Raw genomic sequence first — 138,212 nt, forward strand, 5'->3', positions numbered from 1 at the left:
CAACACCCATGAATGTAAATAAGAAATTGAAACTTGAAGATGATACATGTTTGACAAATACAATATTAGAAAAATCTTTGGGGGCGACATCACATGCACAGCGAAAGAACAAGAAAAACAAAATCCCCGATTCCCAAAGAGATGTTCGTCGTCGTGCGAAGATTGGTGCGCAAAATCCGTAAAACTGAAAAATTGTGTATAGAATAGATTGTGTTACTTAGAGAGATCGTATATCCCTGTTTCCTTGCAGATCCTTAGGAGAGGGTGAAGGAGGTCAAGCGTCCTCATCTCTAGCGATGATCCACACAATAGGGTTGCGACGACGCTCCTCAAAACTCCAGGCCTGCTCTGAGGTGGAGGAGGGAAGGAGAATAGGAGAGGCAAGCAAAGGCTCTAGCCTATGAGGCTCTGAACCCCTCCTATTTATAGAGGTCCCCTATCAAACCCTAATGGATCCTCGCCTAGTGGGTATTGGATCTGTATCCAATAACCCAAGCCTTTTAGATTAATGGATCTCTATCCAATAATCTCTCACGGGCTCTTATTAGATCTCGTCCATGGGATCTAATAATTTAGGGGCTTATTGGATATCCAATAAGACAAAGGCTCCGTCGGATATCTCATATCCGAACCACTCATAGCAATGCCTACCATATGTATGTGACCCTTTATGCCCAATATCGAGTTGGCCGTGAGTCATACATGTCAGAACTCCTTCTAACTCAGTGAATTATTATCTCTGTAATAATTTACTTAACTTATTGACTACAGACGTACTAGGCCACTACGCCGTAGTCCCCAACCGATACAGGAGAATCCAATCCTTTGGACCTGTCTGTCCTCAGTTACCATGTACCTTAGTCTCTCATCCATCTAATATCCCAGAGACTGTATATCGAGCATGGTGCTACTAGACCCATATGATTTCTACTCGAGTCTCGCTCTAATCGGAGTCTCCCAGATAACTCTTTCTCTCACAACCCGAATGATCCTGACTAGGGATTTGTCTGAGCAAGAACATATGGGATATTCCTCTCATGACGTCGAGAGTGGATGATCCTCTATCGACACTCAATAGCCCTCGTAAAGTCGACTACCACTCCCAATGACCAGCTGTACTAGATTTGGGACGGCCAAACCTATAAGTCTGGTATCAAAGAGTGGAGCACACATATGGGACATCCTTGGTGTCTCAAGTCGAAGGACCAGATATACCACTAGGACTACGGAATCGCTGTTTGACAATAAGGCATCATCAACCATCCAACATTCCGTAAGCGGATCAATCAGTGAACTCATTCTTCAATGAGCACCTGTACTGTATCTCTAGTGTCCCTACATGAGCAGCTATGAGATCAGCTGCATCCATTATATGGAGGGATATACAGCACACCAGTCTGTCTGGTTATCACGATGTCTCTCTCGAGTAACCTATGACCGGGATTATTTAGGATATGTGTTTAAAAGTGAATCGATCTCATTTTCATGATCTTATCACGATCCGATTCCCATTGCACAAATCTAAGGACATCACAATATATATATATATATATATATATATATATATATATATATATATATATATATATATATGCAATAGTTATAAAGTGATATATGCCAAAATATAATAAGCAAAAAAATTATGTATCAAGTCACATGTGTCATCACTCACGTGATTAGCTTGCTAGGCACCTATGACTAGCATACAAGATACTACGAAAGTTTAGTTGGATGTTTGATTTATCTAACTTATACTTGGCCAAATATTATATTTTCTATTAGTATAGTATCCAGGTTTATGTAGAGCCCAAGAAAACATCATCTTGGAGCTATTAAAATAATTCTGCTTTATATCGTTGGAACTACTAATTATGGTATTTGGTATTCTCATAATTTTAAATGTAAATTATTTGGTTTCACGCAAGAGCTTTAGATGATAGAAAAAGTACTTCAGGTAATATTTTTAATCTCGGATCAGAAGTTATATCTTGGAATTCAAAAAAGCAAGCAACAACTATGTTATCAACATCGAAAGAAGAATATATAGCTGTAACTTCAGCATCTTATCAAGCAATATGGTTTATAAGACTTCTTGAAGATCTTCATCAAGAATAAAAAGAAGCAACAGAAATATTTTATAACAACAAAGCCATAATTGCAATAATGAAGAATCCAACATTTTATGGAAGAATGAAGTATATATAGATATGCTATCATTTTATCCAGGATCTTATAGCAAGTGAGCCATAGTAATAAAATATTATGGAATAAATAAACAAGTTACGGATATCCTCACCAAGTCGCTTCCAATTTAAAAGTATTTTTATTTCATGTTATAAATCGATATATGTAAATATGAATCAAGGGGGAGTGTTGAGAATTGATTCATAGTAGTTATCTAGGTAGTTACCATGTTCTGGGTAGTTATAGGTATGTGTTAAGAAGTGGCCCATGATCTAGAAGTTATAGGATAGTTCCTACACCTAACTAAATCATGGTGGCTTGGTGGAGTGAGGTAGTTACTACTAAGTCCTATAAATAGGACCATAGTTCTTGAAACAAGATAAGGAGTGTGCACTTAGGAATATTTTGTAAATGTTTTATGTCTTTCCTCTTGTTTAAATACTATATCGATTTTCTTGATCGAAAGGATTCTTTTTAATTATATCATAGTATTCTGTTTTTATCATTTCCTTGCTCATCCATCCCCAATAGTGTTAATCTCTTCCTCTAGAGAAACCTGTATGTGTTTCGAGATATGATAACGCTACCAAATTAAGAAAAAAAATAAAGTCAACGAATAGCTTATAAAAGATTGGTTGCATTCTACATGAGCATCGATTCTTCGTACCATCACATTATTAAAAGAGATAGAAGAAGGAAGAATTATTGAAGAAGCTGTCTAGCATTGACATATTCTCTCCCTATTTATACAGGTTGAGAGGGAGGATTTCCCTCAACAAAGTAGAGAGATTTCCTCATACAGTTAGGAAAATCTCATCTACTATCATGCCCCCATAAGATTATGCTCCTATCAAAGAGACCAATCTTGGATCGATGCAATGCAAAAAGTTTACGAGCGAGAGGCTTTGTAAGTGAGTCGGCTAATTGATCAGCTGTATAGACATGAGAAACATGAAGTTGACGGCGGACAACTTGATTGTACACAAAGTGGAAGTCGATAGCAATATGTTTCGTGCAAGAGTGGAACACCGGATTAGCGTATAGATAGGTAGCTCCGGTATTATCACAATATATTATAGGAGTGGAATTAATGTTGAGTTCCTGGAGCATATTTATGATCCAATTGAGTTCTACAGTGGTAGTGGCAATGGCACGGTATTCAGCTTCAGTTGTAGACCGTGCGATTGTCTTTTACTTCTTAGAACTCCAACTAATTGGATTAGCGCCAAGGAAGACAATATACCCCAATGTGGATGTTCTATCATCAAAGTTGCATACCCAATCAGCATCAGCAAAGGCATAAAAATGAAGTGGAGAGTGTTTACGAAGAAAGATACAATGATTGAGGGTTCCTTTAATATATCGCAGAATTCATTTGACCGTAGACCAGTGCATAATAGACGGCCTTTGCATAAACTGTGATAATTTATTGACTGCAAAGGAGATATCTAGACAAGTGAGAGCTAAGTACTGTAAAGAACCAATAACTTAGCGGTATTGAGTGGGTTCCATAGCAGGACTTCCATCAGATAATTTAATAGAACCACTAGTATAGGGGGGGTTGTAACCGTATTTACATCCTACATGTTTGTCTTTAATAACAAATCTTGAATGTACTTTCATTATGATAAAAAGATACTTGAAGATGTGAATGTAGCTTCGATGCTCAGAAAGTAGTTCAAGGGTCCTAGATCTTTAAGCAAGAATTGATCTGCCAATTGTTTGATGAACACTTGGATTTTGATGGGATTATTTTTTATAATAATAATATCATCCACATATACTAGAATATATATTGTGTCTCCATGGTGGTGTCGTAGAAATAATGAGGTGTCAGATTTGGAGTTGAGAAAGCCAACGGAAGTAAAAAAGGAGCTAAGTTTAGTGTACCAAGCTCTTGGAACCTGACGAAGTTCATAAATGGCTTTCCGAAGTTTGTAAGCATGCTTTGGATACTGAGAATGAGTGAAACCAGGAGGTTGTTGCATAAAAACATCTTTGGTTAGAGACCCCAATAAAAAGGTATTATTAACATTCGATTGTTGTAATTGTCAGCCTTTAGTCATGATCAGACTCAAGATACGTCGGATTATAGTGAGCTTAACAACGAGACTAAACGTCTCAGTGAAATCAACTCCAGGTCGTTGAAAAACCCTTTGGCGATGAAGCGTGCCTTATATCAGGCAACTGAGCCATCTGAGTTCTGCTTAATTCGAAAGACCCACTTACACCTAATGATGTTTTGTAAGTGATGAAACGGTATTAGATCTAACGTTGAGTTACAAAAGAGGGCATTATATTCCTCACACATAGTGGTACGCCAATGCAGAGATTTTTGGGCTTGAGTTGTAACATCCCCCATTTAAAAAAAAATTAGTAAATGCTTGTTTGTAAATATGAGGATTATTTAAATATTTTTTTATTAAATAATATTATATTAAAATTTATGGCTAAGGACCTAAGAGTAAATAATAAAAATTTGATATGATTTATAAAATATTCAGAATTGAGTAAATAAAAATAAAATAAAATAAAATAAAATGGAGGACATGTGTATTAACAAGGATGAGTCACTTGCATTTATTCTAAAGTTGACACCTAAACCCCTATGCATGCTTGCCACCTCACTATTTTAGTATGAGCCAAACCTAAGTAATTTAAGGCACCATTAAAAAGAAACTTTGCAGCCAACGTTAGTTTGAGGAGGAGAAGAAGAAGAAGAAGAAGAAGAGGAAACTTTGTTTGAGGTTTTGCATCAACTCCCTATATTTAGGAATCAAACTCATCTAAGACAAGTGTTCTAACCCATCCTAGAGATAAATTTTGATCCTTATTTTCACCTTGATTTTGAGAAAATTGAGAGATTGTGGCTGCATGTAAGATATCTATGTCGTTTATACATCAAATGTTGAATCTGAAATTTTTCAGATTTTGACCTTTCAGTACTCGTTTGAACATAACTTTTTGCTCGAATTTCAGATTGAGGAAAAACCTCTTTCATATGAAATAAGACTTATAGAGCTTTCATTTGACATAAAAATTGAAAGATTTAGAGTAAATTTACCTATCTAAATAATTAAATGAAAAGACCTCATGTATTTGGTAAAATAGAGATGATTAATTCTGACCTTCTGTTACTAAATTGTTCATAACTCTCTAGTGAAAATTATGAATTATGCAAAACTTAGTTCTTTTGAAACTCAATTCAAATATCTTTCTTTTGACATTTAATTTAGTAATTTTGAAGTACGTTTGCCTTCCAAAAAATCTATTTAAATTGACTCTATTAATTCTGCAAACCAGAGATGATCAATTCTGACCTTCTGTTACTAAATTGCTCATAACTCTCTAGAGAAAATTTAAAATTATGCAAAACTTAGTTCTTTGGAAACTAGATTCACATATCTTTCTTTTGATATATAATTTAGAAATTTTGAAGTACGTTTGCCTTCTTAAAAATCTGTTTAAATTGATTATATCAAGTCTACAAAATAGGGATGATCAATTCTGACCTTCCTTTACTCTATTTGTTATAACTTCCTGTTAAGAACTCAAAAAATTATAAATCTGAGTTCATCCGAAAATAGATTGATACAACTTTCTAATGACATCTATTTTTAGTGATTTGGAGTATGCTTGATCACTCAAACAATTTAGGAAATATACCATTCAAATTCTATCAGAATTGAAAACTTTGTTGGGTTTTGCCTATTCAATTTTCATCCTAATGGAAATTTGATTTCTGCTAAATTCTTCTTCAATTGAGCATTATACTTGTCCTTTGAAATTCTTGTATGGTTCATCCTGAAATTGTTATATATCTGAAATTTATTATATAATACTTTGTTTGCATTACCTTGTTTGATAAAGGCACATGCATATCTTCGTTGTTCCGCATGTGTTTCTGATATGTGTCAATGTTATTATTCATACTACCCTTTTGTACTTTGGTGTCTTGTGGGATATTGTGAACCTTTACCAGAAATGGTAAAGGGAGTTATGCTTAGAGCCCGCGATTGCTCTGTCGGCCCTATTGACTTCACTCAGACGTGGGTGGATGGAGCTCCCAAACGTGGGAGACTTATGCTTGGTGGTCATCCAGAAATGGATGAATCACATTATGTATGTGGTCCTACAACGCCCTCTATGTTTATTGATATGATATCAAAAGCTTTGTTTATGAGTTCATATTATGCTTTGGATAAAAATGGAATGCATGCTACATCAAAAATGTCATACAAGCTTGTGTTTATTATTCAGTTACTTGTTATACTTTGAAGTGTTTTGTTTGTCATTATCATGCCCCCAAACACTCTTACGCCTTTGATATGCGCTTAAATGCTTCATGTGTCATTTGATACATGCCTAAATACTTCTTTTGCCAATGAAATGCTCCAATTTCCCTTCTCCTATTGTTATGTCTAATGCTTGTTTTTGAATGAGGTAAACCTTTGTGATTTTATATCAAATGAGATTATTTCAAATGAACACTTGTATTTCTACTTTTGTATCTTGATACTAAGCATGCTTGAACTTCTACTATCGCCATGGATATGTTAGACGCTTGTTGAGCTTTTTATGCTCACCCCGTTGCCATATAAATTTTTCAGGGTAGCTTGTCACGCACTGAAAAGCTAGAATTGGGTTAAAGCAGTGACAGGCTAGAAGATTTTTGAGCTAATCTTTGTTGGATGATAGGTTTTTGTTGTATAGTATACTTTACTTCTGATGTAATGTTAAGGATCTGTTAATACTTATGTGTTGTAAAAGTTTAAAGGATCGCTCATGTGTATGGAATGATAAGTTTAAGTTGTATAAGGATAAGAACTCATGGTAAATAATTATCTTTTTTGTGATTGTATATATTTCTATGATTATGGATTTGTATTGTGGTTGATGTTTAGTTGAGTTGCCTTTAGATTTTGTGAATCTTTGAGTGAAGTGGTTTATGATTTATGTAACGTACAGGTTTATGAATTGTGAATATCGATTTTGAATGATTCTTAGTATCCTCAAATTGTTAGATTGCATCCTGGATTGAATTGATAATAAATTATAATATTATTGATTTTAGACAAGGTCACACCTCCTGAATGTGATAATTCAGGGGGGCATGACATGAGTGAAGGTGGTGGGTTCAACGGTAGTGGATGATAAATCCATGATAGCATATAGGTTAAGGACTTGACGTGGTTTGAAAATACCACTCTTAGAGCGTGTGGTTATAGAATAGTTGGAAACTACAGGATCAGGAGGCTGTGTTGATGGAATAAGCAGTTGAGGGTCAGTGGCACAAGCCGGGTCAAGTGGAGACATGATAGGGGCACTTGGTCGAGAAGGTGGTAAAGATAATGGTTGTGTTTCGGAACTTATTACCCCATCAATTAGAGAAGAAAGGAATGAAGTAGGAATGAAAGAAATGGGCAATTGCTGAACTGGAGTAGTATAGTGTAGATCATAAGGGGAAGAATTGGACAATGTCAAGGGAGGCTCGTTCGGTTAGACCGGTGGTATACTCCAATGAGAATTGGATAGTAAAGTGGTCCACATGGTAGGATAGTGATGGTTTTGGAAATGAAAGTTAGACTCAACAAAAATAACATGACGTGATATAAAAACTTTGTGAGTGTGGAGATTATAGCAGTGAAAAGAATTATGTTCAAGTGAATAACCAATAAAAGCACAATGAGTAGATCTTAATGTTAACTTATGAGAGGCATAGGGACGTAATCAAGGATAACATAGACAATTAAACACTCTGAGTTTACAAAGGTTTGAGGGTTTGTGAAATAGTGTGTCAAAGGGGGACTGGTATTGTAGTACTAGTGTAGGCATTCTATTAATAAGGTAGACGACAGTTTGAAAGGCTGCTATCCAAAAGGTTGAAGGTATAAAAGCCTAATGTAGAAGTGTGAGCCTAGTTTCTATTATAAGCCAATGTTTACATTTGGCGAAGCCAACTAGTTGAGGAGTATGCGGGGGAGACTTGAGGTGTTAGATTCCATAAGCTGAGAGATAGGATGCCAGGGCTTGATATTCACCGCCACCATCAAAGTATATCGTTTTGATTATAGACTGAAAGTAGTTTTCGACCAACTTTCAAAAGGTGGGAAAGATAGTGGGGACGTTAGATTTATGGTGAAGAGAATATAGCCATATGTACTTAGTGAAATGATCTACAAAAATGACATAAAATCTGAATTTATCAAAAGATAGAATTGGAGCAGGACCCCAAACATCGGTATAAATAATTTCAAATAGTTTAGAGGAGAAAATGAAAAATGAGCCAAAAAGCTGTTGATAACTTTTATTACTAATACATGCATCACAATGCATTATAGAACTATTAGATTTACAATTAGGAAGAGAGTAACAAGAAACTAATTTCTGTTGAATAAGGGACGAGGGATGACCAAGACGACGATACCGCACATCAACTAGAGCCGCAATAGAAGAATGAATAGTGGGCTAGGTTATTTGTGAAGCTGACGGTCATTCATAAATATTGCCTCTATTCGGGCCCTAAATCAAGGATGCCCCTGTGCTTAAGTCCTTAATAAGAAATAAATTAGGAAAAAATTCAATTGAAGTATTGTTATGTTTGCAAAATTGAGAAACAGAAATGAGGTTGCGTTTAATATAAGGGGTGCATAAAACATCAAGGGTAAATATAGTAGAATCATAATTAAGCGTTATGGAACCAATATGAGTTATAAGAAGTCTTTTACCGTCACCGATGATGGTATCTTCATCGCGTCATAGGGGTTGTGAAGAGACAATTTCTGAAGACTAGTGGTGATGTGATGGGAGGCGCTAGAGTCGACAAACCAGTTGGACTGGCTAATCGTCAGAGTAGTTAGAAGATTTGCCTGAGGCCAGTGTGACGGAGTAGGGAGGCGGGGACGAGACCGGCAAACTTTAGCGGAGTGTTCGATTTTATCACACAATTGGCAGACGACCCATCTTTGATAATTTGGTAGGGCAGGATGCCAAGACGGATGTTTATTGGAGTTGCCACTTTACGAGAAGTTATGATTATGAGGATAAGAGGGGTGTTGTATGGGACCCATAGGATTAAGATGTGCATTGGCCAAACCTTTGGTGATGTTCGGAGGGTACCGAGTGCTCTTCCGTTTAGACTTGTGACTGACTTGAGCTATGATAGTCAGTCCGGGCAGTTTGTCTGCATACTTCAAATATGTCTTATAGTAAGTCGGCTTGTCATAGAGTTCTTCAAAGGAGACTGACGAGTTGCGTGCCCGAATTGCAATAGCCAATTCCTTATAGTCGTCGCCGAGACCATTTAGGGTATGGATGATGATCTCTTCATCATATAGGGAAGTCAATTCCTTGTAGTCGTCGCCGAGACCATTTAGGGTATGGATAATGATCTCTTCGTCACATAGGGAATGACCTATCAAAGCCAAGTCATTGATGATAACCTTGATATTTTATAGATAATCAGTGATAGTACTTCCCTCTTATTTTGTCACCATCAGCTTGGATAGAAGACTGAGCTTGCGAGTACACGAATGATTCGCCAAGGTTGTTTATAGTTTAGATCATGCATCGACAGCAGTCACACATGAAGATATTAAAGGAGCGACGGATCCAACAACTGAAGCTTGAATAGCTTGGAGGAGGAGACGATCTTAACGCAACCATAGTTTTTGAGTTGGATTAGGTACTGGACTAAGTTCTCCAGGGATGTTGAGCATGGCTGGCGGACAACTGAAGGAGCCATCAATGTAGCATAACAAGTTGTATCCAAATAAGAGATTAGAAAATTAACCCCGCCATGATGCATAGTTGCCACCCTTTGATAACTTGAAAGGGATTAGTGTGGCAACATTGATGGAGATAAGCCCTGTAGGAGAAGAAGTGTGAGTCCGTGTAGAGATAGGAACTAGAATATCATAAGAAGAGAACAAAGACATCCTTTTTTTTTTTTTTGGCCTGCAAATAGTTGCAACAAGGCACATTGAACTTGATTCTTCTCAGACGATCATGTCATAGAAGTTAGAGAATGAGGGAGGGAAGAGGCTACTACAACTGCTGTAGCTCGCTGCCGCGGTAGATCATTGCTGTGGCTGTTGCAGCTACTGAAGCTGCTGCAGCTACTATAGATCGTAGCTGCTGCAGATCACTATTGAAGCTATTGCGGCAAAGAAGTTACTGCGGGGAGCCTGGAAGCGACCACAACAGAGGAACCTACCGGCAGTTGTTGCGGGCCGGGAAACGGCCACGGAGATGTCGCAGCACCCCTGAGATTGTAGAGGCTGCAGTTTGAGAGGCAAATCTCAGGTAGATCTACGATGCTTCCGTCGCAATTTGAGAGGCACTAAGCGGCGAGCGGAGAAGTCGGGGGAGAGCATCGTGGGTGGGGAAAGAAGACTGCAGCGGTATCCCACGAGGGTGCGTAGCGAGCTTCGCAGGGTGAGTGCCAAGTGTTAGTGTTAACATCTTTATGATGTGGCCTTGGGGCCAATACGGCTGGGTTCGGGTCCGAATAATTGGAGATCTTCTTGAATGACCCTTAAGACTGCTGAGGTAGCCGACTGCGGTGGTCCGATCGCAACGGGGTCACTATTTTCTCCGAGAGGGGATCCCTTGCTTGGGCGTTCGGTGGGAAGCACTCCGTCTTTGTACCTACACACAGGTCGGGTCGAGAGAGCCTGACCCGACCCCTTCGACGATCAAGTCAGTCGATAATCTCAGGGGGTTTTTCTTATTTTGATCTCCCTCTCTCTTCGTTCCGAACACGAGGGTTTTTATAGGGATAGTCACCGTTTCTTGATATGCCCGCTTGTAGGGAGTAGGGTCGTACCTTGGATAACGTCTGACATCGATAATGGCGTTGCGTGAAGAACCGGGCTCCTACAGGATGGTGATGTGCCTCGGTCGGTGTTTTGGTCTGCTTCGGCTAGGCGCTGTCAGGTCAGATCGAGGCAAGCGACCCCCGCAACTTCTCGGTCTGCATGACCTAGGAGACGTCACCCGAGAGCAGGTGACATTAGTTCGTGTCCCATCATTATTATTACCCTCATCACAAGGATCCTGTGGAGGCATGCTGAAAAGGGGAGATCAAAGCCAGCGAGACGAGAAAGAGATCGGAGAAGGAGGCGAATCTTGTACTTGATCACGACTCTTTAAATGATTGATGCCCTTCTCGACGGAGGAGGCGACGACTTGGTTGACCACGGAAGAGGATGCAGTTGCAGCTTCCTTGGGATTATGCAGCAGAGGAAGCTGCTACATGGTGGAGGAGTCCCGTCGGTCTCTAGTGAGACTGGAAGGGGAGAAGCAATGGCGCAACAGCACAACAGCGCTGCCCTTTCCATCCAGATGAGGAGAAGCAGCGGTGCCGGAAGAGGAGAAGCAGCGACGCAGTGGCACAGCGATGCTGCCCTTTACAACCAGAGGATAAGAAGTAGCGGCGCAACGACACATTAGCGTTACCCACCCTTTACAGTCGGAGGAGAAGAAGCAGCGGCATAGGTGTACGTAGGCAACAACGTAGGTGTACGTCGGGATGAGCTTCTCGAATTCGCCCTCCCCGAGTGTACTGCTGTTGCCGAGGTTCTCCCTAAAGAATGACGCACTGACAGTGGTGGAATACTTGGTCACCGTGGTTTTGAGACGAGATAGAGCCCTCATATTACTGTGGCTTCGGATCTGATATCATATTAAAAGAGATAGAAGAATGAAGAATTATTGAAGAAGCTGTCTCGCATTGACATATTCTCTCACTATTTATAAGAAAAAAAAAAGTTCATCAACGAAGTAAGAGATTTCATAGTACTATTACAAAAATCTCATATGCTATCACACACAACGCCTGTTCATAAAAAGAATTCTCACGGGTTTCTTTTCGTCGCGCCGATTGAACAACCAGAGATCGGCGCAGAAGCAATGGCACGATTAAAAATGGCGGACAAGGCCCAACAACAGAGAGAACAAGCTCGAAGCCCATCGCAGACGCTTTGGGAAAGAAACTTGATGCGCTTCTCGACAGGTTGAGCGTCAACCTTGTCTTCGCTTGGTTCCATAGGTTTTACCGGATTTGAATGCTGTGGAAGGGGAGACAGAGGCCCACACGCACCAATCGATCCATGAAGAGTAAAGTGAGCTTGCAAGCACTTACAGCAGGACAGAGTTTAAAAGATTAATCAGATAGGATTAGGATTAATCTTTATATGTTATAGATCTCATAATCTTTTTCATAATTCTCACATCACCGATCTTTAATTCCTAATCCATCAAGTTAATTAGGATTGTAATTTTATTCCAATTATTAAATTTTAATTTATTCGAGCGTGAATTATCACTTGCTAAATCGTGCTACACAATTATCATCACTGATGATGAAGTCAGCCTAACATCTATCACAAGTCAAAATGAAATAATAATAATATTATTATTATTATGTCAATCTGCGTGAAGACTATTTCTCGACAACTCAATGAGCGGATGTCAATCCCCATTGAAATTATCAGCATACAACTCCAAGTATCAACACTTCTGCCCTAATTAATGAGGGGCCTTCTAATTTTCCTTTTTATGTTGAAGATTCATCGTGTTATCAATTGGGTGGTCAATCACGTCGGGACCAATAAATTTTTTAGCTTTTATAAGAATTTATTTTTTGAATTTAGATTTTATCGTTCCCTTTTGTCAATAAAATTCTTTAGTTTTTCTTTTTTAACAAAAAAAACACGTTGCTCATGAATAATCCATGTAATGATCAAATAAGATAAGCCAGTTGATATTATTAATGCCACGAGAAGAGCTAGAAAGTGACTTATGAAAAATATCATTAGAACAAACAAAAGGATTTCTGACCACTTAGCTATGATAAGTGATATTAACTCAACATCAGAAAATTAAACATGAAAAAAATCATATAGTTGAGTTTATGTAATTGGCACATTGCGACTTTTGTTTACTGTATAGTTATTTGCCTTTCTTCATAAATAGTAAATGCAGCATCTGCTGGTGGTGCCTAATCCCATAACTACCACGTGGGTTGACCGTGACCAATTTCGCGATAATATATATATATATATATATATATATAGTAAATTCTTGTAATATATATATATATATATATATATATATATATATATATATATATTTGAGTTGTTTCAGTAAGAATCCTCATTTTTAAAATTTCTTCCCTTTTTTTCCCGTTACTTTCCCAATCCAAATAGATCCAATCATAATATTTTTATCAATACAAGACAAATACTGTGACACAGTACAAAGTGGAAGGAGATTTGAGTACATTGACAAAAGAAAAGAAAAGAAAAGAAAAAATCATTAAGAGAACAATTGCAGAAGATGAATTCGGGTCGCTTTTAGTCAGCAATAATGGACCGTGATGCCGTCCAACAAGGAACATCTGATAGTATTGGCTGATACATAAATGCAGGACCAATGGAAAATTTTGCTCAAGAGTCCCTTCCTGTCACACACGTCTGATCTCACATCTCTCACCAAGTTCTTAGGTGAAGATTGTTACTGCACCGTGGTTGCTTTCATGGATGTAGCTTCCAGACTTTGACCACGGAAGGCCTCATTAAAATCACCTCTGTACTGTTCTCCCTCTCTCTCTCTCTCTCTCTCTCCTTTTCCCTCCTCCATGAGCCAGCACTGAGGAAACAGCAAGAACTCTTTTAGGTATGCCGTTCTTATGTTTCTCCATTTGATTGATGGCTAAACTTTTCTTTCTTTTAATCTCTTGTTCTTTTTGTGCGCCTGCTTTTACTTTTTCATCTGTTCGTCTTTGGTGGAGCTTGGATTTTGATATATGTGGATTGTTTCCTCTTCATCTTATACAATAGTTGCATGTTGTTTCCCCTTCCCTCTCCTGTCGCATAACTTGTATGATCATCAGCTTTTGGGCTAACAAGACATCACAAATCATCAACTTCGTAGCTTTATTCTCTCTGGATGCTGTGAACTTGGGGCGATATTATTGTTTGTTATCTTGGAAAAATACCAAATAACCATGCATTAAAATCAGACACTGGTTTTAGGTGTCTTTGTCTTGCAGAGGAACAGAGTTGCTAAATAGGAGAAGAGAAATACTATTAGGACCGGTGGAGAAGACGAGTGCTTGGTTACATAGGAAAGCCAACATGCTGAGGCAGGTATCCAGTAGGAACCACAGAGCAAAAGGGGGATTCAAGGCGAAGAATGCTCTCCAGATAAGCATGTTGGTTGCTGTTTGTGTCTGGTTGCTTTACCAGATGAAGCACTCCCATGATCGGAGGAAGGCCTACGAGGAAAGGTTCGGAGCTGACGAGGCGCGGTCTGAGATCGCTAGCTTTGGCAGGAAGGACCTCCTCCCACGCACAGTCGAGGCGGATTCTGTGCCTGATACCAGAGCGAAAGAGGCCTTGGACCGAGATGTCAAGCATGATGAGCATCCAGCTGAGGAGGCTGAGCACAAGGAGCATACCGCTCACGGAGTAGACAAAGATGAAAAGAAAACGGGTGCGTTAGAGGATCAAGAACACGAAGAGCAGTCTCATGAGGCTCGAGAAAAAAGCTTTAAAGCCGATGACGCGGCCAGTGAGGTAATCCACAGTGACAGTCAACACGTAGAACACGAAGAACTAACTCAGGAGGCACGGGAAAGAAGCTTCACAGCTGATGATGCTTCTAGCGCTGTTGATCATTTTGTTCCGGTTAGAGAACCTGAATCTGGAATTGGACTGTTTGATTCATCCAAAGGAACTCATTCGAGTGTGGCTCGTGAGGACAACTCGACTGTGCCTGACGTTAAGGTGACCACAAGCACAACCGGTGAAGCTGATGATGGCGTGGATGACCAAACCGAATTAGAAACTGCAGATCGCATATTCAATGAGACAAAACCGCAGACGCATTCAGCAAATGGATCCGATGATCGAACAGAATTGGAGTTGGGATCAACATATTCGTCGAAGAAACAAACCGATGTCCGGAAGAATCATACTGCAGAGACTCCGAAAAACCAAACCACGATGGATGTTATGGCTCTACGGCATCCAACCAATTCGCATCCACTTCAAGATCAACTTCCATGGAAAAAGAAGTCCGAGACAGAGAATGCAGTGATCGTCGACAGCGAGCCACATCGAACTGCCCAAACAGAGGAACCGGAGGGGAGCACCATCCAAGGTGGGAACAAGCGGGTACTTCCACGAGAACCCAGGGACTCCAACCTGCATGGTATTGCTTCAGTGGAAGAAAGAGATGGGCGTCGCGATCGCACCAGTTCACGGAAGATCCAGCACAAAGTAGAGACCGGTAAAGAGGAAGTTGTGTAGTGATCGGTGAGGCTCTTGATTGGGTTTTAGTTTTAGTCCAAGCAATAGCCATGTTGTCCTTGTTTTTGATTCAGCAAGCCATGGAAGCAAACATTTCTCCATTTGCTCCGTGGCAAACTCAGATGTCCTTGACATATACACACACTTGTTGTGCTATTTCCAATAGCTACCCAGCCATGAGACTCTTAAACATCAAACATACCTGTGAGAATTATATTACCGATCTTTAAACTTATAACATCATGGATCTGATTCAGAAAACTTGGTGGAGAATTGACCAAGCACTATTTGTACTCAACCTTTCAGCTCCTTCTGCTCCAATGGATGCTTTATTGTTTAGGTAAACAACCGATGACATCTCTAATGCGTAGAGCTTACATACTTGTCTATGCCCGTCTTACCAAACTCTCTACCTGTCAGATTGATGATATGCTTCTTCATCTATGTCTGATAACAAGCCCTGATTCTTAATTAGCCTTTCGATGCATATATAACCATCGTCAACACCTATAGTTGGCCTGCAGGAAACCTGTGCACGTACACAAAGGAAAAGAAGCCTTCGTACTCCTACCGCGCGGTATGAGTAGATTTCTCGCCAGCAAGAGGGAAACGGAAGCTGCATGACTTCACTGCTTCGGCCAGTCGTCGAGCTTCTCTTGCCGTGTAGCAATTTGGATTCATTCACTGAAGCTTATTTATTCTGCCATCGCCACCACCACCAACCTGAAGCGTTTTTATTCTGCCATATCTGCAGATACCAGCTCTCTTTCTTCGTCTGGATCTCCTACTATTCAACCCATCGCCACCACCACCAACCTAAAGCTTCAACAATTTATGATGGTTGTCGTTGCCGATGTCTGCTGAAATTTCTGACTCCGCGTCGATCTCCTAAAATTCAACAGATCACCACCAAACATTTACTTCAACGATCTTTGATGGTTGTCGTTGACCGTCTCCTGGGGACATATAAGGACAGTCAAACTATTCTTAGGGAAGCAATGATCTGCCACCATGGGTAGTAAAATGTCGTCGTTGTAATAGTTCTTTGGTATTCTTCGTATTTAAAGCACTTCTTTTATCGGTTCCTTTCCAAACACTGGACTGATGATTACAGATAGCTGTGCTTTCGTCAAATGATAGAGCCCAAGATGATACTTTGAATCAAATCCAGCCCAGTTAAACCTTCATCATCAGGCCGAAGAACCATTAACCCATATCGGCCTGCGTATGGTTTTCCACGAATCAAGCAGTTCCAAGACTGTCAGGGTCCATCATTGTCCTGCGTGACATCGGGCGTCACTCATGAAGCCTCCATCCGCATGAAGAACAGCAGCATTCGATGGATCGTAGCCATCCGTCATGATGAACTGCTCGTCTTTGGCTGGCTTCCAGTGTCGCTTTCTCTGGTTTATGAACCAGTTACTGATCTGCTTCTGGTCAAGTCCTGTCGATTCTGCCAACGCTCTCTTCTCCGATTCCTGCGCATGTTTCGGGCACAGGCATTAGGGTTTGAGACTTTTTGAGTTATGGCCGTTGCGAGAAGGGTTGCGAGTCGGTAAGACGTACTGATGGGTATGGCCATTTGTAGTGCAGCTCCCACCAGCTGAGTAGCTTCTCGATGGCTTCTTTGGGGAGCTTTCCTTTCTTCTTCTTCTTTTTGGACAGCTCTTGCCTGAGGCTGCTCATGTGCCCACTATACCTCTTCAGGAGGAAGTTCTTTAACTCTACTTCCTCGCCGCACTGGTCGATCTTAGGAAGTCGAGTCTTGCTTCCACCTGCTTCTTGATCCTCTGCCGAGGAACAACCTCCGCTGTTCTCATCTGCATCACAAGAGAAAGCTGTACGACTTATAAGCTGGATGTTTATGTGAGCTCTACTAATCTATCCCATCGTGTTGGGGAAACATATCCTGAATCCGTGGAAGCGATAAACATCACAGTTTTTGTTTTTTGTTTTTTTCATCTCTTTATGTGAAAGATATATATATATATATATATATATATATATATATATATATATATATATATATATATATTGACACCAAATATGAGATTGCAGGAAATTATTGTGCACATAACAATCAGATAAGTGATAAAAATAATAAGAAACATATCTAACGATCATATTTCAGTTAAATTTGACATCTATTCAGTCTAAAATTTGAAGTTTATTAGGAGGTTAAAAGTCATGCTTAGTATAGGTAACAATGATTCTTAGTTATCTTTTTGGTCTCACAGATATTTATTTCTAATAAATTTGACTCGGACCTAAATTCTTCAAAATCTCAGCAAACCAAAATGTGCCCTTGATGGGCACACGCGATCTCTCAAGGTGAAAGGCCATGCATGGAGGAGTTGAAAGCAACATCTCCCACGGCCAGTACGTGGAGCACACGGGCGACTAACAAAGCGTACATGCTTCACCTGCATAGATGAGCGCACCAAGATGTTCCCAAAGAAATAGTCCCAGCGAGCATATGACTCGCTCTTTCTCTCTCTACAAAGAATTTGTTTTACGTGTCTGCAAGACTAACAAATGTTTGGTGATCGTACATCTCTGGCCATCAGAAAGAGTGTGTATATATATATATATATATATATATATATATATATATGACTCATGCGAACAAGAGAATAAAGATGGAGGCCATGTGCTTCACATAGGTGTGCTGTGGTGCCACCTCACACACAAGGTACCCTTGGAATTATAGTGGAATTAGTAGCAAAAGCTGGCGATGTTGGATGGATGTAAAACATGGCAATAAATTGGCATGAAGTGCGTCGGATGCTGTGAGCTTCATTTTTGATGACTTCAGTGTCTTCTTATTTATCATCAAACCATGTACAAGTTTGACTGATGGATGAAACAGAGTTTATCATTTCACATGTGTTCGTAATGAGTAATTGGTCAAGCTTTCGTGGATCTTTTTCATTCATGCAATTCTCCAATTCCAAAGAAAAGTTGAAAGCAATAATGATGCAACGCTTATTGTTCAGGCAGGAAGCAGTGTCGTCTTAGGAACCCTAAGATATGCACCTAACAGTCCTAAAATTTCTAGCTTAATTTCCAAAGATGATTATGCGATTACTACTACTGTATCCTCGTGACAAGGCCATATGAATCCGTCTTACACATTGTTGCCTATGTTATTCTATTGCTGGCTATAGATGTGTATGTATGGCTACTACCGTAGAACAATTTAATCTAGAGAACAGACTATATCGATGGTAATGAAAGCAAACTAGTACTGCTAGCCTGGGGAATAAGTTACCAGAGGAAAGAAGATGAAGGGAACCGTCGGTGATGGAGTTGAGCTGGGATTCGGCCCTTCTGAGGAACTCCTTGGCCTCCTCCACTGGCCTCGTTAGCTCTTCCTTGTACTTCACAAGCACTTGGCAGTAAGCTTCCTATCATAATTCCGATGGTAGAGAACTCAAAACAACGATCAATGGAGGAAAACAAGCTTAACTATCAATATGTCCCGCGTATAGACGAAGGATCTTATATATGACCATGAATCGATCAAGATCAGGATCAGTCAAGGGATGGCTGCTGCTCAACGCCGCTCGCTGCCTTGCCTCGAGCTCTCCAGCGGTTGCTGATAGCCGGTCTGCCACAGCTGGTGGAGCTCCTATCTGCCAACACATGAGATTATTACTAGCACAGGTTGCGTGGCGAGATACAGGTGTAGTTTCAGTGGAGCTGATAGGGTTAATTTACCTTTTGGCAATTGACGTAGGCAGAGAGAAGGCTGGAGTACTGAGGGTGTGAAATGATGCTAGCCTTGATGGTATCTATGTCACTTGAAGAGGCAGCTGCTCTTCTTTGAAATGCATCTTGAGGTGATGAGGAGGATGAGGTTTCAGGGTGCAGGGGATGGTAGTGGGTGGTGGTGAAGGAAAGAGGATCCGCCCAACAGTGTGCTTTTCCATGGAAAAAAGCAGGAGGTGCAGCTACTGCTGCTACTGTTAATACTTTGCTTGTCGTAGCGGACGCAGCTAAAGATGGAGAGGATGTTTGGATGAGCCCCGTAGACTCTCTCTGGTAGTCTTCGACTTGGTAAAGTTCCTCCATCTTTAACCCGAAAAGTTCAGCTTTCCAGAGTTTGATTTGATGGAAGCCTAATGATCGAACCTGAGGCGAGAGAGGCCTACAGTTGATTCTCCGACAGACCTTTACTGAAACAGTCGGAGAGGTGCGGAAGGAATTGGGTCTCAGGATGGTGGGGAAAACCAAGAAGGAGAGAGAGAGAGAAGGGGTGTGGGGGGACGGGGGAGGGGGAGAGGGCTCTTCTTGTCCCACGTCAAATCATGTTGATGGATGTAGCTACGAACCAGCGGCCGAGAGAGAGAGAGGGACGCAAGTGAGAGGGCTCTTCTTGTCCCACGTCAAATCATGTTGATGGTTGTCGCTGCGAAGGAGCGGTGGAGGCCGTCGGTCTAAACCAAGAATTGAAGCCCGCAGAGAGCGTGAGAAGATGATTAGTGTTGGAACTCATGTCGTGGGCTCTTTGATCGATAAAGCGTCATTCTAATCTACAAACTCTCGTATACTCTCCGAACTTCTTCTCTACCCCGAGATACGAGTTCCAGATTCTTGCTTTTGTCATATCTACGGAAAGGACACTAAACTAAGTAGTTAACAGTAAGAGCTTTTCATAGATATATCATAAACCAAGCTTTGGACACCTTTATAGATCACTCGGGCAATAATTGAATTGTGCAACGTTTGTCAAAGAACACGGTCAAAACCTGAGAAGGCATGGGCAGTGACGCCTGGAACAAAGTGAATTGTGCAGATGATGCTGCCCATTTCTAAATGGCTACCTGGCGAAGGTGACATGACATTTGGTCCACGTAAAAGGGTGCATGATGTGACTGCAACTCGTTATATATCGGATTAGGTGAATTCATGGCAGAAAAGGTCGCACCAATCGGATGACTTATTCACCTGTTTACAAAATTAGAGTGGGGCAGATCATGTGGAAAAAGACATTCTGGTCGTACAAACTGGTGCGAGAGGCAGCTTTGTTTGAACTGCAATGTGACTTGGTGGTAGGGTAGAAACGTCAACGTGAACTATATATTATTTTATTTGAATCATTTTCTATTAGACTAAGAAATAATTCGTTTTTTAGCTTACTTGCAATGTCACACACGTCGAACTCTGATCATTAATTATACTGTAGAGAGGAAAAAGACGATGGCGGAGTCGAACGAAGTACGGTAGCAGGGCGAAGCCACGGCGAGCGAGACTTCCGTCTCGTATGGTTTCCTCTGTGAAGAGAAAGCCATCAGGAAGATGAAGAAAGAATACAAAAATTCATTAAATGTAAAGAAAATAAGATTTGAAGGACCATGCATTTTGTCCAATAATCTTCACTGATCCTTTGGGGAGCAGCCAGCCAAAAAAGTTGCGGCAAATACGGCTCCCAACTCATGTTTGCTCGGTGCGCGCATCAGAGAGGGCATGCATGTGAGGTGGGAGCCGCCTCTGGCTCATCTTCCTCCCCTTGAAGTCGAGGCAAGAGGGAGGAAGGTTGGTGGCAGCCACGCTTGCACATTAACACAATATGAAACTTGGAAAAGCAGCAGCCTTCAAGTTTCGTGTGGAGCCTGGGAGGCGTCGGTGCTTCCAGGTTTCATCTGTTGGCTTGTCTCTTTTGCTGCAGCTTTGGAGTGATGAATCCTGTTGCTGCTGCTGCTGTAACACTATACATTCCTGTTGTGAATGGAACTTGTGCAACAACAACACAAGAATGCCGGCCGGCTTGGGTAGTCGAGTTTTGACATTGTCAATGGGCTTGAATCTGGTTTATAATTCTGGTGTGGCAAGTTAAAAAGCATCATAGAAATTAGTCCTCCCCAAATGACACCAAGATATGTACAGACTTGAGGTCTCAGTGCTTCCTCATAAAATGAGGAGGACCATGAATCAAGCAGCACCGACACCACTCCATCTGCTGCCCTCTTCGTCATTCCTGCTTGCATAGTTGTATTGGTTTTCCATCGTGTAAGTCACAAAGGACCATATCCCCCGGACAAGCAGCATGCTAACGAACACCATGCTGCCTAGCGTGCAGACAACCTGCGGTTGGACAAGAGATCGAATCAAGATGGTTAAGCGAAACACAGAAAGCCAAATGAAACAATTTGTACACGAGCTAAGCATAGAACAGGTTCTTGTTTGGTTGCGTTAGACGTGATGCAGAGGAATAAATAGAATCCTTCTTCTGAGGCAAGAGGTGGGCCGGAGAATATCCGTCTGTATATTTTCCTTCACATAAGCCAAGCATGTTATGTAAATATGCATCTGTCAAGTTCTCAATCTGGATGGAGGTTTTATGACGGCGGTGTTGTGATTCTTCTACATACGGAGAGCATCGGCTGAGTTTTAACAGTATCCAGATTATAAGTATCCTATGTACCTAGAGATGTCCTAAAAAGCCTAATATTAACACAATTCGGAGGTGGCCACTTGATTGGTTTCTATACATATTATCACTCTCCCTCATCCTTTCTTCTTCCATTTACTTTTGAGCTCTTACATCCACTGCATGTCATATTGGGTTTGTAATCCGGTCTAACTAATCGCTTTCCTGGATCCATATTGACTAATCGTAAAGTAGGTCTAGCTAATATAAGCATCATTAAGTCACCTGCATTAGCTAAGGAAAAATGGGAATGAAATGACAACGTCAAGTAGTCCCTTATAGCCAACTTCCGGTTCTCTGTTCTGTCTGTCTCCTAATATCAGGGAGACCAAGATATCAAGGTCTAGCCAAGTATAAGGATATCAAACCCAAGCGGAATAAGACGAGGACTATTCTTAAGAGAACAAAGACCAAAGTACAACACCTTGCAAAAAGAAGAGAATTTTTCTTCTACCTCTTCTAGCAGTAAAATGCCCTGAACTATTAGAAACAATCTATTCTCTAGTATAAAAGCATAGAAATAATTTATCATTTTGAAAAAGCAAAAATAGGCTGCAATATATTAACTGAACTTGTAACAAATACCCTAAAAAGCCCATTATTGACAGAGTACACAAGATTTGTATCGGAATTTTCCTAAAAGATTTTAAATAGAAATTCAGAGTAAACAGAAGCAAAAGACCAGATAGAAAATGAAGATCAGTGCTTGCATCAACTCGAGTACCCGATAATCTAGAACCAAGAAATGAATACCATAGTACAGTCTACAACCTAGAGAAAAGGAACATTTTTGCAGGTTAGCGGGCAAACCACATCCTAAACATGTCATCATGCTCATTCCAGAAAAGAAACTTACAATACCATGATTTATCGACTAGAGATTTGCGCAGGCGGTGACACCTATCTCAAGCGAATGCAAAATTTCCACACGGAGAAAATGATTCTGAAGAATTTATTAAAAGAGACAATAGGTGCTCGGTACAAATGCAGTGGTGGTGAAAAAACAAAATTTCTTTACATACTTCAAACGAAGCAAAAGAAGAACACATCATATGTGCCACGAGGGCATAGAACATGACTTGCATAAGTGCTCTATTTATAGATCACAGGTTAAGGACTCTTTTAGAAACACAAAGGGTTTAAAAATTGGATTTAAGTTCAAGAAACAATCGAAAGGAACTATATGTTTGAAACGTCTTTGCTTTCAGATATAACAGAGGGAATGTGAAGCCAGAGATGCATTGGATGTGTTCAACATGTATAAATGGATTGGTCAAGTGTTATGTTTAAAGGACTTCCTGTCTTAATTAATGGACAACCGATATTTCCCATCAATGTTTATCTTTTGAGAGGAATAATCATATAGTATTTCCATATTCAAGAATAACACCTGGATGAAACATAAAAGAGCAAGATACAAGTCTGTGAGAGACTTCTTACTCTCCTAATACCGACACCAAATGTATGAATGACAATTTTCAGTGGTTGTAAACTAACCATTGTGCTCGTAATACAGGAATAGTAGATTGATTTTCTTACACTCTCCTAGTTGCCATTGGGTTTCCTTGAGGAAAGATTGAAGCAATCATAATTCCATATACTAATTATGTCCTCCCTCTCCGATGTGCTAATAATGGCAGCAACAAAATTATTGAAATTCTTGTTTAAACCCACCAGTGAGATGCACAGAAAACAAAGAATCCTTTCCTCCTGAAGGTGATCCAACCACAGCAACTAAAGAAGGACGGATAACTAAATCGCGAAAGCTAATATCTGCTACCAATTATATATTTTAGCTTAAATACGCAAATTCATCTTCCAATAAGCTTGTTCATATACCAAGCTACATTTAAGAATATTGCAATCATTATCTTGATTTGATAAGTAGAATCACCAAATAATCAATCATGACCGAGAATCATTCAGCCTCCTCAAAACAGGGTAAGAAGGCGCCCTTTGAACAAGAGCCACGAGAAGTACAAGAACATACAGAGGGAAGCAAAGAAATAGAATTACCTCAAGAAATGCCTTAAGAATCCACAGGAAGGCCAGTATCAAAACCCCATTGACCGAGAACCCCACCTATTCCAAAATCCCACCACAAATGGTCAGCCAAAAGCACCTCGTAATCATCAAAGCACGAACTTCGCTTCATCCCAACATAAAAAAGGAAAACAAATCAATGAATCAAAGGTGAAGAACGTACCAATTTCGAGGGAATGAACGGCGGTAGCACCGACCGAGCGGCCTTCCGCATCGACCGAGAGATCTTTCTGAAAACGCTATAAAGAAAACCTACGATGAGATCCAAACTCTGGTCTTGTTCCTCCTCGTCCTCCTCATTGTAATCGTCATCCTCCCCGCCACTCTCTTCGCCGCCAATATCGCCAACCCAGGCTCCAGGGTCCAGGACCACCGCTACCTTCTCCTGTGGGCCAAAATTCCAATTTTACGATTACTAAAGTTAATTTATGGCCTCTTGGAGAAGATTCGAGCAGCCTCTTATGGCTTAGATAGAGAAGATTCGAGTACCTTATGGTAGGACGACAACCTCTCGGAGGCTCGGGCCGGAGAGCGAAGGCGGCGATGTGAGAGGAGAGGCAGGGAAAAGGAATGGAAAGAGTTCGACGGCAGCAGGCGAGGAGCCGAGGAAGGGATGAAAGGGGAGATGGCGAAGGACGCCATGGAAGCACGAGAGCAGAGGCCCAAACGATGAGAGCACTCCGGTTCGGGTCGCTGCGGGACCCACGTTCACGATTTTCTCACGTGCCCTTCCACATGAAATTAATTATACATTACCAATCTCCAATATTATGTCATTTTCACATTCTCCGCATTCATTTCATATCGTATTTCTTATAAAATACTCATATATTTTAATATGTTTAAATTGTCTCTGATTAATTTTAAAAAATACTTAAACTGTCATTCAAAAATTTTCTACTTTTTATAATATTTTCAACTATTATAATATTTTGGTCATCATAATAAAAACATTATATGATCTACTCAAAAATACTATTAATAATCTAAATAGACTCCTAATCTCAATCAAATTAATTATAAATTTAAAAAAATAATATTATTATAATAATTTATGATCAATGATAATTAAAAAGACATAATATAATCACCATTAATTCTGCCCTTAACATAAATTAATTATTATAAATAATTTATTAATTTATTATTTACCTCAATGTTTATGTATTATAGTTAAGAAAATGATTAAATTTAATTTTCTTAATCATGTGAACAAGTTAGGAATTATACTAATAAATTAAATTATTAATTGATTTATTTCTTAATGAGTGATATGATTTTTAGGAAGTAAATAGTTTATATTCTATTTTTTGTAATATAAATCATAAAAATAAATATTATATTTCTCATTTTATCTATGAAAATAAAATAAATAAATAAATAAATTAAATTATTACTTACGAGGAGATCTAATCTTTTTCTATATAAAGGGATTGTTATGTTTTGAAATCTCCAAATTGCGATTGTTAAAATTTTATGATATATAATAATGTTCTAATTTTATTTTTTTATAAAATTTTATTATTAATAAATAATGATAATTAATTTATTGTTAGAATGATTATTTGATTTATATTTATCTCTTAAGCTCAAGTGAATTTTAATATTAATTTAACTATTAACTTATTTTTGGATTAACAGAAAGTTCTAATTTATTTAATTAGATATATCTATGTTTCAAGAATTATGTATTATTTTTATAATTTAATTAGTTTTAATTTTAACATCATAAATTTAAATTCTTTAATTCATGGATTTGAGTTATTCTTTAATATTTTAAAATATTAAAATCTAAGTTGATAAAGATGAGTCTAATTGGGGTTTACTCGAGTCAGGTTGATTTGTCACACCTGGTCGGCCTAACCCATGTGGTTATGTACAATCCAGCCCATGTGGCCAGGTACAGCTTAATCCATGAGACTAGGTATGACCTAGCCCATGTGCTCGGGTTGTAGCCAGCCTATATGGTAAGGTATGACCTAATACATGTAGCCAAGCGTAATCCAACTCATGTAGCTATTTGGAAATCTAGACAGGACATCACATGCACAGCCGACCAAAGAACAAAAAATAAAAATCCAGATTTTTCAAGAAAAATATATTATCATTATACAACGATTGGTGCACTAAAAAATCATAAAACTAAAAACTATGTGTATCATTCGAGATATGTTACCTAGGGAGATTGTATATCCCTAAAAAATCATAAATGTATAGAAGATAATGAAGGAGGTCAACGATCCACCTCTATATCAATGATCCACATGATAGATGTGGTGACAATACTCCTCAAATTGTAGTACAATATTTCTCTCTACACACACCACAAGGCCTACACTGTGATCAAGAAGGGATCGACCTTTCTTACTATCCACCAAACTAGGGCTATCGACTGAAGGAGAAAGGAGAGGGAGGAGAATAGGAGGGGCGACCAAGAGAAGACTAGCCTATGCCATCTTTTGGCCCCTGTATTTACAGAGGTCCTATCTTTTAACTATAATGAATCCTACCCTATTGGATACTGGATCTCTATCTAATCACCCAAGCCTTTTGGATTAGTGGATCTAAATCCAATAATCTCTATTTACTCTTATTAGGTCTCACCCAAAAGATCTAATAATTCAGGAGTTTACTATATATCCAATAAGATAAGGGCTTCAATGGATATCTCAAATCCGAAGCTTTACTTATCGTAACACCTACTATATGTGTGTGACCCTCTAAGTGTAATATCGAGTTGGCTATGAGTTATACTAACTTAGTGAATTATTATCTTCTTAATAATTCACTTAACTCATCGACTACGGATGTACTAGGCCACTACACCATAGTTCTCAGACGATATATGAGAATACAATTCATTGAACATATTTGTCCTTAGTTATTGTCTATCTATAATCTCTTATCCATCTAATATCATAGAGACCATATATTTAACATGGTGCTGTCAAGCCCATACGAAATTTACTCGGGTCTCGCTCTAATTGGATTCTCCTAGAGAACTCATTCTCTCTCAATCTGAATGACCTTGGCTAAGGATTTACTTGATCAAGAACATATAGGATATTTTTTTTATGATACCAAGAGCGAATGATCTTTTATTGACACTCAAATACCCTCGTAAGGTTGGCTATCACTCTGAATGACTAGTTGTGCTAGATCTAAAACTTCTAAATCTATAAGTCCATTATCAAAGAGTGGAGTACTATATAGGATATCTTTGGTGTCTCAAGTCTAAGGACCAGATACATAGCTAGGACCACAGAATTACTGTTAGACAATAAGGTATCATCAACTATCTAGCATTTCGTAAGCGGATCAATTAGTGAACTTATTCTCCAATGACTACTAGAATTGTATCTCTAATGTCCCCACATGAGCAACTATGAGACCAACCGTCTACATCATATATACAGGTATATGACACACTAGTCTGTCTGATTATCTGAATGTTCCTCTCGAGTAATCTATGGCTGAGATTATTTAGGATCTATATTTAAAGGCGAATCAGTCTCATTATCGTGATCTCATCACGATCTAATTTTCATTGTATAGATTCATTGATATCATAATATACAATATATAACATAAAATGAAAAAAAAATATCAATAATAAAAATAAGTAAAAAGATGGTGTAGTGTGTCACACGTGTCATCACTCACGTAATTAGCTTACAAGGCACTTATGACTAGTAGTGACTAGGTACGATTTAGCTCATATGATCATGTACGACTCAACCTATGTGGCAACGTACAATCCAACTCATATGACCAAGTAGCAACCAACCCATGTGACAGGGTACAACCAAACCTATGTGGCTAAGTATGGTCCAACTTATGTAGCTATGTATGACTCAGTTTATATGGTTAAACATGACCTCAATTCGTGTATCTAAGCATAACCCAACCCACTTGCCAAGCATGGCCCTGTTCAATGGTCAGGTTTAACCCAACTTGTGAGTGAGGCTTAGCCTAATCCATGAAGTTGAGCCTGCCCAACTATGTGATTAGCTCTAGACACATTGTCGCTCCTCTATCCAACCTATTATACCTCAGTCCAACCTATTACTTGATACAAGCACATGTGACACATGTGACCCATCCAAGACTTAAGTGGGTCGGTTTGATTTGGTCTAGTATTATATAACATAGTTTGATTTCTTCTCCCTTTATTAGTTTGAACTCGTTAATTGACTAAATTAGATATGTTTGATCGATTAAAGTTGGTTTACGGTGATTCCAAACCAACTTGACTAGTTCAAACCTACTTAATCTAATCGAGATCAATCAAATCTACATTAAACTAGTCTATGATGATTCCAAACCGGTTCTATAAGGATTTGAGGTTAGTTCCGTTTGGTCATAATTGAATTAAGTTTGGCTTATGTCAATTAAGTTATTCCAATTAGGGTTTTTGTTGATTGAGGACTATTAAGATATTGATGTTTCATATCTTTAGGATGTGATAAATTAAAAAAAAATTATTTGAATATATAATATAAAAATAATTATTATTTATATATTTTTTAAGTTTATGATATTGATATAATTGTTATCATATAGTCTATATATGGCTAGATTAGTGGTCCATGTTGGAAGTGCAACATATGAAATGAGTTACGAGCTCATCACAGTGCATCATCGGGTGTGATGTATGCCTTGTTATTTGATCGTTTATTTACATGATCATCCATTCATTCACGCATGTATCTAAGAAATTGGTGTGATCAAATATTATAGGAGATTATACTTGGTGTATGATCCTCTATACTATGTTTATTGGTGGCTTCTCAGTGTGCTGAGCCCATATCTCCTTTCACATGTTGCACTTCCAACATGGATAACCAATCTAATGATGATCATGGATGCACTAGTCTACTGATGATCATGGATTATCAAATAACGAAGGCGTACATCACATCCATGATCATCTATCCCGTAAAGTATGTGTTTCCATCTATTATTGGGAGGGTACACCATCGGATGTGATCGGATGTGATGTACGTTTTCGTTATCTGATTATTATGTATGTATTGCATGTAGCTGATGCATAATTTTATTTATTATATAAAAATTATCATTATTTTTTATGTATAAATTTTATGATCAATTGATATATTATCATTTCCTATTAAATTATTAACATTTATATATGTTTCACAAATATTAAAAATTATTTTTATAACTTTTTATAAATCCCTACCAGCATGTATGGTTGATGATATATATTTATTTTATATTTATTTATAGAATAATTTATTACTTTATAATATATCTGAACCTCGTGAGATGTGATCATTTCTTTTAATAAAATGATGATTTATTATATTTTATAAATCAAGATACTATAAATGTTAATGAAAAATATTTAAAATGAACCAAATGAAAACACTGTAATAGTTGGTAAAAAAAATGAACAAAGATTTTTAAGAATATTTTGAATTTTAACTAATTAATAATATTGTTTGGAAAAAACAGAGTTATACGTTTTGAGAAATATTTAAAATATGAATATTTTCTAGGTAAATCATCCTATCATTGTTTCTGTATGTTTTATTTGATATATATATATATATATATATATATATATATATATACAAATAATTGATGTTATTATTCTTTTAGATGTGGTACCAAAAAAAAAAGGGGTACATATTTGAATGCGAAGGATATGCTCCAATACAGGCCCATCAAGGCGGATTATTATTCCTGCATCAAGCGGCAGTAAGTAGTCAATCATATTGTCGAAGTATAAAATGCATGGAGAAGTATTTGATGATCACCGGCTTCGTTCAAACTTATCTCTCTGCATGTCTCCTTGCCCTGACGTGATTGTTCTTAAAAGAACGGAGATGTATCGCAGCTTTCATTCATCAATTTTCCTCGTAATAACAATATATTCGATATGTCGAAGTCAATTGGTTGATTTTTTGTTCGAACAATAAAAAAACTAGTAATTTTTACTAGATTTTTTGGTTCTCTGTGATGCAAAGCATCATATTTATTTTCATTATAATTTGTAGAGTCTAATTTCTCCCGTATTAATTTTTACTAGATTATTATCTATCGCTTTCCTAATGTGAATCATTATTAGGAACTGCTCATTATCACATCTCTTGACTAATAGCTGGGATTCAACGCCCCATTTGGAGTCCTCTCCAACAGGCGCTCTACAGGAAGCTTCGCTTGGTCCGCTGACGAGCTACAGCGGAAGTAGGCCAACAAAAGAGAACCACACGGACCAATGATAGAACCGAAGCTTGTACGATGGCATCTTTGGCTCAGACATTTCCCCCAGTCTGACCGAGAACTGCAACCAGAGAAAGGGCAACAGTAACAGGAGGAAATCACAAGTGAAAGCTTCCTTCGATGTCCTCCTTGTTCCTTGACTTCTGGGTTGAACCTTTTCAGAATATGATGTAGGGTGCACTTTAATATCGTGATTAGATTGTTCGAATACAACTCTGAACTATTCGTTCATGCACATGTATGAGCGCTACTTTAGCTGTTTGCATTCGGTGGCTACTGAATAAGATGCTCTGTTTTAGTCCACTCTTCCACAGGATATGTTGCAGGAACCTTGTAGCGATCTCCTCATGTGGCAACTTCGAACCAATCTTAATTATGATTGACTCTGTTCAGATGAATTCCGAGGTTTCTGTGCCCACAGCTACGCGATGCCATTGCATCACATCTACTGTTCAGACTACAATTTGTCTTCACATCTTTAACTCGTCTATTTGATTGTCTGAATGTGGTTGATGGAAGAAAACGACAGCGGTTGAATATTCCTTGGATCAGAGCTGCACTGTGGTCAACCAAGTAGTTACGCTGGCACTAGCAATGCCGGTCTTCAACAGCTAATCAGATGATTGGTTGCCATGCCATGTACGCTGTGGAACCTTTGAATCTGATCAGGAGAGGAGCACACAAGTCTGGAAGAATTGCATCATCTTCCTGCTGATCATGGTTTGTTGGTACAATAAAGTAATCTGCTCGGCGATTGTGGTAGAACATAACCCTGTAATGGATCTTCGATTGTGGTGTCTATGCTTACATCTGCAAACATTTCAGCAGAAACCTCTTGATTACACGTATCACAAAGAAAGAATGCTGAAGCAGATTAGAAGCGATGCTTATTCGTCAATAAATTTTTATATCTGACAGAAAATTTCAGCGCACTGACGATTGCTTATTGCGATCGAAACATATTCTTTTGCATTCAAAGGAAGCAAGTTTCTGAAGCGAGTATGCGATGATGCTCGAACTCGAAAGCAATGTCATTGCAGTCCTCCATTGATGCTGCTGTCTCCTGACTCAACAGATGGAAAGAACTCCAAGTCGATGTAAGGCGAATACGACGAAGACGAGAAGAACTCTGGTAATCCAGGGTCGGCCATGGCACTCTGACGTGCTGGCACCGCGATCTCTAGGTCGGGAAAGGCCCCGCCGGCTGTGCACTCTATGACATCAGGAACGAAAGCCGATGGCGGCAGCACGCGTGCCGTAGGCCCGGCGTCTTCGTGTGGTGGTCGACTGGTTTGCTGCCTCGGTGCGCCGGTGAGCCTCTGCACCAACTGGCGGAAGCTCCGGGCGTCCGCGCGATACACCCTCGGTGGCGGCAGCACGGGCTTCCTCCATGGCTTCGTCGCAGGCTTGCGCACGGCGTGGCGGGGCGGCGACTGGGGTGCCAACCGGGCGTCTGGATGCTGATATGTGGGTGGAAATTGAGCGGGCGTGTTCTTCATTTGCCGTGTGGTTTTACTCGGCTGGTGACACCATCGTCGGGAAGAAGCTGTGTTATATAGAGTTAGAACGACTGCGTTGTTGATCTAAGCGTGGCGGCTCAACTAGCGACATCCGCGTGGCACGAGTGGTCAAAGCTCGGGGCTACGTCACGCGTTTGACCGTGGTACCAAGTTGATGTAAACTCGTCAAAATGGGTTGTAGGAAAAGGTTCGTCGATCAGGCTTTGAGCTTGAATTATTTACATGTCATTCGAAGAGAGTGAATATAGATTGTGGTAATTGTTGTATCGGTAAACCACCTGTGGTCAACGCTGTCGAGTGGTGACCTGAGAAGGTAACTCAACAGGTCAAACTCAGGGATTCTCCGATGCCAATGCGATGTCCTCCTCATCTCAGTATTCTGACGTGTTGGGCATATATATTGATCTCATGGGGATCCTATCTCAGACGTTGACGCATAGCAAAGTAGGTCCGTGGGTTGGGCCATGGTGGGTTCCGATCAATCCCACTTCCGTATATAGTAATTATGATTTTTATATGGTATTAGAGTTATATTTTAAAATTAAATATTTAAATCATAAAAATATTTTAGATATATTTTGTATTTGTATCTATTTATTAGTACTCTCTGCTTGCGAAAAGATATTATTCGATTTTGATTTATGATACTTAAATGAATCATCTATGTTATCGATTTATTTTTTTAAGTACTTTGTTCTATTGCTTGGTTATAAACAATGCGAGGTTTCTTGATTGATAAACTATCATTGAAAGCTTGTTATTAATGATAATATTATCGAGGGCCACGATCTTCGATGGTCTCTAGCCTAATCATGGGCAGCAACTATGTACATATCGGAAGTGACATAGGGCGTGACAGCCAACGGCGGTCGCATGCACAATTGCTTATATGCAGCAGCCTTACAGTGGCCAGCTTGCCTTGGTCATAGGTGATTGTAGCAACACTGCTGCATGTAGTATTTATGATGATTGCTGCAACATCGTTACATATGGCGACCGTAGTAATGCAATTGAGGCATTTGCTAGTCATTGTCGGTGTCAACTAGACGCTGAAGACCAACAATTGCACAAGCGGAAGCATGGGCATAGCCATGTGTCATGGCAATCGTGGGTTGTCGGATGATGCATGCGTATAACCACGCATGGGTATGATGACACAATGTGGTGACACAGTGCGACGATAGTAAGGTCATTGATAAATCGCTTAAGAACATTTATGGTGTTGGTACATTACCAGCAAGACTAGACCGTGTGGGCATGGTGAAATGCAATAGCAATGACTAAAATTTATTCTTTCTTTTTTAAATAAAAATATATTTTTATCCCTCGAAAATCAAATAATTTCAATTTATGTCTGTTAATTTATTCTTCTAGTTATATTTTCTAGAAATTGAATGTTTCTATTATATATCCCATATAAAATTATAATTTTACCCTTTGAAAATTAATTTTTTTCTTATATCCTTAATTATAAAATTAATTAGTTTAATTTATTTTAATCATATATTTTGTTCAGACTTGATCATGATTATATTTTGACTACTGATTGGATTTAGATTTGACCTAACCAAGTTTAAATCGAATTCGAAAAAAATCAAATTCTCAATTTTTGACTTTGATAAATTTTAATTTTGATGATTCTAATTAGTCAAATGGTCAGCCAAAATCTATATGCTAAATTTGAGTAGTTTAATTTTAGACCTATACAATTTAATATAATTGACTGGTGTAAGAGTCTAATACAAAATTTAAACAAATATAAATTAAGGTTTTCTTTTCTATTTTTCATGTGACATATTTATAAAATTTTGAATATGATAAATAAAAATATAATTATCATTCTTTGATATTTATTTAGTTATTCACATATCTGTTTAAAATTATAAAATAATATTTATTTTTTTCAACATGATTATAGTTATCATATGAGTTTTCTTTTATGTTGATTAATGTTTGATAATTATTATGATTATTATTTTATTATTATTAAACTATTTCAACATAAATTAAATTAAAATTTTTGATGAATATTATTTATAACTCATATTCCTAAGTTTTATTTTATTGGTAGTTGTCAAAGTAGCTTGGAATGATAAGTTTATAGGATGTAAATTGTGATAAATATTATATTATTTATAAAAATAATTTAAATTATATTTTATATTATTGTATTGGTCTTATAGCTACCAAATGGTCTCGATCAATAACTTATAAAATTATATTAAATAATTAGTCTTTATTAACATCAAGAAAAATAATATTTATAATAACACATAATTAAGAGATTTAGAAAGGCTAAAGGAGAATTTACTTTGAATAATTATATGATGAGGTAGAATGATACTATTTTATATTGAATACTAAATGGTAGCAATATTATTCCAGAGTCCTCTATAAATAATTTTGTGTGAACACTATATATGTCAATATTTCACCTAAAAATAAAATGGAGAAGATATAAATAGTTCAATATTTATTAAAAAACTTAAAGTATTAATATTATATTATATTATTATAGTGGTACTTCATTGATTTGATTTTTATAAATATCCCTATATATTTTTAGAATAATTTATTATAAAGAACTTGAGCATATGCAATTTGCATTAGTGTTTATATCTTAATCAGACTAGTTGAAAGGATCAAACCATAAAATACTAAGAGTTCTATTAAATAAATAATAAATTTTTTTTTTAAAAGACTCAATTTCATGATAATTATTAATAATATTTAGATTTTATTATAGTTTACAACTAGCACATTAGAATATTTTAAAGATTAATTTAAATTTACTAATAAATTATTAAATTGATATATTAATAAAATAACTAACTAAAATTTAGTATGCAGCTTTATTCAACAAATGACATAAGTAAAAAAAATTTAATTAAAATAAGTATTTTTAAAATGACTTGAAAAAGAATAATATAAGAAAAATATTCCTTATGTATATACAATTAGAATTATATTACATGTTTAAGCTTATACCATATTAAATATTAATTTTATAGTTAGAATATTGGTAGGTATTAGAGTTATCGGGAAATGATACACTAAAAGATCATTAAAAAATAATAAAATATCTAAAAGAGAAAAAAGATTATATGCTCATATATATATATATATATATATATATATATATATATATATATATATATATATATATATATATATATATATATATATATATATATATATATGAAATTAGATCAGTTTAAAATGATGATATTTTCATATATTGATTCTATAAATTGTATTGATACTAGGAAGTCCACTTTACATTTTATAATTATTAGTTGAAGGGGTAATTTACAAGAAAAATTATAAAATAATATATTATTATATTATTAATAATAAAAATTAATTTTATGATTTTCTTTGAGGCTACCAATAAAGCTTTATAACTATAAAATTTTATTTTAGGACTTAGTATGTTTAACTTAATTGTCAAATCACTATATATACTTTATGATATATCGTAGTAATTTTTTTACTTAAGAATTATAAGTACTCTAACAATTATATGCATTATGGTATAAAGTAATTGATGTTTAAAGAAAAAAAATAAAAAATAATTAATATCAATTAAAAACTTGAGTTTTATTATATTGATTGTTGAGTCATTCACTTATGACTTATAACCTAGAGTATTTAAAAGAATATATTTTTATGATTGGATTTATAAATAACTTTAGAGATTTGGTGATATATATATATATATATATAATATAATATTATAATTGATATTTTATTTTTATAATTAAACTATTTATTTCTACTATTTTGTTCATATTTTTATATATGTACATACTATAGTTTAATATGCTAATTGGATTATCTTAATGAGATAAATTGTAAGGGTCTTTTGGACTTTATAAGTAAGAGCTAACAGTATTAGTAGAAGGAAGTATGATATTAATGATATATTACTATAGTCAAACTTAATGTAGTATTATGTTTATTAGATTTATTGACTTATTTTATAAAATTTATAAAATATTTTTAAAAAGTTTTATAATCTAATCAAATAAAATTATTTTTAATAAATTTTTATTTTATTTATTTTGATTTTAATTTTTTAAATATTTTATCAATTAATAGACCAAGTAAGAAAATGTTAGATTATGAGGTCCTATTTAATTACGTAAGATATATTATAGAAATGATTGGATTCTGATTTTGGTTATTAGTCAATAGAAAGTCCAATTATAATATGATTCCTTAATAATAGGAGAAAGAACATAGTCATGCTTCACGGTAGGTGATACAAACATAACTTCTTTTTTAATATAATATACATCAAAAATATATATCATCATATATTTTTATGAGTTGCTCACAAACCTCATAATAACATATTCTTTTAAGCACTATGGTTATAAGTCATAAGTGAATGACTCAACAATCAATACAATGAAACTTAAGTTCATATAAATTATTTATGAATTTGTTCTCTAACCATAAAATATTTTATATCATAATGCATAGAACTACTTATAATTCTGAAGAAAATTACTACGATATATCACAAAGTATATACAATGATTTGGCAATTGAGTTAAACACATCAAGTATCGAGATAAAATTCAACGATCATAAAGCTAAATCAGTGATCTAAACAAAATCATAAAATTAATTTTTATTATTATTAATATAATTAAAATATTATATTAGGATAGGAACCTTCATCGCTCGTAACAGTCTTGTAAAAGATAGAAAAAGAAGAAAAGATAGTCTAGTTCTCATTACATATCTATACTGTTAAAGTTTTCGGATAAAGATTTTCTCAATGGCATTGAAAAATACATATTTCATATTTATACTATTATTATTTGATCTCACTCTGCATAACAGTAGTATTATAATTTTTTTTATACTTATATTTATTATTGTTGATGCTAGTGTTTCTCTTAGGATGAGAGAGAATATATTGTAGCTCCATGGCTTCACAGTAGGCGATACAAAGAGGAGAAAGAAGCTGCATGGCTGATATCGAAGAACCTGTGCCTTTTCCCTAAAATAAAAGAAAAGAAATACGTTAATTCTTTTATGTTCATGGATTTGTGGCCAGGAGCATGACAAGGCATCAAGCCGCCATGGAATTCTGCATTCTAGAAACTCGATCACTTGTTGACACTGATGAGAGTAAATAATGGTCATATCCAACAAGCTGCATCGAACACTTGATGTCAACTTTATGCAACTGAAGCCCACAAAAGAAGGAAAAGCAAAGAAGAACTCTATGTAGCAGAGGAAAGAATAAGGAACCGTGTTCCTTGGATCGGTCACCAAGAGTCGTTCCCCCCTCCTTCATCAAGATCAAACACTGTGTCAACTTCTTTTGTCCAAGAATCTGAGTTGCTTTCACGGAGGAATTTGGGGGCCAACCCATATTCCTCTCCTGTCGTTAGTAACTCTCCAATGGTGCTTCCACCATTCCAGTGTGGAATCACCCAATTTAGGATTCCTCCTCGAGTGTTCCCTGCACTTCTGAGATATGTATCTCTTTTAAGAATTCGCTGGGGCTCGTTGGACGTCGACTTGGTGTTCACTAGAATGTCTAATCAGAAGCCAATTGCATCAACATTCTTTCCTCTTTATTCTTGCAACCTTTCCAATACTTTTGGTAGCTTAGTATCTATCTGCACATTTGTTTAGAGCACTCGTGAAAAGATTTCTTTTGATCCACAAAACCAGTAACTGGGAAGACACTAACCTCGTTCACTCTGCTTTTTATGAAAGATGGTTTTCATTTTTGTAATCGATGCCATCGATTCAGTTTAAGCAATTGTTAGAGAAATGTTTTATCTCGACATGTTTGATTTGAGTTCTCCATCAAACATATCGGTGCTTAGGAATTTTCTGACACATGCTCGAGAAGAATCTTCATGAATGAATTATGGTGAATATTGAAGGCACTTGTATTCTGCTTTATCCTAGTGTATGTAAAAGCCTACTGGTGGGATGGAACAGAGGAGGAATCATCGTGATGTCATGAATCCAGTGGAATGGTGTGTGTCACTGTTGCCGAAGGATCTTACTTTTCCCCTTGTTCAGGGATTTGAGGCTGCATCATGCAACCAAATTGCATCAACTAGTGAGTGACCGGTGACATTAGTGCCGGTTGTGGTTGGAAGGATCTTGCCGTCACAAGCCATTCCTGCCTAACCAAATTGATGCTCCGTGATGAAAGCAACTCCTTATGGATTTAGCTCTCAAGAATCAACTCAGAGTCGATCGACTCTGGCTGGTGATTATATTATGGAGCAAGTTGGCTTACTCGGATGCAAGAAGCACAGGTCAGAATGCATATTGAAGGACCAACTTTTGCTGCCGTCCAGATGACAATAATGCGATCCTGTATAGCTTTCGAAACACTCTGTAAACGCAGACTCTGACGATCGACACGTTACATCGAGGGCATTATGAAGTCATATTATTAGTCTTTGTGTGTGTCGGTGTTTTACAGGAGCAGAAGCATTAGCCATGTCTGAGGTAGTCATCATTCCCATCGTCTGTGGAATGATGAATGCAAATTGCTCGACGTATTGCGCGTCCGCTATCCAGGGAGCTGACTCAAAATTCCTCTATGCGTGGCACAACACCCCGAACAACACCAAGGAAATGCCAACATTTATGTTGGGATCCCAGTAGACATCGACTAAGGCCTTACTATGTGGAATCCAACATTGCACAGCAGAGCTTTCTTTGGCGTTAGCCATGCCTTTCAATGACTTCGTGGTTCCATTTCGAGATACCATTTAAACAAATCAAAAGAATTGATATTACATGATTGCAATAGCTTAAGGGTATCGACTTGACTGCTTTGCTGAACCCAGACTCGACCAAGAGAGATGAGTGAACGAGTCATGTCATCATCGAAACCGCAAATGCACGATGTGGCGCATAAATGTATTGGTGTTTGTCGAACGTTGCACAGGTAATTAATTTAACGAGAGGCGGTTTGTGGTCGGAGAGCCGCGCGCTTGGGATAACGGAAATTTGGTCAAGTACGCGTATCTCCAATCATATACGGTACATCTGAGCGAATCCAACTGCTGGTGGAGAATCCAAACAATGATCGTGATGTATGAATCACGAAGGATTTCTCTCATCGTCGTCCGTCACCCTATAAAATGGCCAACCTTCTCCTCCATTCCGTTCAAAATTAACGAGCAGAGTGTCTCGGAAACAGGACGCACACAGAGTGAAAAGAGGGAGAAGAAGAAGAAGAAGAAGAAGTAGAAAACTCCCTTTCTCGACGATGGCCCTGCGCAAGATGGTGGCTAGCCGTTTCTCCAACGTCGCCAAGATCGCCTCCCCCGAGGCGATACCTCCTCCCCCTCCCGCCACGTCGCTCCTCCGGAGGCTTCTCCCTGGATCCGGCGCCGATGAGCCTGGGCTCCTCCGCCAGTTCCTCCAGCGTCGGCCGTTCTTCCATGCGGCAACTACGCCACCGGCCAGGCTCGCGCTTCCGGTCGGAGACGAGCTGATGGACCGCATCCGGGAGATGAACGGTAGCCGGATCCGACTGGAAGGGCTGCTTCCGCCGACGACGAAGAGGATGGACGATGCGGCAGTCTCGGTGGCGGAGGCGAGGAAGGTGGCGCGGGCGGCGAGGATGGAGGTGGCGAGGGCGAGGTTGAGGGGGACAGGGAGGGCCTGCCTTTCCTACTCCGAGTTCTCGCAGGTGTGCGGGGAGGTGGCGGGGGGTATGGAGGAGGGTGCGGGTCTGGGGAGAGCGTTGGACGAGTCCGGCGCCGTCATCGTCTTGGGGGACATCGTCTTCGTCCGCCCTGAAATGGCGAGCAGCGCATGCCTATTTTCTTTTCTCTGCGCCTCTTGCTTCTCTGCAATCGAACAAAGGTAGCTGAAACTGTTCCAAATGGATCTCCAGGTGACCAAAGCGATCGAGAGCATGATTCCACCGTCGCTATCATCCCAGAGCGATCCACGAAGTAGAGAGTTGAAGGCGATGGAGGAAAAGAAGGCGGAGATCGACGTGAAGGCGGAGGCCCTCGTGAAGAGGGAGATGTGGTGCGGGCTGGCCTTCCTGGCGCTGCAGACCGCCGGCTTCATGCGACTCACCTTCTGGGAGCTGTCGTGGGACGTGATGGAGCCCATCTGCTTCTACGTCACCTCCCTCTACTTCATGGCCGGCTACGCCTTCTTCCTTCGCACTTCAAGGGACCCCTCCTTCGAGGGCTTCTTCGAGAGCCGCCTCGCCGCCAAGCGGAAGCGGCTGATGAAAGCCCGCAACTTCGACGTCAACCGGTTCAATGAGCTCAGGAGAGACGGAGGAGCCTTCTCTCTGTCACGCCCTGCAGAAGAGTGTTCTGCTTCGTCCTGGCCTTGCTGTGACTGTCATGGACGCAGAAGCACCCTGATTGGGGCTGCCCATGTTGGAAATATCATCGACTAAATGGTGAAGTGCCTTGTATATTGGTAATAGTCGTCGACGTACATGAAGAGAAGCATAAATATACCATAGCAGGATGATGCTCAGTATCTTGGTATGTGAATTATAACCTGGAATTCGTACCTGCGATCGATCTTAGAGGAGCCATTTCGAGACAACAAGTAATTTAGGGAGCAAAGAAATTCCATGGCATACAGCTACTGGTAAATATGAGTCAAAGTTCACTCAACTTCATCAAGGCAACAACAGATACAAGTGGATGCATCTTAACTATACATACATTGCATCCTTAGGCAGAATACCTACCACACACCCCACAGCTTTCAGAAAAGGTTCTTTTTGGTTTCTGTAAAGCCTTGGTAGTCATCTTCATTGTTTGCCATCCTTTTGTGCACGAGCTTGTAGTAGACAAACTGTATGATGATCTGATGAAAAATTGGGTCAATTCAAAACAGGCAGTAAAAGAATCCGAAGCATTCAAGAACTAAGAAATGAATGAAGATAGACAGGAAGAGGGAAGGATACAAAGAGATCAAGGAGCACACAAACGATTGCATCCAGCAACCAAGGTGCATTAGCCTTGATTCTTTCCCACTCGACACTCCTCGAGAGTATGCTGCATCAAGAAAAAGGATGTTACTTATAAGGTGTGTTTTTTTTGGAAGCCGGAATCGAGGAGAAAGAACCTTCCGACATAAGTAGCATTGGCAATGAGTGCAAACAAGAACATCAGAGGATTTAATCCCTGCAAATAGATATCGTTTGTGTATCAGAGTTTGGAATTCAAATGAAATGCTGAAATTTTAGGTCTGACCTCCACACTCCCACGCTTAATCTGTTCGATACACATGAATTCAAATATGATTAAAAGTGAAACAGTATACAGTATCAGATGTCAGAATATTGGAATGGAAGATAAGCATATCCGCTCACATTCAAATATATTTGGGGCAGGCGGCCTCCCGTGTAAATGGCCGCCATAATCCATCCTAACAGCAGCCCATAAGTGTTCCCTTCCAATGATCTTATGCCTCCTTCCTGAAGCATCAGAAAGAGAACAGTAATTCACCAGTTCCATTGAACACTAGTTGTGATCTAAAGTTTGTAGTCTATCCAACCCCATAGACCTGCACGGTTCTTCCTACTGCTAATCCTGTCTGTACTTCCATTAAAGCTTTGGTTTGAAATGGTAGACTGGCTGCGCCAGCTGCAAAAGTTCCATAGCTAACCTGCCATAACCTTAGGCCAGGAAGATTAGTACATCACTGCCAGAATTTTATGCCATGTCACAAACGACTCACCGAGCGAGCGACAACTTTCTTGGGATTGCTCACGCCGCTGCTCCGTGATTGGTGCCTCGGCGAGCCCTCCTCATCAGAACCCGACGACTCCATGTACCCGGAGGCCGACGGACCACTGCGAGCTGGCCCAATTCCAAGGTAGGACGACCGACACGGTGGAGTCCCACTGCTCGCCAAAGACCTTGCTGACCTGCGACCATATGCGCACGCAAAGCAGAGATGCATGATTAATTAGAGATTGGGACTTGTTTCAGTTCATTGTTTGGCTAGTGGAGAGAAGTCACACGTACGTATAGTATACATCTACACGAGACGATGTTCTCCGCGAGGCAGTGAGAGTCGGTAAGGGTCGGCTGAGATCCTCATTCTTTGGATTCAAACGTTTGCAGCTGCCTTCCTCAACCTATCAATCATGACGACGAAGTTTTATTAAGCATATACAAAAAATATATACCAAGTACACGCTGGATAAGAATGGTGGCGGAATGATGACCTCTAGTGGAGCCTGTAAACCTCTCTTCTTCCACCATCTTACCCAGTAATCATAGTACAGAGTCTGCAGCACTAAAACAACTGTGGTGGCCGTGTATAACTGCACCATTGAATTCAAGTCTAGATTTATACATGGATTTACGCTGTCTCGTTTAAATCCCAAAAGGAAGAGCTTCAAACAGATGGCAGGGCCCTAAATGTTCTTACCAGCGCTGTATAGAGCTGGGTAGGCAACTGCAGCCAACAAACCGTATGAACTTCTTTAGTAGATAAGATCTACAACGCTTTAATGCGAAAAGATCTGAGCTAGAACTTCAAATTAATAATGCTCACCGTTACTGGTTCGAGAAGGCAACCCACCAGGTTGAAGATGTCACTGCATCGAGAGAAGATAACAACTGCTGAAAAGCTTCATATGAACTAGTGTGCCACGATCATATGATTAGCAGTGCGCTACCGTAAGAGGAGAAATATTTAAGGGAACGGACCCGATGACCCAGGTGAGGAGGAAAGCAAAGGAGACGCCATGGCCAGACTTGCTGTGAAAGTTGGTGATGATCTGTGGGATCTCTGCTATCCCCCAGCACAAGAGGCTGATCATGCCGAGGCCGAAAGATAGCTCACCACTTGGACTCCACACACAGTCGTTGAAGTACCTCTTGATCCAACCCACACAGGCCTTCTCCTCCTCGCCGCAGGAAGCCCATGCAAGAGACTTCTCCATGTCTCTCCCTTTCCCTCCCTCTCTACTGGTTTGGTATTGGGGAACCCAAGGTGGTGGTGGAGGGGCTTCTAATAAATGAAGAGGAGCAGCAACCTCAGGAAAGGGTATATTCTATTGTGACCTAAATGGATGCTGTCAGATAACTCCTTACTTTAATCTCAACCAATAAATCTTTATCCGTTTAGACCTGCCTCGTGTCACCCTCTCTCGTTAGACAAATTTACGACAAATGACGGAGGTGATTCATCGTTTTGGAACTCGCAACCTCAAGGACGTCCGTCCGAGGGTGTTTAGTGGGAACAGGATGAGCTCATGGTGGTGTCATTGGATAAGATGGACGAAGGTCTTTTTGTGGTTGTCGCTACGCTTCTATGGGTTGAACTTTTACCAGCAAAGCAGGTAAGTGAGTCTCCTCGAGGAGGAAAGATGTACACCAACTCCATGGAAGGAATCGATGCAATGCACACTGCAAACTGCACACTGCACACTGCATGGTGAAGCGCCAGTGTCAAGAGGTTGGTGCATTCGGCTGACCACCCACGTGGCTCATGTTATTCGCCTCTGGTGGGCCCCGCCGGCGTCTGCTACGTTTCCTCGAGTCCGAGGACGACCCGCTGAAAGTTTGCCATATCACATCAAGGATGTGGCAAGCTGCTAGATCGATCACAACCATTGGTGTCAAATCGGACGATGAGAAACTGTCGTCTGAATAGGACCATCTGAGCATGAACCCGTATCGTGTCGCCGTCCAGATTAAAAGCCTGGTCCGGATTCAATGAATCTCTAAGTCTATATTAATATATAAAAATAATAATATTTCCAACTACCACATCAAAGTCGTTGTAGTATAGTGGTGAGTATTCCCGCCTGTCACGCGGGTGACCCGGGTTCGATCCCCGGCAACGGCGAGATTTATTTTTTTTATCCTATTTGATGCCCATTTTAATTCCATAACTTAATGATTTTAATAATAATTACTATTAATGTTATCATCATCATCACATTTGGCTGCTGCTGCTTCTCGTTCTCTTGGAACCTCATACACTTGCCGGGTCGGGTCATGGGCCTTCTGGAGATGCAATGGACTAACCTTTGATGTGGGCCTTTGGCCTCGCCAGCACCTAGTATTAGTCGACTGCAGTAGTTGATTCCAAGAGGAAATAAAAATGGAAATTCCATTATCTACCGATGCAACCAAGATTTAAGCTTCACCTTAGATTCCACAAATGATGATAAGGATTTCTTAGATAACTTGATTATTGGCAATCATCAAGCTTCTCTTTGTGCATTCGAGGTTGATGCCAGCCCTCGGTGCATGTGCTGGATGAATCAATCAAATCTAGCCAATCGCCCCATGCATCCACAGCAGTCCCCGACCCTGGTAGAGCTGCATGCATCTCTGAATCCATGTTCCTGATACCCAATACATGCAGTTCTCCATGCCAAGATTGCAGTGAAATGAAGGGGGGAGTGGGGGGACTGGTCTATTATGATGCGTGCATGTTACTGCCGCGATCTGCATGATGATGAGATCTGTTGCAGCGAGGTTGAGACCATGGAAACGATGGTCGAATCGCTGTCAGAGAGCTCTCGTCTTGTCAGTGGCCGTCGTTGCTCCTTTAACGTATGTGGGGTCGCCGGCCCATCCCCTGTCGAGCTTCTTGCCTCCTCGGCCTTTCCCTCCGCCATGTCACCAAGTGCTAGCTATGGTTATCCCCACACATTTATTAGCCACCTCTCTCTCTCTCTCTCTCTGTCACGCTCGTATGGCAGCACGTTCCTAACAGCGACAAACTCGTCGGCTTCACCGACTTGCCTCAGAGTTAGTGAGGTAAAAACTCTTGGATATGAGCTTACTAGTCGCAGAACAGCTCTTACATCGATTCAACGGAGGACAAGCTAAACAAGGACAGCACAGAGAAGAACAGTTCAGCGAAGAAGGAGACAAACGGGTACTGGACAAATGGCATCTCAGCCCACACCACTTTAATGCTGTGCCCAATCCAAAGCTTGTCAAACCTCCCAAACGTTTGAACAGTGGTAATTCTTTCAGCCCCCGAAGCCATTAGAGATGGACAGCACAAGGAGGGCAAGTTGGCGAGCGTGCCCTGCGGACGACGGGGAAGGGACCCATGCCCTAATAACTCCCAACCGTAACAGCTGCAAGACGAGGTAGCCCGCTTAAGATATCTCAGGTTCAAGAGAGCCGGCCAGCCTAGCGCCACCGGCCTCGCGCCATGTGTCGCCGAGATCGTCCACAGGTGCTCGGCCGTGTGGACCGCGGCGGCCACCGGACTGCCGAGCCCACGTGGCCCGGGCCTCCCCCTGTCGGCAGTGCCCGCCAGTGGTCCACCTCGGCCACGCATCCGAAGTGCTACCAGCTTTAATAATTCCACCACCGTCTTTATCAACCTGGCCAGTGCTCAAAAGTTCTCTTTGTGCACCAATGACACTCATCTCTCTCTCTCTCTCTCTCTCTCTCTCTCTCTCTCTCTCTCTCTCTCTCTCTCTCTCTCTCTTTCTCTTTGTTATCTTTATTATTCCTTTTGCTTCCCTGTGTTGCATGACACCATTAGAGAGAGAGAGAGAGAGAGAGAGAGAGAGAGATGATGAGAGTGAATCGGTGAGTTACTCAAGTGGTAGCTTGGGGGGGCCGTGCAGCAGGAGAATGTTGCTGTTATTAAGGTAGTCTGAGAAGAAAGTGACTAACTAGGGAGGATGTTGGCTCAGGGAAACAGTAAAAGGAATAAAAGCAGGAGAAAAAACATGGAGCATCAAAAGGTGTGAAACTTCTCTTTGGTTACCAAAAATTTACAAAGGTAAATGCAAAAAAAAATTAAAATTAAAATAAATCATATTCATTCTTAAGCGGGAGAAAGAACATACACAAAAAAAATATATGTGCGGGTGTTGCGAGTTCACACATTTGTTTTCCTGATAGCATTATTTTACATGCATAATTAGAGTTCACTGAACCGAGTTTAATAGTTATCTCTTTATTATTTTATTTTCTCGCCTCTCATTTCAATCTTCTATTATTAAAAAAATAAAATATTATTGCAACTCGTGTTACATAAATTCTACAAACGTAGCTTTATCCAAAGCGTAACAAAACCTCAATTGCTGCTTTTTTAAAATCTTTTGATCATTATGCCTTATCACAGGAAATGATAAATGTTTAGTGAATTATGGATGAACTATGATTTTGTTCGCTCATGTGGCACAAAAGACATCGGCCTACAATCTACCAGCTTTATTTTTCTGATCTATCACTATCGTCCGTGAATCGTTTGACTCGACACTGTGAAAGATACTCTATAAATACGAAGATAGAGTTGGAAAGTTCATAGGCAACAAAGTCGAAGATATCATGAAGAATTATGTGCACAATCTATCCCTAGGAAAAGATAACTTCCATTCCAAGTTTAATTGTGATTGACCGTCTCTCAACTCATCCAATCATTAGGTTTGCTTCTTGTGTAGCGGCTCACCATGGCCATATGTCCTACGACTCCTAAAGCCTTTCTTCCTAAAGGGTTCTTCCGCATCAAGTGCACCACGATGACCCCATGCATGCTAGGGTGGGACCATCGTAGAAATAGGTTGATGATCTCAGTTGATGCATAACCAACAAGTAGATTCACTATGCTCCATCGTACAATTCATTAGATCGTCTCCAACCTCTGCAATCGTTCACCTGTTGTTGATTCCTCTACTATCAGTTCTTTCACTAACTCCCCCTTAAGTCACAATGCTAAATGCACGATCTAGGTTTGTAAACCATATAAATGTATTGTAACCTGAATTAAAAGGACAGAAACACTGTACACATATATATATATATATATAATATAATATAGTTGGAAAAGAAATAAACTGAAGAGATTTGAGATCATTGAGGAATCTACCCCTTTCACATGACCCAAGTGGATCTCGAAGGACAAGTTCTCCCTTTAAGATGTGATGTGATTGGCACATTGGAAATCAAGAGGAGGAAAAATAATTCATCCACCCTGATTATTCTATTAATTGAGCAATAAATAAGAAAGAAGAAAGGTCAGCTTCAACTTTCTCCATCAATGGGAGATGAGACTGAATCATAAGGCCAAAGGAGAGATTGGTGTTGAGCCTTGGAATCTAAGGAAAATATGGAAGTATATTTGTCATATACGTCTTTATATAAATGATGCTTAGGTTAGACAAAGGCATCAAGTAACTACTACTTGTCGAGAACAAAGAAGGCATTAGGTGGAAGAGAGAGGTTATTTAATTCGCACGCAATAAACTTTTGGGATACTTCTTTGATTCTGAGTAGAGAGAGATTGGTCCCGACCAAACTTGATCAAATGGGTTGTTGGCAGAGGCAAGGAATTGCCTGCATCACAGCCAATGACATGCCATTCATCCCTAAAACCTCGACTTGGGATTTGAGTTGTGGAGAGATAACATCGACTACTATGTGGTCGTACGTGTTGCAATAATTGTCTTTGCATTCGTTTCGAAAGAGACTACAGTTCTGCCAAACTTTTGACTGCTGCTTAGAGATTGGCGACTTGAGTGGAACAGTAGCAGGCAAACAACGAGTGGGGGATTCATCCATATCTGCATGCATCGCAGCTGAAGACTGTGCCTGCGCACAAACTCATCGTGCTAAGAAAAAAGATGGAATCAGAAGTCGTCTTTTGTTTCAGGGAATTAACATTCATGAGCTGTGGACTTTTGGATTGAATTTTCTTGTTCTCCATTTTACGTCTTCGTCTCATTCTACGCTCCAAATCGTTATCGTGGTGGTATCGATGAGAGGTTACTGGATTTAGATGCTTCACCCGATGAAAGCGACGAAAGGAATAAGGATGATGAAGAACTTTATGCTGCTGCTATTTCTTCCTTTGTTCCCATCAAATTGCCACTCCGATTACCTGCAATATTTCTCAAAGACATGAGCGCCAAGAGAAGGAACACCGGAAAGGAAACGGTGGTTTCCCGGGGAGAGGGGGCAAAGCGGGGGTCCACGTGGGGCCCGACGCGCCCGTGAAATGAAACGTCATGGAAAAGTGGGTCCCACGCCCGTTCCCTCCTTTCGACGGCGCCGTTACGCGTCCCCGTTGGCACGAGCGCGCTCTCAGTTAATATTAAATAAATGAATAAACAAATAAATAAATGTTTTTTTTTTTTGCAGTAAAAAAGAAAAGAAAAAGGCAAATGCTAGTTGGCAGTTGGTCGCCATCAGAGGACGCGTGTCGCGGCCACGGCCGCACGAGGGGTTCCGCGGTCACGAGCAGAGCTCCTCCCTGTCACGTGCCACCTCATCCACGACCGCCGTTTGCGCTTCCCACCCTCGACTTTATACTTGGATTTTAATCCCCTTTCTTTTCCTGCTCTTTTCGGAGGAGCAACTCAAATAATTATCATCGAGAGGTGAAGAGTTCACGAAAACAACTCGCATGGTGGATTAGCAAAGGGAAAACACATTATTTTATATCTTTTTTCTGAGAGCGATCGTCGATGCAAAGACCTGCTATTTCATTCTGGTTTCTCTGCAATGCCACGCAGTTCCTCGTGCACTGACGCCGGCGATGAAAGAGGACGGCGGCGACGTGATGCCGACGGTGGTGGGTGGTTTGCTAGTGCTGCTATGGTCCTCGGTTCCCGATCAGACGAGCAAGGGATGTAAATAATTAGGAGGAGAAGGATCCCAAACAGTTCCCCGCCTAGATATAGATTCCTGCACCAACCAAGTTCTACAGGGGTATGGCCAATGGTTGCCACATGATTCACCATCAATGCACGCCCACCTCGCACGATTCGAGCTTCGCAAACGGGCAACTCCCCGTGCTTTGCAGGTTGTGCAGCTGAGATCACTGTAATTGTCGCTCCTTTTATGGTGTGTTGTACGTTCTCCTCCATCCCCCATAGCCACCGAACGAAGCCTGGCATGACGTGAGATCCCCGATGCGTCACGACCATGATCATGTCACATTACTGCTGCATCTTCTAGTTTAAGACAGAAGCGTTTCTTCTGGTTCAAATTACTCATGCTTAATTACATGACTCTCATTTGATGCCAAGATGCTGCGATTTCCATGGTAGGTGACGTCCGAATCTGAGGTGATCACAGGAGTCGGTATCGAGTCCATATCAACACAGCCCAAATAATTGATGAAGAAGCTATCGGATCATCACCCGTTATGTGTAACCGACAAAGTACACGTCTACCGTCACATATTCGATCAGGACCACGGGCACCTACCGTTGGATCGAAATCCAACGTCGATATCCGTGATCTACATCGGCTCAAATCGGAGGCCCTTTGATGGCGGTGGTTCGAGACTCACACCCTTGTCTTCCGCTTTAAGCCGGGCCTCCGATGCAAGTGAGGTATAGCCATGAGCGCCCCCTCCTTGCATACCTCGAGTCAACCTACAATCTAGCGAGAGAAAGAAGGCATGTTGTTGGTGTGCATGTCGTCGTGGTGGCTCGATTAAAAATTGGTGCAGGTCTTGCAAAAGAAAGTAGGCACCCACCAATGTAATTTTAATGGAGAGGAGGAACAGAGGGGGTCGAGTGGTCATTTGACATTTGGAGTGGTGGCCAATTTGGAGGAAGAGAAATATAGAAATGCGAGGACCTGTCCAAAGGGAAGAGGAGGAGGAGGAGGAGGAATAGCGACTTGTTCTCTTTTCTCTGTCTGCTGTCAGTCTCCATTTTCTTTTCTTTCTTTCTTCTCCTCGTTTTCTTTCATTTTGTAATGCTCTTTCTCTCCCCTTTCGGAAGGCGATTGCAGGAGGAGGAAGAAAAAGAATTGCAAGAAAGAGAGCGAGGAGATCGGGGAGACAGGGATGGAAGAGTCCTGGAAGAGGTTTTCAACTCCGCAGGAAGACAACGATGTCTTCGTGGTCTAAATCTCTCCTGATCCGTAAGGCATGCAACCTTAGGTAAGAACCTGCACATCTCTGAGCTTAATTACCACCACCACGACGCGAAGACGGACAGGGGAAAGGGATCGGCAAGAGCGAAGATATATGATCTCTTGAATTCTTCTGATTCTCCATGATTTCTTCTTGTTGGGTTTCTTGTTTTGAACGATTCATGTCTTCCTATGGTTGCAGCTAGCGTAACGTGAATTGGACCGCTATGATGATGAAGAGAGAGAGACCAGCATGGGCATAGCGACACAGCCATCCCAGCTTCCTTTCTCCTACCTCAGCCCACCCAGGGTCCTCACGAAGCCGCTGGCCGGGCCTACTTCTCCGACGTCTATGTCCCAAGGCTTCCACCAAGGCATCTTCAGCTTCTCCGAGGGCTTCGACCGCTCTGCAAGCCAAGAGCAGCAGCAGCACCGCCACCACCACATCCCGCAGCATAGCAGGAGGGACAAGCTAAGGGTGCAAGACCTGGATGTCGCCGGTCACCCGCTGGTCCCGATCGGTGATCAAGGAGATGAGACAAACATCTACGAATCCGCTGCTGTCGGTGCCGGCAACATGTTGTCGGACATGTTCGATTTCCCGGCAACAGGACCGACGGCGATCGACCTGCACGCTAACCAGATCTCTGGAGGCTATCATTTGCCGCCGAGGCCAGCGGCCATGCCCGGCTTCTCTGGGGACTGGTACGGCCTGAACCGACAGGAAAGCCAGCAGCAGCAGCAACAGCATCCGGTGACAGGTCTGAGCACAGATTCGGCAGCTGCGATGCAACTATTTCTCACGAATCCTCCACTGCAGCAGCCGCCACACCAGCGGAACCCAAGGTCTTCATCTCCGTCTCTGCCGGCTCCTCCTCCAACTTTCCACCAGCAGCATCAAGGCTTCCGAGCAGTCGAAGAGTCTCCCTTTGGTGGAAGAGCGGTAGAAGGCCAAGGTCTGTCGTTATCTCTTTCTTCATCTCTGCAGCAGCTGGAAATGGCCAAAGCCGATGATCTAAGAGTTAGGCAAGCAGCGCTATACCTCAATAACCAACGGCAAAACCAGCAGCAACCGACGTTGCATTTTCAAGGTCATGTCCCAGGAGCTCAAGTTCATGGCCACGGTCAGCAGCTACACATGGGCTATAGCAGCATGGGCGTGGTGAATGTGCCAAGGAACTCCAGGTACACAAAGGCGGCGCAGGAGCTACTGGAGGAGTTCTGCAGCGTGGGGAGAGGACAACTGAAAGGGAGTAGGGTAGGGAGACACCGTGGCAGCACATCGAACACTAACCGTAACCCTAGTGGCGGCGGCGGTGGTGGAGCTGGAGGTGGAGGTGCTTCCACCACCTCTTCCAAAGACGTTCCTCCCTTGTCTCCTGCCGACAGATTCGAGCACCAGAGAAAGAAGACCAAGCTCATCTCCATGCTTGACGAGGCACGTATCGATCTATCTTGCCTTCCTGCTAGTATGTCTTGGTACCAATAATTTTAGAAAGCTGTCTCTAAATCCACATCCTTTTTCCCAGAATTCCAGTAAGCTTTTAGGATTCTTCCTTCGTATACTTGGAGGACAGCCGGTGGCCACATATATTCTACATTCATACAGTAGGTGGTTGAGTGGATTCACAAGTCAATTTTCACAAGATTTTTTGACACCGGTCGTTGTACTTGACATCTATCTACTCCTAGAGGTGGGGTAGATTACCATTAGGGGTAGTTTCCAAGAAGAACCCATGGCTCACTCTACTCTTCTTTGTTTCTACGATCTCACTGTCCCTCGTGGAAGCACTGCATAAGAAATAGATTGATTTATACGAGTCTCGGCTCATCAGATCCTTGTATTTCTTTGTGTACATACTGCTGTAACCCTTTGATTCAGCGTCAGTCACTGTCACCATGCTTTCCTGCTACTACGACTACTGATCATGCACCTATCGGCCAACTGTTTTGGCATTCCTGAGATCATCTAAATCAACTCCACCTCCCTTTCTCTCCATTTCTCTCTTTCATGGAAACTTGGCAGCTATTGTTTGGCATCAGCAGCGAACGTAACCCACATGAACAGGAAGCATGTTGGCTTTCCGCTAGTGTGGCTGTCTCGGACCCTTACCTTCCGGAACAAGTTGCTTATAGCATCTGTGGCCACCGTATCGTATACTACTCTCCAATTACATATATCATCCTAGTAGCCGCATGTCACAAAAGGATAATTAATTATTGTACTTCCTTCGTGTAATTACTGCAGCTAATTTAGCTTTTTATCTTTTGCTTCCTTCCATATATTTCGTCTAGCATAGTGAAACAGTACATAAAAATGAACGAGCAAGGAAATTATTACAAGGGGAATGAATCATGGTGTTCTGTGTGCTCCCATCTTCCCAGGTGGACAGAAGATACAACCACTACTGTGATCAAATGCAGATTGTGGTGAATTCCTTCGACTCGGTGATGGGGTTCGGATCTGCAACCCCGTACACGGCTCTGGCTCAGAAGGCTATGTCGCGGCACTTCCGGTGCCTCAAGGATGCCATTGCGGCACAATTGAAGCAAACATGCGAGCTCCTTGGCGATAAAGAAGGCGCGAGTAGCTCCGGCGTCACCAAGGGAGAAACCCCGAGGCTTCGGTTGCTGGATCAGAGCTTGCGGCAGCAACGGGCATTCAATCAGATGGGCGTGATTGAGCAAGAAGCCTGGAGGCCTCAGCGAGGATTGCCGGAGCGTTCGGTCAATATCTTGAGGGGTTGGCTGTTCGAGCACTTCCTTCACCCGTGAGTCTATCTTCTCTTGTCACCTTACTATGGGATTCTTATGCTAAGCATCATTCTCCTCTTCCCCCTGCACCTCCTCTAACATGAATAAACCCTAGTAATTAGCATAGTGACAATGTTCCACTTCCTTCTCAGTTTCGAGTGATTATAACACGGATGTTTAATTAGGCTAAATGCTTGGAAGTAGAGTTATTCCTGCATTCCATGCTGCCTGCATGCTTGCTTCTCTTCATGCACAAGAGTTGTCATTCACTTGAAACCTCTCTCGGTCATGTTGCTCTGTGTGTGTGTGTGTGAGAGAGAGAGAGAGAGAGAGAGAGAGGGGGGGGGGAGAGAGAGAGCGCGCACAGCACGGAGCACTTTCTTTTCTTTATTCCTCTACTACTACTACTACTACTACTACTATCTGTAGTTATAGGAATCAATGATTGTCACTTTCCATAGAGTGGTTTGCTTTTATCAAGAACTCAGAACTGCATTGTCCTTTTAATCTGGGTTTACTTTTATCAAGAATTCAGCACTAGGTTGTCCATAAGTGTAGTCCTTGCAGCAGCAAAGCTGCACAAAAGCTTCACTGTTTGTCCCATCCTTTTCATTCATTGGAATACTATGACAGCAAGACTCATAAATGACATTTACTGGTTCATGACCATAAGTATGTGGTGATTAAGGATGGTCACTGTAGGTTTTTTAAGATTCGTTCTGATCATGTCATTCTCGACGGTCTTCCTTTTGTTTCTCAGGTATCCCAGTGATGCAGATAAGCATTTGTTGGCGAGGCAGACAGGGCTATCCAGAAATCAGGTCCGTCATCTTCTCCCACGATGATAAGAAACGCATCAGCTTTCGGATTCCATGAATTCTGACCAAGAATATAATATCTCTTCCATGATCCCGTCGAAACTCTCCCTTGCATTATTTTGGTGTTATTTCCTATCTAGACTCTGTTGAACTGTCAAAGAACCCTCGAAGAACATTAAGATAACAAGATATATGTAGTACTTGCGGAGCAGATCCACTTTAATTGGATTAAACTTAGGCTCTTTTTGTTTGAACTTTGTTTCGGTCAACTAGGGTTCATGTTTTCTGCACCTCATAATCGACTTCAGAGCAATAAAAACTGATCGTTATACTTGTGGATCAGGTCTCCAACTGGTTCATTAATGCAAGGGTGAGGCTATGGAAACCAATGGTGGAGGAGATGTACACGCAGGAGTCTGAGGACAAGGAGGAAAGAGAGAGTGAAACAAGCCAACAAAGAACACAATCACCAATGCAACAGCAGCAAGGACTCAGACCGGAAACCAATGCCGCATCCGAAAGTGAAGCCTCTCCCAGCACGTCTTCCATCACCCAGCGCAATCATCGGTTGGTGTCCTCCGACGACAACCCACTGCCCGGTCTGTCTGCGACTCACCAATCAACAGGCGCAGTAGACGACAGCGTCCTCATCGGCGATATGTACCACCACTACGGGGTTGCCGCCACCTCTGCTTTGGGCCCGGCTGCAGGAATGAGGTTTGGAGCCGCCGGAGATGTGTCGCTCACACTCGGGCTACGGCATGCCGGCGGCAGCACGTCCGAGAAGAGCCGGTTCTCAGCTAGGGACTTTGGCGGCTGCTAATGCCACCAAAAGGGTTCGAGGTGAACAAGATCCAAAGGAAACATAAGATTAGCTGAGAAGATCCTAAGTCGGCCACTGTAACCTTCTTGGATTTGCAACAAATATATAGCAAGAACATAGGAATCTATGGTATAGAATTATTTTGCAGGTTTTTCCCTTCTTTAACATTTCTCTCTGTATCTAAGAACACGTGTCGGTGTTGGGGAATAATTACAAGAATACGGATTGTTGACATTACTGTGTTTCTTTTGGTTCTGTTTACTGTTTCATTGCCATGGTTTGCTCACCAACGAGGTGGCCGCCCATTGATTTCAGGACGCTTTGGGGAGCCATGATTGAGCCATTAATGCTCGAAATAGTGGTTGATGGATGAGGGAAAAAAATGAGAGGGTGGTTGCGTGAGTCGTGTGGCACGCCAGATGGACGATGGGGCTCTTTTTCTGGGACCTCATTCTGGACCATCCATGGCTTTAACTGGCAATTGGACAAAAATGATTTAATGGAAGATGACTCCTTGTGCACAATATATCGCTGCAAATGTCAAAGAAAAAGAATCCAAAGTTCCATGTGAAGATCTATATTGATGTGATTTCAATTAATCTCTTTGCATTGATAATCACCCGAGTAAGACAATTATCGGTGGTGATGCCACTTTTGTTGCAGGATAAGAGATCATAGCATCAACACGGGTGACATGGAGAAAGAATCGACGTGATGTCCTCAAAATTCCATCATCTTTCTCATTCTATGTACATGGTGAACAGTTCCTCGGAGAACAAACATCACACATTAGCCACCACAGAGGAGGCCACGAGAAAGCAACCAAAACTGGGACATTCATATGCATCAGCTTCCGCCTCCTTCAAATGGGTGCAAAACGGTCCATGAGCATGAAGACCGCAGCCTCGGAGAAGGCCACGCCATGGACCGCCATGTCCGCGGTCACTGCTTCGCTCTTACTCGACGGACGCTTCTTCTCCTCCTCTCTTCTTAGTTGCGCCGTTGCAGACTGGGAACTGGATTTGGCGTTCTTCTCCCTCAGCCTGGCGAACTCGTACGTCCATATATCGACGAGGCTTGACATCTTCTTCCCTGCGATTCCAATACTTCTCTATCCTAAGCAAACGAGGCAGGTGGAAGATTGAGCTTAGAGACTCGATGGGAAGGGAGAGGAACGAACGGGAGGCAATATAAAGAAGGAGGAAATCAGTGGGCCTGCTACTATTTCCGGGGCTTCGAGGGTGTCAGAAGTCCGTGGGCTGAGCCCCTAGAAAGGGTGCGAACCGTTCGCCCGCCAATCGTGCATCGCACGCAGAATCGAGGGATCGACGTGCGTCGGTCTCACAGGAATGCATGCGGCCACCTACGCAACGTCATCTACTGGAATTCGTCGCTTTTTAGTGCTCCCAAACGAGGATAAGTCTTCTTGTTGAATTGATTTCATTAGGTTTTATGTCGGTCTTGTGAAGATTCTTATCTGATAACTTTATTAAGTTAAGCATTTGAATCAGAACCATCCAAATTAACATACCAATTATGAGAGAGATATGGGAGACTAGAAAAAGGCAATAAATAAAACAGGGATCCAATAATAAATTTACTACTAATAAAATACTAATATTTTACTTGTATAATATTTCAATTTAATTCTACAGTAAATTAATGAATATACTATCAATAACCTAAATGTAACCCATCTAAATTCATGATTCATATTAACGATTAATATGATATGTTGAAGTGTTTATATATGTTTTTAGATAGAGATTTCTATCAATCATGTAATAAAAAATTATACAGTCAAATAAATTTTTTAAATCTATGATTAATAAAAAAATTATACATTCAAATCAATTATTTAAATATATGATTAATCCTCGATAGAACAGTAGAGAGATTACTCTGAGTTTTACTCTGACGCAACACAAGAGAAGCTCTAATATCATATTAAATCTAAGAATATGTTGTGAAAGAGATGAATTTAATATATTGAGGTGATAAGTATTTATACAAAATTTAAGAGAAATTTTATTCAATCATTAACTCAAATCATATATTCAGATCAATTACTCAAATCAGATTAATTATTCAAATTCGTGATCCTTAAACCATAAATTGATTAAAGATAATAAAATATAAAAAAATATCATAACATATGTACCCATGTATCTTCGATTATTACGATCAATCTTGATGATATAAAATTTATAACAAAAAAAAATATTTTTTGGCCATACATCGTGAGAGGTTTAGGTCAACATATTACATTGCAATTTTCTGCAAAGCTCGATCGACCACCTATGGCAGGAGTGGAAAGGCCTCATGTTCGTTTCTTCGTCACAAGGCCCAACAGCTCTTGCTTATTTAGTGGAACAGAACTCACTAAGAAACAGAGAGGCACAAATTCCAGCTTCAAGTGCCCAGCAATCAGATAGAGATCAACCCATAGATATGTATACAGAGATAGATATCTATATACAATGACTCTGAGCTCTTAGCAGTAGCAGTAGCAGTAGCAGTAGCAGTTTTGCGGGCGCACTCCAACCTATGGGCTGACGCAGTCGACGAGCATGGACACGGCAGCTTCCGTGCAAGGCAAAGGCAGCCAGGGGCGAGGCTTGATCCTGATCGCCTGGCTCAAAGGAAGCTCCTGCGGCTCACCGCCTCCCTCCATCTCCGCCTTCGGTCTCGAACTCCCTGAGAAGGCAGCACGACCCTTCTCCCGAAGCTTCGCGAGCTCGGCCGTCCACGTATCCACCAAGTTGGACATTGTGATCAGAGACCGCAGCAACGACGATGATGGCTGACAAGCGACAGTCCAAGGAGAAGGAACAACACCAAGAGGAACAACTTACGATGGAAGGACGAGGCCTAGGGAGGTTGATAAAGAGCAGCAGACGAGCTTATCCATTCCAAAACCAGGGCCTTTGGAATCCTGGAGCCTCCAGTCTATGGGAGGGAGCCCGCAGCTTCATAAGAGCCCGAGGTATATGGCATCAAAGCCATTACAGAACGAGTCGTCCTTTTGTGCATCACATCACATGCATCATCTCTCTCTCTCTCGCGTCTTCTGATCCTTTCAGTTTTCGGTAAATATAAAAATGTGGTTAAATTGTCTTAAAATTAGATTCAAGTAGTTGTAAACTGAAGAAAAATCCAGACCGTCGGATCTGCGGAGCCTCCTAACGACTAAGTCATGTGCTTTATCCACGTGTCTTAGCTTGGCGCGTTGGATCAGGTCAGGCACTCCTTAATCACCCTCCATCCAACGCCAAAAGATTACACGGCAGTAGGCCACCTGCACCGCCTCATGAGGAAGCAGGAGAAGAGATCGGGTGATGCGGATGGATCCTTCTCGTGAACGCCTAAGGCGGATAGGAGGTGGGTGAGAAGGGATCGGTAGCGAATCGATCGGGTAGATCTAAGCCCTACCGAATGGAGGAGGAGGTGGGTGAGAAGAGTCCTCGCAAGAATCAGGAAGACAAGCCGGAAGGGGGCGGCGGCGGCGGCGGAGGATGGGGCGGCTGGGGCATCTCTTCTTTCTCCATGTTCTCGGATCTACATAAGGCCGCGGAAGAGATCTCCAAAAATGTACATGATCTCTTGCTGTTTCTTATTCGATTAATTTGTCTACTGTTACATCCTAAAACGAAGTGAATTTGGTAAAATGATTGTCCTTGTTTGGGATCAGGCAGTTGAAGTGGTCAAGAATGCGGCCAAAGGCATCACTGAACTGGAGATTGCGGATTCTGATTCTGAATCGGCTGATGAGGTTGCGAAGAAGGGACCCGAAGGGGGAGAAGTAGAAGAAAAGGAGGAGGAGGAGAGTGAGGAGGATAGGCTTCGCAAGTCCGCGCTTGATAAACTGGAGAAAGCCAGTGAGGATTCTCTGTTCGGTCAGGTGAGTCAATAAAACAGAAGATTGGAGATCCACTGCAGTGGTTTTAGGTGACTTCTTATTGGGATACATGTGTTCTTATTAACTTTTACATCTTTTAGGAACGATGAAGTCGTTGTTATATATTGCTTCCTGTCCTTTGGCGGTGATTCCTTAACATTCTCGTTTTTGTGGCATCTAGGGTCTCAAGGTGCTCGATAGTTCAGTGGAAACTTTTGCTTCGGGAGCTTGGAGTGCATTGGGTGGTGCTTGGAAAGGGGGTTCAACTCTGGTCAGCAGGTATGCAATGTCATTTCTTTTGTATCTAGCCGTTCTGCATTACAATTTACTACATTGAGTATGTTATATATTACGTATTCTCCAAAGCAGAGACGCGTCTCTGTTAAAGAGATGTGATAAATATGTGGATTGTGCATTTTTAAACACCTGCCGCTCCGTAGCCCTATTGTCCCTGATTGGTCTACTGCATCAACTTCTAGAGGATCTGTACTTTCTTACAGTAATCCTGTAAAGTCTGTACATGATAGTGGACTAACCTGATTGGTGTGTCCTAATTGATACAAAGGGCCTGCATTACATGATGTACCACATTGTAAAGTTTGCCGGTACTTTTGCCCACTATTGTTTAATCCTTTGCAGTCGTTACAGTCTAAGTATCACATTTGGATAAATTTACTTAAGTTGAAAAATTATTTTGTCGGGCCTTGGTGTAACCCAATCTATTATTAACCTAGCCCTTCATTTGGAGAATGATTGACAATTGGCTTTAGGCACATCATATGCTAAGTACCAGGAATGTTGGTTATGAATTTTTATTTCATGGCTGACTCAGTAGTCAAACTTCTATGTGCTTTTGATTACCTTTCATGTTCAAACTAGCAGGTTATGGCTGCAAGTTATTCGGAAATTTTTAAATGCAAAATGTGATTAGCATATATTCTGTATTAGAGCAACAGTTTCTGGATAGGTTCTACTTTTGGAGCTAATCAGTTTTCACTAGTACCTTGTATGCTGCAATCGCTACTTTCTTAAACTGTAAAACTATATGGGTTTTATACATTGATTTGTCAGTAAATCTAACCATTTATCATCAAGCTGTCTTTCAGGTTGGAACATTCTGCGGTGAGTCTAGCTGATGCCATTCAGCATGGAAACCTTCCTGGCCAAACCCCATCAATTATAGAGGTTTTTCAATTAACAGATACAGTGACATGTATCACTAGTGTTTGCTCTCTCTCTCTCTCTCTCTCTCTCTAGGTTGATTCTTTCATTCTTGTTTTTTGCATTATAGACCGGGAGGACTTTTACAACTAAGGGCATGGAAGTGCTTGAGCGGGTTGGAAAAGAAGCCATAGAGTTGCTCATTGCAGAGACTGGTCTTGAAGTTGAGAAAGATCCTGGTGAGGTCGACCCTCAAGATGATGAGGAGCAGTTTGAGGAAGTTACATTTGACAGGTGCTTTTACATTTATGGAGGTCCTGATCTGCTTGAGGTACAGTTTCTGTAGGTTTCTTACCAGCTGTGGTCGACTCTTCCTAATGTTCACTGAATATTTGGATGCAGGAATTGGATGCATTGTCAAGCCATCATGCGTTGTTATTTAACAGGAAAAAGGCAAAACTTTTGGCAGAACAGAAATCTCTCTATGACGCTAAACTGCAACAGATCCAGCAAATCTTCAGTCTGGGCACTGATGTTGAAGAAAATGAAGTAGATTCAGATAAAGGAAAGAATATCGAGTCATTAGGTGGTGACAATGATGTTGAAATGATAAGGTTGCGTGACTCAAGTGTCAGGAGGGCTGCTGAAATTGCTTCAGGGTAATACAAACAGACTGATCAATGGATAACGTATCGACAGTCTGTTGCTAATAAATTCACTTGATATTGTTTTTTTGCTTAACTCAAATTCATGCTAGTTAACTGATTTTTTCATGTGATTGCACCTGCAAAATTGAAAATTATGGCTTACTAAAAGTAGCATGCGATTGCAGGTATCCAATCTGAATTTCGTCTGCTGACCATATCTAAACAATGATACTTAGAATACAGGCAGTAACAAGGAAATTTCATTAGGCATGGAAATGACAAGGGTGCACATTGCAGTGTCTCTTTCTGCATTCCTTCTAGTGTTGACCCTTACTGGCTATTCCCTGAAAGTCATGTTAAGCTTTGATTCATGCGTTTGATACGCCTATTATTTTGATATTCTACATTGATAAAGATATGTGTTGACAATGGAAATATGGCTGTAGTGTTAATGCACAAGAAATATTACAAAAGATTATCGGTAGAATACGTTCGTCTTTTTTCATGATTATGCATCTCGATCTGTTAGGTTCATCGTGCTTTGTTTCACACTCAATATTATGCTGCAATACTCACTGTGAAAATTGCCACATGTTGAGTTGACTGGAATGCAACTAGCAAAAAGCTTGAAAGTGCATGGTGAGTGATTCAATAATGTGCTGAGAGGTCCAGATGCTCTCACCGAGACCTTTTGCCCATAACAAAATATTTGTTCTCTCTGTTGGATGTGCATGATCAAAAGAAAACTAAAGTTAAGGGCAACCAGTAATTATGAGAAGGGACCAATGAATGCTTGAAAAGCTCAGGGACTGGGATCTTCATGGCCATGCTAGCTTCTGTTTAGTTTATTTTCACTCTGCAGAAGTTCAGCACATTAAATATGACTGTTGATTATGAGTAAAAGAAGCTTTCTCTAATGGTTGCTTTTGAACTTACTTTTAATGTGCTTACTGAATGACTTAAGATTCTTTGTTTCTTTCTCGAGAATTTCCTTCTTTGTGTGATGTCTGGTGTCACTTGTGAAGTCTGTTTTAGTTGCCTATGTATTGGCTACCCTAGCATCTCATTTTTTATTTGTTTTACAATCTCAAACGATGGTGTTGTTTGTAGTTTTTTTGTTCTTATGGCAAAGGATTTCCCCTGTTTAGGTGCATTATGTGATAGTTTCAAACGTTCAACTTATGGAAGCAACTCATGAATTCCAAACTTTTTGCATCAAATTGTCAAACAAATTTCAAATGACACCATGAAAAATTATAGTATCTGACAGATATACATATTCCTATTTGTCAATTTCCTTAGATTTGATAACGCACTGTCGGCTTAGATTTTTCTCATAATTAAGGATATTATGGACATGATCCAATTATGTAGTTGATGTTCTTTGCTTATCTTTGATGCTCAATGTTGTTGTACCAATATACTTGCATAGGCAAGCCAGACTGATATTCATAATCTTATCTTGCTCAAGAGAGTACTACTATGTTGATTCAGACACCATATGCTATCTTTTGATGAGCTAATATAATTTCATAAACACCTTCAGAGTGGTTCATAAATTCATTTAGGCTGGTAGTTAATTCACTCCTAATCAGTTATAGTTAGATTTGAACTTCTTTCTTTAAGCCCTTCAGATGGCAGGTAATAGTGTGGCACTGTATGTTCAATTCTAAAGGGCAAATCAGATGTTCCCAGCAAAATTTTCTTTTCAATAACAATGTGTCTTTGATTAATTTCATAATGCACCTACTTCGCTGATCTCAATTTGCTTATTTTAGCTATTTGTTTTACATTTCTGTGCTGTTAATGGAATGTTTACATTTTTGTATTGATTGTTCATTCATTGTGTATTAGCATCATCATTTCTTCATCATCATTGTTAATGGCAACCTCATTGAGCCCGAAGTAGCTATTAGCTATTATATCACATCCTGCTAATTTAAGGATTCCAGAAAGTTCAATTTGCTCGCCCTTCTTTTTTGATTATTATGGTAATTCCTTGTGCAGGTTCACATCCGCTCTCGGGGGACTCTCTGCGAATGATACAATTCAACGAGCTACTGATAGACTCGAGACAATTCACTCAGAGTGTATCCATGTACAGATAATATGGTTAACTATATTTTCTTTAGTACTTCTGTATTGTACTAAGTTACTGATTCATTGCATTTCAAATGCAGAGACTGTCAGAACTCTGTTGTTCTGCAGTATCTCAACTTCTTTTTCTTGGAAAATCGGTCATCTCTAGTGCAAACAAAGGAAGGAGCGAAGAGATAGACGGAGATATCCCAAAGATTGATTGGCCTGAAGACCCTCTCTCAAAAGCTAAGATTATCAGATACAAGGCCAAGTCCATGTCTGCAGACATGGAAACAATTTCAAAAAGTTTTATCACAGGTGAGTGTTACAAGTATGAGTTGAATTAAGTTGTTTATTATACCCGTTGTTTGTGCTTTCTTTGAGAGAACAATCACTAGTAAAAGTCTTTTTCTGCTTATGCACTAAAACCTTAGGACAAATTGTCTTGTAAATGCTTTCAATAATGAACAAGTGCGTCGATATATTTCTCTTTCAAGGAGTTTTTTTTTTCTGATATAAATTGCTGCTAACCATCCAGACAGACTAATAGTTATGGAAGCAGATGCTAAGTAGCACAAATAGCATCACTAACTTGTACTCTCTTTTCATTTATTAACTTTTCTCTTCCTGCCGGAATGATCTAAATAAGGTAGCTATTTCCTTGCTCCATTTTGGAATGGAGTGGACTTTTTCTAATTAGCATTTATGGGTGTTATTTTTGTAGGAACCTCAGACATAGTAGAAGCTTTCTTGGCAACCATACAAAGTGTTTCTTCTGATAAACAAGATGGTGTCCCACGCTCTGTGGTACAGGAAAAGGCAAATGCTATTACGGACCATCTCCGAGCTGATGGAACCAGTGCTGTCGAGAAGATTCAGGATGCTGTGCAGTTCCTGGCGTATGTACTTCTCTCTACATCCATGCCAACCGTATGATATTATTCCTCACACTGGCGTATGTGGTTCTCTATTGATGTCTCTGTACATGGTTTAGTTAGCCACATTGGAGTCAGTTGGATTCCTCATACTGACTGGCTTCCAGTTGTAGATTATGCTTCTGCATGGTTTTGTCGTTCTTTAAATCTTGTTATGGTTTGTGATTGTTGCGCTAGATGATTTGTTTGAGACAAACTCATGAAGAGATATGGTCTATATATTGATCTCATATGGTGGATTATTTGGTGTCGGAAACACTCATGGATCGTTAGTTTATTGAACTTATGGCAGAATAATAATCGTGAATACTAAGTCATCTTAAGATTATGTGGTCATTATTGTCAATTAATCGGGATTCCACATCTTCTTGGATGCGGTAAGATGGATTCTTCTTTTTCTCTCATGTGGCACAATATTTACGGATCATGTTTCTGGTCGGCGGTGGGCGAAGTGATCTCAATACATCTAACGTTTTATGCAGAATCTATCAAGCCTGACTTCATCAAAAGTAAACGTCCGACATGATAAAACACCAGAAGTTACTGCGACGAACATCAAAAGTAACTGGAGCTTAGTTAGGCTTGAAGAACTTAAGCTGGATCCCGCTGTTGATCATGCTCCAAACGCCGCCTACAGAGAAAGCTAAGCTGAAAGCCATGCCGACGATGCCCAGGCTCCAGTTGAGATACCAGTCGAAGCTGAACCTTGGAGGCTGCTTCATGCGAATCCACATGAAACAAGGGTAAGCAAACGTGACCGGAAGAGAGAGTCCACCCAACAGCCCAGCGAGGCTCGAGAGGAAGGGAAGTGCCACTCCGACGAAGAAGGAGATGAGGCCGTACAAGACTCGGAAGCCGGATCGGACCCAGATGGAGCAGGGCCGGTTGGTTCGACTCGTGTAACCCGCTTCGAAGCTGTCGAACACCGGCATGGAGTATATCTGGAAACTGGTGAGGCAGTGGAACACAACCAACAGAAATGTTGTGGCCAGAAGTCCTCTGGGGATATCACGGCTGTGAAATGCGTATAGAGCATTCAGTATTCCTCCTGCGGGCATCTGGAAGAGAGATTAATGGGTTTATACATTTCGATACTCGCCAACCTGCAGCGTGTTAAAGCCTCGATATATACTCACCAAGTTTCCATACGCCCAGAAGCCTCCGATGGCAATGGGGAAGAAGCACATGGCTATCAGCAGGTAAGCGACTTTGGCTCCTCTCCACATTGGAACATGCGCAGGATGCTTGAAGGTCGACGGTATCGTTGCCTGGAGATCACGCAACAGCAGTAAGTCCATAAACCTTTCGAAAGCAATTACGGCATCGAGGGAGTCGGACGACCTGAATCTCCAACGCAAGGTTGTGGCCTCTGAATGCATATGCTATTATGCCGAGAGCATTCGAGACCGAGTAAGCTGCAGCCCCCAAGGAAGGGGATGACAGGGGCTGATAAGAGACGGAAGGTGGCCTTTCTTGGCCAACGGAGAGTAGCCAAGCCATGCAAGTGTAAGTGATTGCTGTGAGAGCTCCGATGAGAGAGAGGCCAGCGATGGAGTTGAGATTTGGGAGCTGAGACAGGACGATGCACAGAAACGTAAACACTAGATACCATTCCACGGTCGAAAGCGGGTTCGATGAACACAGAGATCCACAGACTATCTGGAAGAAGAGCTTCAAGGTTTCCCCTCCGATCAGAATCAGTGCTGCTGCAGTCCCTGCTGATAAGTATATTGTCGGGAACAAAGCCAGCCAAACACCAAACCTTTCTCCTGAACAAAGAGATAGTTTAGTCATTAGCAGTGCAAAAGATCAGGGACAAACAATTCAGAATGAAGAAGAAGAAGAAGAAGAAGAAGAGCGGTCTCACCAAATGCAGCCTGTGCAAGTTCCACATATCGATTGTATCTTCTACCGGGTAGAGCTTCATGTAGCTTAACCAGAATCCAGAGAGTGTAAAGTTGCCAAAAGTAGGCAACGGTCAGAGCTATTATCCCCCAACTCCTGCAGTCCAAGAGATAGCTTAGAATGGCTCACCTTTGACATCAAACTAATTCTGTTCACTGTGAACTCTTCTATTAAAACAAAGCTTTCTTCTTCATGTAAGCTACAAAAAAAGATGTGCAATTTGTCATTCTTGTGGTGTTGATGAACTCACTCAACACATAATAACTCTGTCGTAGAACTCTGAGCTAAGCCTCAGATCGATGCTGAACTCTCACCAACCACTTACAAGAGCTACAGTCATGTAGGCAACTGTAGGAGGTGATCTTTGGAGTGGAATATGGCTACATCAAAGCAGCTAAAAAGTACAAGAAATCCAATTCTATTGTATTTTCATCCATCTCATTCAACTCGTGACGACTTTAAGCTGATGACAGCACGCAATCAGACCCATCACATCTATCCCACAGTAAAATTAGGCATCGTTCACCGTTTACCATGGAGCATCAATTTACCGGGTGAGTTCCCTTGCTCATGCACATAATGTGCTTAACCGATCAACCGCTTCTCACCATGCATGCCTAAGGCCATGTGATGTATGGAAGTATCATGTTGTGTTCAGCAGCAGAGAAGCCCGATGATGTAAGTAGGAAAGAAATGGAAAGCATTAAGCGGATGGAGAAGAGAAGAGGGGGGGGAGGGAGAGAAGGTGACCATCCGAGGAAGGCGAAGGCGACGGGGAGGAGGAGCGCCTGGAAGCCGATGCCGGCGTTGAGGTTGTGGAATGCGGCGTAGTGGGCGTTGCCGTGGCGGGACTCGGTGATGGGGAGCCATGCGTCCTGGGGGTTGAGCTTCGTCAGGTGGCCCACCTCCTCCAAGTAGCCCCGTAGATTCACCAGCACGCGCTTCATCGGCGTCCCCAACGCCGACGACATCGACGGGCTCAGGAACCGCGGCGATGCCGTGCCCGACTTGGCCGAGACGGGCTCCCCTTCGCCACCGCGCGACCGCTGGCCCGTCGGGGTCACCGCCTCCGGCGTGGAGGCCCCCCGAGGGCTCGCCGGGATCGAGACCAGCTCCGGCTCCAGCCCCTGCGACGTCCCCATTCCCCTTTCCTCCATTTGTCTCAGAACGAAAGAAAGAGCGGTGTGAGAAGAGAGCAGAACGCGGGTAAAGGTTAATAAAGGTATTCTTATTACTAATACGAAATGACCAAATCGTCCTTCTATGAGATGGGTGATATGTTACGTGCATATAATAACCGTGCGTACATTTTAGTTCAGGTCATGTCAACTCTGGTCTGAATTAGCATTCATTAGAATCAACGTGACATGTTTTTGATCAGCTTAAGATCTGATTCGGTCAATTCAACCCAAAGTATCAGTTATTTAAACTCGATTTGGTAGTACAGAATTCTTTAAGCTAATTGTGGTTTCATTCGTGCACCCATCCATTAGGACGACAGCCATTGGCCAATTCTTTACGTCGCAGAGTTGACTTGGTGGACACAGAATCTGAGAGGAGATCTGACATCACGCAACCTGCTTTAATGGTCAATTCTATTTATGATTATTAATAATAGAATGAGAATAGATAATACACCCGTTAATAGCATATTATTAATGCATAACAATTCTATAAGAGGATGTATACTTGATGGTGAATGGTTTTGTATCCCGATGTCGTCGAGGCACATTTAGATCGAGTTGGTGCATCAGACATGCTGGCTATAATTTAGACGCATGGAGTTATCGACAAGTTGCATGGACAAACAGCCGGCCAAACAGGGAAATGTGACTAGTAGATATGGTCCTGACCGAGATGAAGCTCCAAACAATTAAGTGTGAAGGCAATAATGCGTGTACAAATTTTCAAGTAGATGACATGATTTATTTATTCGGGTTTTAAATGTGCAAGATACGGAATTTTGTCTGCATACATAGCAAGAGAGTTCCTAAGAAACTTCCTAAGGGGTGGTTAAGGCATGGAGTAAATATTGTGCAATAGTTACAATAGATTTTTGAGTATTTAACATTGGCGGCTTAGATTCCAAACCGAACCAATTGTGTTCACTTCTGAGCTCGCCGTCAGGTTTCTGTATGATGATTTAGATCAAAGGTGTACCCAATAAAATTTCTCTAATATTTAAATTAGTAAAGATTTAGAAAGTTCAATCAAATATTGAGTTCAGCAAGTGATAATTAAGCCTATGTGAATTAATAATACACCATATTTTTCACCATGAAGAAAAGTTCAAGCAGACGAGGGTGGATGATTCACTGCAGGACCCAAGTGCCGCAGGTCTCGTTCACTTCCCTTGAAAGACGAAGAGCCAAAATGGCAATTAAGTTACCACGACGAGTACTTCCCACCATCGACGCTGCGCTGCCCGGCTTCCGTGAACGCGTCGTCCTGAGCGCACAGGATGTAGATTTGCTCCACCCTGGAAAAGGGTGGCCACTGTGAGATCCTTTGGGGCATTCATGCAAACACATGTTGGACAAGGATTACGTACGTATTGCGGAGCACGCAGACACGGATGTACACATCCCTGGAACGGACGACGCTGGTAAGGCTTCGGCGAATCCATTCAAGGTTGTGGCGGCAGGTCCTCTCTGCGCGAATGAGATGCTTATATCGCCTCCCAAACTCGAAGAAGACCTGTAATTGTGGGATCCAATTTCCACTGAAACAACCGACCACGTCGAGCACATTCATCCGCCGGTGGTCGGGCAATCCATTCGACCAGTGATGGAGGAGTCGTGTCATTACTCCTTCCCACGTAGACACTTCGACGGACCGACGTTATTGATTGCATATGGAGGCGTGGGCCCGCTAGGGGTAATTGTAAATGGGCCAAACATTGACGGGAGAACGTTGGGGCTCACCAACATTTGACGGCAAAGGCCGACTCGTGGGTCGATCCACATGTTTGGCACCGCCTCATTCGAACGGACGAGTGAGCCGCATCTGTCAACCCAACCTTCTTCTATCTTTGCGCGGTGCGCGTGTCGTGATTCTTCTCCTCTTTAGAGAAACCAACGGCCGACGATGGTCCCTCGTAATGGAGGATCGCCACCGACTTCGCCTACGCCGCCCCCTCCGCACCCACCACCCTCTTTCACGCCCACTTTCCACCCGCCTCCGCCGTCGGAAGGTACCACGGAGATCGTGTTCTTCGGCGTCTCCGAACGTGCGACCCGATATACGCGTCCGACCTCCCAGACGACGCCCGGTTCGACTTCGGCCTTGCGGTCGGCGTCGCTGGGGAGATCCTTCCAGAGACCCTCGCCCGCATGATCGACCTCTGCCGTGTCGTCCTCGTCGACGCCCAGGGGATGATCCGGTCCTTCGACCCGATCGATGGCACCGTCGGGCTCCTGCCGCTCAGGAGCTCCGGATTATGATTATAGATTATGTGGCCCTATTTAATTTGGTAAGATATATTATAGATATTATTGGATTCTGATTATGGTTATTGGCCAATAGAAAAGAAATCCATATTAAATTAGGATTCCTTAGGAGATACCCTTGATGGGAGGAACTCTCCTAATAACTTATCCTAGACCCTCTGCTCTCGCCTATAAATAGACATGACATCTAGGGGCTAATGAGATCATCAGACATATCTGTGCGTATCTGATAAACAGGGCCTCTCTAGGGGTCATGTGTCAATTGAGAGATTAAGGTTTTTCTCTCAATCTCCCTTTCCCTTAATCCCCTAATCCATCAATCTAGGTGGTCCTGTGAAAAGATAGGAAGAGAGGAGAAGGATCTAGTTCTCTTTGCAGATCTTTACAGATTGATATTTCAGATCCGACGATGGAGCGCTTGTAGATCAGATAAGGTTTATTTCTTCTGAACAACAAGAAAGGTATGCATCGTAATATTGTTAGATCAAATTTATTTGATTTCAATCAAAGTATAAAAGTTTTCCGCATTATAGATAGCATGATTATAGATTTTATGCTAACAATTGGTATCAGAGCCAAGTTCTTGAGATCAAATATATTAGATATATTATTGTTCTTTACGATGCTTGAATGATTCGTCGGATTTTATTGATCTGTTTTCTTTCTATATGATTTGCTCTATTATTGATTATGAGCAATGTATAATTGTATGTTTGATCGATGAATTTACTGTTTATTATCATCGATGTTATTGAGATGATCATATCTGTTGATCCTTGTCAAGAAAGGGCCGTGTACCACCCCGCAGCCGCGCATCACGGTCGTGCGCAGGCAGAGGTTCGCTTGCGAACGGTGGCGGCATCACGGACATCCCGCACCGCATGTGAACGCGGTGATTACGGAAGGGCGGTGGCCGCAGATGGTGGCAACCGCTGCCAAGCGCTAGCAGCGGCAGCGGCAGCGGCGCCAAGCGCCAACGGCGGCCAAGCGCGAGCAGGAACCACGGCAGCCGCGCGCAGGTAGTGGCAGCGGTCGTGCGTGGGCACAGGCAGCGCGGCGGTATGGCAACCGCGCACCGGCGGCGGCCGCGCGTGGGTAGGCCGTGCACAGGCGGCGGCCACGCGCGGGCAGGAACCGCCGCAGCGGCCGCTCGTGGGCAGAGGCAGCCCCCCCCGCGGCGGCAGCGGCCGCGCGCTGGCAACAGCCGCGGCCAGCCGTGCGCGCCGTCCGCAGGCAGGAAAGGTCGCAGCGGCCGTGCGCGCGCAAGCGGCGGCAGCGCCGCACGTCGCAACGGCCGCGCGCAAGCGGCGGCAGCGCCGCACGTCGCAACGGCCGCGCGCAAGCGGCGGCAGCACCGCACGTCGCAACGGGCGCAGGCAGATTAGGGTTTCTGGCATAATTACGGTTTTGACCTCGAGGTTAGGGTTTTGCAAAATTACAATTATACCCTTTGCAAATTTCGTAATTCCAGTTTATGTTCTGACAACATATTTATCGTTTTACCCTCGGGTCTAATTTTGCCAAATTACAGTTCTGCCCTTCGTGAATTTCTTAATTTCAGTTTAATCCTATCGTATATTTACAATTTTATTCAAATTGAGAATTTTAAGTTATATTCTCAATTATAAAATTGATAAATATGATTTATTATAATTATGATTGAATTTAATCATGATTATATTTTGGTTATTTGATTGGATTTAATTTTTGATTAAAAAAAAAAAAACTATAAATTATGGTTTACTTCATAGTTTTCTCATATGAATTATTGATTATACATGTGATAAATAAAGTCCAATTATTGTTCTTGGATATTTATTTAGTTATTCACATGTATATATTTGAAATTGTGAAATAATATTTATCTTTCACATTAAGGCAATGAAGACATGATTTATATATTATCATGATTATCATATGAGTTTTCTTTTGCTAATTAAAGTTCAATGATTATTATGGTTATTCTATTATTGAACTGCTTAGCATTAAAGTTCAATAATTATTATGGTTATTCTATTATTGAACTGCTTAGCATTAATGTTCAATAATTATTATGGTTATTTTATTATTGGAACCGCTTAGCATTAATGTTCAATAATTATTATGGTTGTTATTCTATTATTGAACTGCTTAACATAAATTAAAGAAATTGATGAATATTATTTGTAATTCATCTCCTTAAGTTTTATCTGACTTGTAGCTGCCAAAGTGGCCTTGGATGATAAACTTTTGTGATATGAATTATAATAAAGGTCTTATCATTTATAGGACATTTTGGATTGTATTTTATATTTTTGTATTGGTCCTGTAGCCACCAAAGTGACCTGGACTGATAATTTATAAAATACATTATGTATTTAGTCCTAAATGATATTAAATAAAATAATATTCATAATGACAGCATGAATCAGGTTAAAGAAATTTAGTGAATATTATTTGTAATTTATCTTTCTAAGTTTTATCTGACCGGAAGTTACCAAAGTAGCCTGGATGATAGGCTTATGGGATATGAATTACAATAAAGTTCATGTCATTCATGGGATATTTTAGATTGTATTTTATATTTTTGTATTGGTCCTGTAGCCACCAAAGTGACCTGGACTAATAATCTATAAAATACATTATGGAATTCATCCTAAATGACATTAAATAAAATAATATTCACAATGGCACATATAATTATGAGATTTAGATAATCCCAAAGGAGAATCTATTTCAAATAATTATGTGATGGGGAAGGATGATACTATTTTGGATATTCTTGCAGTTTAGGGTTGTATACCCAAAGGTAACAACACTATTCCACAAGAATGGTATCAGTCATCCATAAGTGATTTTGAGTGAACACTAGATATGTCAATATTTTACCCAAAGGTGAAATATAGATGATATCAATAGTTCATCACATTTTGGAAACTCAAAGCATTAATGTTATATTATTACTGTGGCACTTCCTTTATTGTGTTTCTGTAAATGTCCCTATACTTTCTGAAATAAATGGTTTGAGCATATACAAGTTGTATTGAGTGAGTGAGATCTTGATCAGATTAATTGAACAGAACATAATTACTGAAAGTTCTGTGAAATAAATAATTGAGGTGACTGATCAAGAAAGGCATGAAATACTCAATATTATGATATTTAGACTTCAGTACAGTCTACAACTAGCGCATGAGAATATCTAAGGATAAATTTAAATTATCTGATAAGTCATTAGTTGACACCTTACTTAGTTGACACCTTAATAGTATTTGAGGAATTTAAGATTATATCCTCAAAATAAATGATAAAGCTGTAAGCTCAAGACTCATAACATTTTGAGTACTACTCAAGGAGTAGGTAACACTAAAATAAGTATGAAGCGTAATTCCATCTGAGTTGATAATTATTATATAAACTCATAAAAGAATATCTTCACAATAAAGTGTTACTTTTGTAGCAAATAAAATTATGTGAAGAAGAAATATATTATAAGATTTGATTTGAAATAAAAAAAAAGGTATAATTATAACCTTTGTATGGTTCAAATCAAATATTATGGATATTATTGGTGGATTAATTTGATGCTTCATATCATATGTTATCAATAATAGATATTGGGATAAAACCAAAAGAGAATAAGATATTTATCAATGTAGGGAATCATTTTAAAGTGAAAGCGATATTAGTTTGTATTTATCGCTTATATGATTCAATTTGATAAATCTTGAGAATCCATGTTATGTTCTTATAATTCTAGGAATTTAAGTTCTTTACCTAGAATTGTTATAATATTATTTTCCTTTTGATGGTCGTAAACTTACTGTGATTCAATAAAATTAATTTTTGAATTCTGTATAATAGTCTATGCAGAATTATTATGAATCATAAGTTTACAATGATCATATAATTAATATTAAAGTGAAATTTAGTTTTATAAACTCCTTGAGGTTATGTTTATCAGTATATATTTTTGTCTCATTAAAGAGAGACATCTTATTACCATATAAATAATGTGTTGAGATATGATTATGTATATCTAATTCATGTAAAGTCTATGACCGTTTACACTCTTGAAGTGTATATAAATGAAGTCGATAGACAATTAGATAGAAAAGTCAATATCATCATATCTGAAAAGGGTGATAAATTTTATGGTATTTATGATGAACCCAATTATAATTCTTTTGCTAGATTTTTTAAAAAAATAAGGTATATGATTTACCAGATATGTTACAGCCTAATATGATTGTTGAAAGATGTCATCGTACCTTATAGATATGGTTAGGAGCAATGATAAGTTATTCTTTTGTACCCAAATCAATGTGAGATGAAGCTTCAAGGACAACTATGTATATCTTGAATGGTGTTCCTAGTAAGTAAATTACATGACCTTTTAAGTTATGAAATGATAGGAAACATGACTTAAGATATTTACATATTTGAGATTGTCCTATGGAGATAAGGATGTTCAACTCACATAAAAGAAAATTAGATTTAATAATTATTTCTGAATATTTTATTATCTATTCAGAAAAGTTTAAAGGGGTACATTATTTATTGCTCTAATCATAGTATGAGGACAATTAAATCTGGTAAAGTAAGATTCCTATAAAATAGCAAATCAGTGGGAGTGAAAATCTCGAAATTTAATTTTGATATAGAGGAGATATAAGTTAATACTCCTTTATTATTCGAGAGATTGTTGTTACTCAAATCATTAAATGATTTGATAAAAGTGAACAACAAAATAACATTACTAAACTCCCATATTATATTGATATCATTATTAATGGTCTTGTAGAACAATCATAATTGATAACTTTGAGAATATCTCAAAGGGCTTGAAATCATGTCATTTATGGTTATTATGTTGTATATCTACAAGAATTATATTATGATATAGGAATCAGAATGGATCCCTTATTGTTGTCATGGGTCATGAAAAGTAATGATTCTGAAAAGTAATATGATGCAATAAAAGAAGAGTTAAAATTAATAATCAGAATGGTGTCTGATAAATTTATCGAATTGTTCAATAATTGTAAAAGAGTCTATTAAATAAATGTGGCTCAAAGGACAATGTCGATATAATGGTCAGACTTGTGGTTAAAAGTTTTACTCGTAAGGAATGTATCGACCATAACGAGATTTTTAATGAACTCGTTAAGAATCATCATGACATTAATGATTCATTATGAGCTTAAGTTATATTATAATGATATGAAAACATTTTTAAAAGATCTAGCTTTATATGGGTTACTCTACATGATTTACTCTAAAAGAAAATGAAAGAAATATAAAGTTTGGTATGCAAATTCAGGAATCCATTTATGACCTTAAACAAGCTTCAAGGTAATGATATATAAAGGTTCTTGATATCATTATTTCAGATTTAAGGTTAATACTATTAATTAGTATTTATATCAGTGGGAGCAAGTTTATTATATTGGTCTTATATATGGATAATATTTTGTCTTACCAATAGTGATCTTGATTTATTATACTAAATCAAGAATTTGTCACTGAGAGTTTTAATATGGTTGATATGAATGAGACATCTTATATTATTAACATTGAGTAATTCAATGATAGACCTCAATGATTATGAAGATTGTCTTAGAAAGGATATATCAACCGAGTCTTGAAATGATTTTAATATACAGTTTTGTTCAGTAAATCATAAAAGCAAAATTTTAGTCAATAGTAAATGCTTGAAAATGACTTGAAAAGAATCAGATAAATAAGATATTCTTTGTATATGCGCAGTTGGAAGTCTATGCTCAAGTCTCTGTTAGAAAAGATATCAGTTTTTACAGTTAAAATATTGGGTATATATTGGAGTTACCCAGAAGTAAAAACATTAAAGGACTACAGAGAAAGTAATAAGATATCCGGAAGGGACAAATGATTATATGCTCACATGTATGAAATTATATCAGCTTGAAATAATGGTATTTTTCAGATGCTGATTGTATAAATTGCCTCGATAATAGGAAGTCCACCTTACGGTTAATATTTATGTAATTAGAGAGGCAATTTATTATTATTAATAATAAAATTGATTTTGTGGCATGCTTTGAGGCCACTAATCAAATTTGTGACTGTAAAATTTTTATCTCAGGGCTTGGTGTAGTCAGACTCGATTACCAAGTCGTTGAAGATATTTTATGACATTGCAGTAGTTTTCTTCTCTAAGAATGACAAGTACTATTGCATCTATATGCATTATGGTATAAAGTACTTATGGTTAGAGAAGATGAGTCCAGAAACATCTAATGTCAATTAATTACTTGAGTTCCACTGTATTGATTGCTGATCCATTCACTTACGACTTGTAGTCTAAAGTATTTTGAAAGAACATGTTCTTATGATTGGGTTTGTGAGCAACCCATAAAGGATATGGTGATGTATGTTTGAGTGGACACTATAATTGACATTTTTACTTACGTACTTAAAGTTATTTGTTTCTGCTATCCTGTTCATAATTATGTATGTACATATTGTGGTTGAATGTGATGACAGGATTGTCTTGACAAGACAAATTATAGGGGTCATTTTGGACTGCATTAGGAAAGGCTAACAACATTGTGGTACATAGAAGGAAGTGTGACACTGATGGCATACAACCGCTATGACTCATATTGTTAGTCAGACTTAATGTAGTATTATTATTATTATTGGACTTATTGGCCTATTTTCTAAAATTCACGCGCGTGTATATAGTTTTTCAAAAAAAAAAAAAAATTCAGAATCCAATTGAGTCAAATTGTTTTTAAATAAATTTTGTTTATTTATTTTTGATTTTTAAGTCTTTTTGTATCTTACCAATTATTGGGCCAAGTGGGAGAATGTTAGATTATGTGGCCCTATTTAATTAGGTAAGATATATTATAGATATTATTGGATTCTGATTATGGTTATTGACCAATAGAAAAGAAGTCCATATTAAAGTAGGATTCCTTAGGAGATACCCTTGATGGGAGGAACTCTCCTAATAACTTATCCTAGACCCTCTGCTCTCGCCTATAAATAGACAGGACCTCTAGGGGCTAATGAGATCATCAGATATATCTGTGCGTATCTGATAAACAGGACCTCTCTAGGGGTCATGTGTCAATTGAGAGATTAAGGTTTTTCTCTCAATCTCCCTTTCCCTTAATCCCCTAATCCATCAATCTAGGTGGTCCTGTGAAAAGATAGGAAGAGAGGAGAAGGATCTAGTTCTCTTTGCAGATCTTTACAGATTGATATTTCAGATCCGACGATGGAGCGCTTGTAGATCAGATAAGGTTTATTTCTTCTGAACAACAAGAAAGGTATGCATCGTAATATTGTTAGATCAAATTTATTTGATTTCAATCAAAGTATAAAAGTTTTCCGCATTATAGATAGCATGATTATAGATTTTATGCTAACACTCCGCACCCACCACCCTCTTTCACGCCCACTTTCCACCCGCCTCCGCCGTCGGAAGGTACCACGGAGATCGTGTTCTTCGGCGTCTCCGAACGTGCGACCCGATATACGCGTCTGACCTCCCAGACGACGCCCGGTTCGACTTCGGCCTTGCGGTCGGCGTCGCTGGGGAGATCCTTCCAGAGACCCTCGCCCGCATGATCGACCTCTGCCGTGTCGTCCTCGTCGACGCCCAGGGGATGATCCGGTCCTTCGACCCGATCGATGGCACCGTCGGGCTCCTGCCGCTCAGGAGCTCCGGATTCTTCCACCTTCTCCCGCGAATTGGGTTCCTCAAAGCCTCCGCGGAGGAGGCGCCCTTCGTGGACGTCGAGGAGGCGCGGAAGTGGTGCTGCGTCATCGTGACCCATGGGAAGGACGGGTGCCGAGTCTACTGGAAGGACGGGGAGCTTCGCGTATCCCCGTTCCTAGCAGAGGAGATCGATCCCACTGGCGCAGGTGATGGTTTCTTGGGTGGGTTTGTCGCTGGGTTGATTTGGGGGCTGGCGGTGCCGGATGCGGCGCTCCTAGGGAACCTTTTTGGTTCGCTCACTGTTACGCAGATTGGGGTTCCCAAATTTGACCAGAGGATGTTGCAGGTTTGTCTTCTCGCCCTTTTTCTGATTCTTGATTGTTCATTAGAACTATATGTCCCTTGCGTACTTTTCTAGGTTACTTCTTCTTCTGCAAGCTGCTGGCTTTGAAGTGCTTATACCGTGTATCATTACTTGGTGGATTCAGATTGAAAGTCCAGTTTTACTAATCTTGTCTCAACGTTAATAATATATGAAGCAGATGGTGGGTAATCAGATAAATTAGAGACAATGTAGTGTGTTTCCTTGAAGAACAAGCATAGAAGGTGCAACGAAGGTCATAAATTGCTTTTGATCATTTTGGATTTCATCTTTCTCTCAGTATTTAGACTATAGATGCTACCCATCTATCTTATTTACGTTTAGGATAGTTTTTGCAGTTGTTGGTTATTGGTAGGTCCATTGGAATGACTTTGGTACATAATATCAAAATGGCTACCTTTTATGGCAAGGTTGAATCTTGAAATGACTTTGGTACATAACTTCTACATGACTTCAAGATGGACACTTTTAAAGTATGTCCTAATCGTTGTATGGAGAGTTGATTTGCACTTTGGTTGGTGAAAACTAAGCATTCAGAATGCACCCAATTCATCTCTTAAGCTGAATAACAGATATTAAGATTACTTTGTAAGTTCTGTATCCAAACCTGTTAAATGCTTGCATAACAGAAATTGAATAATCGTGTTTCCTAAAATGCAAGACCGGAATGATTTACCTTAATGTAGAGTCTTAGATTCTAGATGTGAATTTGACAAATTTAAGGCATATTATGGTGATCATAACAATTTCCAAATATATTATATGTTTACAGGAGTTGAGAATTGCTGGGAAAATCTGGATTGTGAAGATTATAAAAGGAATAAGTTAATAGATCAACCTACAGGCCACAACCATCAGGTTGCAATAAATCAACCCAAACAGAGCAACTGTTTGATCAATCAGCTTGGTTATCATGTTTAAGATTGTAATCATACACTGATTGGTAATTCATCACTTCATATGTTATTATCATATGATTTTCATCATTTCAAGAGCCATTGGATTAGTGGTCACTTTTGTTCCCTAATTTCTTCCATCCCATGGCCATTCTTGCAAAAGAATTTGCGGTATTAATTGGCATACTTTTGTGAATGTAGAGTCCTTACAGGTGCTGGTATCCCTTGACTGTACATCTTTGGCTCTATTCATAAGTCATCAGTTGTGAGAGCGATTCTTAAGTTTGAGTGATATTTCATAGCGTTAAGATCTTTACCCTAGAACATGCCAAGTTTGCTTTAGATATTGTATGGAAGGTCTATTCTATACTGATGGAGTGCCACAGGACTGTAGCGGTGTCGATGTTTAAACTTCATAGGTTCACCTGTGAATAAAATTTGGTTGGGTGGTTTGTTATCCTTATGAAGAGGCATTAAGAAGTCATGTAGGGCATGCATATCAAAGCACTATAAACACTATTGTTTCTTTGGTCTCTCTCTCTCTCTCTCTGGTCTATAAACACTATTGTTTGATATCCTTGACTATTTTCTCACTTGAATATCAATTTATGCTTTTAGGTTGGTCTGTTTATTGTTGCTCCAATTATAAATGTTGTGTGTTGTGATATGAAATTATCTTAATCATTCTTTTTTCTCCTTTATTTTGTTTACTTGAATTTGTGCTGCTTAGCTTGTTAATTTATGTTGCTAGAGTTGAGTTGTATGGCTAAACCTGCATTGTTTTTATTCAATCTAATCCCCTGCTCCCTCTTAGGTTCTTCTAACCTAACCAACTATAAAATGTTTGAGGCTGTTGTCTCATAGTAGATGTCGTTCTTTTATAGTTATCCTCCATTTTTTTAGGCCTTTGCATATTGTAAGCTTTTCTTATCTCAAATATATTCTAAATGATATTAGTAAAAGATGTGGGACTTTTGAGATGTCTTTCAGAAATTGAGATTTATATGTCACTAATTTCATGTTCGAGAATTTGACATTTTATACTCTCTAACTGAAAAAGAAAATGTTAGTTGGTGTTCTTCGTGATGATTGAAGCAACGAATGTGTCGTTATGGGATATATAAAAGAACTAAGGTGTTCTTTTTTCAGTATTTGTGTTAGTGAAATGCCAAGCATTTGTAGATGCAGACATTTGTTCAAGCGATACAACACCTTGACATATGCAACTTTGTTTGTGAACTTAGTTAATTTTGTTAGTCATTCTTCGATGAGCAATGTTGGATCTAGATCTACTAGACAGATAGTCAACAAACTTATGTGCACCTGTTGCAGAAAATGTTTGGTTATATGACCTGATTATGGAGTTGTTTCTTCAGATATTATGGTTCTGTGTAAACCAATTTTTTTTTACAATCATTTGAAGCTTGATCTAATATGCTAAATGCTCTCTCGATTTAAATTTCAGTATGAATCAGACATCTGACTGACTTTTACTATTTTAAGCAAAGTCAACTAGAGTTTGGTCTTCTTATCATTGTCATCGTCATTGATTCAAGATAATTATGTATTTTTTTAGTTTTTCTTACAAAGCCTTTTTCTCATTTGTTTTTGTCACAGCATGTCAAAGAAGAATTAAAGAGAAGGGCAAATGAGTGTGATGGATCATGTAGAAGTAGTATTTCATTGGATTTCCAGAAGTCAGCTATGCATGAAGCCTTCCGAGAATCCCTTACTGAAGTGGCCAAATTAACATGCACCAGCAACCCAACTTGCTTGCCTACTGATCATTACAAATAATGTCAGTAAATGTTTAATCTTCAACTTCTAGAGGCTGTCGATCAAACAGTATGTTAACTTATTAATAATTTGAAGCAGATCTAAAGGAAAGTGATGCACATACTTTAGAGACCTGGAGATGTCTTGAAACTGAAACGGAAAAACCATAGTTCAAGATGCCCTAATTGTCACTGCGTAAGCAATTTCATTGCTTGGCTATTCACTGATTGCAGGAGAAGTAATACTTATCTTGATTTTGTTCCTCCCATCAATTTCTTCCTCTTTTTTTTTCTTCTTTTGTCAAGAATTTTGTTGTCATTTCTATGGCATCGGTTATCTACTCCCCATTTGGCTCCAGGTATATAGCTCCGTGAAGCTACAAAACTCATTAGGCATCAGTTGTATTCCTTATGATCTGGCCTTTTGTCATTGCTTTCTAAACTATACCTTCCGAGAGGCTTTAGTACACAATACAAGAGACTTCCAAGTTTTAGATTTGATACTATCCAGGCATAGTTTTCATTAATGTCTTAAGTTGGTGTCCCCAATTTTTTTCGGTGTGATATGGTCTTCCATCATCTGAACTTAAAAATTTGTGCTTTTGGTTCAAGACATTCTTTATGCAAACATCATGGCAGGAGGACAATTAGTACACTTGGTTTAACTTGGACCAGGCTATTACTTCTCCAAAGCCTCGTGGAACATGCATCTGGAAAATTCACAGATCGAGAACTGGGCATGGAGAATGACGGTACTTGTGATCCTTTTCTTTTGAAGTTGGTGGGGAGTGGTTTCTTCCCATGACTCGTCAAAGTTAACATCTTTGTGCAGATTCAACTGTTTTCCAAATTTTCAGATATATCCACCAAATTTAAATGCTTGTTATTTGATTTGCTCCGTAGATCGAGTCAATTTGACTCGTTTGATAATACTTTGGTATGACATATGGCAATTTCAAATTACTGTACTCCTGAGGACTGGTTCTGCTTGTGAAGAAAGAAAACCAATTGCTCTTTCTTTTCCTTCAACTACTCATGAATTGCCTTGACGATGAATTGCCTTTTCAAGTAAAATGTTTGTGTGGATGACAATTGTAGATTTAGAAAAGTTTTCTCCTTCAAGTGAGATTCTTCCTTCTGTTCATTTGACTTTTGCGAAGTCAAAGTCAAAGTTCTTGAGCAGAGGCGTAATTCCATGGGAGGGAGGGAGGAAGCAGAGAGAGTAACAGATGGGTCCACAAACACAAGATAACCGTTGACTTGTGGAGTTTCCAGCGGATAACCGGTGGTTGTGTGCTTCTCCACGACTCTTCACATCTTGTTTACTGCTGCGTCTGCGTCATGTTGTTTTCCTTTGACCACAAGAAATCTAGCTTGGAGTTTTTTAGCCTACTTTTTCGCGAGACGATGCCGCGGTGTTGCCAGTGTTCCCCTTCTTCACCAAACTCGATGAGTGGCAGCGGCGTCAACGGCTCGAGCTTCCTCCCGCCCGATGACAACTCCACCGGGCGGCCGGCTGGGTTGGCCTACGGCCTCCCCGCCTCGGTGGGGATCCTGATGGTGATCACCGCCGCCCTTTTTGCGTCCTATCTGTGCACCCGAGCAAGAACCATGGCCGCGAACCGGCGGTCCGGCGACGTTGCGGCGACGCCCACTGACCTCGAGGCCGGCATCGACGAGGCGACCCTGACGAGCTACCCGAAGGTCACGTACTCGCAGGCTAAGCTGGAGGAGAAGGGCACCACCACCGCGGCGTGCTGCTCCATATGCCTGAGCGACTACGAGGACGCTGACGTGCTGCGACTGCTGCCGGACTGCGGGCACCTCTTCCACCTCGACTGCGTCGACCCGTGGCTGAGGGCCCACCGGTCGTGCCCCAACTGCCGCTCGTCGCCGGCCCCCAGCTCCATGCCCACGCCTCTCTCGGAGGTGGTGCCATTGGCACGGGCGAGACAGTCGCAGTGAACGTGATCGTACATGACACGCCTCAAATGTGTCGTCCGGTGTCTTCGGTGAATCAAATGATCGGTATCTGCTGGAGAAAGAATTCCTTCTTGCATCATTCAGCCAACCGGATCATTACTCGATCCATACTTGCATAGTCTTTGAAGAACACCAGTTCAAATTTAGGAGGTTCTCCAAAGCTTTTTGGCTGATACTTCTTGCATGCATACCAGCTCAAAAACCTGCTGTATTGATTTTTTCTTCGCAAATAAATACGAAAAAAAATATAATTTTGTTAATATTTTTAAATAGTCAAAGGAATATATGTAGTTACTCAGCATCTATCTTTTATTCTTATATTTATTTTTATGAGCAAGTTTTTGAAGAAACCCTTACTTTTTAAAATTTTTAACATAGTGCCCTTTGAAAATTTTCTAAACGATGAAAATATTATTATTATGATTATTTTTTGTCATCTGACCCATGGTAGCATGAGAGTTACCTCCGCTAATCTCACTAGCCTTATTATTACATGTCCATATATGAGATAATGATGGTGAGGGCATACAGACTGCTTATTTTCTTTTCTTGCCCATAGTTGATGGTGTGAGAGGGGCTTGTAGGTGATGACAAAGTCCCCCGCACCATCTTCCTTCCTTGTGGTTGATGACGAAGGTGTCTTGCCTTCTCTTATTGCTCACTCGTGGTTGATGATCCTTTTATCATCCTTTATAATTGATGATAAGGATAGGAGGTTGTGAGCGAGGGGAGAGGACGAGTGTACAAGAGTTATGAGCAATGAGTCCAACGTTGTAAGTAATATGAGTTCTCGTACGAGAGTTACGAGCGATTATGATCGATGAGGCAAACGAGCGACGCCAATTGTTTACGAGAAATTATAAAAAATAAGTTTTTTTTCATGAATTCGCCTCGATTTTATTCTTGGACGGCTCGGAAATTGTTATGATCATGGTTATCGAACTCGCGATTTGGACCGTGGGATCCTGCGATCGTACGGTCCAGATCAAGTCCGGCCAGTTTATGTGCTGCGTCGGGGCATAACGCAGGGCTCTTGTTTTAGGCGGTTCGATCAGTCCGGGGAAGATCGCATCGCGGCCGTTCGATGCGATGATTCGTCGATCGCCACACTGCCTGACCCAGATCAAGCCATCCGATTTAAGGAAGGAGCACCTGGGAGCCGATTGATCCGGTGGCCAAGACACGGGCACGAATCTTCGTCCTTGGACGACGAAGGGCATCGAGATGCGCACCACGTTGTGATGGTACCTCCGGAAGGGAGAAAGCAAATATTGTATCTCCGTCGCCTTACGCCGTTGAGTGTTTTTCCTTCTTCCCGTCGCCTCGCGTTGTCGACGAAGCCATAGGGAGACGACGAAACGATCGATTCGTATCGCCTTCGTGCAACGGGTTTCCCTTCAACTGGCGTTCGATTGGTTTCTTTAGATTCTTTCACGCCTTGTCTTCCTCCGTCTCTTCAAGAACCCTAGTTCTTTTCTCCTTCTTCACCACCTTATCTCGATCGTTTTTTCTTTGTTTATGGAGCCTCAAGAATCCGCTAGGTGGTCATATAGGTGCCAAAGATCCAATCTTTAAAGGGTTTGTTCTTTTTTAACCCTTTTTTCGGGTATGCATTCAGTGCAGACTTCTTTGCCATTTTATGGTGTCATCTCCTTTATTAGGGCTTTTGATAAGAGAAAACTAGCCCGGCGTTGGTGAGCGGGACTGAAGTTGGAAATGGTGAGTCGTGTATCAGGGTTTGTTCCTGCATCGTCTTCTGTTGCTGCGGATTTCTTGATAAATTTGCTTTCTTCTCGTTCCATTTAAATCTATATCTCTTTGTTTGACGCAGTCGTCCGATATAAGGAAATGGTTCATGAAGCAACACGACAAGGGGAGTGGGTCTGTATCAAAGCCTGCGTCAAAGCCTGCTACAGCTGTTCCGGATAAACCTTCTCCGCTGAGCTCACAGAAACCGGTAATTGGCATGGTTTCTTTGCCCTTATTCTCCTTCATTTGCATATTTATATGATTTTATGCGGCTGTAAGGTTAATTGGCATACACCTCCATCAGTTTTTGTTACCGTGCATCCATGTCTAGATCGATGCCAATTATTGAGCCTCCTTCTTCCAACTCATTCATTTTCGCCTTTTTCTGTATTTTGTTTATGTGTGACAAGATGATAATAAGGCACAGCCATTGCATTACTAGTGGGTTTTTTTAAAAAGAAGAGTGACTAGGACGCAGAAGAATATGTTTTGTACATTCCACAAGAATTCAATATGGTTTACATGTCTAACGAACAAAGGAAAGCTGAACAAATTATGACTGATACACTTTGCCTTTGTAATGGTGTGCTGGAAGATTTATGTTTATACTTTATAACATGATATGAACAATGTCATTGACTTTTTCATGGAAGAATCAGGTGCAAGCAACACAAGAGAACTCTGGCAGAAGAAAAACTAGCAAATATTTCACAACATCTACAGCCAAGGAAGTGAACTCAGAGGAAACGGTAAAGGAAAAAGTAGAAGCTAAAACACCACCAAAAAGGAAGACTCGAAAATCCATCGAGGATCTCCCAGATGATATTAAGCCGTCACCTGCAAAGAAGTTGCATAGGAATGATGATGATGATGATGATGATGATGATGACTTTGTGCCACCTAGGAAGGATAAAAGGTCAGCTGAGGTCAAACCTACCAAGAAAATGAAGACTGGCTCTGGTATACAGATTATCAGTAGTTCTCATGAAGTTGATGATCATCTTGAAGATGAAACCGATGAAAAAGATTCTGAAACTCCTCTTAAAGCTGGTGGGAGGGGTAAGGGTGGAAGAGGGTCTGGAGCTACTGCAGGAGGAAGAGGGAGAGGAGGTGGCAGAGCTGGGTATATGAATTTTGGAGAGAGGAAGGATCCTCCACACAAAGGGGAAAAGGTACTTGATATTTAACATACTGCTGTATCACCAAATTGGCAAGTTCCAAGGTTTCACTCTTGTTTTTCTTGCTGATTAGGAAGTTCCGGAAGGTTCTCCTGAATGTTTAAATAGTCTGACATTCGTGATAAGTGGTACACTCGACAGGTAATCTGCATCGATGATAAAGATTTTCTTGATCTTTTGTCTATGAGATTTATACACCTTGTTTGCTGATTTCCTAGTATAATTGATGGGTGTGTAGTGTTCTTTGCTCCAGAATATGTTAATATTATTGCACCAACGTGACATTCAGACGATACATGTAATTTGTAGTTTGGAACGCGAGGAAGCTGAAGATTTAATTAAACGCCATGGTGGTAGGGTCACTAGTGCTGTCAGCAAAAAGACGGTAATTAACATTCTGAAGATCTTTATTTTGGATTTTGTATATGATGTTATAAGTTATAACCATCTTGACTTTGCTGTAGAGTTTTCTTTTAGCTGATGAGGATGTTGGTGGGAGGAAATCTTCCAAAGCCAAGGAGCTGGGGTCCGTTTTATTAGCATTGTCTTTATAGATACTCTTGGTCACTGGTCATCAAAGTTTCTTTAACCTAGTCTGTGTTCTTGGTAGTATTCCCTTCCTTACTGAGGATGGATTATTTGATAAGATCCGGAAATCAAAGCCTGCTAAAGCACAGATGCAAGAAGAGAAAAAGAAGAGATCCTCAGAAAAGATGGACAAACCAATTATCAATAAAAGCCCTCGCAAAGTTGAAGTGAAAGGTATTTTTAATCTGTCTTTTTTGTTCGTGGCATGGAAGACATGATATTTGTTTTCATAGTCTACATATGGTACTTGATATATACATTGATATTACTTTACATAGTATTGCTTATTTAAAAGGTTTTTTTCTTTTGTTATGATGGTGATATCAGCTAATGATGGCTAGACCGTTTAGCATTAATTGACTAGCTCATTAGGATTTTATGACTTATTCTTGTGGTTTTACGGGAGAAGACAGAAATGATATATATCTAAAAGTGAAAGAGAAAGAGCATGGCTTATATAGTTTGGCGTGCCATGGTAGCTGGTCCCACAATCTGTTTCAGGCAAGTACTTTGTTTAGGTTCATGCTATATTACTAGATTTGAGATTTTGGAATATTGATGATATAAATCATTTAATTGAATGCAGCAACTTGTTCTGCCATACAGTCATGCAAAATTCAATCTTTGATGTTCTTCTATTGTTTCCTATTATTTGTTGTTATATTTAAGTAAAAAGCTGACAGTTTTTACAAATATATGACTTCAATGCTGAGCCACGTATTTCTTTGAACACTTTTTAACTCACTAAACTAGTTATCCTGTGTCTGACCTCCATGTAAGTGCTATATGTTCTTTTTTAGCAGACTATCGTTGTTCATGTGACCTCTCTAAATATGATCAATGTCCTTTATCACTTTCTAGATGATAAAGCTGTCTCTATTGGAAGAAAAGATGCTGCAAAAAATGTTAAATCAGGCATCTCGCCAGACAAAAGAAAAAGTCAGTCTGGTGATCGGAGTTCATTGACATGGACTGAGAAGTATCGTCCGAAGCTTCCAAATGACATCATTGGCAATCAGTCAATCGTATGTTGATCTTTGTTTCTTTTTCCCTATGTTTCTTTAATCTTTGTTTGCAAACAACTTGAACTTGGTTACTATGAACAGGTTAAGCAACTTCATGACTGGTTAATGACCTGGGATGAACATTTCTTGCATGCTGGCCAGAAAGGAAAAGGGAAAAAGCAATCTGACAGTGGATCTAAAAAAGCCGTGCTGCTGAGTGGATCACCTGGAATTGGGAAAAGCACTTCAGCAAAGTTAGTCAGTCAGATGATTGGTTTCCAAGCTATTGAGGTGCCTTTTGTTTTTTTTCTTTTATTGTACAATCACTGTGGTTCCAAGAAAATGTTTTTGGCCAAGTTGGATTGTGGTAAAATTAGTTTTCTTGTTGATTTTTAATTTACTTAAATTTTGCTAGGTTAATGCAAGTGATAGCCGTGGCAAGGCAGATGCCAAAATTGGTAAAGGAATTGGTGGAAGTACATCAAATTCTATCAAAGAACTTGTTAGCAATGAAATAGTAAATTCTAGCAGTGACTGGTTAGTGTTACATGATTGACTGTGGGTTTTGGCAAAGATCAATTGTCTGTTTGATATATGTTTTTAGAATTGAAATAGCAGGTCAAAGCGTCAAAAATCTGTGTTAATCATGGATGAGGTTGATGGCATGTCTGCTGGAGATAGAGGTGGAGTGGCTGATCTTATTGCTAGCATAAAGATTTCTAAGATTCCTATCATCTGCATCTGTAATGATCGCTACAGTCAAAAGCTCAAGAGTCTTGTCAACTACTGCTTGCCACTTAACTACAGGAAACCTACTAAGCAGCAGGTTACATGCATTTAACTTTTTTTCTTTACATAGCAACATTTATTGGTTGTCTACTTCCATCCTAGTCACTTGAATACCTATTGTATCTAGTTGTCTGTTATGTTCCTGAAGATGTAAATAAAGGTTAAAACTTGGCAAATACTAGAGGCCTCATGTTAGGAGCCACACATCCCACCTTGCATGAATTGATTGGCTAAGTGACAGGGCCTGTAGCGCAGGCCTTCTTTGCTTTCATTTGAAGAGAAGTCGCCCCTAGAAACTTTCTTTTATGGCAAATTATGGCTAGCTTGCTCTACAATTGGGATCGGGTTGTGGCCAGGTGTTTGACTTTGACGGCCGAGGATATGAGAGAAAGAGATGGTGCTTTTAAATGAGCTGTTGATTGTTTCTGTTTCTCCTCAAACCATAAAAGAATCTCTGATTTGTCAAATGCACACAATAAGATAGAAGCCCAAAATCTTTGGTTTTTTTTAGATAAAAAATTGTAGACAGTTGCGACACTAGCTTGGATCCTGTATTGTAACAAACTATGGAAATTGTGTTGCTGAGTTAAGAGTGTTGAGACAGATGATTGGTACACTAACAAATTTGAGTAACAGATGTCTACGTATTACCAAAACCAATTGTGAATAAAGTGGGAGAAAAATGATATTGGGGTATATGTTTATAAGGAGGTTTATGAATGGATTAGTGAGAGGTGAGTTAATTCAGGTTAGTGATCCAAAGAGAGGTGAGGAAGTCCTATAAAATTTTTTTAGAGATTGATTTCTCTTAATCTGATTAAGTAGATGGCCACCCTGTAGCTCAATGTTGGGGAAGGATCCATGATTTGACCTCTAGTGTGGTTTACGTTTTGCATGTTCTTACTATAATTTGCTTTATCCATGCATCATTGCCACTGCTGAATGATAGTTGACCAGGAAATTCTTAATTAATTTGTGGGTGTATGTGTAGCCTGGTATGTCAGTAGGTTCAAATTAGTGTTTTAGCTGTATCTTATGTTGGAATTTGGAAAGATGTGTATCTGATTTGTAGATTTTGCTATGCAGATGGCTAAAAGGTTGAAGCAAATTGCAGATGCTGAAGGTCTCCAAATTAATGAGGTACACCACAAAGCTAACATAGTTTAATAATTTTTCTCTTAAGGTGTTACTTACAAGAGGCCATGTAAAGATGAACTTGGATATAGGTAATGTGTAGGTGCTTTTGGCTTGTGTTTTTAATCTTCCTATCTCATTATGTTGGAAGTTGTAATTAGCATTATGATGCACGATCTCTTTTGGAGTTGATGTTGCATAAACTTTATGTTTAGGAGACAATAATTATTTCTTTATTTCTTCATGTTTGTTGGTCTCTCCGTCCACATAATAGGTTGCACTTGAAGAACTTGCAGAAAGAGTAAATGGAGATATGCGCATGGCAATAAATCAATTGCAGTACATGAGCATCTCAAAGTCAGCAATCAATTATGACGATATAAGACAGCGCCTTCTTTCTAGTGCAAAGGATGAAGATATTTCACCCTTTACAGCCGTTGACAAGTACTTTCTGCATCCTGACTTCTTCGCAAGTTTGCTTCCAATAAGCTAATTGCAATTGCCTGGATGAGGCTTGTTATTCACTCATTGTTATATTTTAGGTCCTTTTTATGTTGATGATCTCATGAGCTAATATGTTGTAACTCTTTCACGATTTTGATCTTGAGGTAGCCAACTTTTTATGAAATTTGATAGCATTTACAGATATCTGGACTAGATTATTCTTAGATGATGATAGGGACATCATTTGGTATTCTTAGATTATCTGGATACTGGCAATCATTTGGTATGCTTCTTAGTTCTTTTGGGATTCTTCATAAAATATTGCTTCTAGTGAAAGTGTTCAAGTTTGACAGTGTTTTGAGAATGGTCTTTTGATGTCAAATCTCGGCACTGATTGCCAAAAGTTTGGTTATAGACTAAGTAGCCGCAAAGTTGGGGAAAATGACATCTCAATTTTTGAAGCCAACAAGAGCAGAAATGAACCCAGTAATTCCTAATTGGAGCAGATAGAAAGCATTGTAGTAGAGTACGTGGATTTGAGACAGCTGTTTTTTGTGCTGAGGATAATTATGAGTGTTTTTCCTTAATGTGGTTCATATGGATGTCTAAAGCCTATATAATGAGGATCTAGGAAGCATATAATGCTGTTGATGATTCGAACAGATGTTTATGTTTTAGAGAGTATCAACATCTATAAGGTCTTGAGATTATAAATGGGCTCATGTCCAGCTGGAAACATGTATTTTCACACCTGTTGGCATGTTGTATATGCTTTCTAAACTCTTGAATTTTGTTTCAAAAATTAGCCGCAAACACATTTTTTTCCTCTTTATGTTTTCACTTAATTGGGCTGGATCTTGGTTGATGATATATGGGTATTAACTATTAACTATTAAGTACTTTGAGGATGGTTGCAAAATCTTGAAACTGCACCAACTTATCCATTCATGTTCCTTCACTTTGGAGGGGTCAGGTTAATGACAGCTTGTAACAGAAATGTATTGAACCATATCTGATATCACATTTCACTTGGTTGAGCAATTTGAGCAAAGATGCTTTCATTTTCGTCATGATTCAGGCTCATGTCTGGTTGAAACTTATTTGAAGTGGGTTGTTTGGCTGAAATTAAAGTCATGATAATATGTGAATCATCTGCATTATGGTAATACAAGGCCTTCTTGATCTGTTTGGAATCAAATATAAGAACGACTGAATATATATTTTTTTGAAGATGTGTCAGATTTAGTGATTGGCTTTTAACCTCAGTGTTGTGAAGTCCTAGCCAAAGCCAAGTTGAACACATGGTGATGCATAGAGGCTTTCAGGTTGCCCTAATATGATTTTAGTTTTATACAAGTGAGGCAGTAACATTATGTGCCAAATGAGGTTAATGGACCACAAATAATACTGTGGGAAAATCTGCAATAAGATATAGAAAATTTGAAGGGTAGGTAGAAAATTAGAGATGGAAGCTGGAAGTATAAGAGCTAGCCAGCCCTTGGTTCTACATTATTAAAGAAATTCAGTCATCCTGTCTACCCGATTTAGAAAGGGTCACATTCTATCGATCAATGATGTAAGTAAAAACTGTTAAAATTTGGATAATATTTATATGAACTCTTATGATTTGATACCTTAAAAACCCTGAATCTCGTATTCGAGACATTCAAATCCCTGAAGATAATATCTCTTAGGTGCTTGTACATGAAATCATAAATATTTAAAATCTGTCTATTGTTAAAACTCAATTATTAGTCAGTGTAATGACAAATGAGACTCAAAATGTTGAATAAATACACCATATACAATAATGTGATCACATATCATGCTCTTCTACTTGATGTTCCTATCTATTGCTGAATATTGTAGCTTAACACCTTGCATGATGTGTTACTACTTACTAATGATCTGCCAATTTTGTTTGCTGAATTCAGACTTTAAACTGGAACTTTCTGGTAAGGTAACTTGTGGGCTCAATTTGCTCAATCTAGTGAGAGATGGTCTCTAGCATGCTTGAGAGCCTCTTCTCTAGTTCTTTTATTTGTTCTCTACTAACAGAAGTAAATTGTTTGTAGAATTATCTGTTGATAGCATGATTGAAATAGCAACTAGACATCCTAAAATCATTGGTTCACATTTTTTTTTTTCAGAATTCTATTAACATTGCCTTTGTATCGTAGGCTCTTTGGATTCAATGGTGGGAAGCTCCGTATGGATGAAAGAATTGATTTAAGCATGAGTGATCCTGACTTGGTTCCCCTTATTGTTCAGGTTTGTTATGTGTTCTTACTTGACTAACTTTTTAGGTCATTTCATATTTACAACAATGCATGATATTGTATCTTCCTTGGTTGGTTACTTAAGTGGATTTTATATGTGCAACTATATGTGACATCTTATGCATCTGAAATATAGCTCTTATTATGTGAGGTTGAGTTCGCCTTAGGCCATTGTAGAAAAATACAAATCATATGTTTAGTTCTTACTGCGATATCTTACGCTTCCATCAATCGATATGGAGGGCTGTATTATCAAAAACACAACTGAATCACTTTAGAAGCAGCATTTTAGCAACAAACATTATGTGCTGTCACTTGCAGAGGTTCCTAGGAGAGCTTTACCTGGAATACTATGCTAGGACATGTAATTGTTTGTTGTTTGTTTTTATAAATTTGTGAAAATGTTACAGATATGCTGGACCAAAAGGGGACTTTAAGTTAGACATTAAAACGACATAATGATAACTAATGTATTTACCTTTTTGTTTCATGCTCTGGAGCATTTATAAATTAATAATCCAATGAAATAACATGAAAATATGAACACCATAGCCAAGTAGTAAAATATGAATGATCAAGTGCTTTTGTACTACATTCATCATCTAGCTGTCCTGGCGTTGACCTAAGCAATAGGATAGATCCATCTCTTTTTGGTGGCTTCAGCTATTTATTGATTGCCCTGAAGGATCTGGAAATCATCAGATAAGCTTAGCTATTTGTCCTGGATTTATCTACCTATTGATTACTGTTCATAGATAGAAATTAACCGAGAGAAACAAATAGTTCACAACAAGCCCATGATCTCCAGTTTGTGGCTATCTGAATGTTTTTTGTGCTTTCTTTAGGTTTTCTTTTGTAATTATAAGGGAATGTCATTCCTCGTATACATTCTTTGGTAGGATGGAAATAATGGCAGTTCTCTCCATATTACCAGAAAAATTTGAAGGCCTTAATTATAAACTTGCAGTTACATATTCTCTTAGTTTTTTGTATGTCACTATTTTGTAGCAATGTTACGAGCAAGGTTTGTCATATCGTGACGTACTGCTCGATATGGGTGGTATATATCACTTGGATATGGGACCGATATAGGCGGTACATATCAGTTTATCAGAATGCCCCATCATATAATGTGTCAGTATGTCGGTACATATTATACCGATAGCCGGTCAGTACATTGGTACTGACCGGTAAGGCGAACCATGATTACGAGAATTGATCCATGGATCATGCATGACACTCGGCTTGGTAATTTTGCCAGATGATTATTTTTTTGTTGTCATTACAAGTTTCCCAGAAAATGTCATTGACCTACCAACTATAAAAGTGTTTTTGGCAAGGAATAAACAATTATATAATTTAATGAATATTTTATATTTTCTGAACTTTGTATTACATAACTGACTTTTTTATTAAATGCCAGGAAAATTATATCAACTATCGACCAACTTCTATTGGCAAGGATGAGAATGGAGTTAAAAGAATGCAATTCCTTGCACAGGCTGCTGAGTCTATAGGGGATGGTGATATATTCAATGTTCAGATCAGAAGATATCGGCAGTGGCAGCTTTCGCAATCTAGTTCATTTGCATCCTGTATAATCCCGTATGTCAAACTATAACTTGACGATTCTCTCGTTCGTGACATTGCTCAACTTACTGCATAGGATGACGAATCTTAAGTTTGTCTATTTGTTTGTATTTTATTTTGCAAGGGCTGCTTTGATGCATGGGCATCGAGAGACCCTTGAACCGGTACTTTTCCTTGTTCTTATTCCAACTGAAAACTCTTACCTGGAAATGAAAGTCTCTTGAAGTTTTTTTTCTTCTGTAGTTGCTTAGTTTATCAGTCATCTCTTGGAGTATATCATCTTGAGGCATTTTTACTGCCAGCATTTGTCTTAATTTTGCATCAGGAAGCATGCTATCAAGATTCTTCTCACATAATAATTATCATAGGGTTACCAAGAAAATTTTATATGATTGCCATTCGACATGGGCTTACGGCTGCTGCTAGATTTTAACTTCAACCCTTCATGGGTTTACTAAGAAAATTTTATTGTGACGTTGGGTTTTATCTGTGCGACTACTACTATAATAACCACCTTATATACTTTTAAGTGAATTTTATGGAGACCAATGTTGTTTGCTCATTCTATATTGAGGTTGAATTCATGGTAAAAAGAAAATTGATATTTCTATTCATAGGTATCTTAACATGTTGTCTTGACAGATTGCCTTGCACCAGTGAAATTATTTGATAAGATTTTGGTAGCCTCATTCTAGTTGGGGTTCAACTTTCCTATTGCTCAAATTATTTGTTCTTTTGAACTTATTTCCATGCTTTGTGTCAGTGTCATCACTAGAAATTCTACAAATCGGTACCTTTCATGTTATTTTCTGTATATGTCAAAGAATGCATGATTCTTTTTCGAAAATCTGAACAGAAATATGAAACTCAGGCATTTTGAGTTTAGCATGGTCTAAAATGAAAACAGGGTAAAACATCTAGTTGTGGTTTAAGCAGCATTGATATCTTGGTCTGATAATTACTGTTGGGATACAGAATTGTAAATTCGTGTCAGTTTGTTCTGTAAATTATGAACTTCACATACTTTTGTGGGTTGGTTGGATTTTTCTTTTCTTTTTTTGGCAGATGTTGAGTGGTGAGGATGGGATTTAATCATTGGACCGTGCTATCAACAGTCAAAGTGGTTGTATTTTGATTCTATGTGCCTATTTGATTGTCTTGCTTCTGCATATCATTTCCTCATCCTGGTAGATGTTTCAGATATGTGACCAATGAAGATGTTCTTCTTGTTCACAATTTGCATTTGCCAAGTTTTCACCCTCATTAATTAACTTCTATATTATACAAGCTTACCTGCTGGCAATTGCAATTATGAAAAATTGCTATAGCCTGCTTTAGTAGGAGCATTTCTGTAGCTGATCCAGCCTAATGGGAGGTAGACCTGATAATGATGAGATCCAATTCAATACAAAATACGACACTTTGGACTAAATTCACGATGCAGGAAATATGATCTCTTGCTTCTTGCCATTATTGGACTGATGTAATGCTTGTTTATTTTACTGTCTTCTGGTTTTTGACTGTCTATGATTGTACCAATTTTGTAGGTCTGTGTGAATCAAGAAGTCTTTTTACTCACAGATTTACTTGGTTTGCAGGGAGAACGCAACTTTAATAGGTTTGGCGGATGGCTAGGGAAGAACTCGACAATGGGAAAGAATTTGCGACTTTTGGAAGATGTTCATGTTCACTTTCTTGCATCACAGGAAGCTAAGTTGGATAGGTAGCATATATGATTTCTCATATTAAGTATGTTTACTGTATATGTTTTGAGAAAATGAGTGTCTTTAGAATCTTCTGGTTCTTTTTTGTTATTGCTATCGTTTGCAAAGTTATGGTCAAAATGTAGTTCTTTATTTTAATGTGTCTGTTGGTTTTTAGTCTTTTGAAATCAAAAGAACAGTTTTCCTACCTTCCAATGACTTACCTGCCTCTCCTAGCTGCCTCATGACAGGAGTGGGCCTTACATTGGACCACACCTGGGGCCTTTGCTGCCTCCAATTACAAGGCTGGTAGGTGAGACTGGTAACCCACAAACAGAAACAAATGGGAATGGAGAAGTATATTTCAGATTAAAAATAGTGGTTTACTATCTGATCATTTGTTTTTGCTTCGAGCACATCATGCTATTGTTTTTGTTCTTTTAATAGTTTATCCTTTTTGTAGGACAGACTTGTGGAGGGATTTATTAAGGATTTAGGATTGAAGAAATGTGAGAATATAACAAGGAATTTTCTGGAATTTTTAAGTTAAATTTATTCCAAAAATCAGATTCAGTTGGATTGTCAGCGAAAACTGTTGTCAGAAAACAAAATAGATAGAATGCCAAAAAGATGAAATAGAAAAGTTACTGGAAAGGGACAGAGAATGGTAGGTTACGACTCTAGTGTAACAATAGAATGATGGACAAAAAATCATTAAAAAATAATTTGAAAAATAGAAAATACAATTTGATTTGACTTAAAGTACACTTGACTAATTCAAAATTCCAAAGATTAACTCCAGAGTTTGGCTTGGACTCATCCGTTAGCTCTACTTGAACACTATGATCTTCCTTTATAAAAAAACAAAAAACAAAATTTTGGATGAAACTCAATAACTATTGGCATCCATTTATTTTAGATCAATCATGAGTTTTAGATGATTCACAATAACCATGGACAAAAGTATTTGCCTTTTGATGCAATGGTTTTGGCCACCCCATGTTTCTGCTGTGAACTTAGTATACAACAGCATATCCTTTGTTGATATCCAGAAATTAATTTTTTTGACTGTCCTTGGATCTCATGGGGTTGTCAAGTTTGTGGGTACTTTAAGCAGTAACTTGTATTGTTTGGAGTTGATCTCCTGACTGACATTTATGTATGCTATCCAGTGTTAACTGAACTGAACATCTATATTTACCTCAATACATTAATTTTTTCAAATGAAGTGGACTTTTATCTTTTTTAGCCATCATTTAATATATTTGTCTTATGCAAAATTGTATTCAATATATAAACGGTCAGGGCAACCTTGCGGGTGGACTACTTTACTCTTCTATTGAAACAGCTTACAGATCCTCTTCAAATGATGCCTAAGGTTTGATTACCTTCCATATGCTTCATTTACAAAATATGTTCTGTTTATAGGATAGTGGAATATTTTGAAGTATCTAATAATATCTGGAACACTATCAGGAAGTTGCTGTTCAGACGGTTGTGGAATTCATGGATGCTTATTCTTTAACTCAAGAAGACTTCGACACAATTGTGGAGCTATCCAAGTTCAAGGTTTGTCTGTCCCATGTCACATTCAGGAATCTAAGAAATGGTCACTTTTCAATTTCACTAGCTAGTAGTCGATGTATATTCTTCTTTGGAGATCCTTTTTGTATGTGGTGCTAATATTTATCCTTGATGTCAATCTAGTTACAAAATGTTTGTTTGTTTTTTCTTATTCTGATGGTTGTCATTTGACATAGGAAGAATTTGACATCATGGGCTAACAGGTTGAGTTTCTGTTTTGAACAAACAGTCCTAGTAACGTAATAATGTGAATAAATGGCTTTTACTGGAGCTACTTTAAGATCTAAATACATCCATACATATTTACATGTGCACACAAACTCGTATGATTAGTTTTCATATGTTTATTTGTTCTCTCTGCATAGGCAGTGTTGTAAAATTAATGTGCCAACAGGGTACAGGCTGGCAGTTACATTTTGGTGTGTTCGATCCCTGTTTCTAAACATAGCATATGCTTGAAGGTGGGTTATTGTTTGGCCATTTAGCTTATTGCACCTAGTGGCTAGTTCAGCACAAGCTATATTTTATTAATTTTGTGTTTGACATCACATACATGTAATTGGGCTCTTTGGAAGTCTTGTAGCTGGCCTTCTAGCTTATTGTGCATGATGGTAGCTCCTTCGCCTAATAGATTTGCTCAATCTTCCTTAAACACTTGTGGAGTTTTCATTGGTTGCTCATTTGTTGTTTGAGCTTTAGTTAAATCAAGATTGCATATCTCTCAACTTTAACAGGTTTTATGTCAGACCTTTCTAATGTGAACATGTGCCTTAATAATGCATTTATGTATTTCCAAGTTGGAGATTTATTTAATCGAAATATTATCTATGTATTTAAATATATGTATACTATATGTGATTTGAGGATCTGTTGTGTGCATGATGCGAACAGAAAGAATAACTAATCCAATAGTGGTGGTGCACTTATTATATTGCATACCATTTCAAAAATGTGTTTATAATTTAGTTCGGCTAAAATTCAAAAATGAATCACCATAATCGTTCGATTGCAGGGACATCCGAATCCCATGGACAACATTCAACCAGCAGTGAAATCTGCACTAACCAAGGCATATAAGCAAGGAAGCAGCTCCCGTGTTGTGCGATCAGCAGATCTGATAACTCTTCCAGGCTTGAAAAAGGCTCCGAAGAAGCGTATAGCGGCAATCTTGGAACCTGTGGAGGATGGTGTATCTGAAGAAAATGGAGAAGCTCTAGCGGAAAATGAAGAAGAGAATTCTGATTCAGAAGATGCAGGTGAGCGTTTTTCTTCTGTACTACTTGTACACTTGCTGAGTGGCTGTGTGCCCGTTTTGTGTTGTCTGCTTTACATGTTTTTCACTTTCAGTTGGATGGAATGCTCGCAGAACTGACCTTGTTTTGGGTGTGACATTTTCACGATCAAACTGGTTTAGAAATGTATCTATATGATTCAATGTCACTTTCTGATTGTGGATTTTATATCTACTACCTGTTTCAGATGATCTTGGACTTGGTACAAATGCCGATCAGAAGCCACAACTTGATCTTCTGAGCAACAAACCGAAGGGTTAGTTTTGAATCTTTTAGATACATTTTCACTCACTCCTTTATCATTGAATTGGATATTTTTAAATGTGTACATAATTCCTTCTCACGGTTCATCTTCCTGATTTGTTTTGTGATTAGGAGTCCAAGTGCAGCTTGATTTGAAGAACAATGGAAAGTCAAATGTGAAGAAGAAGAAGACCCCTGCTAGCAAATCAAGAGTTTCGGAGCCTGCTGACAAGGGGGCACAAATGTCTGGAAGTAGAAAGAGGAAAAAATAGACTCTTGCTTATGCCAAAGGTGAAACATGTTTTATCTTCAAATTTTGGATGGCTGCAGACACCCCAGCATGCTTGTTTTTATTGTAGTTTCCATGTTCCTGCTGACAAGGGGGCACATCACCTTTGAATTGACCCGAGAGTCGGCAGACACCTTCTTCTTCTGCCTTGGTTCTTTTTCATTTCGTTGTCCTATATTATTGACAGATGCTGAAACGATCACGCTGACCCGATTCACCGAGGATCCGTCACGCCGTTTCTGTTATCTTCCATTCAAGCGACCACAAGAAATTAATTCTTCCTTGGGCAGTTGGGTGAGTGGAATGCACTAACCACTCCTCGGCATGGCAGCCTTGACCTGCGTGTCCTTCGTCGTTGACCCTGCACCAGTTTGATGCTGCCGCTGCCGCTGCCGCCGCCTCCGATGGGAACAGCTTGCCGTCGAACCCCTGCACAGATATCCTCCCATCGGCATAGATGTCGGGACCCAACAAGTACGCCAACTCCTCGCCAGACCCGAACTTGATCAAACCCCCCGCCGCACTGCACTGCACTGCACTGCAGTGTGGTTGATTGTTGTTTTCAAAGTAGTACGTCCGTAAATGATTAGCTTTCTTAAATCTCTCATCATCCTTTAAAGATTTATAAAAAAATATATTTAACTTAGGATTCTATAAGTATATATTTCAGTAAACATTTGATATGTAATTTAAATTATAAATATAAATTTTGTCACGATTATATAACAAAAGGTCCAAGGCGGCTTAAAATTTTTTTGCAACTACTCTTAAGGCTTAAAAATTTTCACAACTACTCATATAACTGTTACAAAATAAGATTGTAAATCAATTCTAAGGACTACCCTAAATGCCCATCCAATCGTGTATTTGGATAGTTTATTTTTAGATAGTTTTATCTTTTCATGATGATAGTACACAATCTATATTTATAAGAGTAAAATGATCACAAAGTTAATCAAAATAGGATTGCTAAGCTTATTATATGCCCTGTACATGCTATCGAAAGCATGAATAAAACTGAAAGACTATAGACGTTGCATTTCCTCTCATTTGTTGAATATTCAATCTTTTGCTCTAGTCGCAATGTGCTTCTTGGCTCCAATTTGCTTTCCACTAGTGTTGTTGGGTAGTTGAACGTTGATATGCTCATTTTGATTTAACTCGCTAATGATTTTAACTTTGGTATAGGGTCGATCAAGTTGTGCTAATTTTTTTCGATTCCTACAAATCCTTCAAATGAGGGAAAAGGCCTTGTTGTGCGTTAGTCTCTTAAACGTCTCACGTCGCTTGAATTGGGTGAAGACTTGTTGGAGCCTTAACGAGTATTGTTTCATAAATTTTTAAGTTTTTGAGGTCTTTTCTTCATAAAATTTATTCATCAATTCCTCTTCTATTTAGTTGTTACCTTCGAATACGTTTGCATCACTTACACATTCGATTGATATTTTATTAAAAAATAAAGTGGTAATTTATTCTTGGTAGAATCGATCACTATTAGTAAGGATTTAACAACTATTGTATTAAACTAAGTTTTTTCGAATGGTCTTGGAACATATGTAGAACTCCTTAGATAAATAAGAGAACCGGAGGTGCTCGATTTCACTCGTTCTCTTAAGAGTTGAGAGGACAAATACTTCATGTTAAATTAGTTATTAGCTTAAATACTTCATAAAATATACATGAATAAAACTAAATGATACATACTTCTATTATATTGAATATCCTTTGTATAAATATATCTAGATACTTTGATATCATATGATATTACATGATCGCCCATGGCTCACTCAACTGCTCCATCGTCAGCTTCACAAAAAATTAATTTGTGGCATGTAAAAATAGAGTTATTTCGATATTTCCTTTTATGCCATGCCACAGTTCACAATGTTTTTAAGTTTTACAAAAACATAAACAGAAAACAAAAAAAATTATTAAAAATAAAATGAACTATTGCATGTCTCATATAAGTTATCAAAAAATAACCAAAAAGGATCACGATTATGTATTGATTACTACATAGTAAGATCAAAACGAGTTGCTACGTGGACAGTAACAAATCGTGCGAGGTTGGGAGATGCCTCCCATTAGTGTCCACACCATCCGATCCCAAGATTATTATAGTGGCAGAATGGTTAACCTCTTTTTAACGATGATTATCCCTCTACTAATGTAATTTTAACTTGACCATATCTGGACATTTAACTTCTACATAGTAAATCAAGATATGTTACGTCAATTTAGATCACTCAAGGAATAGCATGAGAAAATATAAGTTAAAAGTAAGAGATTTAAGAAAGAGATTTAGTAGGGCTTAACCCTGGTTAGAGGGAGCCCTTCCAGAAATTCTCAACGGCACTAGGGTAAACCCATGCCGAAGAGGGGGTTTGGAAATAGTTTTCAACCAGCAATTGTCGCGCCTCGGTTATAACCTCACTAGCTGCGACATTGCCCCAAGCGCAAAGATAACTTGATCGGTACAAGGTCTCTTCTTTTATGGACCTGCTATCTCTCGTTAGCTTATTTTACTGTCGATGTGGGACTAAGTTGATTCGTATCATCATATTTATTACAGGCATAACACATAACATAACGAGAAAAAATATGAAGGGATAGCTGGTTGTTATGAAGAAGTCATGGCGAAGCTTATACCGTAACATACGATTGGACTCGCACAGTATATCATAATTACGACTCTTAATACACACACAATAATATCAATCACTATGTACTATTTAGAAGGATAATTTATGAATGTTATATATATTGTTAATGTTCATCTTGGTTTTATGACGTGTTACGCATTGCAAAGTCAATTGGATTTAGTGTCATTTCATTACAAGTTTGGTGTGGAGGAATAAAAAGGATGACTCGATCAAAGTGTCATGTAAGACAGGGTCAAGAGTGTTGAGTATCTATCCATTGGATACCCAAGTTAGGCTAGAATTATAATATAATTTATTTATTAATACCAGAGTATTTGAGGTATTTAGTGGATGATAAATAATTTCATCAAATACACCTTACATATGAAAATTGTTTGAACCATTTGGGCACTATAATTGTCATCATCGATAATAATATATTTCATTTAGTATCCACACGAAGGAAGGTTGCTCGGTCAAATCGTGCGATCATTTAATTTTTTTTTAATCAATTAAAATATATAATTTTAATAATTATAATTACAACCGTTACTTTCCCGATGGAAAGAGATGTGAGAAACATAATTTTTTATTTAAAAATATATACAAAAATATAAAACATCTCACAACCCCATCTCAACTCTTTCCGTTTCCCTAAATCAACGAGAAATCATAAAATCTATGGTTTGATGTCTTCCATGTTCCAGAGATTGCCATCTTAAATTATGAGTTGCTCATTGGTCACTGTCAGATGTCATATCAACCATTTTTCTTGCAAATAATTTTTCAGTACTTTATTTAGAATATATATACTCTATACAAACACACCCAACGAAACTTATAAGATAATATATTTTAAATAATTTTAGGTGTCATGAAGTAAGTTTGATTATGGCTCCCTTCAAATGAAATTCGAATCAAGTTAAAATCAAAATTAAATTGCTCTAACGATTTTCTGATTTCAAATCAAATCGAAATCAATTTTAGACGATTCATTCCTAAGTTTAAAAATTAAAATTATTAATTTTGAAATCGACGGTTTAAGAATCGAAACGCACAATCACCAGCTGAAGAACAAGTATGCCCACAAGCACAGAACTAAACTTCCACAAGAACAGAGTCTTGTTATATATATATATATATATTATTCACAAAGAAGATACACGCATCTCTTTCTTGCAAGAGCAACATGGAAATCATTTAAAAGGAAGTCCACGTCTTTCTTGCAGACAACAGAGAACTCGTTCCACTTCTGTCATCCCCCACTTCGGAGACTCGCAGTGACGGCAGAATAGTTGGCAAAGATCCCACATTTGACCATCTTTTAATCTTCCCCCTTTACCTTTCGCTTATTATCTTTGCGAAAGGCTCCGCCAAAAGCCGGCGGCGTGGAACTTCGCCAACATCTCCCTCTCCAGCTCCGCTAACTCCGGCGATGGCGACTCCGCCGGATACGTCTCATTGAAGCTGGACCTTGCCAGAAGGACCCCATGGTAGAGACTGAAATCGTCGTCGCCGCGAAAGACGCCGGCTTCCGGCCTCCAAAGGCCGGTTTTGGGCTTCGTGCTCGCCGCCCAGCGATTCCTCCTCAGCCGTAGCGCCCGCCGCACGAGACCCAAAGGCAGCTTCAGCACCACCACGATGAGAAGGTGCACCAGGCCGCATGGGCAACAGCAACAGAGCGCTGCGAACCCCGCCGTCGTGGCACCGGCCACCTCCGCTAGAGATGCTCGCCGCTTCGCTGGCTCCTTTGCCATCATCTGAGGCCGGCGGCCCATGGCGGATAAAGCGGGCTTCGCCGGCGGAGGGGGAAGTGGCCGGTGAACAGGCTTGCGCGCCATCTCGCCCTCTCGGATCACAATCAGACGGCTCAGACGAGATACAGGTATCACCTTTGTGCAAATCGAAGCGTAACTCAGTCGAGAGGGCTTGAGGCCGCCGCTTTCCGGCGAGGTACCTCCAGCTATCTCGCTGTAGGGGAAATGGAGAACGAGAAGCAGCCGAACCGAAACGCTCGGAAGAAGAATTAAGCGCAGGGAGCGTGACGAGAATACTGGCCGTGTTATAGCAACCGGGGGCGAACGCAAGGGAATATAATATTCCCGCGGAGCAGCATGGGTAGCGTCTCCCAGAAGAAAGACTCGTCCACGTGCACTTCTCCTACCGTTGCTGCAGCCGAAAGAGAACTAATTGTGGCGCTGCCTATGGAGTCATTTAGTAGACTTGATGTTGCACCGCGGGACAAGCGACGTGACACGGTGGGAAATGGATGTAAATGGAGCGACGCGTGGAAGAAGACAAGAAACCCAAGCAACTCCGGGGATTACACCCTTCGCTCCACGTGAAACATGAAAGCAACAGCGGCCCCACGGAGTGGGTACAAATGTGTGGTGCCGCGGTCTATAACGGAGTTTGCGGCTAAATCTTGCGTCCCGTGAAGCGAGCTGCCCGAACAAATCTGGACTGCACACGTGTGGAAACCACGTGGTTGGCTTGACTGCGACCATGAAATCACATCTCCGTCAACAATGCTGCCAGAATGCATCGATGCTAGGTTCTTCCCTGCAACTCGGAGAACTCTACACTGCTGGTCTTGGTTTCGTTGTCAAGCCAAATCCAAATGGGAACAGGGGATCATAGTGCCGGTCGCCAACGTTCATGGGAAGCTGGTCGACGGACTTGAACCAAGTGCGGGGAAGCTTTCCGCCGAAACCGAAGTCACCGAAGAGGACGTCGGCCACACCTTGGCCTTCTGAGCCTGGCAGCCATGCGGCCACAAGCGCGTCCATCAAGGGCACGTATGGCTCGATCACGACAGGCCTGCCGGAGATGATGACCACTGCGCACTTCACGGGGCCGCACACCGCTCGGATTGTGCTTGGTCCAGGCTCAGCGATGGTGAGGTTGAGGCTGTCTCCGGCCGTTTCAGCGTAGGGTGGTTCTCCGACAACGACGATGGCATAGGAGAAGTTGTTGCTCTTGACGAAGTCAGCGTCGGGGTTCTCGGAGAAGACGATACTGGTTGCTGGGTCCGCTGTGGATCTAATGGCATCCAGGATTGTGGTACCTGTGAACAACATTGGAATGAGCTTTTTAGTTGCTTCATATTAACATCTTTAGGCTGATCCGAAACAGCAACTTCAAGATCTTATTTCTAGTTTCAGAAATCTAGTATCAAGCTTGGTGGAAGCATAATTAATAGCTCACTATTTGACCTTCATTGGCGCAAAAATAAACATGCAGATTAAGAATGATACAAGAAAATTTATGTTGATACTGCAACAACTCAGAAGAACAAAGAGCGTTTGGACATACCAGCAGTGATTCTTCCACTGCCTCCTTGCCACTCAATTGTCCACCCACCACATTGAAAGCCCAAGTTATCAGCATGACTTCCGGCGACAAGGATTTTGTCTGCTTTCTTGGGCAGGGGCAACAACGGCTTCTTACCAGATTTTCCATTTTTCAACAGCACAAGTGATCTCCTTACGGCTTCCCTTGCCAACTCCCTGTGCTCCTGTATGCAGTCCAAGAGTTGTCAGGAGAGAAGACATTTTACCTTGTACTGGATTTGCTAAATTAGAATATGCTGATCACAAGCAAAGATACTTCAAAATACAGCCGAATTACCTTTTTCCCGAGTTGATCGACTAAGCTTTTATCAGGCAGTGGGTTCTCAAAGAGACCCATGACAAACTTTACCCGCAAGATCCTTCTTACAGCATCATTAATTCGGCTCATGGGGATGACTTTGGCATTAACAAGAGTAGTCAGATTACTGATGAACCCATGATAGTCAAATGGAACCATCACCTGCAAACCACACCAAGGAGGAAATGTAGGAAAGATCTCAAGTGTGAAAAACTGTGAGATTTGCTTATCTTCAATTCTCTCGTTTTAGGAATACATGATGGAAGAACCACATATCAATTCTCAAGAACCATGCTGCAATTACTAATATCAAGCTTGATGAGAAAGTGAGCACGGAACACCTCCTAAAAAGAGCTACAAGTTTCTCAGCTGTAGCCCCCTCTACCAGTACTTGATATCCTCTGTGTCTCTGGTAGGTGGTTTTTGTCTTGTAAAAGCTAAATATGTAACGCATAAACAACAGGGAAGCTTTCTAATATCTAACAGCAGTCCCTCCTGTTTTGCAGCTATTGCTATGCTAGATTTGGACGTTGTATTCTCATGCATTTAGTTGAACATGATTCAGAAGTGCCACTGCACTACGCAGTCCTTATGATGTTTCCAAATGACAAAGTATAAACTAGATACTCAAAACTAGATATATCAGTGACAATTAATTAGTGATGACAGTTTGGCAATTGACTGCTCACCATATCGATTCCAGCATTTATTGATGTTTGGACAGAATATGTGTAATTTGCATCAGGTGGAGTGGTGATAAAATCAATGCCTTGATAGTCTGAAATCACGAATCCCTGAAAAATACAAGGACATTAAATAAAAACTGGTAGAATGAGTTGTGACGGATTGTGAAGTAGCAAATAAAAAGCACAGAAAACCACTTTAGTGAGCTCTTTTCAGACTCAACCTTAAAACCAAGCTTCTTTTTGAGGAAGCCAGTGATTAGATGACGGTTGGCATGCATTTTGATTCCATTCAAGCTTGAATAAGAAACCATGACCGAGGACACACCCTTGGCAATGGAATTATAGTAAGGAGGCATATGGATGCCAAGGAGTCCATGGAGATTGATGATAGTATTGTTCGAGTTAATTCCTTTTTGTGTTCCACCATCACCAACAAAGTGCTTGGCGCAAGCTGCTATATTTTTCCTGATACAGATGTTATGAATAATTCATACAAGAATGTACGGAAAACATTAGAGAACATAAGGTTACTTGTGGGTTTGATATATTAGTATTATCATGACTTAACACATATTATTGTTGGTTGGATTTTGAACCTTACTTTCCGGCAACATAAGGAAAGCCCTTTGTGTAGTTCGCAGGGACATCTCCCTGTAAGCCAAGGATAATTTGTGTCATTGCCTGCACAACCTTGTGATCCTCGCTATAGCTCTCATAGCACCTGCCCCACCTTGGATCTCTACAAACCTGAATTAGGAACAACGAATATCAAAACGACAGGAAAAGATATGCTTCTACAGTTCCAACTTATAACTTTGGATTCTGAAGCACCAGAAATGCATAAATCTAATGTTCCTATGGTGTTGAGTCACTTACTGCAACACAGGGCGCAAAAGTGTAAGGAATGCCTGTTGCTCTGACTTCAAGGGCTGTTGCAGCACCAATCCTCTTTACAAGATCAGGATCCCTACAGATAATAATTTGCGAGCATGATGCCAGGATCAGGAATCTGAGATCAGTATGACTAATTGCTATGGATTTTACATAAAAGACACTCATAAACCAGTAGAAGACAATATTAAAAAGTGAGACTCTTAACAGGCACCATAAGGCAGTAATCCAATGTAGGGTGAGGAGAATAAGAGACTGACGGGACCAAGTCTCAACAACATGGAGACCTAATAAAAGAGAATGGAGAAAGATAGGAAAAAGCTAGAGTGATACTTTCTCTTGACTGACGCCACTCAATGCTATACAGCAAAGCAGTATAACCTATTCCAATGGTAATACTTATAACTCCAATATATTCCAATGGTAATTCAAAACTTAAATCCTCAACTTGCTTTCAAGTAACTACTGTTGTGTCATAAGAAAACATAAGGAATTATATCTTCTTGACATAGGTACTTGGTAAGACCCTTAGGGTTTTACCTTAGAAGGGGAAGAAAGGGATAAGATCACTGTGCAGGGATCGACCTCCTAGTGTTTGCCAAAGGCTGAAAAGTATTTCCTTGATAGCAAAAAGAAACAGATGTATCCCTATTTATAGAGTTCCATCCCTTAATCCACTAGGACTTGGACTCCTAATCAAAATAACAAATCTCAACTAGACTCTTAGCCGGCTAGAAGGCCTAGCTGACTCCTACTGGAACTACAAAACTCAAGGAAATATGTTCTTTACATTAGTTTAGGACTCAGAGAATTAAAGGGATCCTAACATTCCTCCCCCCTTCAATTCAGCCTTGTCCTCAAGGCTAAGCAGCATCAAACTCTGAGAACTTCTCTTTCAGCGTCTTGTAGGACTCAAAAGTGACATCTTCCTTTAGTATGTTGGCATATTGCACTAACATTTCAGTCACAGGATGTTTGCGGCGCATCACAACTCATCGATCAAGTATGGCTTGTGATTGAACTTGAACTTCACCAGCAGCAGAGATGTCCGACAAATGGTGTTACACTATCTCAGCCTCACCTTACTTCTTTTTAAGGCAAGAAACATGAAAAATTGAGAGTATCTTGGAGCTAGCCGGCAAATCCAGATGGTAGGCAACTGGTCCAATGCGTTCGAATGCTTTATAAGGCCCAAAAAATTGAGGAGACAGTTTCATAGAAGACCGGACCTTTATGGGAGTTTGCTTGTAGGGCTAAAGACGAAGGAAAACCCAATCACCCATGATAAATTCTCGTTCACTTCGGTGTTTATCAGCTTGCCATTTTATTCTTGCTTATATGGCTGCGAGGTTATCCCTTAAAAGTTGAATAATCTTATCTCTGTTAAGTAATTCCTTATCCACTTGATCAACTTTAGAGGAGCCAAGTACATATTTTATAATTGCAGGTGGGGTTCGACTATAAACTGTTTCAAATGGAATCATTTTAATAGAAAAATGGTAGGAAATATTATACCACTACTTTGTCCAGGGAAGCCATTTGGTCTATTCCTTCGGCTTGTCATTAGTAAAGCATCTGTGATAATTTTTTAGGCACCTATTTACCACTTCAGTTTGCTCATCTGTTTGTGGATGATAAGCAATACTCATATTTAGTTGGGTACCCTGTAAACGAAAAAGCTCCGGCCAAAAGGTGCTAATAAAAACCCTGTCTCTGTCACTAACAAAGTAACGATGAAACGAGGAATCCCATGCAATTTAGCTATGTTCTCAACAAAAATACGAGCAACATTTGCGGCAGTATAAGGATGTCGTAAAGCACAAAAATGAGCATACTTCATAAGCCGATATGCAACTATAAATATAGTGCTTTTTCCTTATGATTGTGGGAGTCCGTCAATGAAGTCCATCGATATGTCAATCCAAGTAACATCGGGAATAGGGAGGCTATTGTCTCATTTTTGTGGCGCTAGCAAATATCACATTCAGCAATAAATTTCTTGATAAAATTTTTATTCCCTTCTAGTAAAAAAGTTATCGGACTCATCTGTAAGTGCGGAGAAATCCGAAATGACTAGCAATTGGTGATGAATGGAACTCCTTCAGAATTATCACCTGGCAAGAAGAATGTGGTGCTACAACTATTCAGCCTTTATACTGTCAGTCCACCGAATCCCAGCTATAATTTGGAACAAAACCTGGAGCTTCTTCTAGTCTTCTAATAATATCCTGGATCTCAGGATCATCAGACCATTCCCTCCTGATAATTTCTAAAGTCTCACAAATAGGAATAGAGATAGCTACTAGTTCAGCTTGTTCTGGAAGGCATGAGATTACATCTGTAACTAAATTCACACTCCCCTTTTTATAAGGAATCTCATAATCGAATTCCAGTAGCTTGGTGACCTATTTCTATTGCTCTAAAGAAGAAATATTTTGCTCCAGGAAATATTTTAGACTTTTGTGATCAGTGCGTATTTGAAACCACTGATCAATTAAGTAGGGTCTCTACTTCGTGACTGCATCTACAATGGCTAACTTTGATACCAGATAGTAAGACCCTTAGGGTTTTACCTTAGAAGAAGGGGAAGAAAAGGATAAGATCACTTCAAGGGGATCGACCTCTTAGGGTTTGCCAAAGGTTGAAAAGTATTTCCTTAATAGCGAAAAGAAGCAAATGCATCCCTATATATAAAGTTCCACCCCTTAGTCCACTAGGACTTGGACTCATAATCAAAATAATAAATCTCAACTAAATCCTTAGCCGACTTCTACTGGAACTACAAAACTCAAGAGAATATGTTCTTTACATTAGTTTAGGACTCAGAGAATTCAGGGGATCCTAACAGTATTAAAGTATAGGAAGATATGAATAACTCAAATTAATCGACAATATAGTTGTTTGGCAAACCAATAGTAAATTAAGAAAGCAAGTAGTAGTTTATGCATCAGGTCCATAGAGTTGAGTTTCTAGTAAACAAAATACTGATATTTCAAAGAAATTTAAACTTACATCACTACACAAATAGAAGTCACTATATACTTGCCTTGTGGCTCCAAGACCAATGTTGTGAGGAAATATAGTTGCATTGTAGGCAGTATTGTGACCATGAATGGCATCAATCCCATAAATCATAGGAATTCCCAAGCGTGTCGACAGACATGCCTTCTGAAGTTTTTTTATCATATTCACCCAAACCTTAGCAGAGGCATGACGAGCAGGAACACTTCCCCCACCACTAAGAATGCTACCTGCAACACAAATATAATTTAGATGTCTCCTGCCTACATCTCTTATACTCTTCCCATAACGTTACAAACATCACCGATGAAGTAGTCTTTCAAGACTTGAGCTGAGGCAATTTGTCGCTCAATTTGTGTCATCTGGCCAATCTTTTCAGCAAGAGTCATGTGCTTCATTAGATCTCTGACTCGAACATCCACTGGCTGGTTGGGATCTTTGTATTTTGTATGCTTTGCTTGTATGGTTACTGCCCAGCACAAGAGTAATAGAATCCCAAGCATTGGTGTCTGCATAGTTGCCATCTTCAAACAAAGCAGTGAGCTTCTCAGATCCTTTCGACAAACCTGATATCATAATTCATGAAATGAACATAAAGACAACGCAAAAGATACAACAAGAGGATGCAAGGAATTCAGACTAACTTGAAAGAGTACTACACTCAGTTCAGCAAAAGAAAACCAGGAATTGCAGAGAACAAAAGTTAACCACAAAAATGGATGTGTATACATGGATATCAATCATTAATCTCTGATACTGCAATGCTGAGTTTGCAAATTTTACTGAAACTAAAACCAAGAAATGGTATTTAACCCATTAAAAGATTAGGTAGACAATGCTGTAGGACGATGATAACGAAGATGACAGCTAAATCAAGCAGGTCAAAAGATGAAGGCGCATTTTCACTTTGTACAAGAGATAACAGCGGATGCCAATCATTCAACAGAAATTAGGATAGGTGGGTAAAGTGTTACAAGATAAAAGGATTATGAACTATCCAAAAAAGTTATACCTCTCCATACCTTTCTCTGTTGAATGAAAAAGCACAAATCCTAAATTCTTTCCTTGAAAACAGAACAGGGGCGTAGGGCAACACCTAGACTCACAAAAACCACATACCAATACTTATTCAAGTGCTTTGAGATCTAACGTATTACTCTAGTTAACGATAAGAAAACGAAGGAGATCTTTTGCGAGAAAGCAGGTAGTTCAAGGAGGCAAGTGGTGATGTGTCTCAGATTATGTTTCACAAGTATCCTTATAGCAGAGACTTCTGTTTGTGGACGTTTAAGCTCTCTTAGAACAAAAATACACAATTAAATCGAAGAAATAGATGATACAAGATTAAAAAAAAATGTTCCGAGTAGCTTTCAGGTAAATAACAAGAAATGGCCAGGCAAACGTGAAAAGGCAATCTTTCCTCGGAACAAGGCAATTTTGATACCTAGGGCGCGATCCGGATCCCATAAAAACCCTTAAAACACGAACTTTCGCCTCTATAAGATAGAAAAATTAACAATGCCAGAGCGATGCGGGAACCAAAGCACCGACACCGACGTACCAAACTTTGAACGCAATGAATGAAGATAGAAACACCAAACGAGTGCGAAGTAGAAATGCTTTATCACAAGTAATAAGGAAAGAATGAGATCGTCACCTCAAAGGGTCACAGGGGCGCGGGAGCTCATTTAGAGACAAAAAGGGAGAGGGAAAGGAGACACACAAAAGCTGACCACTCAGAGCACCAAGCTTCAATTATAGACGCGCCTGAGACGAATTACGAGTAAGAAAAGCGAGGTTATTACGTTAATGCATAATAAAAATGGTTTAGTTTAGCAACTTTTTGATGGATAAGAACTGTCTAATTTAAGTACTTGAGATTTGGACGTGGTGATGCGATTTGGGTGGTGGCTAGGGTTCGAATCATTTGTGATGCCAAAATTACCCCTACAACTCTTCGATTTGGTCTCGCGAGTTTATCACTCCCAGCCGTTAGATCTAAATGGGACTTCTTGGGGAACGGTGGACAGAGATGGGGTAGGGGCCTGATAGGGCGAGATTTAAGGCCAGCAAATATGGCCGTTTGGTTGATCTTCGCGCGGTTGTCCATGTCTCCTAAGGACGTTGTCTTCCACCGTGGTGTCAAGTGCACGGTTATATATATATATATATGATACGTGCACTGCTGTATGCTCAATCATCGGAATATAATTAATTTGATTACCTGACTTATTAGATGCAATTTTGAATTTACTTAGAAATTTATGGGCAGGCTCGTCGATATTAACCCCACCGTGTACCTGGCTATTGATTGGACGAGGCGGAGATCCTCTTGTGGGTCCCGTCTGTTGCATCTTTGCAAATACGCTTGCCGGGATTTGGTTACGTGACGTGGCCAGACCTTGTTTGACAATAAATACACGATTAATGTGGATCCCGCATTTCGCAGCAAGCAAACCCGACGTTTGCACAGACAGCCTATTTGGGCCAAACATCGGATCACTATCCAATTAGGACCGGATTTGGATCCAAACGACCGGAGACGTGGCATCCGCCTGTGTACACGAGTCTGGGAGCTCAAATGGGAGGAGCGGCCTGTTCTCAGGGATCCGAAAGACCTCCACAGGGCCTTCCGAGCAAGGGAGAGATGAGGAAGCACCTGTCTCCTATCGCCAACGATCTGCTCTGTAGATGTGCAGAGTAATTCCCCTCCTCTTTACTCTAGCATTAAGTAAATGGTCTGGTGCTGTGTCTATGATCTTTCATGTTGCATTAGGATGAAAAATTAGGTGGCTTGAGCTATTCAAATTGGATGTCTTTGCACGGATCAGGCTTTACCTGCATGAGCATGGAATATCTTAAGGCAGACACATACATTTAGAACAAACGAGTAATAGAGATCAGTGGTAGAGTAACACATCAAAGACAAAAACATCTTAAATCTGTTCTTCATGACTGCAAGCCCTATGCATGGTCACTTGAAGTTCAAATGACATTAGAAAAAATGTTCCAGCATGGTTTCCTAATTCTAACATTTGAAAGAAAAGTATTAGACATTCTTCAGGGAACATCATTGTCTGTGAAAGAATTTCCAATCAGTGATTCCTATTTGGTTGTTGTTCAAGATCTCTTTCTTTGTCTCTGTCTTTTCTGGCAGTCTGTATATCTTAAAACATGAATATGTCGTATTATTCTCTTTGGCTGATAGGAATGACGTGAACCTTTCAGGACATTGGACACTTCACTTGATTCTCTGGTGGAGGATTTCGAGAGAGGCTTCAAGCCAGTGTTAGATAACTACTCAAGGAGGTTAGTAGAGTTCTGCTGCTCAAAGGCAATTGAAACTATTTGTTCTAACGTAGGGGATAGGATAAAGGATGGATCTTTTAGCCAATTCACTTACGACATGATGCTAGCATGGGAGAGCCCCAGCTCAACCAATTCAGAGCTTTCTTCGGTTTGAAACTCATTCCTGACTACCTTAGTATAACATTTTATCAACTTGACAGTCTCTGTGGTTACCAAATATATAGGGCATGAAAAATTAAGATCTTTGTTTCTAGTTTCAACATTAGAGCCCCCAGTGGGTTAACATGTTGCCTCTTCCCCATCCAGGAGAGCATTGCAAAGGAAAAGGAGGACAAAAGGAAACCTCTTGAAGGAAACGCAGGGCAGATGCATGATGATATTCCCCTATTTTATTCGGATATGATGCCTCTTCTTGTAAGCAGTCCATCTAGCTTTATTTATCATGCCTGTTACTGCTTCAATAGTCATGAACTTGCATGTGCCCTCGAGTACTCTGGACCATCTAAAAAATCCGGTTTTTTTTTTTTTTTGTCTTATAACAGGTTAATGAAGAATCAAGTGTTGGGGAAGATGCGTTTGTATGGTTGGCATCCTCAATTCCCTTGGTTGCTGATGTTGTCAATGCACGGTTCACTTTTGAAACTCTTACAGCACCTACTGCTAGTCGGCTCCATTTTCCTGCTTATGATACATTTCTCAAGAAAATGGACAAGTAGGAATTCATCTCATCCATCTCGGTTAATTTTATTGACATCTGAAGCTTCTTGTTTACAAATGATAGTTAGTTATTGGAGTACTCTTTGTTGTATTATATCATGTGTCTTTACGTTTTCACAAGTATATATTTATGCTCCTTAGGATCATTTTGGGTTCTTGAATTTAGGAATCATGTGGGTGAATGCAATGAGGGTTTACCTGCTTTTGTTGATTATATTCATAGAAAAAGACTTGCACATGCAAAGGAAATTATTCTTAAGGATTTAGTTAGACTAATTCCTACAAAGAGTGCACTTGTTGAATTCGTGCCTCAGTTTATAACAAGATTGGTATTGCAATTCCAAAAGCTAGTAGTGCATTTGTCAAACACATTTTTAGCTAGGCCAGAAAGATCTTTTGTCATTATTTCTTTTGAGCTAATTTCAAAACTTGATTTAGTTATTGTAGCTGTGACCATCATCTATGGGTTTTTTGAATTGACATATATATAAGAGATACTGGTCAGAGTTTTTTGCATATATAATGTCATAGTTCTGTTCCCTCAAAAAAACACTTAATCTTCCTTCCACTGATGTTGTTCACAACTAACTTTGAGCTAGGGTGTTTTGCTTTTGTTCATAGTTCTTGTGTGGTAATAAAGGATTAATTTCTGTTATTCAAAGTGATCGCATGACCTGGGATTCTTTTGTATTGAGATCAGATAATGAGTTTAGTTTAGTCCAATGAGCAAGGTACAGATGGATAATCTAGAAGAGGAGTTTTAAGTTTATGAAGAGCTCAAAAAAGAGGATTTTCTGCAGATTCTGTCTGTGCATCTGAGTGATCACTATTTTCCTTAATTGCATTGATTCAGGGTTCCTATCTATCCAGTATCGCCCGTGAAGAGCTCAATAAAGAAGAAGATTGCTGCAATTCCATGCATCTGAGTGACCACTATTTTTCTCAATTGCACTCATTCAGGGTTCCTATCAAGCCTGCAGTGTAGTTTTTTCAGTATTGTAACTAGGATGAGTCGTCAAGTGGAGTTTTATTTCCTTCACTTCATTCTCGGCCTTTGCTGGCTTAATTGTGATCAAGGTCATATGGTTTGCATCAGCAATGCACATTGCCATTTTAAGACTAAATCGACTGTAGTTAAATAACATTCATCTTGTCTCTTCCGAATTTAACCTGCGTGCAAATTTGTGATATTGTCAAATTTATTTTTTATCAAAAAATTTAGGAACCTTTCATGGAATATATAACCTTCATGGTCTATTATTTTGCAAGGTGTAAAACTACAGACTAATATTTTAAATGCTTAGTTTTTTCTTGATTGTTTAGGTGCATCAAATACTTGGAAAAACATGAGACACCAACTGGCTCTGAGGATGAGTTCATTTTGCATGTTGAGGGTACTACTGCTAGAACACAAAGAGTGGTGCGACATATTGGGACAACAAGTTGGCCAGGTTGACTTCTAATAGTTTCTCATATAATCTAATGATTTGCGGACCTATCCAATGGCATACATCGACCCCTTTTGGATAAATTTTGATGTATCAAAATTGTTGAACTATTTTAGAATTCCTGATTTATAGTGGTGGTTATTATTCTTTGCTAGGTAGACTCACCCTTACAAATCAGTCCCTCTACTTCGAGGCATCTGGAGTAATATCATATGAGACTGCCTTAAAAGTTGATCTTACAAGAGCTGATATAGTTCAGCAAGTCAAAGCAGCATCAACTGGGCCATGGGGTGTTCCCTTGTTTGACAAAGCTATAACATATGAGTCTACAGAGTTGTAAGTCTGAACTGTAAATTATTGTACATATAATAAGACAAAAAAAATCATCTCTCTCAGATTTAAAGTACAACCAGTAAGATTTTTTTCCATAAGAATCTTGAAATACTTTCAACTATAATTTTTCAGGTCAGAGCCCCTGGTGCTAGAGTTACCCGAGATGACTAGTTCTACAAGACGTGATCACTGGCTTACTCTAATAAAGGAGGTCATCTTGCTTCACCGCTTTATATCAAAATTCGATATAAAAGCCCCTGTGCAGGCTTGGGAGCTTCTTGCAAGAACTATTTTGGGGATCTTAAGGGTTCATGCAACCAGAGAATTGCTAAGAATATCACCACCAGCTCCTGCTAATTTGTTGATTTTCTCATTGTATGAGGACCTTCCTAGGGGGGTCTATGTATTGGCAGAGTTAGCGAATACCATGAAGCAGACAACTAGTTTAAGCCCATGCAATGCAGCTTCCATGCTAAAGAGTTTGAACATTTCCTCTCCTATTGCCTCTACTGTTGAGAACATAAAACAATTTGAAGAAGAAACAAGTAATCATTCAGACACTTTAACATCACTGGAGACAACTATTGGTCAAGTAAGGGAAGAAGCCAAGGAGGCTAGTATGGCAAAAGCTACCGTGGAAGAGGTGGTGGAGGAAGGATTAAGTGAGAGTCTTCTCATTCTAGTTGTAAGCTGCTTCACAATTTCGTTTGCTGAAATATATACTCATCTTAGGTGTGCTTTCGCACTGGGATTTTTGTTTCATCATACCTCATCCCTTTTTTACTCCAAAAATCAAACTATTTTATTGATTTGCAAAAAGGATATCCAAAATCTCACTCCACATCCTTCGATTTCATAAATTGTCTCTTGTACAAGAAACAGTCTCTATGGAGAAATTTATCCATAAACTCGATCACCTTGCTGTCAGATCTCATTCTTTTTCTGGACAATGATTAGTGTGACTTGTAGATCGCTGTGTAGTTTTTTTGTATCATGATCAGATTGATCTTTGACATCGTCTTTGTCTACAGTGATACAAGTAGCCTTTTGCTTCAAGGAAAACAAGTGTGATATAGCTCGACACTTGGGTTTGTGGGTGGCATGATGTGATCTAGACTTTCTTTCCTACTCGATCGTGTTCGAGGAAATTTGAAGTCTTTGCCAACTGCTCCTTCCTTTTGTGTAATTTACTCGAGGAAAGCAGCTGTTGCAGCATTGCCGTCAGTAATCATCATGATCTTTCGATAAGGGAAAAGCTGTATGTGGATGTTAACAAGCGAAACAAAAACCCACTGCTATTTGTGTTTGTGTGCTTGTGGGATATTAAAAACCTACAGAGGAATGGATCACACTCTGCTCTGTTCTGGGTGAGATTCTACGCTTATATATTGTCCAGTTCCATTACACTTGTTCTGATGCTCTTCATAATCAGCTCTCTTTATCTCAACAAGGCAAGATTTTGGCAACCTTGTGCATCTGACTTGGCTGTGAGCAGAACACAGTACTCTTTGTCAGGGGATGATTCTCGATATATTTTAACATCGGATTCAAGAATCAATTTCTCTCTTTTTTGGGCAGTTGATGGTTGGGTATCCCCTCACCATTGCTTCGATCTTACTGTTCCCGCAGACGTCTCTGATATCTGATAAGCCGTAGTGGAGACGTCGGGTGACCTTTTTCTTCTCGTGAAACGTTCCTCGGAGGAAGACTAAGAATCTGTGGGTGGATGCGCAATTTCCTTCATTTTCCTGTCTTCTTTTTCTCCTCCCTTTGTTTCCACTCCACGAAACTCGGTTGCATTCGGAATATTTTCCGGTAAAATGTGGATGAAAAGAAGAAGAAGATGATGGTGATGGATTTACGATGATAGATCAAGAATCCATGTTCGTTTAAATCTATAAATGTCAATGCCGCCGTCGACGGAAGCAATCAAAGAAGCAAAATTTCACCTTTGCTTGGAATTTTCCTCCATTTTCTCCCCCCACAGCCAATTTTGACTCGGCTCGTGGGTGTATTGCGCAATATAAACAACCAGAAGGGCATTTTGGTCATTGCGTTCAACGGATGCAGCCCAGATCCGTTCCCTCTGCCACCACCGCCGCCACCTTGTTCCCCTATTTAGTCCAACGCCACCCCCACTGTTAGACACCGTAAAGGCCTCTCTTTTCCTGCTCCCCTTCCCACTTCTTGCTCCTTCCGATGGCTGCTCTCTCCTCCCCTCAGTCTTTCCTCCTCCAACACCCCCTCCATCCCTCCCCGAAAACCCCGTCCTTCCTCCCCCACAAGCAGCCCCTCCGCCCAAAGCCCTCCACCGTCTCCTGCACCGCCGTCCGGCTTCCCCCCGTCTCGATCTCCGTCGCAAACGACCGGATCTTCAACTTCGCCGCCGGGCCGGCCACCCTGCCGGAGTCCGTTATCCTCAAGGCGCAGGCTGAGCTTTACAACTACCGTGGCTCGGGCATGAGTATCATGGAGATGAGTCACCGCGGCAAGGAGTTCGATGCCGTCATCAAGAAGGCCGAGTCTGACCTCCGCCGTTTGCTTGCCATCCCCGACGACGACTACGCTGTTCTCTTCCTCCAGGGCGGCGCCACCACCCAGTTCGCCGCTGTTCCACTCAACCTCTGTGCACCGGGGGACGCCGTGGACTACGTCGTCACCGGGTCTTGGGGCGACAAGGCCTTCAAGGAAGCCCAGAAGTTCTGCAAGGCTAATCTCATTTGGTCGGGCAAATCTGATAAGTATACCAAGATCCCATCTTTCGAAGGGCTTGAGCAGAATCCCAACGCAAAGTATTTGCACATCTGCGCCAACGAGACGATCCATGGGGTGGAGTTCAAGAATTACCCCACCCCGAGCAACAAAGATGCGGTCTTGGTCGCTGATATGTCTTCTAACTTCTGCTCGAAACCTGTCGATGTGTCAAAATTCGGTGTCATCTATGCTGGGGCGCAGAAGAATGTTGGTCCCTCTGGCGTCACGATCGTGATCGTTCGGAAAGATCTTATCGGCAACGCCCAGCCGATTACGCCCGTGATGCTGGACTATAAGATCCATGCAGACAGCGCTTCCCTCTACAACACTCCACCGTGCTTTGCGATCTATATATGTGGTCTGGTATTCGAGGATCTGCTGGAGCAGGGTGGGTTGGTGGAGGTGGAGAAGAATAACACCAAGAAGGCTGGAATTCTCTATGATGCTATTGATGGGAGTGACGGGTTCTACGTGTGCCCTGTCGAGAAATCAGTTCGGTCGTTGATGAACGTGCCTTTCACGCTGCAGAAGTCTGATCTCGAGAAGAAATTTATCGAGGAGGCTGCGAAGGAAGGAATGGTTCAGCTTAAGGGACATCGGTCGGTGGGTGGCGTTCGGGCTTCCATTTACAATGCGATGCCATTGGCAGGAGTGGGGAAGCTTGTTGCTTTCATGAAGGATTTCCAAGCCAGACACCCTTGAATTAGATGTCGTAGTGTCTTGCTTGTCATGAGAGAGGCTCTTGTCTTCCAGGAATGGTTCATAATGTCTTAATGTTGGCTAATTTCGGATGCATCAAATTCAAATCTTAGTTTGCTTCCATACTTTTTTTTTTCTATGGATTGAATTCCAGAAACAACATAATTACATCAGTTGTGAAATTGGATCAAAATTATTGCTTGGCAGGTGTAGGTCATGATTCGGCTATTCAGTTCTGTCGTTGCTAAATTATTGCTTAAGGCATTGCAGTTTGTCAAATCAGGTGATCTTTCTGTCTGCTTATTCTCTTCCTGTCTAGATTGGAAGATAAATTATAGGTAATGCCATTGTCTTTCTCATGGGAGAATTTTGCATCATACCGTTTCTTAAGAAAGATTGCTTCTGCTCTCAACTAATGAGTTTCTTGCTGTTTATAATATTTATTTGTAAAGTACCTCGAGGTGGGTGGCATGACCTTGCATATATGTTGTTTGGATTTTGATTGTAAGAGACTCGGTTATGTTTCCTTCTACCTGTACTTGTCGGTATTGAACTTTCAGTCTATTTATTATATTGTTAGTTTGGAGGCTTTGCAATATCACATTTGCAAATCGTTATCTTTCCATTCAGCTGTTGTCGAGTTTCGCTAAATAATTGCATTTTTTATTCATTTCTTGTTTCCAATCTGATGCAATAATTGTCATATCTTTATCAAAATTATATTCATATGTTTTCCATAAGGTCATGTTATTTCATCTATTCCAACCTTGTGTTATTCGATAAACCTAACCTGGTGAATGCGGCATAGAGTACAATAAAGGTTTAGTTTTTCATACTGTGATGATTTCTGAAAACAACAGCATACTATCCTAGCTGTGTTTCTGTTCATCGCAATCTTCACAATGAAGATACAGAAAAAGCTTCTTTAACTGAGTATTTCAATGATACTAGGCAGCCTTCTACCTTATTAACAACACTTATATTCCCTACACGACAGCAACAACTTGCCAGAATGCTTCATCTATTATTTTGGTTTGGCTATGTGGATCTTTTCCAGCTAGTCATAACTTATCAAACTAAAAGCAGTCACACAATTTGTTACCTCTGATAATGTTTTCTTAGGTATTCCTGTATATCTCTTCACATTACCAATCCTAATTGACTGATTTCGTCTAACTGGGGCACCTATATAATTCCTTGTAGATGTCATGACCGAAAAGGGAAGGAACTCTGGCGAAAAATTGCTAACTTTCTTTTAAGTGTTTGCTGTTGCTTCTATTTGTCTCTTGTTCTGCTAGAAAGCTTCTTGTCAATAAGGATCTTTTATCTCAAACGTAGGAATCTTGTTTATGAGGCATGAATGTTCTTGATTCTCGTTTGATCAAATCAGATGTGTTTGCTTATTATTTTGGATTTGTTGGATTGCTGACATATAACTTCTACCTATCTGGATGCTTTAAAGAGAAAATTCATAATTGCTTTGTTCATATTTTCTTTCTTTAAAGCATGTAGTCATGCCTTAAGATATTAGACTCTTGCTTAAATTAGCTACGGTGGGCCTTTTTATTGGAAAATCTGTATCTGCATTGGACGATATAGTCTGTTAGACATGGAATCAATTCCTATGTTTAGTGTCTTCCTCCGGTCCTTAACATCCCTCTGTACTAAGCTGCAAGTAACCTGATCCAATTCAAGTTATTCAGATTTAAGTTTAAAAACCAGTAAGTAACCAGTAATGTGACTTGAATAGGGTCAGATTCATCCGACAAGCTAGATCAGACCGAAACCAATACTACTTGTATATTTGTTATCACATGATATGTTGTATGTTTGTATCATACATATGACAGTAGGTTCCAACTTTCCACAATGAACAGTGATGTTTTTTTATAAACAATGTTCAGTTAGGATTATCAGCATTTTCAATTCATTAGCTGAAGTCACATGTATCGGTCCATTTTGTCGACCTTCTTTCTCCATGAAAGCTATCTAGACATTGTGATTGGTTTCCGGTAGACCATCAAAATTTTAGATTATTTGTTTAGCTGCCACAAATTTCATGTAAATATTTATGCAGCTGGCTGTGAACAAAGACCCAACTTTAGAGCATGGCACAGTATCAGACATGATCAGATTCAGTCCAGTGAATGGTACCCTACTTTCTGCACTGAAGTTTCATATTATGTTCCAAGATATCAATCACACTGGCGATTCTATTCAGGTGAGGTTCTCCCCTTGTGTTCTTTCCAAGTCCAATAATATGAGTGACTCAAAGGCATTAATCTTTTTGTATCTGAACTTACAGGATGGCAGCAAGAAAATGTAGTCAACGGAGAATTAGTGGTTACCCAATAAATGCAGTGATATGTTGAAATTATAGTCTTTATCGAATGGTAAAATTCTTTCTTTCTTTTGACATAATGGAGAATTGTAAGTGGGATGATTACATAGAAAGAATGTATAATGCTATCAAATAAGAGAAAGACTAACCAACGTTATATTTCTACCTATTGCTTGACATTCATTCATTTATCCATGAAAGAAATTAATTTTTTCGCTCTATTAGGTCAAGTTATAAGTATCATTGAGTACGATTAAAGAGTTTCTCTCATATTCTTTGAATCCATTAAAAAAAAAAAACACATTCAAAGTATTTTTCTTTATCTTCGAAGGATGCTACTATCTTTACTAATTTTAAAATATTCACTACTTTTGATAATTACTTCTATTTTTTTATAAGTATAATATTAAATTATACACCAAAAATATAAGTATAATATTCCTCTAGCAAGTTGATTATTTTTAAAATTTTAAAATAATTTTTATTATATCACTCTAATTTTGAAACGTTATTTGTGTAACAGAGCGACATTAAATATAATTTATTTTAAGTTAAAATACATACAAAATATAAATATGTTTTATATTTTTATCATCACTATAAAATTTAAAGTGCATTGATATAAGTTAAATTTTAAGTAATAATCAATGTCTACATGTATAAGTTTTTAAATTCCAGATGACGTGTGTATAAATAAATATACTATGATGAATGCCAAAATAAAAAAAAATAAATAAAAAACTTTAAAGGAACAAAGATATATAATTCTTTTTGTACAGCCTATTTTTTTTTATTGTCATTATGCAGTTTTGATTTATAAGTTATAATTGACAGCGAACTAAAAACGTGTAGGAAAACAAAAAATTAGCATTTCCAGTATAATATTACAGCTTTTGACAGCAAATCCGAACGCGTTTTATCCAATTATTTTTATTTTGCACTCACAACTGTTTCTATTAAAAATAAATTAAAAAAAAACTGTTTATTTTTTAATCTCGTGTTCTTTGATATTTCCGTCTCTCCGACAATATAAAAATGATGCTATATATCCGCTCCCACCTCAAGAATTCGAGAGCGCCAGTAACCCTAACCCCCCCAATTGCTCCCTCCGACGAGTCGACGCCTGTCGCCGGAGATCTCTCCTTATCCCCGAATCCGGATCGGTTCCTCCCGGTGCTCCGCCATTCGCCGCTGCGGAACCCTAGGTCCCTCGCTATCGGCCGTTGAACGAGCGGGAGGCCCCCCTGCCCCCGGTCGATGACGCCGGAGAAGGAGATGACGGCTTCGCCGACGAGCTCTCGGTCGGTGACGGAGACCGTGAACGGATCCCACAAGTTCGTGATCCAGGGGTACTCGCTCGCCAAGGGCATGGGGGTCGGCAAGCACATCGCCAGCGACACCTTCACCATCGGAGGGTACCAGTGGGCGATCTACTTCTACCCCGACGGGAAGAACGTCGAGGACAACTCCACCTACGTGTCCGTGTTCATCGCTCTCGCCAGCGACGGGACCGACGTGAGGGCGCTCTTCGAGCTGACGCTCGTGGATCAGAGCGGCAAGGGGAAACACAAGATCCACAGCCACTTCGACCGGTCGCTCGAGAGCGGGCCGTACACCCTCAAGTACCGCGGGAGCATGTGGTAGCAATCGCACCAAGTCTTCGCCTTTCTTTGTCTTCTTCATTACAATTAGTTGTCTTTCCAAATATTATTGATATATTGGATGCTGTTTCTGTCCCTGGAATGTGTAGTAATTAATGAGTAGATTCTGTGAACTATATACTTACCATAGCTGTCTTCTTGGTTTGGGTGCCGTTGAATTCTGTCCCAAGTCTTATCGTTTGAACTTTGCTAAACATTTTTGCCGATGCGAAGCTATTAACAACGTTCCATCTTCTTCATTTTAATTTACTGTTGGACCTTCTGATTTAGTAAAAATAGCTATATGTAATGCTTTTTACCAGGATATATTATGAGGGATATTAACGATGTGTTCCTTCCATAACAGTTGTAATTGAACCGGTAACTTGCTTGACATGACCATTATGGTCGGACTTCTTACATGTAATTTTGGCTCACACCGCATTGCATCTCATTATGACCCTCTTTTACTGTGCAATCGAAAACTCAATTGCATTGTGCCGCCCTATGCTTTGGATCAGAATTCAGAATGAACTCTAGTTAGATGAACCAATGATGCCATATAGATGCAGTTATATAAATAGATACATGAATGAGACAGTCTTGGCCCGTAAGGATAGGTTAACAAGCATGAAGTCCTTGCTGTGGAGAGAAGAGAGAGTTACTTTGCTTCTATCTTCTGGCATCTTGCTATAGTCAAAGAAGGATTTTCCATTTTCTTTAAGCCTTGTTATTTGGATTTTGATTTCTTCAATGTTATTTAATAAGAACAACATGGATTGCTGCAATTAAGATTCAGCATTTTTTTATTATTTTCAGTTAGTTAGGTTGCGGAGACAGTTCTATCTGATAAATTAGTTTCATTGTGGCTTGATGTTATCTTATCCTGAGATTCTCGATGCGTTATTTATATTTTCATCCTGATAAACACAACCATGTGATAGTTCTGTTGTGTGTCATTCAATCTTCAGGGGTTATAAACGCTTCTTTAGACGATCTGCACTTGAAACATCAGATTACCTCAAGGATGACTGCTTGAAGATCAATTGTACCGTCGGAGTTGTTGTGTCTGTGATGGATTCACCTGGACTGCACTCTGTACATGTTCCAGAATCTGATATCGGAATGCATTTTGGTTCACTTCTGGATAAACAAGAAGGTTCAGATGTTGTTTTTGATGTTTCTGGAGAAAAAATTCATGCTCATAAGCTGGTGCTGGCTGCTCGATCCCCAATATTTCATTCTTTGTTTTTTGATGGATTAGATGATGAAAGGAATGAGATTACTGTTACAGATATGGTACCGAAGGTTTTCAAGGTGTGGACTTTTACTATTTTACTACCCCTTTTCTCCTGTTATTTTGTGCGTGACTACAGCTATGGTTTTATTTGAATCCTTCTATCTATGTTCACTTATGACTTGTTTATATCCTCCCAAATAGGCAATGCTACATTTTATCTACAGAGACACTCTTGTAGAAGATGACATACTTGTTACTTCCTACCTTCCTGAATCTTCTGTGTCGGACACACTGGTAGCAAAATTGTTAGCTGCAGCTGACAAGTATTGCTTGGAAAGGCTTCGACTTCTGTGTGAGGCTCATCTGTGCAGGGAAATATCTGTGAATTCGGTTGCCAGCACACTTGCGTTGGCTGATCAATATCATGCCATGGAACTTAAAGCTTCTTGTCTTAAATTTGCTGCAGAAAATCTTGCAGGTATATAACTTCTACTTCCCTGGTCTTCCATATACTGCTGCTGAACTAAGAGGTTTTTGAGACTTGAATAATTCCATTCTTCTTGCCTATGAATGCTTCACTAAGATTTTTCTGTAGGTGAGCTTGTGCCCATTTCATTATGGAAATGTGTAGTATTATTATAATTATTTTGGGTAGAATCATGATACATGTGATGTTATAATTACAGAAAGCTGAATAATTAAAGAGATTTGTAAGTCAGATTCTTCGATGTAATGTGAAGGCTATAAATACTTGATACATTTAATTATATTGCCTCTGCAAAATGTGTCCCAGAAATTAGTAATTCCTCTTGGATTTTAGATTCACAACATTTTAATTTTAGATTTTTCTTCTGCCAGGTGACCTACAATTGTATATTCTAGGCAGCAGACGAGACATAACTGAATGATACCTGTCCAGGACCAAATAATTTTCTTTTTGATGGGCACATTTTTTTTTAGTCTCTTGGTTCTGCTGAGTGAATGCATCTCTCGAGTTTTTTATTTTAGAAGTCTAGTGCAACTAGATTTTGAGAGCAAAGTGATTCTTTTCATATTGATGCATCCTGGGACAAGGTAATTGTCACAAGTTTTGCACTTGTTTATTATTATCTAGATTGTTGAGAATCCTCCTTTTAGATATCTATCCTTTATTCAACTTTGTAAATTTTGTTCGGTGGTGGCTCCATGTCGATCCGGCTTGATTAGATAATTGGTCTGTCAATTTCGTTGAGCCTAAACACAGGTCAAAATACCTAAGCTAAAGTTAATAGTAGTATATCCATCAAACCCTTATAAGTTAATCTTAATCTTAGTTCACCTTCGATCTGGGACTAATCAAGGTATTACACCTTTTCATCGATATGCCCTTTAGGTCCATACTTGCTTTGCTTTGGACACATTCTAATGGCATCATATTGTTCTAAAATTCAATAAACAATTTCATGTGTTCTTCTTTTAGGCTCATGATTAGAGATATCTCTTTAGTTACTCTGATCATCAAGTAAATTTACTACATTTGAAAGTTGATATTGTTTTTTGGATGAACTTTCAAGTCATTTTGGTTAACTATAACTAATAGTGTTTTGTATTCACTTTAAGTAATAAATGAACCTTGATTCTTAATTTGATGCAATTAAAACTTTTAAAGGAGTATTGGCATCTCAATGGAAGTTTTCTGATACGTTTTTCTTTAGCCATAAAACAGTTGTACAAAATACATTAGGCACAAATATTGTGCATGGAAATATAATCCCACATTGGAGTTTTTCATCAAATTAATGAGCTAGTTTTCTCGTCAGACCAAGTTGCAACACATTCGAATTTTCTAAGAGAATACTTGAAATGTCTAGGAATTTGTTGCATGATGATCTGTTCAAACTAATGTTTGTTTGTTATGGTCTATGGTAGTACTGGAGTGTGATTTTAGATGCCTCAAAATTTCTGGGAATTTGTTGGATGATCTTGATATATTCAAGTCTCTCTCTCTAAGATTAGCCACTGTTGGGATCTATGTTTACGTATGAACCAAGTTAGTGGTGAAGTGATCTTGGGATGTAAAAAGTTAGTGGTGAAAGTGATCTTGGGATGTAAATTGCTTGTTTCATGGTCATTCATTAGAATATATTTTTTTCTTGTAGATTGGTACGACACGTTCCTGCACATTTTGTTATTTGAATGTATGGCTAGGAAGTGTTCAGTAAATCATCCAAACCTCTGAATTATTTCTCCCTGTTTTAGATCATATTTTTTTTATTTACTTCCCAAGAAATTTTCAATTGCATATCAATGCCTCCTTTATTCACTGACTATTGTCTTTACATGCAGCTGTGATGCGCTCAAGTGGATTTGAGCAGCTCAAGGACAATTCTCCAGCCCTGCAGTCAGAACTTCTAACAACAATTGCTGGTTGTGAGGAGGAATACAAGAAAAGCCGGAGCGACTGGGGTCAGCTTTCGGATGGCGAAGATTCTAGCGGCCGTAGGATAAGGCCTCGGACTGATACGGACACAAATTACTGATTCGTGCAATGACAGTAGTGTATGTCTAGGAAACAAAACCAGAGAAACCAGCAGGTGTATCTTAACTAGATGTTCATTGGTAATTAGTATTAGTGGCATGAATTCTAGGTTTGTTGTAGGCATGAAACTTGCAAAACATGCTTATCGTCTGACAAGATGCAACATATCCAAGAAACTTTTTTTAGCATACAAGCCCAGCGTGGTGAATGCTATGTATGATGTATTAAACCCTCTGTTCTTCATATGCTTTCTCTTCTTGCAGAGAGAAATCTTTCGGAGTATATTGATTTTTATTTATTTTTATTTTTTTGACTCCAGTCGTTTTGTACAAATATGAACTGCACACAAAAATGGGTGTTTGATCTTTTACTGCTATTTCCCAGCGTTTATGCTTCACTTTGAATTGTTTCCTATATTGTTTGTCATATTTAATTAAGTATTCTCCCATCATAAAAGAATTATAATCGATACAACGATTGAAGATACGTTCGTAAACGTAAAACCGTAAAGCCCCAAAACAAAGATATTTGTGCGAGCATTCAGCTGCTACCCACAAAGGGCACAAATCATGCTATCCACCTCGAATGGTCTTCGACACCATATAGGATGTGAAACTTGTGGACGAGGCTCACTCTCACTCTCCTGCGATGGCAAGCGCCGCAGTCATCCTTCCCGGCTCGTCTCCTCTCCTCCATGCGCGTCCACCGAAGCGTCTCGGGACCTTGTATCAGCATCTCCCCTTCGCTTCTCTTCGGCGCAGACACAAGAGAAAGATCTCCGTGACAGCCGCCTTGGCTTCGAGCATCTCCGTACCGATCAATTTGGACTACTTGGAGACGGAGTTCAGCGGGCATGGGGTGATCTTCGAAGCCATCGGCGACAGTTGCGTCGTCAAGATGGGGCTGGTGAACGGCAGCGTGGCCAGCTTGATGCTGCCCTGTGGTCTGATCACTTCGTACAAGCCCTACATGTGGCACGGTGCCACGTTCGAGGTGCTGCATACGACGGTCTCCGAGGGAGCCGATGGAGCTGCAGTCGTGCGAGGAGGGGTGTCCATGGATTTCGAGATCGGAGGCGACGGCTCGATTCCATGGTCCCCGAGTTCTTGGTCTCTTGAGAGCGTTCGAGGAAGTCCTGAGAAGTCCATTCAGGTACGAATTCGGGTATTCGTGGTGTCGTCGTTGGATTCGACGGTATGCATCTAAAGATGTGCAACTTCAGGTGGAGCTGGTATCGGTTTCTCCGGTGGACATGGCTGAAGTCAGATGCCTGGTCACTCTCCATCAGGACCTTCTTGGTTCAGAGCTGCTCATCTCTAACACCAAGTCCTCACCTCTCCAGTTGACGGGCTCCTTCGTCAGCCATTTGAAAGTGAGTACGCCAGACGCGGCATACGCGGTCGGGTTACAAGGCTCCAACTACCAAAGCAGGCAGCCATTATCGTCGCGGTTCAGCATGGATCCTCCAGACTTGGGCAGGAGGAGTCCCTCGACCTCCAAGAAGCCATGGACCCAGAATGTGCTTCGACGGCTGCTGCCCCGATGGGGAGACACAGGCGAGGAGGAGGAACAGCTAAACGAAGGTGGCGACGCAGAAGAATCAGAGGGAGAAGAAGAAGATGACTACGCTCGCATGACAGAGAAAATGAGCAGGATTTATACCAGTGCGCCGAGGCAGTTCACGATCATCGATAGGGTGGGTAATCACCTCCTCCTCCACAGTGTGCAGTTAGATTTTAGTTCGATGCAGTTTGATCTTTATATTTGCGTGTGTGTGTGTGTGTGTGTGTGTGTGACGATTCAGGGAAGACGGAACTCGGTCGTGATACGGAGGAGCGGATTTGAAGAGTTGTACATGTCGAGTCCAGGATCAGAACATGAATGGTACGGAAAATATGCATACATCTGCATAGGTCCAGCTGCCCAGCTGACACCTCTGGTGTTGGGTCCCGGAGACACATGGCGAGGGGCACAGTACTTGCACAATCCAAACCTCTAAAACCCTACAAGAAACGACGGATCTAAAGTTAAATTTGTCCTCCATGTCAAGCAAGGAGAGGACAGGAGTGAAAAGAGAACTCGGGATCCTACAGGTTTCGAATGCGAACGACGTCGGTGATAGTGGGTGGAGTTCACATCTATGTAGCACCGAAAGAAAGGGGTTATTCACCTGTAAAGATGAGCTTTTTGTTAACTTGTCTTCAAGGCTCAAAATCTCATCTTATTTCTTTTATAGATGCTATCGCTAGCTTTGACTTGTAGATATATGCTTTACAACCATATTTCAATGTTCACCAGTAGAAGCAATTCAACAAGATTGAGATGGAACCACAGTGAACCGTCGTTAATCTATCTAGCCCATCGTAGCAACTCACTCATGCTTCCAATTCACAGAGGTAAGAATGACGCAGGGAACCCAAAAATAGACAGACACTCGGACAGACAGAGGTCCACCAAATCCAACTCCCAATTTTAGCTACGGAAGGGAACGCTTAGCGGTACAGTTGTTAATCTAAAGCCCCCATGCCTACCCAAAATGTGGTCCTGCAGCCTTTCCAAACCTTTCACTTCACCTGTATCGACTGCCAGACTCGAGAAACGATTGCGACGCCATTGGCAACACCATTTCCAGGTTCATCCGGCGAAACAGAAACCGACTGCAACATGGGATTTCCATCGGTACCTCCCTTTTCATCCCCCGCATGGGCACGACGACAAGTTCTTCCACTCCACCACACCTGAGAGACCGAACCATCGGTAAATTACACTAGGCCTGCCTGGTAGGCTGGGTGTCAAATCTCTTCAAAAACAAGAGACTTGCCTGTTTCCGAAGAAGCTGCTGTTTAGTCCTTTGTCTCCTCCTGCATTAAATTCTGACGCTTCTCGTAAAAGTCGAAATCATCAAGAACACACATGTTGTTCGTGTGTTCCTTAAAAATCTTGAGCATTCGGAGGCCCTGCTCTAGCATCACCTGCATGCATCGCCAACACAGACAGCAAAATAGAAAAGATGAAAACAACCAAGTATTTGATGCACCCGACCACACCCACAATACAAATGCTCTCACCTCCTGAGCGTCTCGACTGTTGGTCACTGGTTTGTTATCATTGTTCTCCAGCGCGATGTGCTTCAGAATGCTGCTGTTTGGAACGTCCTTAATAATGTGCCACTCGACAGGGAAGCAGCCGATCGATCCACTTGTCGTCCTGCTGCCAATACTCCACCACCGTCTTGTTGAAGTCAACCGGACCGACCATTTCGGCAACACCAACAAATTGCCCACTGGTGTTTACCTGAAATTTAAGCGTCCACCGACTCTGCAGCCATAACCATCGAATCCATATCCATATCGACGCCCACCAGACGATCGGTTGGCTGGAAACATCCTGCTAGCAAGAGCAGGAGCAACCCGGGCGCGCACACCCTGAGAATCATGAATACAAAGTATTAACAAAGATCTACCACGTAAGGCGAACACATACAACAACAAAAATCCGGCCGTCACTAGAACCACCAAATCCCCAAGAAATTCTAGGCGCACACACGTCGGTGATCAACGGAAAGCAGTCATTAAAAACAGCAAACTTTTCAAAGAATCGAGGTGTTGTTGATTCTGATTTCTCACCGAACAAGTTTTGGAATCACATGTTGTTGCGGCCGAAAGAGAGCAAGTTGTAGGCGGTCTGTGTTGCTCATTCGAGAATAAGGGCCTGGATCCATCATGACGACCATCATGTGCCATGGCCGGAATTGATGATCCATTAAAAGGATAAGTACCATAAGGAGTGTATGCATATCCTTGGTACAGATCCCACTCGTTGACAGAACCATCGTAACCTACAATCATACTCCAATAAGACTTCTAATGCTGATACCAAAGCAGAGCAAATCAAAGTGACAAGCAACACAAACAAGTCAGCTCACTGTAGATTAGCCAAAGCATCACCAGTAATGATACTAAGAGAAAACTAGCGCACTGTGGAACTCTCATAATAATAGCACCCGATAAAATTTGCTACCTCCATACAAGTAAGCTGGGGATGCATAACCGCTGGCTACGTAAAACATGTTGGGATCCGCAAACTCAGACACAAGTGGTGTCGGTGAACGGTTTGAGGGGGTCTCCATGTTTGATGATTCTCGATTGCTTGATCCTTGTTGGGCGAGAAGCTATTGTATCAGAGAACGAGAAAAGATTAACACTGACTACTCTCCCAGTTAAACGAACAAAAACGATACCAAATGCAAGAGAAAAGATAAATCACCGGTGCGGTACAGCGTCATGGGTCTTCGGCGGAGAGTCCAAAGATTGCTTCTGCAATAGTTCTGAAGCTTCTGCCATTTAATCGAGTTAAGGACAGTCTCCATCCGAGAAAAGACGACATTTCTACAAGAATTACATCAACGAGACCAAAACCTCAGAGCAGTCAAAGAAAAAGACACGAAGGAAGACCGATCAAGCCATATATCCTTCTCCACAAAGGCGGAGGAATACGAAAGAAAACACAGGAACTATAGATTTGTACTTTAATGAGCCCATTCGCAAACCCAAAGAATGGATCAAAAGAAGCATCAGTATAACACATCGGGTACCAACTAACGCAGGGAAACAATGGTAGCTCCAAAACCTCGACTGGGTAACCATCAAACCGATTAAAGAACAGCGGAATCCGAAAACCAAATCGATCACACATTCGAGTTCTGCAATGCCCACACAAACCCTCGCAAGCACCCTCGAAACCAACATGAACATAAAGAAAATGACTCATCTGATCGCATCGGGGCTCAAGAACGAAGAGGTCCGACAAGAACAACGTCAAGAAACATTCAGGAAAGCAACGCCAAAGAACCCGAACCCCGGGGCGGAAGGATACGGTCAGCTGCAGGGGCATTACCACGACGGAACAAAGGGCCGCAAAGAGCACATACAGCTGCTATTTAAGTCTCGTCTACGAGTCGATAGTAGATATTACACGAGTCCTACAAGCTTATTTCGGTACAAGGCGCACAAAACTTATTCCACGGGTAACAGAGGAGCAAAAGGCCGAGATGGCGCAGAAGGGAAGGCATCAAGGTTCTTGGTTGAATCGCGCAGCCGATACCATGGAATCTGCCACACCACCGGGGCGAACGCAGACGTCAGGACTGTTCCGCATCTCCGCCCTCACCACCCGCTCCGCGTCCACCCTCGTCGCTTCTCTGTCATCCGGTAGCCTCATGGCCGCGTCCTGACAACCATAACCGGAGTACGACTTCAAGCCAACGACGATGGTTCCCCGCAACTCAGCTAGCTGCTTCTGCGAAAAAGAAAGAAGACGGATTTGTACTAGTATGATCGATGTTACCTGAAGGACGTCGCCCAGCTTGGTCTTGTCCTCGTCACGGGTAATTCGTGCGTTGAGGGTGGCAGCACTCTGCGCGGCAGCCGCGATGCCGCCTCGCAAGACAGTGTTGAGCCCTGTTGCCGCTGACTCTGCCGCCTCAACCGCAGCCGCGTCGCTCATCTCGATCGGTTCGTCCCCCGCTGCTCTTCCGGCCGCCTCTAGCGCCTCCCCGATCGTCATCTTGTCTGTCCATGAAGACACTCCACCGAGACTCTGGCCCCGTTCCACGCCTCGCCTGCCGCCTGGGGCACCACCATCTCCACTTTCGGCGTCAACCACGTACTGGCCAACAGCCTACGGTCCATAGTAATAACAATTAAGAAATCCAACTTGATCAGAAAGTCCTTCCGCTAGATTTGGCGGCTCGCACGTACCTGGCCGGCGACAAACTCGGTAACGAGACGCTGGCCGGGAAGGCCAGGGATCTCAGTCTGGGTGATGGACACGCCCTGGTTGGCCGGGATGGGGCTGAACTGGTCGTGGCCTACGAGACCGCGCTGCTCGTTGCGCGTGGCAGCGGACTCCATGACGGAAGCGGGGCCGCCCTTAGGGGTGAGTCCCAAGGCCCTGTTCTCGGCCGCATGCATCATGGCCGCGTCCCTGGGGGCGATGGTCTGCTCGGCCAGGTCCCCGGCCACGGGAAACACGTCGCCATACTTTATGGGCTGGTCACACCCTGCTCCCCAACCTTGGTCGGTCCTCCTCGGTTGTTCCTGGCTCATGTTGCAGGTCGGTCCTACGAGCTCGACGAAGGTTTCGTCGCTCTCTACAGGGCTTATAAGGAGGGCGTAGGACAAGGGGAGGTGGGCACGTGGGTTGTCACGCGTTGCTCTCGGAGACGGGACAGCTTCGCTCGAACAGAAGACGTGGCGAGGCTCGGACATGGAAGTCCGACGTTGGAGATACACGTGTCGCGTGAGGTTGGGCTCGCGCGACGACGACTTCTCGGGGGATGAATTTTTCTTCGTGCAACTCGATCGATGATGAATCAGACCGAGCACGACATTTACAGCAGCGGAGATAGCAGTCCGATCGATGCTTGTCGGTTCTGGTCATGACCAAGGCTCGCTGCGGCCAACTCATCTTCCTAATTGGAGGAAACGTGGGCTCCACCACATAAACGGGCTGTAATATTTATTACAACTGCTGGAGGACACACATCGAGCGTCTATCTAATCAACGAAAGAGAAGGAGAGAGAGAGAGAGAGAGAGAGGCGCGACGAGAACAAGCGAAGCATGGCGGATCTGTGTCCTCTTCCATCTCCCCGTAGACGCAATGGAGGTGCGTCCATCCTCTTCTTCTCAGCGATATCTCACTTGCAGGTAGCCCATACTCCGATTAAGATTTAAAAAGTATATTTTTGAAAGATTTTTTATCATTATTCTTTTGTTTTTATTTTTTAAATAAATTGATCAAATAGATTTTTTGACATAAGAGTGTCTTGATCAAATAGATATCATCTAGATCAATTCAAGTCTAAGTACACCTATAGGATATGAGTTAAAAAATAGTTCAACATTTTGTTAGTATTTTTCTTTATGAAAAGTTCAATATAGTTTTTTTCTTTTTACTTTCATCTTGATTTTTGTTTTCTTGTATCGATTTGATCTTGGATTAATAATATCTTATTATTACTATTGGAGAAATGATTGTACTTACATTTGATCCTTCTCTATCTTCATAGCTAGTAATATCTTGGACTAACAGTATATGTGGGGGTAGTGCAGTGGCATCTGAGATCTCTCAACGGGTGATATTAAGATGGAGAAATTAACGAGGGATGATTGTCGCCGAAAAGGATGAGGTCTCTAGGATCCTACAGCATCATCTCCAGCCATCTCCGTGAGCTGCTTGGAAATAATAACGAAGGATATCTCTTGTTTCTACTCTCTCTCTCTCTCTCTCTCTCTCTCTCTCTCTGGTGTTGACAAGGTCGAGTGGGTGTATCTTGCTAGAGTTGTAATGAAGAAGCACAAAAAACAAGTCCATAAGTTACGTCGAAAGACTAAAGACTTCTCCTTTCTATAATGTTCTATCATAGTTGTATGTTTCTTCCAAAACTAGTACACCGATCAGCAACGACATGGACGGCAATATTATCGTAGTATGGATATGCATGTCACGTTATGTTTGCCTATCGTGTAAGTAACGGTGCCTCTTCGTCAACCGCTATATCTTATGGCAAGAGGATCGTAGGGAGACTTGGATATGCTACGCAGGCACGAAAGAGAGAGAGAGAGAGAGAGAGAGAGAGAGAGAGAAGATTATTTGGACTAAGGTGTTTGAATAGGATTAAATAAAAAACAAAAAATAAATTAAACATGAATATTATGGTGTTTGAGAAGAACTATAGATGTACATAAATTAATCTGCCTTCGAATTCCAAATATATGCTAATTTTCTTCATTATTTATACTTATTATTTTATCCAAATAGTAAGTTCATCACTGTCATCAATGTTCAAATTCATTGGTGGTTGATCAGTCTTCGTTCTCGATGGAGTCGTCGCACCACTATAATCGAGCGTGCTTGCACACGATACCATTACGACGGATTCCATCTTCTTCTACATAATATGAAGTTGGGAGGCGAGTGCATGGCACCAACGACCCACCCGCTCTCCTCTCCATCCGGCCTCATCTGCACCCTCGTCCTCGTTCGCCGGCGACAGCCCCAGGGCACTTGGATTAAATGGCCCTCACAGGTATTCTCTTGAACGAGCTTTTAGCATTCTGAAATATATGGCATGGAAAAAAGACATCATGATATGTTTTTACGTTGTATTAGTAATGTTATTGCGAACAGCTTTATGCCGTGGCCTCGGGGCCAACGCGGCCAGGTTCGGGTTCAGTCGCTGCGGTGGGTCGCCGCTTCTTCCGGGAGAGGGGCTCCTCGCTTGAGCGGAGAGAGGAGGGCGCCTCGTCTTCGTACCTGCACACAGGTCGGGTCGGGGTGTTTGACCCGACCCCTCCGACGATTAAGTTAGTAGATGGTCCCTGGGTTTTTTTCTCCCCTTTCTCCCTTGGCAGGCAAGGGGTTTTATAGTAAAGAGTTACCGCTATCCGGTGTGACCGTTTGTAGGGAGCAGGGTCGTACTTCTGGTAACGTCCGACAGTAACGTTGGCTTGGCGTGTAGGGGCAAGCCCGAGCGGGGCGTTAATGCGTCTCGGTTGGTGTTCCAGTCAGTTGACCGAGTGCGATCGGATCGATCGAGACGTGAGGTGTCATCCGGGGTAACTGATGTTAATCAAGTCGTGTCACCATTATTGCTCCTGTTAGAGGGTGTCCTTTCGGTTGGCCTGGCTACCCCTACCTGGCGTGCGTCACCAACTGTAATGTTGTTGGGTCTCCAGTGATTCCCTCATCAAGTAATATACTCGCTCGTGTCACTACTTACAAGTCTTCACTCATTTTGTATCTGTCTCGTTAATGTTGTTCATCTTCATTCAGTCAAATCATAACTTGATTGATTCGATTTTGTTTTTTTACTCATTCATTTAAATCAAATCTCTAAATTGGTTAGAATTAATATATATCAGGTCGAGCATTAATTTAACTCGAAACTTAACATGTATAATTTAAGTTTTTCAATCCTCAACGACATAGGATTATTCCCTCTCGATCTTTCTTCATCTCAAACTCAAAAATATTTTCGGAAGACGGATCACTCTCTTTCGATCCTAAGCCGTCCTTCGTATAACAACGAGAATACAAGTGTTTCTTATTTCTTGCACTCGAACGGCTAGCATGGTAGTTCAAATAGCTAAGGCGTCGTCGTGACTTCATGGCACATCACATATCCCATGAATTGTAGGTCAACATTAAGTTGGTCTTTGCACATCCTTCTCTCTTCACTCCTCAACCATTCTATTCATCGGTTTGGTAGCCACTTTCTAAATCTCGATGAGGGCTGTAAAAGCTTCTTCGACCAAAAAACCTGGCCATATCACGTAGTCATAATATGCTAAAAGCTAAATATAAAGAGAAGAATATGGCATAAAGATTGATTAAGCATTAGGCTAACAGAGACGTGTTTTGACATTATAATAATGATTTTTTATTGGATTTTCAGTAATCCCAAAACTTTAAATGGGTGGCAAACACTTTTTAAAATGGTCGAATGGTCAATACCCATTAGAGTAAGGATGCATAAGACATGGTGGATGCTTGTGTTGGAGATGGATGAACTGAGCGTATGGAATGATTTCTAATAGGTTTAAGTTAATATGATCTGATTAAACTGATTTGGTCAGACTAAATCGATGACAGCATATGTAATTATGAGAGGGTTAGAGATGTTATCTTTTTTTTTTTCATCCATTGTATCAAAGATATAATAGCGTGTCGATTAGGCCGTGGGCAGCATAAATTTAATAATAATTACATGCAAGTGTCATCATTATGATCATGGATTTGAGCTCCATATAAATGATTAACTCCTCTTTGATATGACCACGCATACTTAGTTGATCTTCTCTCTCTATTTCATTTATTTACAAAGGTGATATATATATATATATATATATATATATATATATATAAGATTGTAATTTGAACCAATTTAAAACCATGGGTTGAAACCCATTCAATTGGAGGGAAGGAAACAATTTAGAAAGGAAACAATTGTCGAGCAGATAGTTCATTATTCAGGCCACTTCTTTCTCCTTTGACCTAAACCCTAAAGAGGCGTGAAGGGACACTTCTTTCGTCTCCTTCGCCTCCTCCACCTCTCCCCCGTTCCGATGTTGTCCTTGCGCCAAATGTGCACTACTGTCTTTTCGCTCCTCTTCCTCCTCGCAAACCTTTTCTCGGGGCTAGCTGCTCGCGCCACCGGTGCAACGACCGACCGCGCCTCTCTCCTCTCCGTGAACGATCGTTTGGATCCTTTCAATTTCTTGTCCTCCTGGGGCGGCGCCGACGACTACTGCCAGTGGCGCGGGGTATCGTGCGATGGTCCCGGGAGGGTGACCGTCCTTGACCTATCCGAGCTTGGCCTCTCAGGCTCCATATCTCCTGCCATCGGCAACCTGACCTACCTCCAGTTCCTCGACCTCTCCCACAACCACCTGCAAGGCCAACTTCCGCCGGAGCTCGGTAATCTGCTCTACCTCGAGTCGCTCCGTCTAGGTTCGAACAGGCTGACTGGGGAAATCCCGGCGGAGATGGGTGCACTCCACAAGCTCGTGATCCTTAGTCTCCATGACAACAATCTCGCCGGGAGAATCCCTCCTTCCCTGGGCAATCTCTCGTCGCTCACGCACTTGGATCTTGGTAAAAATCGACTGACGGGCACCCTGCCCTCCAGCCTAGCAAGTCTCCCTGCCCTACAGCACTTGTCCGTGACACGCAACAACCTTACAGGTGCAATCCCGACCTCCATCTTCCACCTCTCGACCCTCACCCACTTGTACCTGGGGCATAACCAATTCTCGGGTTCATTCCCTTCCGATATGGGCGACACGCTTGTCCATCTCCAAGTCCTTCAAGCAAACAACAACAATTTTGAGGGTCATCTTCCGGCCTCGCTTCCGCATGCTGGCATGCTTAGAGAGATTGTTTTGGCACACAACAGATTTAGTGGACCTGTGCCTGGGGATATAGGCAACCTAGTGCATCTGCAATCCCTGAGCGTACGAGATAACAGCTTGGAAGCCAAGACAAAGGAGGACTGGGAGTTCTTCGCTTCCTTAGCCAACTGCAAACATCTTCACACCTTGGACCTGTCACACAACAAGCTGGAGGGGGAACTGCCGATCCCCATAACCGATCTATCGCCACAACTGGCATTTATTGGTTTGGGAGGAAACAATATAACGAATGAACCTACTTCCGCAGATCTAGCGAGCCTCCGCCCTACTCTTCAGGTGGATAAGACGGCCGCCACAGGTACTACCTTTTATTGCATGCCCTTTAAAGTGATCTACAAATGCCATTAGCTACCTCTGCAGAGGCTTTGTTTTAAGCATTCTCATCCGCAGAAATATTGTGAATTTTCATTTTCACTTCACTTAAAAAGGTAAAATACATCAAAGAAGAAACTTATTGCTTCCGGTTTTCTGATTTCTTCAACAGCTGTGTGTCCCGACTGCCGAGATGGAAGCATAGACGATTAATTCGAATGGCCAAAGTGAGACACCAACAGGTAACACAAGTTGGCATTACATCTAATTTCACAGCCATAACTGTACTTCATCCGTTGGTTGCTACTTAATTAAGGTGCATGTACATTGATTTAGACATTTTCTCATTCCCATATGCAATATTTGATTGATGTACACTCAAAGACATTGGTACGATGATGATATTGATAGCAGTTAAGATTTTTCTTCATAACAACCTTGATAATAGCTAAGATTTCCTCAACTACATGAGGAAATATCGAAGTTCTGTTAAGAAAAATCTTCCCTCCTAATGTGTATAAATAGGGAGCCTTATATCAAACTTAGAAACAATCTTCTTCGTATTTTATGTCTAATATGGTATCAGAGCTATAGCTACTTTCTCCTTGACTAAAGCATCTCTAATCTTGCAGCCCTCACTGTTGCTATGGCACCCCTTCTATTCCATCGAGTCAACACCTTCATTGACGTTTCTGCCAATGCCGACCACACCGGTTCAACATAGGGTAGTTCTGTTAAGAATATGAATAAAACGAAAATGATATCTGTGTTTGATATGGTGCTCTATATTTATACACATAAGAGGAGGATTTTCCTCAATAGAATAGCAACATTTCCTCGTATAGTTTGGGAAATCTCAATTGTTTTCATTGTAAATTTTAGCTGTTATCATGCTCTCGCAAGATAGTGCTCCTGTCAAAGATGCCGATCTTGGACCGATGCGATGAAAATAGTTTGTGGGCTAGAGGCTTCGTGAGTGAGTCCGATAGTTGATCAGTCGTATGTATGTGAGAAACACGTAGTTGATGTCTGACAATTTGTTCTCGTACGAAGTGAAAATCGATAGCTATGTGTTTCATGCATGAGTGTAATACTGGATTAGTGCATAGGTATATGGCTCCAACATTATCATAATATATTGTAGGAGTAGAGGTGGAGTTGATGTTAAGTTCTTTGAGCAGATTCGTAACATATTTGAGTTCTGCAACAGTAGTTGCAATAGCACGGTATTCAGCTTCAGTTGTAGATCGTGCAATTGTATTTTGCTTCTTAGAACTCTAACTGATTGGATTAACTTAAAAAAGATAATATACTCTAACGTGGATGTTCTATCATCAAAGTTCCATGCCCAATCAACATCAACAAAGGCATGGAGATAAAGGGGGGAGTGTTTGTGAAAAAAGAGACAATGATTGAGGTCCCGTGAAGATATCGTAAGATTCGTTTAATTACAGATCAATGCATAGTAGGCGATCGATGCATGAATTATGATAATTTATTGACCGTAAATAAGATATACGGGCGGATGAGAGATAAGTATTGTAAGGAGCCAAGTGCTTAGCGGTATTGAATTAGGTCCGTAGTATAACTTTTATTACATAGTTTGAGTGACTCACTAGTAGACATAAGAGTTATAATTGCTTTTGCGTCTTGCATGTTCGTCATTGATAATAGATCTTAAATATATTTTCTTTGTGATAGGAAGAGTCCTGAAGATGTGTATGTTACTTTCACTTCCCAAAAGTAGCTCAAGGTTCCTAGATCTACTAAATGTTTGAGATAGAAGAGAGAATCGATATACTAAATGTTTGAGGAATGCCTTAATTTCTATAGGATTATTGCTCGTGATAATAATATCATCCATATATACCAGGAGATAAATTGTATTACCACTTTGGTGTTGGAGAAATAGTGAGGTATCAAACTTGGAGTTGATGAAGCCAATTGATGTCAAAAATGAGCCAAGTTCAGTGTACCAAGCTCTTAGAGCTTGACGAAGTCCATAAATAACTTTTTATAATTTATAAACATGCCTTGGATATTGATGGTAGATGAAGACATCATCAATTAGCGTCTCATATAAAAAGGCATTATTAATATTGAGTTATCGTAAATACCAGCCTTTTGAGATGGCCAAACTCAGAATAAGTCGGATAGTTATGGGTTTAACAACGGGACTAAATGTCTCCGTGAAGTCAACACCAGAACGTTGATAAAACCTTTTGGTCACTAGACGTGCTTTATATCTGGCAATAGATCCATCTGGGTTCTGTTTAATTCAAAAGACCTACTTACACCCAATGATATTTTGTGTGGGATGAGAGGGTATAAGGGTCCATATAGAATTATGGAGGAGGGTATTATATTTTTCGCATCTGGCTTTACGC

The 138,212-nt window shown here is 40.3% G+C and overlaps 18 protein-coding genes, 1 long non-coding RNA gene and 2 other non-coding genes across 36 annotated transcripts; 12 read left to right on the forward strand and 9 right to left on the reverse strand.

Moving 5' to 3' along the window:
* The first annotated feature begins 13,706 nt into the window (after positions 1 to 13,706).
* On the forward strand, positions 13,707 to 15,665 carry LOC135634864 (uncharacterized). 2 transcript variants are annotated; one of them, XM_065145538.1, is made up of 2 exons: positions 13,707 to 13,863; positions 14,223 to 15,665. In XM_065145538.1, the coding sequence occupies exon 2, from the start codon at positions 14,325 to 14,327 to the stop codon at positions 15,498 to 15,500; it is 1,176 nt and encodes a 391-aa protein (XP_065001610.1). In that variant the 5' UTR covers positions 13,707 to 13,863; positions 14,223 to 14,324; the 3' UTR covers positions 15,501 to 15,665. The 2 variants fall into 2 exon arrangements, with proteins under 2 accessions (XP_065001610.1, XP_065001611.1); XM_065145539.1 differs by having other exon boundaries at positions 13,804 to 13,863; positions 14,240 to 15,665.
* Positions 15,666 to 16,529: 864 nt separating this feature from the next.
* Positions 16,530 to 20,118, reverse strand: LOC135634865 (homeobox protein knotted-1-like 6). 2 transcript variants are annotated; one of them, XM_065145541.1, is made up of 5 exons: positions 19,221 to 20,118; positions 19,013 to 19,135; positions 18,772 to 18,907; positions 17,067 to 17,320; positions 16,530 to 16,978 (listed from the first exon to the last, which is right to left on the reverse strand). In XM_065145541.1, the coding sequence occupies exons 1-5, from the start codon at positions 19,572 to 19,574 to the stop codon at positions 16,772 to 16,774; spliced, it is 1,074 nt and encodes a 357-aa protein (XP_065001613.1). In that variant the 5' UTR covers positions 19,575 to 20,118; the 3' UTR covers positions 16,530 to 16,771. The 2 variants fall into 2 exon arrangements, with proteins under 2 accessions (XP_065001613.1, XP_065001612.1); XM_065145540.1 differs by having other exon boundaries at positions 17,067 to 17,338; positions 19,221 to 20,116.
* Positions 20,119 to 21,270: 1,152 nt separating this feature from the next.
* LOC135636019 (protein SHORT HYPOCOTYL IN WHITE LIGHT 1-like) lies at positions 21,271 to 24,681 on the reverse strand. Its single transcript, XM_065147534.1, has 4 exons — positions 24,466 to 24,681; positions 24,140 to 24,361; positions 23,950 to 24,015; positions 21,271 to 21,587 (listed from the first exon to the last, which is right to left on the reverse strand). The coding sequence occupies exons 1-4, from the start codon at positions 24,616 to 24,618 to the stop codon at positions 21,435 to 21,437; spliced, it is 594 nt and encodes a 197-aa protein (XP_065003606.1). The 5' UTR covers positions 24,619 to 24,681; the 3' UTR covers positions 21,271 to 21,434.
* A 14,183-nt stretch (positions 24,682 to 38,864) lies between these two features.
* Positions 38,865 to 40,977, forward strand: LOC135634673 (calcium uniporter protein 2, mitochondrial-like). Its single transcript, XM_065145147.1, has 2 exons — positions 38,865 to 39,549; positions 39,643 to 40,977. Exons 1-2 carry the CDS (start codon positions 39,010 to 39,012, stop codon positions 40,165 to 40,167), a joined length of 1,065 nt encoding a protein of 354 aa, XP_065001219.1. The 5' UTR covers positions 38,865 to 39,009; the 3' UTR covers positions 40,168 to 40,977.
* LOC135634672 (uncharacterized) lies at positions 40,148 to 42,777 on the reverse strand. 5 transcript variants are annotated; one of them, XM_065145143.1, is made up of 13 exons: positions 42,446 to 42,777; positions 42,291 to 42,333; positions 42,165 to 42,191; positions 41,959 to 42,057; positions 41,756 to 41,868; positions 41,466 to 41,655; positions 41,283 to 41,393; positions 41,098 to 41,202; positions 40,979 to 40,999; positions 40,851 to 40,909; positions 40,690 to 40,780; positions 40,471 to 40,589; positions 40,148 to 40,287 (listed from the first exon to the last, which is right to left on the reverse strand). In XM_065145143.1, the coding sequence occupies exons 1-12, from the start codon at positions 42,679 to 42,681 to the stop codon at positions 40,488 to 40,490; spliced, it is 1,197 nt and encodes a 398-aa protein (XP_065001215.1). In that variant the 5' UTR covers positions 42,682 to 42,777; the 3' UTR covers positions 40,148 to 40,287; positions 40,471 to 40,487. The 5 variants fall into 5 exon arrangements, with proteins under 5 accessions (XP_065001215.1, XP_065001214.1, XP_065001216.1 ...); XM_065145142.1 differs by lacking the exon at positions 40,148 to 40,287 and having other exon boundaries at positions 40,375 to 40,589; XM_065145144.1 differs by lacking the exon at positions 40,148 to 40,287 and having other exon boundaries at positions 40,375 to 40,589; positions 41,292 to 41,393; positions 42,446 to 42,776.
* Positions 42,778 to 43,517: 740 nt separating this feature from the next.
* Positions 43,518 to 43,589, forward strand: TRNAD-GUC (transfer RNA aspartic acid (anticodon GUC)). The gene has a single exon. It is a non-coding gene; the product is annotated as a tRNA-Asp (tRNA).
* A 5,418-nt stretch (positions 43,590 to 49,007) lies between these two features.
* Positions 49,008 to 54,215, forward strand: LOC103981452 (BEL1-like homeodomain protein 4). 2 transcript variants are annotated; one of them, XM_009398182.3, is made up of 6 exons: positions 49,008 to 49,374; positions 49,456 to 49,616; positions 49,791 to 51,026; positions 51,974 to 52,359; positions 53,103 to 53,163; positions 53,504 to 54,215. In XM_009398182.3, the coding sequence occupies exons 3-6, from the start codon at positions 49,842 to 49,844 to the stop codon at positions 53,981 to 53,983; spliced, it is 2,112 nt and encodes a 703-aa protein (XP_009396457.2). In that variant the 5' UTR covers positions 49,008 to 49,374; positions 49,456 to 49,616; positions 49,791 to 49,841; the 3' UTR covers positions 53,984 to 54,215. The 2 variants fall into 2 exon arrangements, with proteins under 2 accessions (XP_009396457.2, XP_018681072.2); XM_018825527.2 differs by having other exon boundaries at positions 49,080 to 49,374; positions 49,466 to 49,616.
* A 3,068-nt stretch (positions 54,216 to 57,283) lies between these two features.
* On the forward strand, positions 57,284 to 62,933 carry LOC135636240 (uncharacterized). Its single transcript, XM_065147875.1, has 9 exons — positions 57,284 to 57,574; positions 57,675 to 57,884; positions 58,063 to 58,160; positions 58,988 to 59,066; positions 59,173 to 59,373; positions 59,445 to 59,701; positions 61,697 to 61,787; positions 61,870 to 62,086; positions 62,493 to 62,933. Exons 1-9 carry the CDS (start codon positions 57,419 to 57,421, stop codon positions 62,702 to 62,704), a joined length of 1,521 nt encoding a protein of 506 aa, XP_065003947.1. The 5' UTR covers positions 57,284 to 57,418; the 3' UTR covers positions 62,705 to 62,933.
* Positions 62,934 to 63,171: 238 nt separating this feature from the next.
* Positions 63,172 to 65,789, reverse strand: LOC135636239 (lysine histidine transporter-like 8). Its single transcript, XM_065147874.1, has 5 exons — positions 65,359 to 65,789; positions 64,571 to 64,704; positions 64,045 to 64,472; positions 63,840 to 63,971; positions 63,172 to 63,761 (listed from the first exon to the last, which is right to left on the reverse strand). The coding sequence occupies exons 1-5, from the start codon at positions 65,763 to 65,765 to the stop codon at positions 63,276 to 63,278; spliced, it is 1,587 nt and encodes a 528-aa protein (XP_065003946.1). The 5' UTR covers positions 65,766 to 65,789; the 3' UTR covers positions 63,172 to 63,275.
* A 1,036-nt stretch (positions 65,790 to 66,825) lies between these two features.
* LOC135636242 (uncharacterized) lies at positions 66,826 to 67,890 on the reverse strand. Its single transcript, XR_010495845.1, has 2 exons — positions 67,160 to 67,890; positions 66,826 to 67,087 (listed from the first exon to the last, which is right to left on the reverse strand). It is a non-coding gene; the product is annotated as an uncharacterized LOC135636242 (long non-coding RNA).
* A 2,176-nt stretch (positions 67,891 to 70,066) lies between these two features.
* Positions 70,067 to 81,156, forward strand: LOC135636241 (inositol 3-kinase-like). Of its 4 annotated transcripts, none has more exons than XM_065147877.1 (3): positions 70,067 to 76,093; positions 78,643 to 78,823; positions 78,901 to 81,156. In XM_065147877.1, exon 3 carries the CDS (start codon positions 80,142 to 80,144, stop codon positions 80,763 to 80,765), a length of 624 nt encoding a protein of 207 aa, XP_065003949.1. In that variant the 5' UTR covers positions 70,067 to 76,093; positions 78,643 to 78,823; positions 78,901 to 80,141; the 3' UTR covers positions 80,766 to 81,156. The 4 variants fall into 4 exon arrangements, with proteins under 4 accessions (XP_065003949.1, XP_065003948.1, XP_065003951.1 ...); XM_065147879.1 differs by having other exon boundaries at positions 73,499 to 76,093; positions 78,901 to 78,986; XM_065147876.1 differs by having other exon boundaries at positions 70,071 to 76,093; positions 78,643 to 81,156.
* Positions 81,157 to 81,962: 806 nt separating this feature from the next.
* LOC103981458 (replication factor C subunit 1) lies at positions 81,963 to 96,811 on the forward strand. 6 transcript variants are annotated; one of them, XM_009398191.3, is made up of 24 exons: positions 81,963 to 82,172; positions 82,308 to 82,361; positions 82,445 to 82,502; positions 82,615 to 82,740; positions 83,186 to 83,704; positions 83,784 to 83,851; positions 84,020 to 84,095; positions 84,175 to 84,236; positions 84,321 to 84,472; positions 85,160 to 85,323; positions 85,405 to 85,593; positions 85,718 to 85,839; positions 85,918 to 86,128; positions 87,178 to 87,231; positions 87,500 to 87,669; positions 89,850 to 89,940; positions 91,372 to 91,553; positions 91,663 to 91,702; positions 93,137 to 93,261; positions 94,547 to 94,619; positions 94,718 to 94,810; positions 95,838 to 96,081; positions 96,305 to 96,373; positions 96,493 to 96,811. In XM_009398191.3, exons 3-24 carry the CDS (start codon positions 82,500 to 82,502, stop codon positions 96,630 to 96,632), a joined length of 2,973 nt encoding a protein of 990 aa, XP_009396466.2. In that variant the 5' UTR covers positions 81,963 to 82,172; positions 82,308 to 82,361; positions 82,445 to 82,499; the 3' UTR covers positions 96,633 to 96,811. The 6 variants fall into 6 exon arrangements, with proteins under 6 accessions (XP_009396466.2, XP_018680940.2, XP_009396464.2 ...); XM_018825395.2 differs by having other exon boundaries at positions 82,315 to 82,361; XM_009398189.3 differs by having other exon boundaries at positions 81,963 to 82,361.
* Positions 96,812 to 98,957: 2,146 nt separating this feature from the next.
* LOC135637418 (U4 spliceosomal RNA) lies at positions 98,958 to 99,113 on the reverse strand. Its single transcript, XR_010496268.1, has one exon. It is a non-coding gene; the product is annotated as a U4 spliceosomal RNA (small nuclear RNA).
* Positions 99,114 to 100,390: 1,277 nt separating this feature from the next.
* LOC135635768 (uncharacterized) lies at positions 100,391 to 109,301 on the reverse strand. The gene is made up of 10 exons (XM_065147072.1): positions 109,198 to 109,301; positions 107,845 to 108,106; positions 107,566 to 107,770; positions 104,505 to 104,595; positions 104,230 to 104,375; positions 103,850 to 104,093; positions 103,632 to 103,736; positions 102,922 to 103,104; positions 102,607 to 102,808; positions 100,391 to 102,358 (listed from the first exon to the last, which is right to left on the reverse strand). The coding sequence occupies exons 2-10, from the start codon at positions 108,062 to 108,064 to the stop codon at positions 101,871 to 101,873; spliced, it is 1,884 nt and encodes a 627-aa protein (XP_065003144.1). The 5' UTR covers positions 108,065 to 108,106; positions 109,198 to 109,301; the 3' UTR covers positions 100,391 to 101,870.
* Positions 100,644 to 101,132, reverse strand: LOC135636340 (uncharacterized). The gene has a single exon (XM_065148030.1). It carries the CDS (start codon positions 101,130 to 101,132, stop codon positions 100,644 to 100,646), a length of 489 nt encoding a protein of 162 aa, XP_065004102.1.
* An 820-nt stretch (positions 109,302 to 110,121) lies between the features above and the next one.
* LOC103981722 (uncharacterized) lies at positions 110,122 to 115,003 on the forward strand. The gene is made up of 8 exons (XM_065148031.1): positions 110,122 to 110,240; positions 110,769 to 110,997; positions 111,156 to 111,263; positions 111,392 to 111,561; positions 112,890 to 113,017; positions 113,170 to 113,350; positions 113,480 to 114,032; positions 114,926 to 115,003. Exons 1-8 carry the CDS (start codon positions 110,122 to 110,124, stop codon positions 115,001 to 115,003), a joined length of 1,566 nt encoding a protein of 521 aa, XP_065004103.1.
* A 428-nt stretch (positions 115,004 to 115,431) lies between these two features.
* LOC135634641 (phosphoserine aminotransferase 1, chloroplastic-like) lies at positions 115,432 to 116,923 on the forward strand. Its single transcript, XM_065145093.1, has one exon. The coding sequence runs from the start codon at positions 115,547 to 115,549 to the stop codon at positions 116,801 to 116,803; it is 1,257 nt and encodes a 418-aa protein (XP_065001165.1). The 5' UTR covers positions 115,432 to 115,546; the 3' UTR covers positions 116,804 to 116,923.
* A 3,274-nt stretch (positions 116,924 to 120,197) lies between these two features.
* On the forward strand, positions 120,198 to 124,843 carry LOC103981463 (BTB/POZ and MATH domain-containing protein 4). Its single transcript, XM_009398201.3, has 4 exons — positions 120,198 to 120,781; positions 121,753 to 122,098; positions 122,223 to 122,499; positions 124,347 to 124,843. Exons 1-4 carry the CDS (start codon positions 120,399 to 120,401, stop codon positions 124,538 to 124,540), a joined length of 1,200 nt encoding a protein of 399 aa, XP_009396476.2. The 5' UTR covers positions 120,198 to 120,398; the 3' UTR covers positions 124,541 to 124,843.
* Positions 124,844 to 125,136: 293 nt separating this feature from the next.
* On the forward strand, positions 125,137 to 126,800 carry LOC135634642 (protein NDH-DEPENDENT CYCLIC ELECTRON FLOW 5-like). The gene is made up of 3 exons (XM_065145094.1): positions 125,137 to 125,691; positions 125,762 to 126,235; positions 126,344 to 126,800. The coding sequence occupies exons 1-3, from the start codon at positions 125,188 to 125,190 to the stop codon at positions 126,536 to 126,538; spliced, it is 1,173 nt and encodes a 390-aa protein (XP_065001166.1). The 5' UTR covers positions 125,137 to 125,187; the 3' UTR covers positions 126,539 to 126,800.
* A 2,672-nt stretch (positions 126,801 to 129,472) lies between these two features.
* On the reverse strand, positions 129,473 to 130,658 carry LOC135634643 (late embryogenesis abundant protein D-34-like). Its single transcript, XM_065145095.1, has 3 exons — positions 130,299 to 130,658; positions 129,886 to 130,218; positions 129,473 to 129,768 (listed from the first exon to the last, which is right to left on the reverse strand). The coding sequence occupies exons 1-3, from the start codon at positions 130,644 to 130,646 to the stop codon at positions 129,610 to 129,612; spliced, it is 840 nt and encodes a 279-aa protein (XP_065001167.1). The 5' UTR covers positions 130,647 to 130,658; the 3' UTR covers positions 129,473 to 129,609.
* Positions 130,659 to 132,161: 1,503 nt separating this feature from the next.
* On the forward strand, positions 132,162 to 136,772 carry LOC135636341 (disease resistance protein BAK6-like). Its single transcript, XM_065148032.1, has 4 exons — positions 132,162 to 132,629; positions 132,731 to 132,906; positions 133,007 to 135,811; positions 136,708 to 136,772. The coding sequence occupies exons 3-4, from the start codon at positions 134,668 to 134,670 to the stop codon at positions 136,770 to 136,772; spliced, it is 1,209 nt and encodes a 402-aa protein (XP_065004104.1). The 5' UTR covers positions 132,162 to 132,629; positions 132,731 to 132,906; positions 133,007 to 134,667.
* Positions 136,773 to 138,212: the final 1,440 nt, after the last annotated feature.

The sequence above is a fragment of the Musa acuminata genome, chromosome BXJ3-4, assembly GCF_036884655.1.
Source record: "Musa acuminata AAA Group cultivar baxijiao chromosome BXJ3-4, Cavendish_Baxijiao_AAA, whole genome shotgun sequence".
NCBI classification, from domain to species: Eukaryota; Viridiplantae; Streptophyta; class Magnoliopsida; order Zingiberales; family Musaceae; genus Musa; species Musa acuminata.

Bases quoted from the DNA above. Each gene is read 5' to 3' on its own strand.
- LOC135634864 (XM_065145538.1), top strand. From the start codon at position 14,325: ATGCTGAGGCAGGTATCCAGTAGGAACCACAGAGCAAAAGGGGGATTC.
- LOC135634865 (XM_065145540.1), bottom strand. From the start codon at position 19,574: ATGGAGGAACTTTACCAAGTCGAAGACTACCAGAGAGAGTCTACGGGG. The intron at 18,908-19,012 runs GTCATATATAAG...GAATTATGATAG, and splicing joins CTGATCTTGATCGATTCATG to GAAGCTTACTGCCAAGTGCT. The intron at 16,979-17,066 runs GTACGTCTTACC...AAACATGCGCAG, and splicing joins ACAAATGGCCATACCCATCA to GAATCGGAGAAGAGAGCGTT.
- LOC135636019 (XM_065147534.1), bottom strand. From the start codon at position 24,618: ATGGCGTCCTTCGCCATCTCCCCTTTCATCCCTTCCTCGGCTCCTCGC. The intron at 24,362-24,465 runs GTACTCGAATCT...TTTGGCCCACAG, and splicing joins GGTTGTCGTCCTACCATAAG to GAGAAGGTAGCGGTGGTCCT. The intron at 21,588-23,949 runs GTAATTCTATTT...GTCCAACCGCAG, and splicing joins TTCTTAAGGCATTTCTTGAG to GTTGTCTGCACGCTAGGCAG.
- LOC135634673 (XM_065145147.1), top strand. From the start codon at position 39,010: ATGGCCCTGCGCAAGATGGTGGCTAGCCGTTTCTCCAACGTCGCCAAG. The intron at 39,550-39,642 runs GCGAGCAGCGCA...ATGGATCTCCAG, and splicing joins TCTTCGTCCGCCCTGAAATG to GTGACCAAAGCGATCGAGAG.
- LOC135634672 (XM_065145143.1), bottom strand. From the start codon at position 42,681: ATGGAGAAGTCTCTTGCATGGGCTTCCTGCGGCGAGGAGGAGAAGGCC. The intron at 41,000-41,097 runs GTGAGCGGATAT...TGTATCGAACAG, and splicing joins TGCCCCAAATATATTTGAAT to ATTAAGCGTGGGAGTGTGGA. The intron at 40,781-40,850 runs GTTCTTTCTCCT...TTCTTGATGCAG, and splicing joins AATGCTACTTATGTCGGAAG to CATACTCTCGAGGAGTGTCG.
- LOC103981452 (XM_009398182.3), top strand. From the start codon at position 49,842: ATGGGCATAGCGACACAGCCATCCCAGCTTCCTTTCTCCTACCTCAGC. The intron at 51,027-51,973 runs GCACGTATCGAT...CCATCTTCCCAG, and splicing joins TCATCTCCATGCTTGACGAG to GTGGACAGAAGATACAACCA. The intron at 52,360-53,102 runs GTGAGTCTATCT...TTTGTTTCTCAG, and splicing joins TTCGAGCACTTCCTTCACCC to GTATCCCAGTGATGCAGATA.
- LOC135636240 (XM_065147875.1), top strand. From the start codon at position 57,419: ATGGAGGAGGAGGTGGGTGAGAAGAGTCCTCGCAAGAATCAGGAAGAC. The intron at 57,885-58,062 runs GTGAGTCAATAA...TGTGGCATCTAG, and splicing joins AGGATTCTCTGTTCGGTCAG to GGTCTCAAGGTGCTCGATAG. The intron at 58,161-58,987 runs GTATGCAATGTC...GCTGTCTTTCAG, and splicing joins GGTTCAACTCTGGTCAGCAG to GTTGGAACATTCTGCGGTGA.
- LOC135636239 (XM_065147874.1), bottom strand. From the start codon at position 65,765: ATGGAGGAAAGGGGAATGGGGACGTCGCAGGGGCTGGAGCCGGAGCTG. The intron at 64,473-64,570 runs GTGAGACCGCTC...CTCTTTGTTCAG, and splicing joins ACTTGCACAGGCTGCATTTG to GAGAAAGGTTTGGTGTTTGG. The intron at 63,762-63,839 runs GTGAGTATATAT...TCTCTCTTCCAG, and splicing joins TCTGGGCGTATGGAAACTTG to ATGCCCGCAGGAGGAATACT.
- LOC135636241 (XM_065147877.1), top strand. From the start codon at position 80,142: ATGTTGTTTTCCTTTGACCACAAGAAATCTAGCTTGGAGTTTTTTAGC.
- LOC103981458 (XM_009398189.3), top strand. The intron at 87,232-87,499 runs GTACACCACAAA...TCCACATAATAG, and splicing joins AAGGTCTCCAAATTAATGAG to GTTGCACTTGAAGAACTTGC. The intron at 96,082-96,304 runs GTGAGCGTTTTT...TACCTGTTTCAG, and splicing joins TTCTGATTCAGAAGATGCAG to ATGATCTTGGACTTGGTACA.
- LOC135636340 (XM_065148030.1), bottom strand. From the start codon at position 101,132: ATGGCGCGCAAGCCTGTTCACCGGCCACTTCCCCCTCCGCCGGCGAAG.
- LOC135635768 (XM_065147072.1), bottom strand. From the start codon at position 108,064: ATGGCAACTATGCAGACACCAATGCTTGGGATTCTATTACTCTTGTGC. The intron at 104,376-104,504 runs GTAAGTGACTCA...TTCCTAATTCAG, and splicing joins CTTTTGCGCCCTGTGTTGCA to GTTTGTAGAGATCCAAGGTG. The intron at 103,737-103,849 runs GTTGAGTCTGAA...TGTATTTTTCAG, and splicing joins AAAAGAAGCTTGGTTTTAAG to GGATTCGTGATTTCAGACTA.
- LOC103981722 (XM_065148031.1), top strand. From the start codon at position 110,122: ATGGGAGGAGCGGCCTGTTCTCAGGGATCCGAAAGACCTCCACAGGGC. The intron at 110,998-111,155 runs GTTTGAAACTCA...TTCCCCATCCAG, and splicing joins CCAATTCAGAGCTTTCTTCG to GAGAGCATTGCAAAGGAAAA. The intron at 113,351-113,479 runs GTAAGTCTGAAC...ATAATTTTTCAG, and splicing joins ACATATGAGTCTACAGAGTT to GTCAGAGCCCCTGGTGCTAG.
- LOC135634641 (XM_065145093.1), top strand. From the start codon at position 115,547: ATGGCTGCTCTCTCCTCCCCTCAGTCTTTCCTCCTCCAACACCCCCTC.
- LOC103981463 (XM_009398201.3), top strand. From the start codon at position 120,399: ATGACGCCGGAGAAGGAGATGACGGCTTCGCCGACGAGCTCTCGGTCG. The intron at 120,782-121,752 runs GTAGCAATCGCA...TTCAATCTTCAG, and splicing joins AAGTACCGCGGGAGCATGTG to GGGTTATAAACGCTTCTTTA. The intron at 122,500-124,346 runs GTATATAACTTC...CTTTACATGCAG, and splicing joins TGCTGCAGAAAATCTTGCAG to CTGTGATGCGCTCAAGTGGA.
- LOC135634642 (XM_065145094.1), top strand. From the start codon at position 125,188: ATGGCAAGCGCCGCAGTCATCCTTCCCGGCTCGTCTCCTCTCCTCCAT. The intron at 125,692-125,761 runs GTACGAATTCGG...GTGCAACTTCAG, and splicing joins GTCCTGAGAAGTCCATTCAG to GTGGAGCTGGTATCGGTTTC. The intron at 126,236-126,343 runs GTGGGTAATCAC...GTGACGATTCAG, and splicing joins AGTTCACGATCATCGATAGG to GGAAGACGGAACTCGGTCGT.
- LOC135634643 (XM_065145095.1), bottom strand. From the start codon at position 130,646: ATGAGCCAGGAACAACCGAGGAGGACCGACCAAGGTTGGGGAGCAGGG. The intron at 130,219-130,298 runs GTACGTGCGAGC...TATGGACCGTAG, and splicing joins CCGAGTTTGTCGCCGGCCAG to GCTGTTGGCCAGTACGTGGT. The intron at 129,769-129,885 runs GTAACATCGATC...TATGGTTGTCAG, and splicing joins AGCTGGGCGACGTCCTTCAG to GACGCGGCCATGAGGCTACC.
- LOC135636341 (XM_065148032.1), top strand. From the start codon at position 134,668: ATGTTGTCCTTGCGCCAAATGTGCACTACTGTCTTTTCGCTCCTCTTC. The intron at 135,812-136,707 runs GTACTACCTTTT...TGTAAATTTTAG, and splicing joins GGATAAGACGGCCGCCACAG to CTGTTATCATGCTCTCGCAA.